This window comes from Leptosomus discolor, chromosome 9 (assembly GCF_034619465.1).
Source record: "Leptosomus discolor isolate bLepDis1 chromosome 9, bLepDis1.hap2, whole genome shotgun sequence".
Classification (NCBI taxonomy): domain Eukaryota; kingdom Metazoa; phylum Chordata; class Aves; order Leptosomiformes; family Leptosomidae; genus Leptosomus; species Leptosomus discolor.
In genome coordinates, this window is record NC_141399.1 from 25715500 (window position 1) to 25825335 (window position 109836).

A 109836-nucleotide genomic window follows, 5' to 3' on the forward strand; every position below is an offset into this window, starting at 1 on the left:
AGCTCAACATGGCTTGGCGTGGAACAGCATGGCTTGGCACAGTTGGCATGGCTCGACACAGCCCTTGCTGGCCCAGGCATTGTTTTGGGGTGCCAGCCCTGCCAGTCAGACCCATCCTGGGCCTTGGTGCTTTGTGTAGGCTGGGGGAGGAACCAGCTCCGCCGCCTCCCTGCCCTGGTGGGGAACGTGCCCTCCTGGTGTCCCCAGCGTGGCCTTTAGCCAACCGGGCACCCAGACCAGAGGAGCTGGGCAGTATGAGGGGATGAGATTAAAACAATGCTTCAAAAAAACACACCATTGTCCTGATTTACGGCTTTTCTTCTTTTACAGCTGAACAGGGCAGGGGCCCTGCCCCACCGCAACAGAGGTGTGGTGGGGCTCAGGGCACAGGCCAGCGAGCCCTGTGCAACCGGGCTTTGGGTTCACAAAACTCATCCTCTTCCAACAGCAGAGGCTAAACCTCCCCGTCAGTCACAGCGGGATGTTGTCCTGGGCAGGCGTTTTCCCCCGGTGCCTTCCAGCGAGGCAGAAGCGTTTGGGAAAGGCGAGGAGACCTGCCACCTCGGCCGCTCCCCAGCACCTCCTCAAGCATCCAGCTCCCAACCACCCAGGCAGATAATTTCATAATCCTGTCTGCAACTTGGACAAGTTTGCTTAAACCACAGGCATTTGTCACCTTGTGCTTCACTGCACAAAGATTTGTTGCCTTTGTGCTGTGTCTTTGTTCTTCAAATGTGACATGATCCTGACCCACAGTCTCTAAACCCCTGCCTAAAGGCTGGGAAGGTTTGTGGGACACAGTGGATGCCCTGCTGCTGGGTAAAATCCTTACAATTTGTTTAAATCACTTTGAAACATCTTACACCTACCAGGGACTTTCATACACTTAGAAAGCTGACTGAAGGTGGAAGAGCAGCCCTCTTTGGTGGGCAGGCTGTATGTGACTACATGGGGTTGTGGCTTGGCTTGCAGTTTTCATGGGCAACACATGCCTGTGCTCCCCAGAGCTCCCAGCACAGTTCTCCCAGCAAGAGCCCTGCAGAGGACAAGCTCTTCCTTCTCCTACAACCACGCAGGAGCTCAAAAGGGCCCTGCTCTACACCGACTTTTCCTTGTGAAAGGAACAAGGTAGAAGTTACATTGCACATTGACATTGGTACTAATTTTATTTAGGAGAAACCATGCACTTATCCTTTGGCATGTACTAAATGCACATCTGAACAGCTCCTGTGCAGAAAAGCCTGAGGCAGAAGCTGCTGAGGGGATTGAAGCACAGTCTCCTGTCTGATGGATCGAAGACTCTTTATTGTCAGAAAGCTGTGTTTTTATACTTTTACTACATGTAAACATACTGTCCACACGCTCTTTCACACATTATAATTGGTTACTATTCTCTGTCCATTTTGCCTGTTCTCTATATCTCATTGGCCTATTCTACCGCGCATGTTCAGGCAGCTCTGTCTTCCGGGTTTCTAGGCATTCGGCCAACTCCTCTTATGTAACTGACCCCTGCTGGGCATCCGGGCAACTCCTCTTATATAACTAACCTTTGGCTGGTTCACGCTGGCTCACTTAACAAAATTTTAGGCCTCAAGCTAAGACTGAACTACTGTCCCACGAGAAGCCAAATAATTGTTAATATTGCACCAAGCTGAGGGAAGGTACAGTGCTAATGCAGCAGCCATCTGCAAGTCAAAGGGGAGGGCTGGGTTGTCACTATTACCATTGGAGGAAAAAAATAATTGATTTGGCACTTTTTCTTCATGCTGTAAATTGAAAATTAGGACTAAAGAGCAAGAAGGGGAAAGGAAAGCAGCAGGCCGCTGTTTGGGTGCCTGCTTTTTGAGTATGGAAGGAAATAGGCCTAGAGCTAGGCCCAGGGGCAGTCAGCACTGCAACTGCTGGAATAGGAGCGAGCCCAGGCTGCCTGCATGGAGCACAGTACACAGCAGGGGAAAAGTGAAGTCAGGGTTTCTTCGTAGTTACTTTATTAAAGCTACAAAACCAAGTTAAAATTACTACAATATTCACATTTAGCTAGCAAGCTTCTAACTTCATGGAACAAGGACAGACCAGTGCCCCAGAAGGTACAGGAGCACTGACCATTTAAAATCTGCTAGCTGGTTTAAGACTGCAGACAGTGCCTCCTCAAGATCAGGCACCAGTGGATCGTGCACAGCAGCTTCATGCTGTATTGGAGGAGATGGCACCCAGATTTCCAGTGCCAAAGTTCTTTCAAGATTACGGATTAAACTGTACCCAACATGTTCACAGCTTGGGATGATGAAGGCAGCTGGAATGAGCAGCCTGGACAAGTCATCTCCACTCACTCACTACAGAAATTCCAGAAGAAAGTTTCTTGCCCTCAGCCCAAGCTCCCCCCACACAAATATTTACAAAGACACAATCCAGCAAGAACTAGTGCTTGACTCCCTTGCTGATGGTGGAAGGCATCAGGCATGGCAGTCATCAGGCTTTTGCTGCAGCAAGAGATCCCAACACTTTAAAAAACAAAGTCACGAGCAACGTGATCTAAAGCAGCACAGTGCAGCCCTGGCACAGGGTATCTTCTGGGCTCATCAGTCAAGCTCCTCTTTGATTGGGGTGCAGCCTGAGAAGAAGCTGGTATTGCTGCTCAGCATCCTCTTCTTTCTCTTCACAAATGGTATCTGGTTCTCTTGGGACTCCTCATCTCTCACAAGCAGGGCGGCAGCAGCAGTGCCAGGCTTCTTCATGAACACATCTTGGTCTGTGATATCTTTCAGGACCTATCAGAAAAGCAAGGAAGACAATGTTGGAGTTGGTTACTGCCCTAAAGAAGCCAGGCAGCTTGCACTAGAGCTCAGAGGCAGCACACAGGGAAGTTGCCAGGCCAATGTCAAGAGTTGCTTCATTTCTTTACTCAAAGTCAAAGACAAATTCACAGGCAAGAGACAGCGTTGGGAACAGCATGCAGAGGATAAACTCACTTATCCTGTGTGTATCTGAGGCAAAGTTACAGCTGCCAAGTCAGAGTAGGCAATGGCTTAAGGTCAGCCAGTTCGGACGTACACAGATACAATTTTGTCCTATGAGCTCCTTAATTACCTCTCTCATTGCTGGAAGGCACAACAGGAAAGCATGGCAACACTGTGTGGCACAGTTTTAGCCTGAAAACTTAAGAATTCAGCAGACTCAAAACTTAAATACAAACTGTCTCTGTTCAGACTTTTCTAGCAGCAATCTATCATCTTGTTTTTTTTTTTTTTCTTCTTTAAGATCCATCACCAGCTGTAAACAAGGTGTGTGCACGTTCAGAACCACGGTTTGTTCTTATTGCTTTAGGCAATACCTTTGTAGTTGGTGTGACACACACAGGCTGAAAGAAGGTCTCTCCTGCAGTCACTTCAGTGGGGTCTTCGAGCTTGAAGGAACCCTCTGAGTCCCTTGTTTGGTCCTCACACACTGTGGCATCCTGAGGGGCAGCACCATTTTGAAGCACTTCTACAATATCCATCCCTTCCTTTCCCACCAACAGCTGAAGAAATACCAGGGGTCCCTAAGCCACCTTCCCTCCAGTTGCAAAGTAATTCATCGTACGGGATGCTAGACGCCTCCGTCAGGCAACTGGTTTCATTAATTAGTCAGTAATCAAAGAATTACTACAGCAGGACTCTGCTCCAACTCTCCAAGATCCAAGGGCAGGGCAGACATTCCCAGCAAGAGTTCTAATGAACATCAATTGCTCATGAACCTTCCTGATGCTACAACCTCCTCCCCAAATGATCCCTTCCACTCTTGCTCATCCATTCATCTGGCTTCCCTTAACCACATGGTGTGGTCCGGCCATGGGGTGGGGGCCCCATTACACCCGCTGACACAGCACTACTCACCGGAAAGCTGAGATCTCTGTTTCTGCATTTTGCTGAGTCGCAGCTACAGCCTTCAGTGCAGCCCACCTTCTGCTTCCTGCAGCCACACTGCCTATTGCCACACCGGCCCTTACAGGAGCACTACGGAAGAGAAGAGTTCTGTGCAGAGCGAGCTTTGGTGTTTTACAGCCTGCAGCCAGATTGCTGCAGCTCTCAGCACCGCAAGCAGCCTAAAGGACACCACCCCCAAGCTGCCATGAACCTTTCGTTGTTTTTCTGTCAGTCTTGCATTCCAGGAAAAGAAACAAGGTCCTTCCCCCAACAGAGCCATCTCTTCCTTCAAGAGGTGCATCTTCAATTACTCAACCCCTGACTTCAAGTTATCCAACACGATGCCAGTGTCAGTAAGACACAGCTAACATTTACACACCAAGAGGCACCGTACCCAGGGCCCTCCATCAGGTGGAGGCAGCCCAATTTAGCTACTTCATGGCATGTCAGAGCCCTGAACCTCTTCGCTAGCCTGGGCACATGAAGCAGTAGCAGACTGCTCCAAGCTACATTTCTGAACCAAGCAGTAATTTGCACTGGAGTTCCACCAGGCTGCGTAAATGAACTCAGAAGAGCTAAGTGTCAAGTGCAAACCCTCCTTCCTGCAACATGGCCAAAAATAACTCCCCCCAAACCAAACCACTACTAGTGCTGTAGTTCAGAATGTGTCAGGTTGACAAGCTCCAGTGAAAGGAACTAAAGCCAAACCTTTAAATTCATAAGCTTTTGTGTAACTGCTGACATTTTCAGTCACTCAGTAGCGAAATACGTAGTAATTCCGCCCTCTGTGAAAGAACAGGTCTCACAATGGAGGTCTAGCTGAAGCAACTCAAGCCCAAAGAGGCCACAGCGTTCAGCATGTTCAAATCATCTCTTCCACCCCATCAGGAATTAACTGAGCAGCAGGCTGAAGCTTCCAGCCTAGAAGACTGATACAAACAGAAGATGGAAGCTGAGGCTTCTGTCAGGACTACAAGCCCGTTCACCACAGTGGAAAAACAGTACATAAGGATACGTGACAAGCCACCCCTTTTTTTTCCCCCCTAAAACAGGCTCTGTGAAGGAATAAGGCTGCTGTTAGGGCTCACAATTTTGCTGCTGTCTGAAACATACAGGCCAGTTCAGCCCCAGGTAGGAGGATCGAATGAGTGTATTTCATGGTAGAGGACTTGTCCAACAAAAAACTATTTAGGAAAGCATTGCTCTTTCTGTCCGGAGATCGTAAGTAACTAGAGCCAGCAGTACTATCACGTTAAGGCTCTTCAGAACAATAGTGGAGATACTACAATCTCACTGTTTTCTCTGTACACATACTAGATCCTTAGGGATACAGGCAAGTGATTCCCTAATAACAAGTCAAAGGTCAGTGAATCTTACTCCCATTGTGCTTTTCTTTGCTCCTTTGACTGCTTTTACTGGAACCCACTCTGCATCCTCCGTCTCCCCTCCAGACTCCCCCGAGTCAGAGAACAGCTCTTCCACATCCATTTCTGGGGTTCGTGCACGGGGTTTTGCTGTCGTTTGCCGGCGAGTCTTTGGCTACACACAGAAATTACAAGAGTTGAGGCCTCAGAAGAACTAACAGTGGATTTACATTTCATTAAGGCACTTCAGAGTCCCACCACCACAGCCCCATTCCTCTCAGCCAACCAAGATGGATGTAGGGTTAGGGAGCAGACAAAAGATCAAGTTGTCAGGGATTAAAAATTCAAATTGCTCAATTTAAACTGCTAGAGTTTGTAAAAATATATAGTTGATAAATACTTTGAAAATTAATAGATTTGTGTCATAGTCTTGGCAAAGTAGTTTTAGACTATTTATTCCTCCCAACACTAAGGCTCTTTTGCAAGATGATTATTAAATTTTCTATGACAGAGGTCTTGCTCAATGATTCAGAGACTGGAAATGCTACAGAGATTACTAAGGAGGACACAGAGTCAGACATAATTAGACACTGAGGAAACAGGTTCGTTTTTTTGTTGGTTTGTGTAGCTTTTTTTAAAAAAAAAAGATCTAAAAACTAGTGCAAGCCAGTTTCAGAAGGGTTCTGAAAACAGAAACTTTAAGGACATCAGAAGTAGAGGACAGGCCTATTGCAATAAGCAGAGCAAGATGCTGTGTGAAAAGCAACTTGACAGAAGGAAACCAAGCCAACATTAACTTGTCCAATGCAAGCGTTAAAACTGGTACGCAGCACCCTTACTTTGGGTGGAATATAATCAAAAGGAGAATCCGGGAACTCGGATTGCATTTGCCGAATGTGGTGAAGCTTCTGTCCACTGGCAACTTGGAGGAGCAGCAGTTTCTGTTAAGAGGGACAAAAAAAAACAAGTTAGTTTTGCAAAATACACTAACCCAACTGCCAAGATGCTCTTAAAATGTCCATATGGATCTCTACCTGTTTAAGAGTGTCATTTTCCTGGAGAAGTTCTTGGTTCTTCTCACACATCTCCCTCATTTTCTCCAGCTCTTCCTCCTGTTTGCAAGACAAGATGAAATCTGTAGGCTTACGTGGGGTAGCACAAACAGGTGTTTGGGACAGATTTTTCAGTTCAGATCTTTGAGATCAAAATGGGCTTCTCTCTGTTCTCCAGCAGGAGATCAGCTCTGGCTAATCAGGAAAATTATTAGTGCTACTAACCTTGTTTTACGCACAGCACTGCCAATATGACAGAGAGAATTTGATCCTTTCAGAGTGACCATTTAAGATCTAAACCTCCCTCTATTTCTAAGATTTATCTCCAGATTAGGTGCACCTAGGACTGATTTTGCATCACTGGGCACACTCTTCCACAGGAGCTACACCACTTAATTCTCTTAGTGACAAGACAAGTGCAGCTTGTAGCACGTTCACATGATCAAACTAAAGTTCTTCCATTGCTGACAGTGCAGCGGAGCTGTGCTCAGCACAGGATTAGTAGTAGCACATGGAATATGCTAACCAAAGGTGTTGTGAGCGTGGAAGTAGTTTGTGTGAGCTGGTCATCGCTGCATTTACATTTATTTAATGGAAGAAGGTATACAAGAGAAAAAACCCACAGGCTTATTCAAACCTTTATAGCAACTATCCCCTGCAACCAACCAAATTTAGCTACAAATGGAAATGCTATCAACCCTTCCACACCTTCCTCACTCTAAAGCTACTATTCCAAGTCATAGGTAGCCCTAACGAGCACCGCACCACCCCAAGCCGCATCCAGACAGTCTACCTGGAACTTGAGTCGCTCTTGCAGCTGTTTTTCCTGCTCATTTAGTGAATCTTCCAATTTCTTTTCTGCTGCTTCTTTTTGCTGAAATTGGCTAAGCAGGTACAGAACCTAAAAGCAAGTTAACATAGCAGAGGCAACCATGCATGAATTCCTAAAGAGACATCTGGCAGCCCAGGCATCAAAGGCCTTGACAATTTCAGAAAGATTCTTTCTGCCACTGCCAGCACGATTCCACTCTGATCTACCTTAAAAGTTGTGCTCAGGTGTAACATCCTCACTTAAAGCACGGCGAAAAGGTATTGAATGAGACAACTTGCATGGGACAGAAGATGCATGGGGACATTTCTTGGGCTTTTGTTAGGAATCTAACAAATCTTGATCAGATATACAGCTACAGATTGCTTTCAGCACACCCCTTTGCCTTTATCTCAGCAGATCTGGGAATCGGAGTCCCAAGACACAGGAACTCTCAAGTTTTCTATCTCTTATACTTTACCTTTTCCTGGTGGTGTTGTTCTTGCACCAAAAGCTGGTTTTGGAAGTCAGCCTCCATCTCTGTCATGCGGTTTCGCTCTTCAATCAGCATCTTTTGTACGTCTGAACAGCTGGCTTTGCTTTGCTGAAGGCTGCTCTCCAACTTGCTTTCCTGCACTTTTGAGGAGACCAGCTGAAAGACAAAAGCAAGGTGATTGCTTGGGTCCACGACTTCCACGTTCCATAACATCTGCTGGGACAGCCATGCTGCAGTCTGAAGGCAAATCACTTCCGTTTAACTTCCAGCCCCACTAAGACCTGGACTGGCCATCAGCAACAAGGAGACCAGAGGAGAGACTCAGAGCTAGACAACAGACAGCCAGTATGGAAGTGCAAAACAGACAGCAGGAAGTCCTGTAACAGTTGTAGATTAATCACCTCTACTGAAGCACTTTAAACCTGAGTATTGAGGGGACGTCAAAAATGAATGCTCTCCCATATTAGCTCCTTCCTTCTTTCCCTTTAATTTCCAAGCACTAGGGACCGACACGGTTATGTCATTCAGTTGCTCTTTCCTTGATTCCACATTAGCCCAATTTCTACTCTCTCCTAGCCCTAGTCTTGTTCAAGTTTCTCCCACCTCAACATCCGTTCTGCTGCTTCCACTCTGACCTCAGAGAGTATGTCCCTTGTTTCCCTGCAGATTGCCTATTTGTTTAGCGAGTATTTTTAGATACTTTTTTTTTCTCTTCACTTGTGAGACTTGTTGTCTTTTCTCTTTTTACTATTCTCATGCAAGCCTCCTGTAAGCACAGCTTTAGCCAATCTCTCTGACTCATGTCTATTCCATTTCCCTCTTCCCCGTTTTTCAGGCCCCAAAGCGATCTACAGTACAAGAGAATATTTTAATCAGAAGTTGCGAGGGAAATAAACCTCGTGCTGTACGAGAGCGCTTCACTTGAATTCATCTCTGCTGTCAGCCTCTTAGTCACTTCCTTTCATTCCTGGCTAAGCAGACTTAAAGCCTTTGTTTTTAGTGGTAAAACAGGAAAATCCAGAATTTACCTCTCCAAGGAGGTACTTCAAAGCACATTTAGCCTCTAGGATTGTTGCAATACTGTCCCAACGTTGTTTCGCACGATCTCCGTTGTCTGCGTCTAAGAGTTTCTGCTGTAGGTCCGCTATCTGGGCACTCCTTTGGACAAATGTATTGGAGGTTACAACACAGGAGAATACCCGGGCTAGTGACTGGGCTAAAATTACTGTTACCAGAACATTAAACAAAATAGTTCAAGTCAATATTTTGATGGCTTAATATAGCACCTGGAGCCTGCCACGCTATACCAGGGAGTCTCTCCTCCCCTCCACACTTCCAGTTAAAAGTGTAGTGTCTCCGTCACGCAGAGACGCCCACAAACAGCTAAGAAGAAATAAAGCAATCTTAGCGACCAAGTCGTGTCCTCATGTCCCCGCATTTTGGGAAAACTTCAAACCAAGAAAACCATGTGGTCTTCTCATCATTTTTAGTGTTAGTGTGTAAGTTATTTTAATTTCTCTTCTGTTTCACAGAAGAGCTGTAGATACAGATGAGGAATAAAACAGAGGCAAGGCTGTGCAAGTCAGCTTTGTCATATCGCCTTACCTGAGCCCCATCTCAGTTTCCAGGCTTTCTATCTGCTTTGATATGGAAAGGTCCATCTCCGACGCTTGCAAATCTGCGAGGGAGTAGGTACGTCTCTAAAGAATCGCAGCAATGGACAGAAGTGAGAAGAAATGCACACAAAACTGGGCTTTCATTTACAGACATTTCTTCAAAGAGGAGCCATACTATCATAAAAGCCTCCAAGTATCTCTCCACAGCTTAAATCCCAGTGCTCCTTCCCAAAAGCATAAAGCCTTTGACAAGGGGTGTGACCCACTCACATCCATCAGATTCGCTGCATTAAGTAACAAGTTACTTCAGCAGCTCTGTTCCCTGACATGCCGGAAGACAGTGACAAAATTAACACTTTCTTCCAGAAAGGCAACCCTCTCCATCCCACTTTGAGGGAAAAGGTCAAACAGGAGCAAATAAGAGTAAGTGACAGTACTTGCTGACCAGCCAAAGGTGTGGGACAGGGAAAAGGGCATTTCTCTCTTACCCGCAGCTTTAGAGGTGGGTTTTCCCCAGCCTCCTTCTTCTCTTTAAGCTGAAGGAGCTCCTGTGCCAAGATCTTTCTGTCCTCCAGAAGGTCTGCAAGGTGCCGTCGAGCCTCTTCAGTACTAACAAGAACTTCTACTTCGTTTGCAAGCCAGCTCTGGAGGAGAAAAAAAATTAAATAAATATCAAGAGCCCATATAGTGGTTCACTGTAGCCTCAACCTCAGGACCAAATCCTTCTCTGAAATGCCTTCACAGAGAAACGGAATATACATTTCCTCCCTTAACATGCAACTCCATGTTCTTCCCCTCTGCTCTCCAGCCACCAGCTGCAGCAGCACCTACTGAGTTAGAGCTAAGTTTGACCATTGTTTGTTGAGATGCACAACACATTGTCACCCACTTTTACTCGTGCAGCAACTCCTTCCATTCCCCGATTTTGAGTTTCCTTCCGTTTATCTGCAGCCTCCCGTTGTTTCTGCAGAGCATCCTTCAGGCGCTTGTTAGCAGCTGCTGCCTGTAAAATATTTTACACAAAAGCTGAACAGTAGTTACTTTGCTTAATCTACGACAGTTGAAAACAGGAGGTATTCACAACACAAGCCAGACACTGAGACAATAAGAGAGCATAAGGTTAATTCTGAAGTTGTTCTGGTTTTATCAAGTGAAGACTAGAGTCCTTAACTTTATTTCTGTTGCTGATATTCCCTGTTTAAAGGGAATCTGCTTCTAGGCCTAAAGGTAGAAGAAAGCATCCAAAATGATGGTTTCAAGATGCATTTCTTCTATACAGCCATCCTGCAAGAACTTTGAACTGCAACCTAGCATATCCACCACCTGAGCTCATTTTACACTTTCTCACTTGTGTGCGTATCTGTAATAGGTTTGCCACAGCGGCCTGATGCTCAAAGGGTAATTTAGACTTTAAGGAGCAGATTTAACTAGAATCCCTCAAAGGCTACAAGACAAAAGCACGGTATTTTTCTACAGAGAAAAGCATCTAGTTCCAGCCCTCCAAACTGCTTGTAAGAAGTTTCTCCATATCCTGTTACAGCCTCCAACCACACTTTGCAGCCCTTTAGGAACTGGTCAGGAGTTTCCAGCAGAGTGGCTCCCTACCTCTTCCGTTTTGCGACGAAGTACATTGGCCTGCTTCTGGAAATCTCGTTCTAGCTTAAGTAGCTCATATTGTCTCTTGCGATCCTGCAGAGAAATAGTGTTAAGACAGATTAAAAAAAAAAAAAAAAAAAGACCACTCACATGTCACATTAACACCTATGGGCAGTTTCACACTTCCTGGAACAGGATAATTACATTTGCTGTTTTGCAGTGCAAGTGCTGCACGACAATAATTTCACTGATCCTTCCAAGCTTAAGCCATGTAGTGCCTCTAAGAACAAATGGCCATTAGCCTTCAGGTGACTAGGAGGGGGCTCCACACTTCCCATTAAAAAGGCTTAGGAGCCTAAAGGCTGTAAGAGACTGCCAACCAAAAGTTCAAGACTCAGCATCCCAAAGCGCTGAGGGGCAAACTTGTTACAGTGAGAATTCCTGTGAGACCAGGACTCGAGAGGTGCAGAATTTTGCTATCCATTACACCTGAATGCTACGAGCAGCTGGATTTCATTAACAATTCTGCTTACCTGCAGATTCAGTATTCCTTTGAAAGTTTAAACACCTCCCATTCTGTGGCCAAATGCTACAACTTTAAATACTTTAAAATATTAAATATTTTTGCCTTCTGCTTTAGAGTTGAATCACAACTGTTTGACAGCTTTAAGGTCTCCAGACATAAGCAAGCAAGTCCGTGTATGACAACTGGTGAAAGGTGGCAACCATATGAACTAACATTATCTTCAAAGCATTCCCCAGCTGTTTTTCAGATGCTTGCTTGTTAAAGCTTTGCAACAAACTAATAATTTGTTTCACTCTTCGGAGCGAGGTACAGTTTAGGGGTCTATTGTTTGCTCACCCGTTCTTTCAGCTGGATCACTTCCTTGTCCTTCTGTTGCTTCCATTGCCTAAATTTCTCAGCATCATCTTTCATTTGGCGCATCAGCTGTACCCTTTGGTTTTTCATTTCCTGAAAAACAGAAACGGCTGGAAGTATTGTCCGGTACTTGCATTTTGGATAGTTTCAACCCACATTCCCACAGCGTGTCTGCAAAGGATTGGCAGATGGGAAATATACAGCGCACTGCCCACTCAGAGTACATGTCTAAGGACACACTCACAGTGCTAAACCTCAGGAATTCATTTTTTTAAAGGCATAAAGGGAAGACAAACACATGCATGGTACGCACATGGAAATCAAAGTGAAGTCAAGTGGTTTGACTACAGCAATAAATTATCAAAATAGCCAGAAGACACTTTGGACTTCTTTTATTCCTCCAAGTCTCAGTAATCACCTGCCTGTTGTATTACACCAGTAATTGAGGTCACATAGCCAAAGGAATCTTGCCTCAAACCAGTGTTTTCAGTCTAACAAAACAAAGTTGGTGCCTTCTGTCTGAAAGCTACCTTGTCTACACTGGAGCAAGCCCGAGAACTGCATGCTGGGGTTAGTTACCCTGATCTCCTGGTTCAGTCTGGAGACAGTGCGCTCTGTAGATTCCTTCAGCTTCAAGAGCTTTGATTGCTCATTCAGCTTTCTCTTCAGCTCATTAATTTGCCCTTCCAACTCCTGAAGTCTTTTCCGACGCCGTTCACTCAGTCTGTAAAGAAATCATGCTTCAAAAACAGCCTCCCTCCAATAAGTGTTATTCTTAAACAAGCACCCTCCAGCTTCAGAGATGCCTTATGAAAAATGAAGTAATTGCATATTATCATCTTTCCCACTGATGAAAGCCCACTATCACACTCCTCTGCAATTCATTCAGCTCACATGGCATGTTAAAGGGATGCATTTGCATCAAAGTAAGAGATTTTACAAGTAGTACAAATACAAGACAATGAATTTTCACAGGTGCACTAACACAATTTTCAGTGCTGTAAGTCACACGGCTTGCATAGTCACTCTTACTTGGCTTGGTTGACATCCTTCTTTGCCATATGCAGAGCAAGGATCAACTCCTCCTTTTCTTTCTGCAAACTGCTGACCTCCAATTCCAGATCCTTGATATTAGTCTAGAAATCACAAGAGCAGTATGTCACTGAATAAACACCTTGAAACTACACTCTGAAACAAAGCTTTAAGACAGGAGGCCTTGAGAAACCACGTTCCTTTCCAACAGGCTGTAAACCACTGTGTCTAAAAGCAGTATGAGTGTCAAAGGACTAGACGTCCCTACACTGAAATCTTAAGTCTGTCGACAGAACCATTGAGACAAACTAAAAGTTATGGCTGAACAGTTTCAGAGATGGGAGATCCCAGATCAGCTGGCTGTACTACAAGAGTTATGTACAGAATGAAGTACTTGCACTTTTGGCTTGACGTAGCCAAGCAAGACTCCGAGTAAAAAGCAGAGAAGCCCATTTCACTGAACGTAGCCTTACAAGAACTATTTCAGAAGAGCTTACCTGGTATTGGTACTGAATGGGCTCCAGCTGACTATCATTCTGTGTCATTTTTTTGGCAAGTGCCTCTTTCAGAGCCAGGACTTTATTCAACTCAAGCAGCTCTTTGGACATCTGTGCTTGACGGAGGGCATGTTGAGTGGTGAAGTCATCCGAGGATCTCTTGGTATCCTGGTCCATTTCTGCTTCCTGCAGGAGACACAGCATTGAGCAGGGGAGGCCAATCCGAAGCTCTTTAACTATGCAATTGGTTTTTGCAGAACACTCCAAATTAATTTTTTGTATAAAAATTAGATATTCAGAAATGAAAACAGGTTATTGCTAAGGAAGGCAGCACACACAAGAGTGACCCATACTATTTACCAAACATTTGGATTAGAAAACTAGCAAAAGGGTGCAGACGAAAGAGCGCTGAGGGGATAAAACCATGCCCCTGTTAAGGTTTACACTGCTGGACTCCCCTCACTTACAGCTGTAGCATCCTGCTCAGAGCTTGCTATCTCTGCAGCAGCTTCTGTTGTAGCAGCATTTTCACTCTATGTAGGACAAAGAAGAAATTTGTGTTAAAAAGTGAAAGATGAAGTAAAACAAAGCTAATAACAGTCTGTTGGCCTATAATGACAAAGCATAATGCTATTCTCCTCTGTCCAGAGAGCTGTCTCTGGAAAGAGGATACCATTGTCTTCCTCTTTTAGTAAAGTATACTCCTCCTAGGCTAGCAGGACAAGGCGTGCTTTCTAGTCTTCCCGGTGTTGGCAGCCAGCTCCTCACAAAAGTGAGGAGGCTAGGAACAGGGGGAATGCCTAGAGAGGGAGAACAGGGATGTTCCTCAACTAGACAAAGATTTGTCAACTTCTATTTAACAACTTCAGGTCCCTGCAATTTGGGTTGCTCATTAAAACCACCAATTTAACGCTCTCCTCCTAACTTTTGGATTGTGAGTCCATGCTAATTGCCCACTATCAGATTCTTTTATGAAGACTCTTCCTTTTCCCCTATGACATACAGCCACTCAAGCACAAATGGCCTTTCTGCTGCATTAAAAGCAGAGCAGAACAACTTGTTTTGAAGGGGATATCAAGAGTCATTTAATACTTTTAATTCCTGGGCTCCCTAAGCAAGGTTTCTGCAGAGTGGAATCTGCTGCGCAGCAGATGAACCCTAGGTTTCACTAGTAAATTCGCTCAGCACACCCTCTTCTCTTCCTGGATTCAGTCTTACCTGCAACTGAGCCAACGCTTGCTGTAGATCACGAATTACCTCTATGTTTTCTTTTAGCTCCTCATCTTCTACAGTCTCTACCAGCTTCTGTAGATCAAGCTTGCATCTGCAACACAGGCAAGGGAGTAAGTCCATGAGTATTACACAGCATGCTTGTGTCACATGTGCCAACAAGGACCAACTGTCCTCACTGAACATACAAATGAGTTCTGGATGAACAAACACAAGACAACTGTATCCAGTTGATCCCAACTGGATATCCCTATTTAATGATTTCCTCAGCATAAGGAGGGTGTGGAAACAGACTTACACAGCATGTTGCTGAAGTTGCTCTAGTTTGGCATTCATCTTCTCATTTTCTTGTTCTGTCTAAGAAAAGTCAGAATCATACTGAATTGTAGAAAAAGGAAGACAAGAAGCCAGAAAACAGCTAATTTATTTGTAGCAAAAGAAATGTCAGTCTGTGGCAAATCAACGCACTGAGAGATCACCGCCACCAGTTTGTTTAGACTTAAACCCTTTTTTGCAGGAATATACACTACAGTGAGTCAAAACAAAGCAGAGCGAGGTGGGGAAGAGGGAAGACAGAGAGTGCATGTGCAAGTATTTAAAACATTGAAGCAACAGAAGAGCTGAAAGATGAAGATCTACTTTTCCCCACTGAAGTCAGCAGCTCTATAGGGTCTGACAGGCTCTGGAAGACTTTTGGTTCTGATTGATAACTAGATTTGAAATAGATGTGAAAAGAACATTACAGAGAGAGAGATTCCTAACATGTCTTTAGTATAGGAGCAGCTATTGATTAATCTTCAGCTAAAAGGGGGAAGCCATGCAACTTAAAGCTCTTCTTGGGTATCTGAACCTTACCAGAATGATCCTCTCCAACATCTGCGCCGTCTGACCAGCAGCCTCACTCAGCCCTCGGCTCAGCTTTTGATTCTCCTCCATTAGTGACTGGTTCTTCTCCATCAGGGACTGAAGATTCTCTGAAGGTGCCATACTACTGAAACATTAAGGACCATTTTGCTTGTGAACATGGCTTCACCAGAGGTTTGTAATAGCACTGAAATGACCTCCAATCTTCCTAAATAACTTACAATAAATACAGGTTGTGGCAGAGGAACAGAAATCACTGCAGAAAGTCTAATCTGAATCCAGACCCTACATTTAGAGGTAGGGGGATAAGGAAGAGAAGAGGGATGGATGAGTCTGAGAAACAGATACTTTGGAGACATTGTCTCTCATGTTTCCTGCAACTGATTTTTGCAGTCTTAAGGGGTTTGCTACAAAACTGAATGACCCAGGTGTGCATGAAATTTCAGTAAGCATAACCAAAAGAACAAAAGGAGAAAAAAAAAAATTGTCTAGATCCTATTAGAAAGCAACCAGTTTGCTCTAGCCTCACTCTACAGCACTGTCTCAAGCAAAGGAGATCTAGAGCCTTTGCTGGCATGCAATGGCCATCAGTTACAATGAGCATTAATCTACAAATCTTACTTGATAGACACTGGGAGGGTCCCCCCATGGGCCTGCAGCAGTAACACCTGTAGCTGTTGAACCTAGAAAGGCAAACAATTACTTGTTATGAATCTCTCCCATAGAGTAAGGAGGTGGTTGAAGGAATGCTATTAAGAAGAGTGTTATTAAGAGTTACCTGCTCCACAATTGTCCTTTTACTATTGCCTGTGGAAAGGAATCATGCTGCTAAAAAAAAAAAAAAGCTTCCTTCTACTCATCAGGAATGCTCTGATCAGTGCATGTTAAGTCACCCACAGAGACCTGACACACTGTTCTGTGCAGGGTGTCGAAGACCTCAGTGATTCAAAAGACACTTTGTTGAACCAATACTCTGATGTTACCTTTCACATCAGCTAGTCATACCACTTGCCTCCCTAAGCTACTTGAATATGTGATTTGAATTCACAGTAGGTTAATAAACTTTCACTAGGCTCTGGTGAACACTCCTCTGTAAGAAGCAAAACTGCTTAGGGCTCCGTGGTGGAACAAGATTCCCAAGTTTTTCCTACGAAGAGGTAGCATGAGAAATGGCATCACATGCATACAGTCAAGTAAGCACAGCGAGCTGGGGTAACTCCCATGGGTAGGCAAGCCCTTGGGCACTTCTAGCTTTGGGTTTAGCTAATTCAAGTTTACACAACTTATTTCCCTCTGAAGCTGATCACAAAGGAACACTCTTCACTTCCCACTCTGTGCTGGGCACCCGCAGGTGACGTGAGCAAGGCAACCATCACTGCATTTCCAATTTTGCCTGTACCCTAACAGGCAGGCAATTTGTTTGGTGGAAGGGAAGCATAAATCACAGTGGCACTATCATTTTTATACGGTGTTGAATAGTTGCTGTAGAATTACAAGAAGCATTCATGTATTCCCTTTACAGCACTTACACAGCCAGCTCAAGAGACACGTACTAAATATTTTTTGCCCATTTTTGCAGCTAGGCATCCTGCGTCTTTGCTTGCTGTTTACTGAGCTGAGGACCAAAAGGACAGATCTAGTCTCGCATGAACAAAGCGCCCAGTACCTGCTGCTTTAGATGATGCAACTCAGCCGCCTGGGGATCAAGGTTGACAATTGGTTTATTTTTTATTTTTCTTGCTCTGTCAGCATAACGCAAGGTATTTAGCGTTTCTTCTAGATTGGAATCCGCTGGGCTTACACAGGCAATCATGAGAGTGTGGCTGTTACCACCCAGAGAATCTGAGAAGGAAAACAAGGTGTAATCAAAGCTTTGAGAACGAGAATGGCTAGTAAGATATCATCATTAAGATACCTAAGACTGCATGGGTGCATCTCCATACTACAGCTAGAAAATATCTAGCTGTACATACAGAAAGTAGGAAATAGCTAGCTGTAGATGTGGGTCATTGTCATCTGCTCTCTCCTCTGCCCCAGTCAGTACTACACTAAAGAGGTTTTTTTGAAAGCCAGTCTCAAAATTATGTCTCAGCTCTAAGCACCGATGATTTCACATCAGAAGCCCCAGTAATCTTGTTGTGCTGTTGAGTAATGTCTGTAATTACCATAAATTCTGTATGCCATTTCTGGCAGGTTTTCCCCTCCCTTCTCCCAAACAATAATACTCAAGGCCTCCACGGATATCCAGACATCAGAATTCATGCTGTCTTCCAATTTAAAGAATTACTGGCTAAGAACACATCTGTTCAGATCATCAAACTGCATGGCATTTTAGCCTTTGGTTTTACACTAACACATATTGGCTACATAAAATTTTTGATCACGAAAAAAAAAAAAAAGGCTCCACATCTAGCTCTACATAATCCAGTTTCTTTTTATGAGATTGAGATACTGAAAATACCGAGGAGCTTCACTTTTTGTACCAAGATATTTAACTATTGAAAAAAATCCCAGTAAATTGCATTGCTATAGGTATGCCCATATTAAAGGCTAATACAGACAAAATGTATTAAAACACGATCACAACTGTTGAAGAATAAGTACCACGAAGAACAGGCATTCAGACTAAGAAAACAAAATGAACATGACGTGCCCAGTAAAGGCACAGACAGCTTGTGCTTCATTTTGGTTGCAGTATCCTCCAGTAAGAAGCTATAATTAGGGTATAACAACAGTTCTCTGCTTCCAGCCTTCACTTCTGACCTTTCTTCTCCCCACTAAAAAAAAAAAAAAATAAAAATGCACTGAATCTGTCTAGGTTCCTCCTATCACAGGAACTGCAACAGAGCAGGACTCAAATGAGCCCATCTTGATGCATTTGCAACCTAAAAATAAGAGTACAGAGAAGGTCCAGCTTCAGCAAGAAGAGGAACTAAACCAATAAATGCAATCCTTTTGCCAGCAGCAGCTACCACTTCAACTGTTGTTGTTTGGCCATTGAGGTTTTTTGTTATTATTTTTTTAAAGTGCAACTGTAGATTTAGGCTTTACCATCATCTGTCTCTTACCTTGCAGCAGCCTTGTTAACTTTGAGTCTCTGTAGGGGACGAAACCACCCTTTTTATTTTCATCACCAAGAGCACTAATGACATTCCCCAGGCAGAGGAGACCTCTGTTTATGTTGATGCCTGTATCCAAACAGATAACAGTAAGTAGAGCAACTTCAACAGCTAGCAATTAGTCACTTCCTGTCCTTTTTTTTCTTTAAAAAAAAAAAGTTAGGACAGTTTAAAAAGCACATTGTAAAGGTTAATTAAAGAACTGCTTTGCTTTTCCTGACTCAATTTATTAACTCAAAAGCAGTAACAAACCCAAGCTATAAGAGTCCTCTTCTTACAGACCTTCTTTTAGTCGGTCTCCTTCAGCCTTGGTCTTCTTTTGTCTCTCAGAGCCAGCAAGATCAACCAGGTGTAGCTTGGAGTGAAAACTGCTGTTCCTACAGCAGAAAAACTATTTTACTCTCTCAGGTAAACATACAGTTAGGAAAGAAGCCATACAGTGGTTACTACAGTCGAGCTACTGGGCTGAAAAATATACTTCACATCAGATGAAGTATCAATCAGATAAAATATAAATATCAGATAAAATATACTTCATATTAGCCAAATAAAGGAACTGCCTCAAGAGCAGCTCAGCTGAATTCATCCAAGACCAAGGAAGAATGACTGGACCATGACATTTTGATTAAGCCTGGCTCCCAACAGCTGCAAGATCACACTTACTTGTCATTTTTCTTCTTCTGGTCAATGCAAATGGTGAAGATGGCATGGGACCGTGAGGACTGGGAATTCATTGCTGTGGAGGCCACTGTTCTGGAATTGTTCCCTTGCTCTAGGCAGGCTACAGTGTCTCGGGCACAGGCAACGCTTCTTTCTGTTAACCCTACAATCTGCATCCAGGAAGAAAGCATCATTTATCCGCTCCTTCTTCTTCACCCCGACTTACGTTAGAAAAATTATCCTCTGTCTTAGACTACAGCAGACAAAGTGAAGTCTCTGTGTAAATATGCGTTCACAAGAATCAGTCTCACTTCAAGCCAGAGGCTTGGCATGGATTCCCCCAGCAAAAATTTGTTTTGAACTTCGTATCAGTAACATTAAGTGGCATCACCTCTCCTTTGTCCTGCTCCTACATACACACACCAAGTTCCTCTGTGCCTGCTTGAGACCCGCTGGGCTTCAGGACGGAGGCAGGGCTCCTCATCATCTGTGGAGAATCCCTGGCTGCCCTCAGACATCCCCTGGCCACACTGGGAGCTGAAAGTTGTGCCAGTCACAGAGAAAGGGGAAACTAGCTGAAGTGAGTGTGGTATTTGTGTGAATAGAGCGAAGGGGAGGCAGGTGTTAGGGACATAAAGGACAGAGGGGACCGAGCAGCAGGGACTGGTTGTGCTTGCGCTTTCCCTCAAGGACAATGTCAGCACTGACACCCAGATGAGTCACACCCCAGTACTTTAGAGATGACAGCGAGCAGCACAGATTACACACAACAAAAACATTAATGATCAAGCTATGGGTGTCACACACACCTAAGTTGAGCATGATAACCAACAACCTGCCCACTGCTGCAAACTGAAATAGTATGAATGAGGCACTTCTGATGGACAGAAGTTTAACTACAAAAGTCCACAGAGCGAGAGTAGCACAAGGGTTTTCTTTTACAGCACACATCTGTAAGAAACCGCTAAGAAAATAACTTGAGCACTCAAATAGCTGCCCTTCAGGATCCCTTTGTTGCACACTACTTCTGCCAAACGGAAAAGTACAATTGCAATGGCGTTTGAAATTTGGTGAAGTGACCTAAAGTACAACATTCTCAGATATTCACCTAACTCAGCCTCCACAAAAAGTCAGACTAGGATTTGCAAGTGGTTTTGTCATGGATGTCTAACCCTGTTGGTGTTACCCTTTCAGTAAACTTAAGGATCATCAACAGCTCAATTTATATAAAGCAGTGCTCAAGGAGCCAGACAGTCATTTCACTAAAACATTTGTCCCCAGCCATTTGTCACCCTCATATGTACTCATATCTAACAGGGCAACAGACCTTTATGCCTTCTTTTGGATCTTCCCGTATACTGATTTGAGAAGACCGTTCTCTTGATGGGCACAGCAGGTCTAGAATATCCTCATTGTAGATCTGGAAGCATCAGAACAGCAGTTCAGAGTTAACAGCCTCACAAGAAAGTAATCTGCATAAAGAATGATGCACAGTTACGTTGAAATCACGGCTAACTTTGTATGATGTTCTATTCATTTCAGCTTTAGAGAAAGATACCTGGGACTCAGAATCCAGTTCCTGACAAGACCTTATGTAGTCTTAGGTTTTGATTGAAGAAATACCCATTACTTGGAGGAGGTAGCCTCATTAAAGCTCATTTTACATGCAATTCATAACTTTATAATAGTTTGAAAATCAAAACAACTTTTACCTCCAGATAAGAAACCTTGAGGACGAATTCCCAATCCTGCCTTTGCTCCTTCTCCTTAAATAGCAGTTTGATTACCCGAGGGATGATCCCCATGCTAGGTTCATGCTCTTGAGTGGCAGTGTAGGTACCTCCCATAGAGTACGTTTTTCCAGATCCTGTCTGTCCGTAGGCTAAGACAGTAGCATTGTACCCTACAGGAACAAAGGGCGCCCGGATCAGACAGTCACGTGGGATCCAGAAGAAGCTTTGATGAACAAAGCTACATTCTAGTAAAAGCATGCTTCCAGAAAAAACACTGCCCCTCGCTGTTGGTTTGCACAAGCTTTATGCACAGGTCAGTTAGCAACATCAAGGGAAAAAAAGCCAAGAAAAAGCTCCCCAAAACACAGATACAATTATTATTCCAGGTCTTTTTTAAGGCTGAGCTAGTCTAGAAACACTGTCTAAGTTCTCTGTCATCCCAGCCCCACTGTAGCATCACTAACATCTTCTGGTATGGGATGCTTATTGATTAATCCTATTATTCTTGATAAAATTCTCTTCCCTTACATAAATAGCTTCAGGAACCAGAACGACCCCAAGAACACACTCAAATCATTTTGTCAGCCCTGTGGACTACAACAGGTTGTAACCAGGCAAGATGTGGCACTTCTTGCTAGAGGCTGGAGTTAGCACCTAGATAGTGCAGGATCTTTTTTTCTGAGACCAGCAAAGAAAAAGTGAGTCAGAACACTGCGTTAAACAGCACCTTCTTCCAGACAGCTGAGCCCACCGAAACCCCCAGTATTTTAAGACAAAGCTTGAGATTAGTTACCACAAACCTTTGAAGATGCCTCGTATGAGGGGGGCGACAGCCATGTTGAAGACTTCCTCTTGCTCCACAGAGGGGTCGAACACGTAGTCATATGTGAACGACTTATCGTTCCCTACCACCACCTGCGGAGAACAGACCGCGCTGACCACACCGCCCTGGCCCCCCCGGCAGCAAACCCTGCGGCAGCGGGGAGGCAAGGCCGGCCCCCGGAGCGCAGAGAACTGGCTCCCCTTACTTGCGGTTCCCCCGGCACGAAGGACAGGCACATCTGGCACCCTTCGCTGGTCTCCTTCGGCACCAAGGGACGGCAGCGCAGCGCCACCCGCACAGGGATCACCTTGTCATCTTCCCTCACCATTTTCAGCCACCGTGGCCGCCCTGCGGAGGAGCGGAGCCTGGTAGAGCCTCGCAGGAGCAGCGGCCGCCAGCACTGCGGCCCCCAGCCTAGCCCAGAGAACGGCCTGGCAGCCCTAGACCGGAGCGGGGCCCGCACCCCGCTACCGACCTCCCGCCGGCCCAGAGGCAGACCAGACCCCACTCGGGCAAGGCGGAGGGCGCGGCGCCGCCCAGACCCACCTGGAGCCGCCGCTGCCGATCACGATGGCGGCGCCACAACCGCCAACATTCAAACCGGAGCCGCGCGGCGCCAACGGCCAATGGCGGCGCTGCGCGTCAGGGCGCTCGGCGGGGCGGGGCCGTCCCGTCAGGCGGCGCGGCAACATGGAGGGCAGGGTGGCCTACGATGACTTCCCGGTGGTCTTTCTGCCGCCCTACGAGAGCCCGCCCGCCTGGGTGCCGCCGCATGAGGTGAGGAGAGAGGGTAGGGACGGGGGGGCAGGCAGGCGGCGGGGGCCGCCATCCGTCCCGGCCTGATCCGGCCCGACGGGTCCCGCCGCTTCCCGCCGCTTCCCGCCTCCTGAGGGCCGCCGGCGCGTTGCTTTTGCAGAGGGTTTACCACCCCGACTACAACAACGAGCTCACCCAGTTCCTGCCCCGCACCATCGTCTTGAAGAAGCCGCCTGGGGCGCAGGTGAGACCCCGTTTAATCCGCACCTCAGCTCCGCTCCGGCCTGGCGGTTTCCTGGTCCTTTCCCCGTCTAGGGCCTTGGTAGGAGGGGTGGGGTGAGGGATGGTGTTGCTTCTGCCCTGCGGGGAAGGGCCGTGCCGTGGAGGGAGAAGAAAGCTTTGTGGATGAGGTGGAGGAGCACAGTATGTTGGGACGCGGACCTGCCAAAGGACAGGGAGCAGCGGGGGCCTCGGGTGAGATCGCTGCAGGAGTTGGCAGAGAGGGACTGATGTTTGCTGCTGCCTGGCTCTAATGCCTTGGCTCCATCTGTGAGCAGCGGGAAGGGTCCTGGGCCAAAGGGAGTGACTGCATTTCATTGCTGGTTTCGTTCACAGCTAGGCTTCAACATCCGGGGAGGAAAAGCCTCGCAGCTGGGGATCTTCATCTCTAAGGTGTGTCTGTCCTTTTGCTATTCCCTCACTGTGTTCTGTCTGTTCGTTTGGGTGTTGCTGAGCCAGCTGGGTGTGCAGGGAGACTGTCATATGCACCTCCAGACTCACAGCTGTAATTTGCCACACACCAAGCAGCAATCAGATGGTCCTGCACCATTTCCTGATCCCTCCCCAGGCCACAGAGTGTTGCTGGTGCACTGCAGTCCCTGCTTCCCATCCTCCCTGTCCCATGTGAGCACGCTGGATGGGCAGTGCGGGGAGCTCTGGGGCTGGGCTGCCTTGGCTGTGTGGGAGGGGAGTTGCGGCACTGAGCGTGCCAAGAGTCACTGCTGCTGTCTGTGCTTTCCCCTTCACAGGTGATCCCAGACTCGGACGCGCACAGAGCTGGGCTGCAGGAAGGGGACCAGGTGCTCTCGGTGAACGATGTGGATTTCCAGGACATTGAGCACAGCAAGGTGAGTGCTCCTGCGGCCCAGGACAGGGCGGGGAGGAGGCCGTGCACACACAGTCTCCTTCCGGCCTGTCAGCCTGCATCAGCTCAGCTGGTGGCACCACAGAACCGGTACGTTCCCCTTTCCTGTCCTCCAGCCCAGTCTGGTCACTGAGCAACTCTTTCTCCTTTCAGGCTGTGGAGATCCTGAAGACGGCCCGTGAAATCACCATGCGTGTGCGTTACTTCCCCTACAGTAAGTGCCTGCTAGTTCCGAGACCAGCGCATTTCTCCTTGGGAAGCAGACTGCCATGTGACCCTGCCAATTCCACCTGTTTAGTCGTTATGAGTCTATGGTCACAGGTTAAGCCTGAAGATGAGAAAGAACATTGGGCTTTGATTTGGGGATCAGGACAGCTACAGAGTCAAAACAGTAAGGGCTGGCTTCAGCTGCCCACATAGGAAAACTTGTAGAGCAGGGCTTAGCCAAAAGCTGGGATGATTGTTGGATGGAAGTTTTAACTTTAGAGCTGTAGAAGATGCTACTTATCCTTGAATAATGCAGGAATTAATTCTGTCACTAGTGGACCTATGCCGATGGTGGACGCTGCTTGTGTTTTTTATCCCTCCCTAAGAACATTTAAATTCTGAGTGAGGGAAAAGACTGTATTAACTCTTGGGTTCTGCACCCATAAAGTTCATAGATACAAAGTGGGGCGGGGGGGAACAAAGGTCAAGTCGAGCCAAACAAGGATTCTTCATAAAATGGTAAATGACCCTTAAGTGAAGAAAGAATTAAAATGCGGAGCAGGGGAAGAGAGGACTTAAAACAAAAGGTTTTTTTAAATGCTCTGAAATAACTTGAAGTGACCAGCTGGGGTGTCATTGTGCTATTTTAAAGCCAGCTGCTGCCCAAGGAGGTAGCACACACTGCCTCTGCTTAGTGAGGAATATACAGACTACACTTGTTGGCTAATTTGCCCTTGTCATCAGTGACTGCTGCTTCTGCCTTTTCAGCCTTGCCTTCTCCTTCCCTTCCAGATTACCAGAGACAGAAGGAAAGAACTGTGCACTAGTAGGCCGCTGTCTGCTGGCACTCCAGAGCGGCCGTCCTGCAAAAAACTCTCCACTGCTTTTCCTCAACATCTGAGATAACACATCACGTTTCAGCTGTTGCTGGAGGTACAACTGTCCTGTTGGCTGCACAGGCATCAGCTCTGCTTCCTGCCTGGAGGGATGCCAACAGAGTCTTATTTAGCTGGAAGATGGATGGGGCTTTAGTCAGTACTCCTTGAACTGGGCGTGGAAACAAGCTGATGGTGCTGATGTGGAAGTGGGTACCAGAGGGCGGCTTCTCTGGCAAGATCTGTGCTTCTCCTCTAGTAGGGTTTAATTTAAAGGAGCGCTCTGCTGGTTGTCGTTAGGATGTAAGGCCAAGAGGGTCTGAGCATGCTTGAGCAGAGCAGTCCTTTGTCCTCCAAGAGGTCAACCTGTTCACTTCTCTGGTGACATGAAATTCCTTCATTCTCTGCTCTACGCTACTGGGTTTGCTTGGGACTCAAGGAACAGGAGTAAAATTCAGTCAAGCTCAGTGCACATCTCTAGCTGCACTAGTCCGTCAAGGCACGTTTGTACCTCTTGGCTGCTTAACGACCCTGACTATACAGGACTGAGACGCTTGGAGCATGTTTCTGAACTGCCGCGGGCACGCTTGGCCAGGTTCCCTCGGGTGTGGTGCTGGCACGGTGAAGGGTTTCACTTGCTCCTTCCTTTGCTTGGCACAGCCCTATCCCTGTCATGTGCTCCCAGCAGAACTCCCTGCTGCTTCAGGGTAAACTCCCCTTCTCCAAAAAAGGGGAGGGAGCCTGCTGTGCCCTGCACTGGGAGAGCACATGCTAGTTAGCAGCAAAGCAGGGTGCAAATTATGGTACTGTCACTTTGTAAATGGCATCAGGACAGCCCTTGCTCTGGCCTTCTGTGTGGTGTTTTCCACTTTCTGTAATAACTGAAACAATAAAATGAGTACAGCAACCAGAATTCAGCTTATTCCCACTGAGGAAGTCTCTGGAGGCTTGTTACCGCCCTCAGCACTACCCTGGGGAAAGGCTGGGCAGACAGCTGGGCCAAGCCTTGGCTCCAGTTGCCCTCACAGCCTGTAGGAGGAAAGCGAGGGACCCACTGAGGTGCAGCTCTGGTGTAAGGGTGATTTTTTTTTCAGATTGTGATGGAAGTCAGCCCTTGATTTGCCTGGAGCAGCATTTCAGCACTGCCAGGAGTAAGAGCTGCAGTGGAGGGTGTTGTCTGTGGCAGCACTAAAGCGACTTGCCTGAGACAGCCAAGAGCAGCAGCCCTGACATGACTTCAGTGCTGCCAGCCAGGCTGCTCTTAGCTCAGCTACTGGGCAGAAAGCTGAGCCAGGCTGAAGCAGAGTAAAATACACTAGAAAAGAGGTTTTCACTCGGAATTAAAAAAAACATGCCAGGGTGAAGGTTCAGCAGGCAGTCCCTGGCCCCAAAGCCAACCCTGTGCTCTGCCTGGTGGAAAACGGTGATCGAACACATGCACCAGGCTTTTGGCACACAACCCAACTGTTGAGCCAAGAGGCACCTTGAACTCTCCCCAGGGGACTGCAAATACACCCTCACCCTTCAATCTTAATCCTGCTTCAGAGCCAGCCCTCACAGGCTCCAGTGACACCTCCCCTGCCTAGGGCAGCTTCCTCCCTGCCATTACTGGGAGGTAATTAGTGGGGTGCCTTTGCAGGCGTCATGCTGACCCTGTGGTTGGCTGTAGGCTAACAGGGAAGAGTGGATTATTTCCCAAGATGCATTTATGTCTTAGGTATCTTAATTGACACAGCAGTAATGGGGTTTGTACTGGTCACCGGAGTCCATTTCATCCTCCAGAACTGGAGGGACAAACAGGGGTAGTTACTGATTCCCACTGGGAAAACAGGCCTAGCAATGCTGGACTTTTTTAGGAGGCCAAGGGTCATGAGCACGGAGGCAGCTTTAGTTTGTCAATGAGTAACTCCCTCCCAGGGAAGCAGTCTGGCAGAGATACCACAGGTAACTTGACCTTTTGGAACAACAGTAACAGCCCCAGAACAAGTTGTGCTGTGTTAGGACACAGCCCATTACCCCTGAGAAACGTACCCTACAGCTCTTACAAGGGGCTGAGGCCTCACTACAGAGAAAGGCACAAGGGCTATTTAACTCCTTGGGATGACCCTCCCAGGGCCAAGCCCACCCCCAGGCCCACAGACCATCCCCCCAGCACTGCCACCCACGCCTGCCACATCCCCTCCTGGACCACACTCCCCCCTGGGCCAGTTTAAAGCCTGTCTCTCCCAGCTGCACTCCCAAAGCTAGGCTTACAGCCGGTAAGCTCATCCTTCTTCCACCGTACCCTAGGCAGGACAGAGTGGTTAAAGCACACAGCAGAAGCCCAAAGCCCCTCTCTGGCAGCAGGACAGCGAGGGTGTTGGTGAAATAACTTTATTTAGTGTGATACACGGCTGTGGTCAGACAGTCCATACTCATAGTAATAGTCACACTTACTTGCTAACAGCTAGGAGACAGCAGGGCCAGACACACACTCAATATTATACACATCCATAGAGAAGACAGTGGGAAGTGAACTATTTTATTTCACTAGTTACCCCCCCCGCCCATTACTTAGGGTCTCCCCCCTCCCTCCCCCGAGGTCTGTGACTCAGAACAACACCACAGCAGAGCAGTGCACACCTGCCTGTGAGAAGGGGACAGCAAAACCTGTTCTACGGCAGACACAGACACACCGACAAACATCAGCAATTCCCACACAACAGGGGTATGTACAGAGGAGGGGGCTGAGCTTCCTGACAGGTCTGGGACTGTGGGTAACTGGAGGGCAGGGTGGGGGGCGGGGAAAGGACACTCCAGAGTGAAATGGTAAACCACAACCCAGCTTCCTCCTGCAGGCCAGCTCACCTGGAGGGGAAGGGACAAGGCTCTGGGGAACAATGGTCAGTCACTAGCAGCAAGGTCACTTGCCACCAGTAAGCCGACTGAGGTGGGGACTGCCAGCTCCAGGTCCGAGGCTGCCCCTTCCCCTCCTGCAACAGTCCACAGGCTTCAAAGTGCGCATGCTGTGTCAGTGACCGACAGGCATCCTGCTAGGGGAGCGTCAAAACCACTAAATGCCATTGTTCCCACCTGTCACACCGTGGTCAAGTCACTCTCCTGCCCGCTAGCATCCCCCGTCAGCATGACATAGGCTGGGCGATGAAAAGATCAGCAAGTGGCTCACAGCCACCCAACTGTTTTATTCCCCTTGATGTCAACAAACCTACAGACTTCTGGTTAGGACAGATGGATGAAAAACTCCCAGTAAAACTCTCTGAAAAGCTCCATTAATGTAATTAGAAACCAGGGGCAGGGGCAAGAGCATGTACTTCCCAACCTCCAAGGTCAAGAAGTGACACCAAAATTCACTTCAGCAGCATACAATCCTCTGTTCCTCTGGCCAGGTCTGACAATAAATCCCTGCTGCTGTTCACCTCAGCTTTGACAATGCTGCAGCTTAAAACAACCCTAAAAGTTAAATGGCTACTACTAGCCCCATCCCCCAGAAGTCTACTACAAAAGGCAGGAGCTATGTATGATTTCATCAAGCAGCAACCTAGGTATGAGAGAACAGCTATCACTGCCCTTCCATCTGCTGTAGCTCTCCTGCTCCGCATGAAGCGGCTCCCAGTCTATGTGGAACAGGAGAACAGAGACTAGGAAAGGAGCCTGAAGACCATCCATGACTCCCAGGGCAGGTACTGCTCCTGTAGTGAGGGATTTTGGGTTTGCTTTTGCTGCTGACAGACAGGACCCAGGTCTCTACAAACCACCCTGAGGATCTCTCCCCACCCAGCCTCATGGTGCAAAGAAAGCCTCTGTACCCTCTTCCTTCCCCACATCTGACAGCCAACACTCACCGAGCACCAACATCATCTGGATGGGAAGATACTCCAACTGAGGAGAACGGTCTGTGGGGTGTCTCTGCTACACAAACAGGAGCAACAAAGCCAAAGCTATCAGAGTCTGGGGGTTTCTAGTGCTGTGTGTGACACGAGGGGCAAAACTCAGAAGTCATGAGCAAGAGTTAACCAAGATTATCCACAGAAAGGAGATACTGAGCAGCTAGTATCGTGTGTGCCCTGCAGGAAGCAAAAGCCTAGAAACAGATAACCTGTATTGTCCAAAAAGGCAAGGCCAAGTCCAACTGACTGGTTTAAAAGGAGCAGCCTTTCAACAGAGGAAGTGGGGATGCAGGACAAGGACAGGGCTGGAGTGGACATGGAACTAGTTAAGATGCGAGGCGGTAAGGAAGGTGGAAAGCCCACCCCCAAGCTTTATTTTTGCCATCCCTAACTTGGTGGCTTTTCCATTGCATTCACAAGATATATCTGAGCAGACAGGCTCAAGGTGGGGAAGAGGGGGAGAAGGGGGGGGGGGGAGAAAGAGAGAGAGAGTGTGTAAAGGGCACCACAGTGCCAAAGTGCAACAACATAAAAAAATAAAATAGAAGACAGGACACTCATTCTGCACTCGGGGCTCATACCATGCAGTAAAAGGGGCGGCCAGGGCTGCTCCCCACCAGTAAACAGGGAGTTCGCTCGCTTAGTAAATTGTTTTTTCAGCCCCCAAAGTAGGGTTGCCTAGCCAATGAGCGGTGATGTTCTTCAGTGAGACTGGCCGGTTGGGGAATGTGCTGCTACAGAACAGGCCTGTTAGCAGGAGCACCCACTCTCCGTTACTGGCTGCTCAGGAGGTTTCTCTAGTTTGATGTCAATCACTGCAGGAGACAAGTTAAGGAAAAACAAGAAGGAAAAAACAGCAGAAGGGATCAGTATCTGAAAAGGTTGCTAGCTGTCCCTTCCTGGTAAGGGCAGGTGTTTTAGCAGAGCAGAGCATATCCTCCTGAACAGGATTAACCGCAAAACCAGTGGTCTCGGTACGTCAAGACCATTTAGAGGATAGAGCCTGATTGGACAGGTCTGCACACAAGACAGCCCTGTGCAAAGACAGGAAAGTATTATGGTATTTTTAAACTATGCACATTTCATCTTAAGCGTAAGTGCAGAAAGCAAAAGTTGCGCTTGGTGTTAGAAGCAGTTGCGCACATTTACATACACACCACAGTCTGGGTCCTCAGTTTACGCCTGCAGGTAAGCACCACACTACGCTGCCTGTTTCAGCCGTATCTCTGCAAAACCGCAGCAAGGTCCATCCCCACAACATGCCAAAAAGTCAGTACGCCCAACCTAACAAACACTAATTGTCAAACTCTATGAGAACAGGCAAAGTTACTGATGAGAAAGCAAGGATACTGTCTTCTTTGCTCTTCTCTGGTGTGCTGTCCATCCCAGGTAAGGCAGCAGCCACACGACGGAAAAGCTAAAAAGAAGCAATAGAAAAGCTGAAGGCTTGTCAGAAAAAACAATGCATGTTAAAAAACATTGATTTACAGCAGATCTTAAAGAATCCAAATCGTACAAACTTGTTATGTAGGTACTTCAGCAAGCAAAGCAATGACCAACACATGCCATGAGATTTTAGCTAAGAAATTTAACAGGTTTTATTAGTGAGGTTATTCAATGCCTATAAAACAGGCACTTTTATTTCTGTTTCTACTTGAACAGAACATGGAATTAATTAGTAACAGTTCTTCCTGGGACGCATAGAACTCCCTCCTGCACTCAGTAAGCATGTCATCTACCATTTCCAGCCCCAGCTGCTTTCACACACAGCAACATCACAGTGCACAACTCTAGGCTTCTGTTAAGCTGCCTTGCAAGGAGCGAAGGTTTAAGAAGTCTATGGAATAACTGAGGTTTTACAGCCCATCCTCTCAGTTCAGTCCTGCTGCGAAACAGCCATTTCTGAGCAGAACAGCTGGCTCAAGTGAGCTGCATTTAAGGTGTTATGGATGTGCTAGAGCTGGGAAGGACTATCATATCCCCATAAAAAACAGAAAATGGTTTTGCAGAATTTTTCAAGTCAATGTTTAAAGCTCCTCCTGCTGACATTACCACAGTAGCTAACAAAATACAGACACTGCTGGGCAGTCTGGTGAAAAGTGCTGCATAAAGAACTAGAAGCATCATCAGCTAATGATGATTTTTCTCACAGCAGCTTGGCAGGGGCTTCTCATCCACACCTCCAAATTGTGTTACTTGGCAAATCAAGCCACTGAGGTACCAGCAAGGTGCTGCAGTTAGCATCCCTTTAGCCACAGAAGTTCTCACTGCAAGCACCTGCTAGGCAAACAAAGTAATATTAAGTCAGAACCAAAGACTAAAGTGGATTCAACACATAATAGCCAAAAAAACCCAAACCCAAAGTCTCCTAATCCCCTTGTGAGGCTCTGCTGCACACCAGCTGCTTAGGAAACTGGTATGCTTCCCAGCTGACACTAAGAGCAGACCCCTGGACCTTACAGCTGCCTTACTCCCCAAGTTCTGTCACATTTCAGAACGATTCCTGAACTAGTGGAGAGTGGAATCACAAGCTTAGAGCAAGAGGCAATGGGCACAAACTGAAATATAACAAATTCTATTCAAACACAAGAAAAAAGCATGAAGTGTTTTTTACTGTACAGATAGTCAAATGCTGTGACAGGTTGCCTGGAGAGATTGAGTCTGTCCTTTGAGATACTCAAAACTCAGCTGGAGTCAGTTCTGGGCAGCCTGCTCTGAGCACAAAGGTTGGACTAGACGATCTCCAGAGATCCCTTCCAACCTCAACTATTCTAAGATTTTCCTCTGCAGCTTGCAAACAGAAGCAGGAACTTCTATTCTAGTGCACCAGCATAAGCAATTATCCTGACTGAGGTCAACACTAATTTTAGGAAACAGTGCACTGTTAGCAAAAGCAAAAGGAATGTACAAAATTCCGTTTGACTGGCTGCACAAAACCGTGCCAGTCCTACCCCTCAGCACATTCTGGTTTTAGATTCTCCTTCCTTTCAAGGTAACTTTGCTTAGCTTTAACAGGGAATCATTGACCTGACAGGAAAGGAGCTTCCACTAGATAAAGCCACAGCAGCGATCACCGGGCAAGAAGCATTTCAGGGGTTGACATTAAACAATACAAGCAACTATCTGCTGGAACATGAACCCCAAGCAGAGGCATACACATACAGAGCAGTAAAGTACAGGTTTCCTCTCTTTAGAACAGAACATCAATCTACCTGTTTCACATTGTATCCAGTCTTTGCACTGGTCTCAATAAACATCACATTCAGCTCTTTGGCTCTCTGTTCACCTTCTTCTGTAGTGATTTGCCTGGACAAAGATGCAAACAGAAGCAAGAAGAGAGAAAGGAAGAACAGACAGGCAGAGTTAGAGATGTCTGTGACTGAGATGCTCCGCAGTGGAGGGCTGCTTCACCACCCCTTACAGTGTGTAGTCCAACGGAGACCTCAGGACCTCCTGGTCTTTAAGACCCCCAGGTCCTCCACCTAAGAATGAAACAAGTTACTCAGGAAACACCTGGACTTATGACTATTAACAGTGGATGATCAGCACAGGATGAAGGTTGTGCAGTACATTTGAGCCTCATTTGCAGCACCCTCAAGGGAAGGAAGAATCCCCATGTGCTGCACCTGATAGAAAAAGCAGTTTCCCAGAAGACAACAGAAGGGAACTCCGTGAGGTTACAGAAAGATTTCAGAAAGGCTCCAGCAGCAAGCGCAGTGCAACAGCATGTGCTAGGCTGCTGCCTGCGAGCAAGCACCTGCAATGGCATCTCTGATCAATACCCTGTACATACCTGTTTCACATTATATCCTGCTTTAGCACTGTTTTCAATATACATCATATTCAGTTCTTGGGCTTTTCTCTCACCCTCCTCTATAGAAACCTGTCTACAGCAATGAGAACAAATCACAGAAAAGAAAAACCAATCTAAAGAAAAATAGTCCAAAAACAATAAAAAGAAAACTGCAGGAAAAAAACAACCATCAACTGAAGCAACATTAACAGGAAAGAAAATCTTAACAGGCCGCACCAAACAAGAACAGTGCTATTTTTGGTTCAGCTTTTTGGCCTCAGAACTTAACATGCATTATCACTTGTTTTTTACCATAGGATGAACGGCTTCTCATACGCTGTAGTCTAGTTTGAAAAATGTGACCAAGCTCAGACTGATACTGTGGCTTTGTCCAGCCTTAGAAGGCCCAGTATTTCAGCCTAACACCAATCTAACTTCCTTTCAAAAGAAAAGCAAGGCAGCTTTCTTTTACCGATACCTGGATATACACCAGAATTCCAAATTCTAGCCTAGACCAGAACTACTGTCTCTTACATTAAGCTTCTAAAATAAGAATTTCTACTGCTACACGAGCTTCATCTGCAGCTATGTTTCAAACAATTTTTCTGGTATTTCTAATTCTTATGGCAGTGCTGGGCCAGCTGTCCTGCACACACACTCCACTTACGTACTGCCAGGAAATAATCCAAGGCTGAAATTATCCCATTGGGTTTTCCAGTTTCACATGACATTGGATTTTGATAGAAATTAGAAAGCCTCAAATCTAAACGTCAGGTTTTTCACTTAGGGAGCTGTAGTTATTTCTAGCTCCCAGGAGGGCATAAGCGATACTAAATGGTCAAGATCCACAGCCGGCTCAAGCAGAACATCTTGGATTTTACTCCATTGCTTTTGTAAGCCGATTTCAGAGGCCAGACTGACCTGAGGTCTTGCCACCTGGAATTCTTAATTCAAATCTGCTATACACATTTGCATCGTATTTCTGAAGCTCTGAGCACCAAGTTTTCCCAGCATTTCCAAAGTGCAAGACATAGGACACCTAGAATGTGCCTCCCACTGGAAATGGGTAAAGCCTAATAGTTGTCAAGACTGAGGTGGTCTGTGTGTAGGACACAGAACACACTTCTGTAAGAACCATCAGGACAAAGCCCACGCAGCACCCAGCTGGAGCCTAATTTCGTCCTGTTCCCCACTGACTCAAACCACTTGCTGGTATTAGAACCATCTGTGCCTTTCCTGCTAGGCACGGCAAACTAAAAACTTAACAGCCTGATTCATACAGGGCCAAAGGGCAAACCACATCTCCCGACAGCAGTCTGTGCAGCCAGGGATGCTAGGTATTGTCTCATGCAAACATTTGGACAACAACAAAACCACAAGGGAAAAACCCCATCTCAACACATTCTGAAGCAATGCGTACGCCGCAGGAGCGAGCAAAGCAAGGTTTAGGATTTAAAACATGACAGCATCCAACACTGAAACAGTCAGATCCCTATTAGGCCCATCAGCCCAAGAAACCAAGTAAGCGGGCAGTTCAGATAATAGTGCAAAATTTTTCTGAGACAACACTAATGTTTCACCTGTAAGGCTTTTCAAACTGTTTTCTTTTAATCAGAAGTGTCTTGTCAACAGCCAAAGGATAAGGGTTTGATTTTGTAAGACCTCATTTCGCTGTGAGATCCAGGTGTTTCCCAGTTCTGCCTGAGATGCTTTCTTTTGTATCAGATAAAAATTCCCCATCATTTCAATACTTCCTATGTCCTACGACGTACAAAGCACACAATTGAGAGTACCTGGTGTATGTGAAGATGTCTCAGTTTAAAGTACTGATACTTTAAGGAAATGAATGGCTTACTCCATCCTTCCTTTGCCAGCTACTACTGACACTGACCATTAAAATAAACATCTTTCCTTATCTACAGTTTCTGATGTCTTCATAAAGAATGAAAATCTCTGAAAAACATTAAGCAAAACTTTTGCTAACAACAATCAAGGGAAGAATTCAAAACAGAAACGCAAAAGCGCAAGCCTGGGGTCTTCTAAGAACCTGTTACTTGAAGTGGTGTTTTAAGTGGGATTAAGAGTTTTAAAAGCAAATGCTTTCTGACATTTCCCAAAACATTAAGTTTGTGTGATTTTTAAGACTAATTAACTTTTTATGTCTCTTGGGTAAGTCTGCTTTTGCTAATCCGGTTTCCTCTCACACATCCACAGCATCACAGTTTGTGTTATGTATGACATGAAATTTACGCTCAGAGGGAAATGTTTTAGATTGATCCTATAAAAGCTCATGCTGCATCTTGTAACAAGGACAAACTTTACTATGAACTTACAGTTGCACATGCAGAAAGAGTCATGTAACTAGGATTATTGAAAAAAGGCAGATTGCCTTGCTTTTGCAAGACATATGTTTGGCTTTATCTCATCATGAAGAGAAAGAACAGACAAAACACTCTTGAGAACCATGGTATAGAGATATTTAATTTAAGTAAAAGGAATTTTTTTAGGTGGGTTTGTTTTAACCAAAACTATTTGTAGACTAGCAAAAGGCATTAATTTTGCATATGCTGAAACCATGAATCTGAATTTCATGACAAGCAATTTATGCTTCGTTTCAAAATCAACAATTGTTTTGGAGACAGACTAGCCAGACTGTTCCTTGCTTCTACTGGTCAGGGCAGCAAAGCCACCAGCTCCCCGCCATTACCTCTTGTCTGCCAGGTCAGTTTTGTTCCCCACCAACATGATGATGACATCACTTCCTCTCTCTGTCCGAACATCATCGATCCACTTGGAGGTTTGCTGGAAAGAATTCAAGTCTGTAGGGAAGAATCAGATGGCAGTGCTGAGGATAAAACTTTTTCAGAGGGAGGATGCTATGCTTGTACTCTGGTGCTTCTCCAAATCTCCCCACACCACATATAAATGACCCATAAATTGTTTTCCTCTCAGACAGAAAAACAGGGTGGGGAAAACACATTTCTAATGTTAATCATCTTTTTGCAGAACTTCTGGTTGTAACTTACTCGTTCTGCTTACACATAATATTTCAAATAACAAGACAGCAAAGCATCACTCACTTGTAATGTCATAGACTACCACAGCAATGGTGGAGTCACGGATGTAGCTGGGAATGAGACTGCGGAACCGCTCCTGGCCTGCTGTGTCCCAAAGCTGCAGCCGAACCTGCTGGTACCAGGCCAGGGAGAGCAGAGAGAGAGAGAGAGAGAGAGAGAGAGAGAGAGAGAGAGAGAGAGAGAGAGACACAGAGAGAGAGAGAGAGAGAGAGAGAGACAGAGACAGAGAAAGAGACAGAGAGAGAGAAAAGAAAGGAGGAAACTGTCCTTTAGAGAAAAAGCCATTTCTAGAATTAACTGCCTGTAGCTCAGTCTGAGAAGCTGAGGTTGACCCTGTAATCTTACCCCACATATCCAACCCCACAGAATTTCGCTTTTCTGACTGTTTGTAGATAATGTGCTTTAATTATCTCCTTTGCTTGTCTAGAGATTCTGCTGTTCCCAAAGAGCTCTAGGTTATGGCTACTACCCCACTGCTGATAGCAGTAGCTAATGAGTAATATAGAGCTGGTCTTCCTGGTCTACCCAGGATTACGTATGGGGTCTCCACAGGACACTTAGCTTAGAGCACCTCAGATCAAAGCTTTTTGGGCAATTCCCACATGACAGACATGTAGTTCCCTCAGCCCAGACACCACGTAGTAAAACAACATCCATTCTCCAGCATCAAGCATCCAGAAATGGCAATGGGGATTTTCATGCAAGATTAAGGCAATAAGTTCCAGAAGAAACACAAATGTTACATGCTGTAGGCTTCACGTGACACACAGGGCATCAGGTTCTCTCTTTCAGATAAGCACAAGAGTCAGAAACAAGCACAAATGCTAGAGAGGTAGAGTTTGATCTCCAGAACTACCCCCAAACACAAATTGACGCATTATATATGATAGCTCTAAGGTCTGGGACTTGCCTATTTGAAATGTGTATGGTCAAAACATGCCGACTATCACAGTGAATGCTGAACAAAAGCTTTTCACAACCGGGAGCGATACTGTTTCCTTCCAAGTCATTACCCCACAGAGCTAGCTGTACAAGTAGTGCTACACTGCCAGAAAACAAGATTGCTGCTGGCATTCTCAACGGGCACAAGTTTCACAGGAGGGCAGAAACTGGTTCCCAGCTTAAGTACATGAATTGGTTAAGTGTGCTCACAAAGCTGCACCTTCAGCAATGAGGGAGAGCAGCTGTTATGCACAGAGCAGCGGTTAATAACGCAGCTTGCAGGAGACTGGGTACAAGGGAGAAAGCAGTTTCAGAAGGACCCATAATTGGCTTGTTTAGAAGAGAAATAGAAGCTAGACAGAGCACATGCCTGCCAACGTCTCTTGCCACAAGCAGATGCAAAACAACATCGTATCTGTATCACGGTACGTAGATCTGACGCCCTGGGACTTAAGGAAGATTAGGGCTTACAGTTAAAACAATTGGCTCGTGCTTCATTTTGAAGGCAGCCTTGATTACAGTAGCAGAAATCAGGGCCCTTCATTACCCCAGGAAGCTCAGGGTGACAAACTCCAAGCACCTGGACAATACTACAGCGAAGATCAGATTGATAATGACAGTTTCTGGCTCTTGCTTCTGGACTTCACAACAAGCTTCCACATAGTCCCCAAGACATTGCTGCTACACCAGACTATTCACCCAGAAGTCTCCCAAGGTGGCGATTTAAACGCTCCAACCTTCAGACTCAGTCAAAAAGGCAACTAGAGGAAGGACCACAGAACTGGCGAAGAACTGGTCCCAGTAATCTTGTTGTGAAGGGTAACACTATTCGAGGGAATACCAGCTCATGTGCAGGTACTGTGCAGGCACCCCTGAAGTGACCTGAGAAAGTCAGCTGCAGTATTTCTGTGGCTTCTTGTTTCTAGAAGTCAAAGTTTGTGTGCACCCATTTTGGAGGGGAAGAGTAAATATAAATAACCCACTCAAACACGACAGCATGCTAATGACCCTACCAGTCTGGAAAGATGAAAGGTCCTCAACGAAGAGTTAACCTGACCTCTCTTAGAAACAAGGTAACTTGTTCAGAAAGGGGCCAGAGTTGCAGCATGGACTTTCACCACAGATCTCTCCACAAGCCACTTTGCACTTCAAGATGCCCAGCAGATTAAATAAGCAATTTCTCTTTTCCTTCTCAGCTCCCCACATGCTAGCTAACAGTTTTTCTCTACTAGTTACGAGTATCTTGGCTGGTACTTAAGTATATCCTATGGGACTGTCCCTATTTTACACTACCGCAGCCAGCATTAACTGACAAGAGACTGAGGTTCCCAAATACAGTTACCACTAAAGACAATGCAAATATATAGCTTTCCAGAGCGGTAAAGGAAACTGTGTTTACCTAACTGCACTAACGCGCACCATCATCATGCCCTCAGAAGTACACAAGCATGTTTCTTCAATAACACAAGAAAACTAAATGCCTCTCAATCACTAAGAACAGTAAAACGAGCACTAACAAGAAAAAACCCCGAAATTATCCGAAAAGATCAGACCATTACCAAGGCATGATAAGATAAGCTATTACTTAATTATTTTGACATGTCTGGAAGCCATTAAGAACAGCCTAGACTGGCAAGATTTTTCTACCTGCCTGGATAAACAGCATCCTGTACCTGTCACAACAGTGAGGAGAAAAGATGCCAACTTATGCAGCCTGCCACACTGCCTCACGTAGATGTTTTCCCAGCAAAAGTCATCACATGCACACCTTAGCACTCCTCAAACGCCAAACAGATGACTTCAGTTTTACATTAGTTGGCACCAAACCAGAAATCCTCCCAGAGTCAACTGCTTAAGCTACAGGACTGGGGAAAGACCATGTAATTATTTGCCCTCAATATGCAAGATAAATCACAACAGAAGTCTATTAATTTTTAAGCACTTCAGTTAACCAAAGCAAAATAAACCCCTACTTCGTAAAGCCTCACTATAATCTAGAGTTTGTGACAGAATAAAGCAGGCCAGAGCTTCTTCATCTGTGCTACCTTCCTTACCTGGACTTTGTCCAAATGGTTGTTGGCTCACTGCTATAAATCCTATCTAGATATTTATGCTGATACTGTAACTGAAAAAGCCAGATCAAGTGGAATTGATAACAAGGAGTTATAAAGAAATAATTGTATTCTTATCTTCTTATCTTATACTAAAACATTCATGCCAAGTTACAGAGAATTTCTGTCTAAGCTTGTTTGTTCTTTAGAAATTACGGTAGTTACAGCTCTTGTCTTGCAAAAGCTCTCATTACACATACGAATCGCCAGCTCTCTGCTTCAATGAAATGGAAGTCTTGACTCCTTGTAAGTCACTACGTAGCTTTTATTTAAATGGGTGCTGTACTGTTTTACCTACTCTGACAGATGCTTTGGCATCTGAAGTTGTTGCTTCTGTTACCTCTCTAGTTACCCAGAAAGGACAAAAGATCGCGTTCTGAGGTTTAAAAAAACCAAACAAATCCAAACCAGAAAAAGTATAAAGCTTTCCAAAGGCTACCAATCACCTTTCATTCCAATCAGCACAGACACACGAGAAGTCACAATCCCCGTTCACCTACCTGCCAGTCCTCTGTGTACCGCTTCCATCATTTGAGCAGACTACAGTTTTCCAGTTCACCAGCATTATGGGATGGAGTTACCATCGGCTGGGGGGAAGAGATGCTCAGCTATGTCCCCTCTGCCCACGAAACACCTATGGTCCTGGGGCCGATGGCCTATCTCAGCTCTTTTCAGATACCACCACCACTTCCAACGCTTAAGAGACATGTTAAAAGCAAGGTCCCTGCAGACACTCCGGCTCAATACCTACTTGTAATGTCAAAGACAATGACAGCCACAGCAGAGTCACGGATGTAGCTGGGAATGAGGCTGCAGAACCTCTCCTGGCCGGCTGTATCCCACAGCTGCAGCCTGATCTGGGAAATGGAGAAGTGTAGGGAAAGAAGGAAGAGCAGGAAAATGGAAAACAAAACCAAAACTCAAGTGAAATAAAAATAAAAATAAAAAAATGCAAGGCAAAAATAATGCATAAAAAGAAAGTTAAAATGGAACAGAAATGTGAAAAGAGCCAACAACACTTCTAACTGCATGCTCACAGCAACCTCTGCCTAGCACGCCTGAGAAGCCACCCTCCCTCCACAGACCCATTGGTAACTCGCACATACGAACATGTTCTTCCCTTTAACCATAAAACCAAGATATCCCTAGAAAATACCTTCTCACACCATCTGTTAATAAGTGAAGTAAGCATACATACCTCAGTGCATCCTGCCACGTCAGGACTCTGGCTATAAAGGCCACACAAGCAGACCGCAGCCTACAGCCAGCTAGGTGCAGCCACTCCTAACCGTAAGGACACATCGCCCCGCTGCCCATCAGCCCCCTGGAAAGCCTGATGTGGGGAACCATAGTAGTGGGGTACCCATCAGAACAGCAAACACCCTCTAGACTGGCTTAGCTTGCACTTAAATTCAACAAGTCTGGGAAGGTATTGGGACGCAGAAGGAAACACTACTCAGTCTTTCAAGAATGAGGATGTAGCTGTAACATGGAAACTGGCACCCTGACAGTTACAATGGAGGATGCAGCTTCCCGTGGGCCCAGTTCACTTAATGCCACAGGTCCCAATGCACTGGCAACATGCTGGAAATGGCAGACTCACAGCCACCCTCTGTGGGAGGCTGCTGGAGATGGTTTTGAGGAACCAAACTCCGTATTTGTCCCTTTTGCTGGCTAGTATGTGCTACCCAGGCCATATTTAGAGCTGAGTGATCTAGCACAGGTATAATTTCAGGATATATTATTTAGTATAAGGACAAAGCATATGCCACAGCTGGAGGCTTAGCATTCTTCATTTCAAGCCCAGTAGTCAAAGCCTATTGCAAAATACAGCATTAGCCATATCTGAGAAATTATTTCAACGCCTGAATTTTCCCAGCTTGTGTGCTTGTATTTCTCCCTCCTCTTATCTGCATTCAACAACCCTCTGTTATTTAAACAGGCTTTATGGGCTCTGTGGACGACTTACATAATCAGGAAAGCTAACAGTATATCCAAGATTGGGAAGAAAATGGTATTTTCTGGATAGCAGGCCAGCAGGTGAATGACATCCTGACCTACACAACCACAAGACATCAAGACTACCTTGCTGAAAACAGCAAACAGGCACTCCAACTTGCTTTCACAGGCATCAAGCAGGATCTTTTTCTTCTTCTGCCACTGTCAGTACCATTGAAGAATGTTATCCAAGTAGTCTCTCCTGAACAAAGATTAAGCCAGGTCTTTTCTAACAGTGAATCACTGGTAAGATGGCAAAGAAGCACTCAAGAAACTCACCACACACACTGGGCTGAGACTTCTTCAGAAGCAACAGACCCAAAGCAACACAAAGACCTTCCACCGCACCACCGGCCCCTTCCTCCCCGCAACAGTTTCACACTTCTCAGCCAGTAGTAAAGCTAGCCAAAACGCAAGTACTAGCAAAACATCAACTAATGAAAAGACAAATACTGAAAGACAGGAGAGTGATGTGTGGGACATCTTTATGCAAAAAGGAATCTCGTGCAAGCTAAATCCAAAACTGCTTTATTAACAGCACATCAGAACTTTGTTACAAAAGGAGCCTTTCTATAAGGAGGAACTATGCCACCACTGGTAATCGTGAATGACTTCAAGACTTGGAACTGCCTGGGGTCTGCTCAGACCCATTTATACTGACAATCCCAGAGGCAGAGCTACAAATTCTGGGACCAAACTGCACCTGAGGTATATGCAGCAGACAGCCCATTACCCGGGATATGGACATTAGCTTGCCCCTGTTTTGCATGAAAGATTTTGACTTCATTCTAGAGGTACCAGCTACTACCAAGTATCAGAAACAGGAGAGTGCGTCAGTGTTTTGATTTAACAAAGACTGTCCCTTGAAGGCTGCTGGGGGATTTCAGCAGCCACTGGAGGAACGGCCAGGCAGAACAGCACGCACAGCAACTGCTGCTCCCCTGACTGCCGTTGCCATGCTATCACACAGATGCCTCACTTACCGTGCGATCTTCAAGATACATCGTTTTTGACAGGAAATCAATTCCAATGGTCGCCTAAAAAGAAGAAAAGCATTAGTAAATGCAACTTGCCTTCCAGCATCTGTAAATCAGAGCTTTCTATACAAACTCTAGAAGTGTTCGCACGCTTATAATTAAGCTCTTGAAGTCATTTGCCTTCAATACATTTGATACAAACAAAGCAATCTGGTTATCCGCACCATCTTCATTTCGCACCATTCTTCAACACTTCTCAACTGTGCGAGAACATCCAAGTCTCGGTTTTAGCCTCAGACATTCATGCATTCTTAACCCAGACCATATCTGAACTGGCATCTCCTAGTCTACTGCAATTCAGTCTGGTAAGAATTATCTTAGAAATATCCAAAAGGTGGAGCAAATCACATATATAAATTGTGGGCGACTGCACTGAAAGCTAAAAAGCAATGTTTACGCAGGGCTTTCCATTTCAGAATGTGCTTCCTTTCCAATGACATTCAGAAGCTTCATTTCCCAGGAAGCTCTTTCTGCAAGACTCCTTCCACTCGCGCTTCCATTGCCATACAGCGATTCCGGAACAAAGACATGTAAAGTAATTTACTAAGTCAGATGCACTCACAGGCACTTACATTAAGCAGGTGTCCGGACCAATCATAACCCTGGGAAACAGGTTACTGATGTTAGTATTTTAGACAGATTATCTCCCATCTTAAACACCAGCAGCATAAGGTGTTCTGGAAGGTCTCCATCACAATGTGAGCTGTTTAACATCACAAGAGACCACAATGGCCAGTTTCTGTAGTGAGTACTTATTTCTGGGAGTCCTATTTTCTGCAGCCAGGACACAGTTTATAACAACTACAATAAGTAGATAAATTCATGCCAGCACCTTACAAAAGTCAGGAAAAGAAACACAGAAAGTACAAGAGGATCCAATTCCAGCGAATGACTTGTCCTCAAAAAAACCAATCTTCTCTTTCTTTTCCAATTTAAATAAACCAGTAACTCTTTCTAGCCTGAATTAAAAGATAACACCCTAGTCTCATCTTCTTTAAAGACAGTTGGTATCCCCTTGAAATACCACTAAGTGCTTTTGATGCAACTAACTCTTCCCAAAATCTTCAGGCCTCTTGCACATCCTCAGCTTTTCATCTGCAGCCTCTTCATCCCTACCCTACTCTCCCCCTGGAAAGCCTTCCCCAGCTTTTTCTATCTATAGCCTTTTAGTTAAAAAACCACTAACAATAAAAAAAATTGAGAGAATATACCACATTGACTTCTTGCAGATCTGTCTATACACTCCAGATTCAACTATGACTATTTAAATGGAAAGCCTCTAAAGATGCTAGAGACCAAGAACTATCAAAAGCATGTTCAGATCTTAGTCATTCTCTCCGCTTCCTGAGACTTCCACATCCATTGTCATGCATCCAAACCACCATCCTCTCTGTTAGCCAACCCCATAAACCAATGTTTCTCCCTGTTTTCCTCAAGGCTTCTCACATACTCAGACAGGATCTAAACCTTGCTTCTTTTTGGTACACTATTTCCTGACATTATACTAGATGCCTTGGCTTAACCATGAAGCCTCATCTCCATTTCAAGGTGCATTACAACCTTACACATGATATTGAACTGACATCTCCTGGAAAAATGTGCTTGGCCCTCACAGTTCTCATAGGCACACATTTTCATAGTGGGGAACACATTTACCCATATATATTAAAAAAACCCCTCAAACCACAAACCTACTACCACATACCTGGTAAGTATTGTCAAAGCTGTCATACATAAACCTGGTGATCAGAGAGGTCTTCCCAACTACAAAAGAAGAGAAAAATTACTTTCAAGCAGCAGTGGAAAAAAACAACCACTGCTTTGGGAGTGGCACGCTGGCAGTGATGACTGTCAGAACGAAGCTGACAATCTAAGGCCATTCCCAGCTATACTCTCCTGCAAAATAACCAGCTAAGAAATTAATTCTCAAAATGATGGAAGTACATTAAGCCAAACCAACCTCAGTAGGTCAAAAACTGATCATGGCGAAAACTTGGTCCTCAAATTAAGGACGCTGTGATGCACATGACAAAGAATTATCTCTTTGCTTTAAGCGAGCAATAGATCTGCTTTGTTACTCCTATTTTGCTACTTATGTAATCACCAAGTCTAGATCTTACATGCATAAACAAGCCATGGTGATGTCCCAAACACTGTTTAGCTGCCTCTGGCTGGGTAGAAAAGCAACATTCAAGACTTACAACCTTTCTTCATAACAAGATTTTAGATACAGAGTGAACTTTGTGGGCTTGCTTAAAAACTTTAAATTTATGTCTCCAAGTATCTCCAAAAGACAAAGTGCAGAACTGACAAGAACCAGGAACCAAAGATATCTCCAATTCTCTCTCAGGAAGCTGGAGAAAGCCAAGAAAAATTCAAAGGACACGGATGGGAGAGGGAAAACGAATAAACTGCCTAGAAAGGTTGTGAAATTGTGAACACTGGGGAGGGTTAAAATCAGGTTAGACAAATGTCTATCAGCAGCAACACCAAGGCGGGAGGATTAGACAACTTCTGGAAATTCCTCCAAGACCTACAGTTCTGGGACCAAGGAGGAAGAAAGCGGTAGGAGATTTGAAGACAGTAATACAGCAAAGAACACCGCGATTTCAAGAAAAAAAGGATACAACTCATCCATATATTACGAGGGAAGGGGTACAAAAGGGAGGTAACTTCTAGGCAAAACAAAAAAATGAAGCTGTAAGGGAGGCCGCAGCCACGCTATACATCCTCTCTCCTGCATACGCCGCGCACTCGGTGTGGACGCGGCCAGACACACAACACACGGGGCGGAGCAGCACCGGCAGAGCCGCCACACTCCCCCGCGACGCCAGCAAGGCCCGGCCAGCCCCGCTCCTCCCCGCAGCACGGCCGGGGGCCAGCCCCAGCAGGAGAGGAGAGGCCCGGCCCGGCCCGGCCCAGCCCAGCCCGGCCCGGCCCGCCCCCGGTTGAAATAGGGACCCGGCCGCTCGCCAGGCCCGCGCCTCCCTCCAGTCAAGGCCTAAGGCCGGACCGCGGCGGTGAGGCCGCCCCTCCCTCTGGCCGACGCCCCCCCCCACCATCACCGCCTCCCCCCCCGCGCGGAGAAAGGCCCTTAGCGGTTCGTCCTCCCCCGCCAGGCCCTCACGGGTGCCCGCCCGGGGCCCTCAGCGGCTCCCCGCCCCGCTCACCGCTCTGCTCGCCCAGGAAGACGAGCTTGAACTTCCTCAGCGGGTTCCCGAACTCGCCGCCGCTGCTGGGGGCGGACATGGCGGCGCGGGGAGGGCGAGCCGGAGCCGTGACTGAGGAGAAGGAGAGACCGACCGAACGTACGCTTCCACCGCCACCCCGCCCGCCGCGCGTCACTTCCGCCGCCGTCAGCCCAACGTCACTCCACCCCACCCATCCCCGGGGCGGGCGGTTGCCGTGGACACCGGGCCGCTTTCCGGTGGAGGCCGCCACTGCGGCCTGTACCGGGGATGGGGGCGGGGGGGCGCATCAGGGAGCGGCCGCCGCCGAGTTCCCCAGCACCTCGCCCTGCCGGGCTGGGGTGCCGGCACCGGCTGCCCGCTTCGAGCTCTCCCACGGCCCCAGGGTGGGACATGACAACACGGAGCCTGCACTGGGCCACCGGGGCGGGTTTATTTGTAATGGTGTCGCAGAGTATTATTGAATAAACGCAGGCAAACGACAAACACGCTGGCGACGGCGGTCACCCGGGCTCCCTGACACCCATGGGTGCAAGGAGAACCATCCCGCACACTGTTGGGCTTTCCAGCGTGGCGGTACCAGCTGCCTCCTGCAACCAGGGGCTTGGGATCAGGTGCAAGGAGCCCGAGGGGGGAGCAGGGTGTGCCTAGAGGAACACATTGCACTGTGCGTCGAGGGCTGGGGTGCCTGCACCGCGGGTGGCGCAGCAGGGGACATGCTATGGGCATCTACGTCCCAACCCGGGGTGTGTGAGACCGGTGGCTGGCTGTGCGAGCAGGCAGCAGGTTAGCTTTCCTCTTTGTCAGCCTCCTCCTTCTCATCTTCATCGTCTTTCTCCCCCTTGAGATTTTGGCGAGCGAATTCCTCGATGACAATGTCTTCCTCGCTGGAAGGGAGAGCAGAGTGTGGTGAGCCCAGGGAAGGCAGCCCAGCATGCACCGCAGTGAAGAGGGCGAAATCCCTGCTGATACCCAAACTGCGCTCCTAGGAGGGGACAGTGCACAAATCCTGCTGGTGCCCACCCCAGCCCCATCACCCCACAGAGCAGTCAGGTCACTGTGAGCCACGGCCTGACCCAAGCACACAAATTCAGGATGGATTGCTGGCTCAGCTGAGAGTGTGCGTGCGTGGAGAAGCTAGGCTCTTGCCTGCAGCTTTTTCAGCTTTTTTTAAAGTCAATAATTTGCATTGCCAAAGGGAAAAAGGGAAGGAAAAGAAATTGGAGACAAAGGGATTAGTTACCTCCTTGCAAAAGGCGAGCAGCAGATGACATCAAGGGAGAGCCGCGAAATGAAAAGTGGTGGAAGAAAATGGAAAAAAAGAGTCAGCAAAAGCAAGTCCAAAAGCTTGTGAATGTGAAATGACTTGGCAAAACCTACAGGGAGCAATGGTGGGGACAGGCCAAGAGATTTCTTCCTCTGGAATTTTAAATACCCTCACTGAGCTGTGAAACCGATAGGCTTTGGTGTGAAAGCCTTGCAGTTGCAGCCCAAGTTTCCAGGCTCCAAATCCCAGCACTCGTGTCCCATTGCAGGGTGTAACCAGACACAAAACCAGCCTTTTGGGGCTTTGCAAGCCTGGGCCAGCTGCGGGGCTGGTTGACGGCCGTAGCTGCCGGGCACGGCTGCCAGGAGTGGGTTTGGCATGCTGCAGCTTCGCAGTGGGAAGCAACCCCAGCTGTGGCTTCAGCTGTAATAAGCTCACGTGGTGGGAGAAGAAGGCTCTGGCACTAGGGAGCATGCAGGGGCACAGGGCTGTGACTGGCACTGCTTCTAGCAGCCAAGGGACCTCAGCCCGGGGCAGATGGGGACCAAGGCTGTCGGGAACGTTATGTCCAGCAGTGGCACTTGTGATTGGGAGACAGAGTGCTGCTGGCTGCTTCCGAGGGACAAGGCGAGGTCTGGGCTTGCAACAGGAGAGTCTGCTGTGTTTGCAGCAAGGGGAGTTGTAAAACAAGCCCTGGAAATTTGCAGAACACGTGCTCAGCCCAGCCTTTGAATCCTCCTAGCCTGTGACAGCACTCCTGCTGCCTGTGCCACCATGGAGGGTGTCATGCTGTGCGCTGTGACACAGAGGCTTGGTACTTTGAAGCCTGGATGATTTAATCCAAGGATGTAATGTCAAACTGGAATGGGGCATCACATCCATCTGCGATGGATCTGTATGGTTTATGTGTTAGAGGAAATACTAGCTTGAGGTACACGGAAACATCTCTTTACCTTGGCTTATCTGTAGTCCATTGATAAGCAACACACAGGGAGGCAAGGATTGAGAGAGACACACATGCAGGTTAATAGAGAAAGACATTTCAACTAACATCTCTTCTTAATGCTCAGGCATTTTTCTGGAAAGAGAGATGTTGGGATGGGTGGCAGCCGAGTGGCACCCAGCTGCTCCCCTGCTGGTCCTGGACAGAGCGTGGCTGCTGCACAGCCGGAGCAGTCCTGCCCATCCCAGAGCCAGGGCTGCTGGAGTAGAGCAGAGCCCTTTGCCTGCATCAGTGGTGATTCTACCAGTTCCCATCTGAACAGGGACTGCTTCCTCCTCCCTGGTGTTCTGGCATCGCCCCAGGCGCTACTCACCGTCCGCAGGCTTCGGGTGCATCAGGATGACAGGCAGCTCAACGCCGACATCGCTGGAAGGAAAAGCACTTCTTGCAATAAACCCACTCAGCACTCCACCATGCTCAGCCCCGCAGGCAGCTCCCCCCTTACCTGGAAGTGAGATCCCCCAGGATGCTGCAGCAGCGGGAGAGAAGGGATGGAAATCAGTCAAGGCAGAGGAGGGGAGCTGTTAGACTTTGCTTGATAATAAGGTAGAAGATGATTTATAACAGGGGTGAAGGGCAAGCGGCGATGTGGATGGAGGTGGGGGAGTCAGCAGCCCAGCACCTGACTGACCCGTGGCCCAGGGGAGCAGGGCAGGGACAAGGGGTCCTGTGGCATGAATCCCTCCATCACTGCCCCGTGGTGCAAGATCCCACAGCACAACCCAAGGGGATGGTCCCTGCCCCCTGCATCCACAGAGACTCACCCTCCTCGGGACACCACCAGATTGACCTTCACTTTGTAGGACACCAGGATACCCAGCACATCCTTGTCCATGCCAGGTCTCAGGCTAGGAGAAAGGCAGAGCAGATCAGTGAGGCGGGCAGTGCTGCTCACAGACCCTGTCCGCTCCCCCCACGGCAGCTCCCAGGGCTGTCTCCGTGCCCCGTTTCATGTGGGGTACACTGGGATTTAGCAGGAGAGGGCAACACAACATGGCAGTAAAAGAGAGGGGAGGGCAAATCACTTGGCTGAAGCCATGGAGCAGTTTCTGGAGGCCACTTGAGCTGCCTGAGCTGGGTTTTACTCCTGAGACGAGACCTGATGTAGCTCTGCAGAGGGATACAGGGGCTTCAGATGATGGTTGGGAGGCTACGTCCCTTCTACGAGGTGAAGAGGTGGGTCTGAGGCCATGTCACAAAATCCCTACGTTTTCCAGCTGGACGGGGTGGGCTGAGGTACAGGAGGTGTGTGGGATCCTTAGTGGGAGCCCAGAGCATCCCAAGGAGTGAGAAGCTGTCTGAGTCGGGGGAAGGCATGGGTCCAGCTGTGGTGGGGAGCGGGGGGAACCCACTCAGCTCTTACATGGTGGTGGAGGCCAGGTTGGTGTCCTCGTGTTTGAGCTTGCCATCAAGAGCAAGGCCTCGCTTCTCACGGTTGGCTGAGAGCGTGGGGGTGATGGAGTACGTTTTGGAGAAGGTGGAGTTGGCCGCCACGATCTCACTGGATGGGGTGGGAGAGGAGAGCTCAGAGCCAGCACCAGCCTGGCAGGTTCTCAGCACCCACTGGGGATGCTCAGCACCACGCCAAGCACCTAGACAGAGCCTGACGCCCCCGCCCTGCCCTCCCCATGCAGCTGCCTGGGGCTGTTTCCTCCTTTCATTCCTTTATACAACCACTTCTTTTTCTTCTACCACCCGCCTTTGCTGCAGCCCTCCTCGTTCTCAGGGGTGCAGAGGCTTTGGCTGGCTTCAGAGATACAAAGCAAGGAGAGGAAGCAGCTGGGGGTGCAGCTGAGTGCCTTCCCCAGGGACCTCCCAAGCAACACTGGGAGGCACAGTGTCCACAGCCTTCCCTCGCCTCTGCTTTCTCTGTGTCAGTTCTTCTAACCCTGGTAAAAAACCATCTTCCCCACCCCTCTCCCCATCACTCTCCCCTCCTCCTCCTCCTCCTCCTCCTCCTCCTCCTCCTCCTCCTCCTCCTCCTCCTCCTCCTCCTCCTCCTCCTCCTCCTCCTCCTCCTTTCTCTTCCTCCCTCTGTCCATGATGCCATGCCACCCCCAGCCCCTTTTTACTTACTTTATCTCCTCATTGCACACAGTCTTCGTGTATTTATCCAGTGAATAAAGGACCACATCTGTGATCTGATCAACTGAGGAGAGACAAGAGGGAGCAGTGTTGGAGACATGGCAGAGGCATGAGCGCGTGGTCCTCAACTCCGACGGGGACACTGGGATGCAGTGGGTGCCAGGATGTGCCCCTTCTGCCCCCCTCACCTGAGAGCTTAATTTTTTTCACAATCTTATTGGTAGTGTTGTTGATGTTCACGGTCACATTGATGGGATCTCCGTGATAGTAGATCTGCAGTGGGAAGAGTCTTGGTTACGTGATTGGGCATCCCTGGTCCCCGTGGTGGCATGAGCCAGAGTACGGCGCCTGTACTGACCTCCTTATCCAGGGAGGCTTCGAGGTGCAGCGGCTTATCGGACATCATGAACTGCCGGGTGGTCTCCGACTTTGGGGCTGGCCCCGTCTTCAGGGGTGCAAACTGGATCTTGCGGATGATGAGGCGCACCGAGTTCCTGTGGGATGAGAAGTGGTCACCTGCAGTCCCCCCAGCAGGGATGTGTCAACACAGCCTTCGAGGGGGACACATCATCTGTCTTTAGGGACATCTCAGTGTCTCTATCCAAAGGATGCAAGCTGCAGCCTGCTCTTAGGAGATGGTGGGCTCTGGCATGGGGACCACTACCCCTCCTTTGGGCAAAGTACCCGATTCAAGTGTGGCACAGGCTGACAGCAGGTTCTCAGCCCGACCCCAGCTGGCCACCCCAAAACCATCTGCTTGTTTATTTTTAGGGCCATGGGGAAGGAAAAGGATCCCCTTCAAATACCTCTTGTGAATTTTCTCCTCCAGATTTTCAGCACAAAATCCTTTGACCTCGAAGTCCACGCCACAGGCCTGGGGGGACATGTATGGTCACTAAGCAGGAGGGTCTCAGAGCTGCTTGAGGTTTAGGTTCATTCCCCTCCTTCTTCCACTGCATCCTCAGAGATCCTGGTCCCAACCTCAGCCATCCTTCCTCCCCAACCCTGACTCTGGGGGCCACGTCCCCATGAAAGAGAAGCAGCTCTCATTTTTGGCACCCCGTAACTTAACCCCCTGCCAGGGGGAACGGGCCTGGGGGACACGGATCCGGGACAGCATTTCACCTTTCCCACATCATCTGGTCCTGGCTGGAGGGTGACCGAACAGGGCAGGTTGGTGGCAATCTGGGCAGAACAGGGAAAGAGAGAAAAAAGCAAATAAAGGCTGTGCCCAGAGATGGGCCCTGGTGCACACCGTGGAGGTGTGTGGTCAGGAAGGGCTGAGAAGCCCCTACCTCAAAGGTGAAGGGGTAGGCATTCTCCCCGAGCTTCTTCAGCAGCTTCTCCTGCAAAGGAGTGAGGGTTTTGGGTGCCTGGTCTGGCACCGGCGGGAAGATCTGGGTGGTCAGGACATAGAGGTCCTTCCTGAAGGTCAGCCCAATAACATCGAGATCATCTCGGCCGTAGCGAAACGCGCATGTCAGTGTCACGTACACTGAAGCCAGATGGAAACAGGAAGGAGTGGGGTTAGGGAAAGGGTGAGATAAAGGGAAGGCCAGTGGAGGGAAAGGCGTTGAGAAAAGAGGCAAGAAAGAAAAACTGCTTTAATAACTCTTCAGGAGAAATATGACCCTGTTGTCAGGACCCAGACCTCAAACATGAAGTTGACAACGTTCATCACATCTTTCTGCGAGGCACGGGAGGCTTCAGACCCTGTGCCCGAGGCAGAAGAGATGAGAAGAGGCAGCCTTCCCCTCCAGGCCAGCTGCTGTGGCCCTGAGCTACAATAAGCTGCAAACAACCCATTGCAGCTTTAACCTGACTACGGTCCCAGGTTGCTGATGAGCTTTGCACCGGTTTCCATCCCTTCCCCTTATAACAGGGGGTTTTCTGTATTAATACCTTTTCTGTCCTTTAGGTATTCTGGGTCGATCAGGCAGACGCCATCTGCAAACAAACAAAGAAGAAGGGCGGGTGTGCTCGGGTGCCCGGGAAGATCCTTGTGAAAACACAGAGCTTTTCAAATTGAAATAATCTGCTCATCAGCTGGGAAGATGACCGAGGGGAGCTGCCAGTCATGGGGACAGTGATGCCTCCTCTAGCATCTCCACCAGCAGTGTGGCCGGGTCAATTTGCAAAGGGACTTTGTCCCTTTCCCGACCATTTTTGTGTAAGTGTTATTTTCAGGACAATGGGATGTTTTCTCCACCGGAGCTGCCCTTGCTCCTCTTGCTCTGGTGGGAAGCAGAGGTGAGCAGCCACCAGCACAGGGACCAGTTCCCCAGCCCGCTTGCTGCCCGTGCTTCCCCCTCCATGGCAGGCACAGCCCCACTCACCTACAGAGTCCACCGACTCCACATGATCCACAAAGTCTCTCTTGCCCAGGTAGATGGACAGCTGGAGGCAGCACATGGTGAAAGGAAAGAAGGAAATAGGTTAGTGTTTGCCATTGAATTGGCCAAAATTTTCAAGCCCTGGGTTGTTTTGTGGGGCTTGTGAACCCTGCTGTTAGCATATCAGAGCAGGCATCACTTTTAAGGGTTCACATGTTTGGGTTTTTTTGTTGTTTTCTATTTTGAAGAGTGACCCCTGCAGTGACATCATGGCAGGTAGAGCAGGAATTAAGCATATTTCAAAGGAAAAGGAAACCCAGCCTGTGTCCCTTTGGCACAGCCTGCACCTTGGACTGACTTGCACCCAGGGATGAGGCACATGGTCCCGTCTCTGCATGCATGGACTCACTTTGCTATTGGGGCTGGTCTTCTTGAACACCCTGTGAAGGAAACACAGACAGAGGGGTTGGGAACACCCTGGATGAGGCTGGACAAGGCACAGCCCGCTCCTGGGGCAGGGAGGGAGGGGATGGCCATTCGTCTCCGTGGGGCAAGGAGCTGAGGGCTTCCCTGCAAGCGTGGTGCATGTCCAAGAGCTACACCAGGGCGTGCATGGGATGTCCAGGCCTTGGGGAGTTTGGTGTCCTGCAAATTCAGAGCCAACCCCACCCCATCTGGCTGCCCTTGGGGGATGTCATGCTCCTGAGCTCACATGTGACCATTGAGGAGGGGGTGCACTAGCTGGCTGTGTCTTAAGGGCAAGTGAGAAAGCACCAGCACACAGAAGAAAAGAGAAGGTGCTTTGCTGGCCCTGTGACAGCTCGCTCCATCTTGCTATGGTGAGCTCATGTACTTGTACGCAGGGGCAGCAGGTGGGGAGGGCTGGGAGGCTTGCTTTCTCCCTCTGCCCTTCAGCGCCCTGCTCCATCCCAATTAAAAAATAATAATAAAAAAAGAAAGATAGACACTTACTTTGCTCCGTCTGCCATTTTAAGTCAGTGGCCACACAGGCAGGGATCTGCGTGGAGAGATGGAAACGATGAGCGAGGTGGTGGGGAACGGCTATGGCTCTGCTGGGCCTTTTGCCTTTGCAGGGCTCAGATGCTCAGGGTTCAGCTGGGGCTGCCCAGCTTCGGGGCAGCACACAAGGCACATGGTAGCGGCTGGAGACCCAGCAGGCCAGCTGAGCTGAGCAAACCCCTTGCCCCAGGCCAAAAAGGTGGTGAAGAGGAGGCGATGCCCCAGTCAGGCAGGCATCAGAAAATAGGAAGTGCAGAGGTGACTCCCAAGGGAGCGAATTCAAGGCTGGGAAAGGCAAGAAAATGAACAAAAGGGCTTACAGAGTTACAATTTTATGAATTTTTCTTGTCTGCAGGAAATTGACTGTCGTGGGCCAAGAGCAGGAATGGGGTCATTTTGTCCTGCCACTCACAGGAGAGCGAGGAAACCACAGATAGAAAGGTTGAGGGCAGCTTAACCACCCCGTGGGCAGGGGGATCTTGGGGTGCATGGCCTCAACCCACAGCCCCTCCGTCCCCATCCCTGGCCGGCAGTGCCAGAGCCGGCTCTGGAAGGACAGAGCTGGCAGCTCTGCCTTCATGCTGGGAGCCCAGCTGGGGCTGCCCAGCCCTGCCTGACTGTGCTGCCTGTGTTTTGCTTGCTCAAGCCTGGCATCCAGAATTAAACCGTGAATATTGCACTGATCACCAGCTGATTTGTTGGGAGATTAGATGGGATGAGCTCAGCTTCTTAAAGTTAGGCAGCTCTGACATTAGCGGAGCTTAAGCCCAGGCAGGATTTTAAGCCCCAGGGGTGCGTGGGCAGAGTTGCCTCTATGCAACCTCATGGATGCTGGGGAGAAAGAAGAAATTGGTATGGGGGTAGGAGGTGATCCTCTTCCCCATGGGAAAACAAGGTATTAGTCTCAAAGTCAGGATCTTTGATGCCCTCAGGTGCTGCAGGATGTGAAGCTTGTCACCCTCGTCTGCAGGGTTTCTTAGGCAGCAGCAAGAGAAGGTGCGAAGGGAGAGGGAGCGGAGCAATGCCATGGGCTCAGCCCTCTCCAGAGCCCAGGAACTGGGGATGAGGTGATGAAAGGTGGAGGACAGAAGAGCTGAACACCTCCTCTGCATCTCCGAAGCTCTAGAGAGGGGACTCAGACACCTCCTGGCTTGGCTAAGCTCTCCCATACTGCTACCCGACCCCTCCATCCATGCACTTTGGCTCAGCTGTGCTGAAATCCTTCTGGCTACATTTTTTCCCTTTCAGCCCCAAACCACCCTCCTTCCAGCCACAGTCTGGCTCCAATGTCCTTGTCCCCAGATGTTTCACAAAACTGCAGAATCTGTGCCCCAAAGCACTGACGGGGCCCAGGCAGCAGAGCAGGCAGCACTCACCTGGTGGTTGGATGGACAAACAAACGCTCTCCTCTTCCTCTCCCAGCACGTCCCACTGCCACCCAGTCACTATGGGCTGCTCCCAGTCCTGCAGCTTTTTATACCCTCCTGGCAGTCCCTCCCCTGGCATCTGATCTCACCCGCTCAGCGCTGGCTGGAGACGCAGGGCGGGGGGATGTGCGCATACTGTGGGAGGGGTACTTTTGGGAAGAATCCTATTAGTTTATTAATTGGGGAGATGCTTCATGAGTAAGAGTGGGCTATAAATATGGCTGCTGCCAGTGCCCTGAGAAAGCAGCTTATGGAGAATGGCAAAGCAGGCTTAGGAGCAAGATGATGGTAATTAAGGTGGAAGGTCTGCTCCCAGTGGGCAGGAGTGCAGGCAAGGGTGCAGATTCCTATGGGAACTCTCTACAACAACTGGTCCCATGGCAAGTGGAGCTGGGCCAGCCCTGGGCACAAGGGCAGATGGAGATGGCAGAGGTGCAGGAGGGACCTGCCCCATTTTATCCTTCCCTTACGCACTTTGCTGGGTGGCTGACAGATGGACAGGACGTGCTGGCAGCTTCTTGCATGGCCAACATACTCATGTAGCCTGTCACCTAGAAGTGAGCTGCTATGGTCCAGGGCACACAGGACACCCTTGCCACAGGGACACTGATGTACAAGGCTCAGGGCTGCAGTGGCAGCTCCTACGCCAGGCTTCGCTCCCCCTGAAGCAGCAGGGAAGGGCCAGCCACCCCTCGGTGGTGGGACGCAGACCTGCCATCGTCCCCCAGCGCTGCTGGGCAATCTGTTTAGTCCCACACCTTTTCATAACGCTGCAGGCTGGCCTTGCCTGACCTGATTAGCACATTGTTAATTCAAGGTTTGCTGCTGCAAATAGAAAACCGTTGAAAGCGCAGAGTGGATTTGCCTTACGGCCGGTTGGGAGAGAAGGGCTTCCCACTGCTGCCCTTCCTCAGCTGCAGCTGGCATGTAGGATCCCCCTCCTGCAGAGGTGGCTGCAGGATGCTCACATGGATGCTGCCCCTGGATTGGCCCTAGGGACAGGGCACAGACCCCCAAGGACAAGACCAGGGCAGCCTGCAAACTGTTCCAGCAAGTCCCCACTCATCTTCCTCACCTCCAGCATCCCTCAAGCCCTTGCTTGCTCGGCCAGACCCTTTGCTTTGAGCACACACTTGGTTCTGGCTCAGCCCCCAGAGCTGAGCACCAAAGCCAGGATATCCGTGCTCACCTCTGTTTCTCCATCCCAGAACTGCTAGCAGCCCCCTCCCAGCACCCTGGATCCCCTCAACAACCTTTATCACCTGGGTACTAACACCTCCCAAACACAGCCCACCTATGCCCCCAGCCCTGTGGGCCACTGGGAGCCACCACAGCATGCCAGCCCCACCAGCCCCACTGCCCAGGGCTTTAGCTGTCAGCACACGTTGCCTGAGGCTGGGACTTGTGATCTCTTTAATTGCACACAGGAGAGCTGCTTAGTTTGCAGATTAGTGGGGGCTATTTCTGCCAAGGTTGGGGGGGACACGTGAACTGTGACCTTCCCGCTGGCCAGTGGAAGAAGAAGAGGAGGAGGAGAAGGAGGAGGTATCCCCACCTGGATGCCCGCTGCCCAGCTTCGGGGGAATGGTGGAGCCGCTGCCCCCAGCATCGTGCCTGGGGCACCTAATCGTGAGCAATCTGTTTGCAGCTCTTTGTTAGGCTCTTAATAAGGCCCCTGAAACTAGTGCCATTCACAAGGGCCATGGCATGGCTGTAGGGACTGCATTGCATGGTGAGGAGGGAGAGCAGATTTCATGATGGGTGTCTTCAGCTCAGTTAATCCTGCCTGGGTGGATCCAGCCAGGGAGACCTTGCCCAGGTTAGAGGAGCAGATATTTCCACCTCCTCAAAACAGTGGTGAGACAGACAGACCACATCCCTTCCCGCACTCATGCTGAGCCAAGCACTGGGGAAGGAAACTGGGGCATGCACACCGTGTTAAAAATAATAGGGAAATGAGATAGGGCTTCTTCCTTTTTCCTGTTTAATAAATGGCCAAAGGCTCTTATATGCTGCATCCCACCCCTCCCACCAGGTCCACGTGCTGCATGAAGCACAGCTCAAATGTCCGCTTCCAGCAGGGCAGGACGCTGGTGACTGTGGGGCTGGTGGAGCCTGTCAGGACCCAGCTTTGTCCCTGGCTCCCAGTGGACAGTGCCCTGCAGTGTCCTGCATCCCTGGAGAACAGCTGCTGGGCTTCCCACATCCTCCTGCTTTGGGAGCCTGGGTGGAGCTGGAGCCACCCAGAAAGCTTCCATCACCTTCCAAAATACAACTGTCCCCAAGTGCTGGCAGAGCTCCATGGGTGCCAGTGCCGGTGCATCTGGCAATGTCCCAGCTCAGCCTCTGGCGCTGCACACCGCAGCCGCCTTACATAAACACCTGCACCCGACGCTGCTGATTTCTCAAAGCCCCTCAGAGCTCCAGGTCTTCCTCCCCTGATCCGGATTTAGTGGCGCGGACGGCATTAATCCAAAGCCAGGCGCCTTCGTGGCTGCTGGGAATTATTGCCACACTGTTAAGTAACAGGAGGGAGCAGCGCCAGCAGGAGCAGGTCTCCAGGAAGACAGGGGTCTCCAGCAGGACGGGGGTCTCCACCAGCATCCCTGCACAGACCCACCATCGCTGGGCGTCCCCATAGTGGGCGTTTGTGAGAGATGCAACCACTGCCATGGGGCATGGAGCTGCCAGCCCAAAATCAAGCGGGTTGCCTGACTTCTTGGTGGCCCCAGCCACAGGTTCCTCTCAAGGCCAGGACTCAGGAGGAAGCCTCGGCAGGGGCTTTTGACACATCTGCACCAGCTGGTTTGGGCAGACAGTTGTGGGGGACAGGCTCTTTGCTTTGGACTCATGGCTGCAGGGGTTGGCTCATGATGCCAAAGATGGCAGACAGCCAGGAGCATGGCTCGGTACGACGCTTCATCCTTATCCTCATCTTCCTTGGGTGGCAACCCCCTGTTCTGTCTTGCCCCCCACTCGCCCCCAAGCAGCCCTGGTGCTCCCAGGCACCCTGGCAGCAGGCAGTGGCTGTTGCTCATCTGTAATTAACCAATACTAATCACCCCAGCGCAGCTCGAGCCAGCTGCATGTGTGTGGCCCGCTCACTCCTTGCCACGAGGAGTAAAACCCCTGGGTCTGCACCCAGGAGCTGCGGGGAACCCTGTTGCTGTTTGCAGCCCAGTCCTGCTGGGAAAAGCCTCCTTCCTTTGCAACCCCTTCCCAGGAGCCCCTGAAGCCTGCTTCACTTCTTCCTGCAGGCAAGGTGCACACGAGCGGGGTGACATGAATGCCATTGTGGGTGCCTGGCTCACTCAGCCACCTGATGCCCACAGCGTCTCCATCTCAGCGCAGCTGGCAGCAGCCAGCAGAGCTCAGCCCCAACATAGGCAGCAAGGTCCCCAGGAGTGGGCAGCTCGGTCACTGCCTGCACGCTGCCTGCTTGCCCACCATCCCAAACACATTTCAGGGGCTTGCTGCTGTCCTGCGGTGCTGGTGGTCCCTTCTCCCAGGGTCATTCCCAAGGGATGTGGCTTTACCCCACTCCCTTGCCCCTTGCCCCTGGGGAAGATGGGCAGTGGGGAGCAGGATGGCTGCAGAGGCGCTGCTCCAGGACTGCTGCTGCCTGCACCCTGCCATGCTCAGCCTTGCATGTCCACAGGCTTCCCCCATAGCGAGGCCAGAGTAGGAGGAGGCGCGAGGAGGCTGGTTCCAACAGTGGGGAGAGCAGAGCACAGAGAAGGAGAAAGAGCACAGCAGCCTCCTCAGTGCTGAGCCAGTGGCACGGGGCACCGAGAGGGTGAGCCTGGCCAGTGGGGTCAGGGAGTGGGGGCACCGGGATGGATGCTGCCTGACCCCACACTGTTGCCCCAACAGGCAGCGCGTGCCAGGCAGGGCTGCTGGAGGAGGAAGCCCAAAGCGGCCGGTGCAGTGTCGAGGCTCTGCTCCTGCTTGGTTGCACTCCGAAAGCTCAGCCCGCTGTCCACAGCACCCTACAAGAGCCACAGGAGCCCTGGACTCAATCTATGAGGGGACGGTGAGTGTGTCGGGTGAGGTCTGGGCCCCCGCGTGCTGCCGGGATGCCAGCATGGCCGGTCCTTGCCACGCACCGGGGCAGGATGGTGTCCCTGGGGCTGGGGTGGCAGCAGGGGGTGATTCCCACTGTGGGAAAGGTTTGCTGGCTGATCTGCCCCTCTCTGCCCCTGTGTACCCCGCAGGCTGGAGCCCCCACAATGAGAAGTGTCTGGACCCCCAGCCTCCCTCAGCTGCCCCTGTGGTCCTGCTGCTGACAAGCTGCCTCGCCATGGGGCACCCCATCCCCATGAGCATCACTTCAGTTGCTGCACATCACCCGCTGGGACCTCCAGCCAGCAACTCACTTGGATACCAGGGGGCTCCCATGCCATCCCCACCTTCACCTTTGCCAACCAACCCTGCGGGCCAGCTGATGGCCAGCATCTGCCTCTGAGCCCTGATGCAGGGCTGAAACAGGGACACAGCACAGCTGGTGTCCTGCCACTTCGGAGGATGGCGGCAGTAAGCTGGTACCACCGGGACATCAGCTGGGTGGTGGCAGAGGAGCTGCTGGCCAAGGCCGGGCAGGATGGCTGCTTCTTGGTGCGGGACAGCGAGTCAGTCTCGGGAACATATGCTCTCTGTCTCCTCTGAGTCACCTGTCTGGCTTCTGCTCGAGGCTTCTCTCTCTTGTCCCTTGCTGGGGTCCCTCTGTCCCTCTCCCTGCTCCAGGCTCCAGTCATAGCAATCCTGGCACTGCTCCTCAGGCTGGCACTGCCGAAACCTTGTGGAAAAACCTTCTGCAGGGATGCCAGTGGGACATGCAAGGGTGCCAGCTCTCTGGCACGTGGGATTTTGGGTGATGCCCAAGTCAGACCAGGGGAAAACCCTGCATCCTTGGGAGCTGGCAGAAGCTGAGGCCAGCACCCCCGCCCAGCACCAGGGTTGCTGAAGGGAGGACCCGAAATCTAGGGCACACCATGCCCTTTTGGGCCACCCACCATCCCAGCTCCATGTGTGGGAGTGGGAGAAGCTGTCTCGCATTGCCCTCCCTCTGCAAAAACAAACATCCCCTCTCCCTCCAACTCCTAACGTGGCAGCATCTGGACTGCGACGCTTGCTGTTCACATCTCAGATGCCGGGAACTTCAGGGCTGCATCCCCCACCACTCACAGGGCCCCTTGACATCCCCACGCGTGGAACCAGGCTTACAGCCCCTGAGAGCACTGCTGCTGGGGCTGCCTGCACCCGTCCTTGCTGCCTGCACCCCTTCCTGCTGCCTGCACCCTTCCTGCAGCTGAGTGACATGTCTGCAGCGGGGCGGCGTCTCGGCTGGTTTGGCAGGATGCCACCCCCTTTCCTACAGCTGGCCTGGCCTGGTGTGTGGGACAAATTGCAAACACATGGTCCTGAGGGGCACGGGGGGTGCAAGGCATGCCGGGGGTTCAGCCGGCAGCTGTCCTGGCTTTGCCAACATCCCAGCACCGAGCCAAAGGTCAGGCTGATGCCAGACAGGATGGTGGCACGGGCAGGGATGTGCAGTGGTGTTGGAGCGAGTACGACCGTGCTATTGCAGCCACGGGGAGCACAGCACCGGGCTCCAGCTCACCGAAAACCCTCAATGCCATGCGGAGCCACGCAGCTATAGGTGCCCCACTGAATGCTGGTGGAGACGTGTCTGAGCCCCCGGAGTGCCACAGCTGAGCCGTGGCTGTGCCCACTGCAGGCAAGGTGCTGTTTGCAGGCAGGGAGGACACTGTGCATCCTGCAGAAAGGTACAGACCCAGAGCTGAGCATGATGCTTTTACTTCCAGAAACAAGAGCTCAGTTCCTCTCTCTGCAGGGTGGATGGTGTATTTGCATCAGGGCTGGGTACCAGGCACCCCACAACACTGCCACATGCCTGTGATGTTATGAGGGGCATGATGGGGGACCCTCGTCTGCTCTCTCCCAAGTTCCAGTGACACGTTCACACCTACCGCATCCTCCCTGATGACGAGGTGCTGCTCTCTGTCCAGGTGGGTGCAGCGGTGGGTGCCCAGAGACTGGGTGCCACCAGGGTGCACTCCCTGCCCTGACTAACATGCTACGAGCTGGGGCATGGGCAGGATGCAGGTGTGAAGGGGCTGGGGTTCTTGCCTCCCCCACCAGCCCCCACACAGCATCCGGAGAGGTGGTGTCTGCTTGCCCTCCCCGGCACGCTGGTGCTGCAAGCAAGCGGTGAGGTCTGCTTTTCGCACAAGCTCCCTGCAATGCACAGCACAGCAGGATGTGAGTGCTTTGCAGCCACCCCTTCAGCGGGGGGTCCCCTGCGAAGGCACAGCAAAATACTTGTCCCCTTCCTGCCACCATCCACTGCCCCAGCCTGGCCACGCAGGCCTGATCCCTGCAACGTCTGTCCCCGTGATGGCTGTTCTGGCCGCTGGCTCAGCCTCGCTTCCACTCTTTGGTGTCACTTCATGGTTTCTCCTGGTACGCAGCTCTCTGCAACTGCCCTTTCTAGCCCTCTAAAAAGAGTATCCTGAGGGTCCCTAGAGAGCTTCTCCATCTGCTGCATGAGGCATATGTCGCCACGCTCCTCTCCTCATTCTGCTCCCCTGCCAGGGAGCCAGGGTGAGGTCCCCACAGGGCCACTGTCCAGCTGGCACTTCCAGGTTGCCATGACACATTTTGGGGGACAGACCCACTTGACACGGCAGGCTGGTCCGCAGTCCAGCTGAACACTGCCCCGGCACACAGAATTGGCAGAGTGGGGGGACATGATGGTACTTCCCCTCCTCTTCCTCCCCAGACCATCCAGGGCATCCAGGCCAAGTGCTTCCGCACCCTCCCTGACCTGATCAGCGCCTACCAGCAGCCAAACAATGGGCTGGTGACACCCCTGCTCTACCCTGTGCACCGGGTGAGGCAGGCGGCCGACAAGGACTTGGGTGAGCCAAGGAGGGGGTGGCAGGGTCTCCCCTGGGCTATGAGGGGGGAGGGGGTTCTGCTGAGCTGGCTGTTGTCTGCCTGCAGATGGGGAGGATGGACAAGGTGGTGGGCATGCAGCAAGCGCAGTCCCAGCTGGGGGAGCTGGGACGGACAGGTGGCCCAGCGCTCCCATTGCCGGCCAGACCCACATCTCCCAGCAGCTGCACCAGAGGCTGCAGGAGCAGGTCCATAGCAGGTAACGTGCCCACCCCGGGCTGATGGAGGCGATAGGGCGGACATGGCCAGGGGGGATCTTTCCCAAGAGGCCCACCTTGCAGCTGGGCCTGTGACTTCATGGGCTTCATGGCTGAGTACCTGAACTACCACCTGCAGCTGGACCTGGAGGCGCTGCGCCACGGGCACCTGCAGCTGCGCCATCTCAGCACCGCACTTGTCACCGCCTGCCAGGCATTGCACAGGTAAGTGACCCAAGAGCAGTGGGGCTGGAGGGGGGGACGCCCCCTGGGGCCACCCACCACGTCCCCATCCCCTTCATGGTGGCTGAGCATCACCACTGAAGCTTGGGAGATGCCCACACCAGCTCTCACCCTCTTGTCTCCTCTCTTCTGCAGTGAGATTGACTTCACGCTCACGGGTCTGGAGACGCTGGCCAGGGTGTTCGACCCCCCTGTGTCCCCTTGCAGCCTGGACAGGGAGCAGGTGAGCTCCTCCTGTGCCACCACAGCCCCCAGCCACATGCGGGTGCCTCTTCGTGCTTGGCTGGGTGCAGCTGGTCTGCAGGGGAGGCAGTTGGGGCAGTTTTGGTGCCTGTCAGCACCCAAAGGTGCTGCACACCCCATGGTGCTGCTGGTGGTCCCTGGGTGCTGTACATGCCAGAGTCCCTGCAGCTGGCAGAGAGGACCTGGCTCCCTGTGGCCTGGCGACAAGTGGGAACTCATTCCTGCACCCAGTCCAGGACACAGCAGCAGGGGAAGCTGCTTTCCCTGCGAGACCACAGAGACACCCATGTCTCAGGGTGCAGCCTGGACCTGTGGGGAGGAATCCACCAGTCCAGTGCCACTGCGTCTCTCCAAAGATGTCTGTCTTTCCCTTCAGAGTCTCCTGACCAGCAATCCAGACCTTGAGCTGCTTGTCAACAAGATATCTACTGTCAACCATCTCCTCTCTTCGCTGGAGAAGATGGTGCCTACCCCTGCCCGCTGTAGTGCCAGGCTGGGGAAGCCTGGCTGGGTGCAGGGGAAGGCACGGCTGCTGTTCATGGCTCCAGGCCGGGGAGCCTTGCTCTGCTCCAGCAAACATCTCATTTAAATTAAGCCCTCTGGCAGAGCAAGTTGCTGGTAGTGGCACAGCCCCAGGGTGCCAAGGGCTCCCAGTTAGCCCAGTACCCCCAGATAGGTGCCCGTCTCTTTGGCAGGTGCTGAAGTCATTGCAGGAGACAGTGTTGAGGCACAACCTGGCACTGCCCAGCATGGTGGTGGCCCTACCACTAGCTGCCAAGCCCCTGGCTGTGCAGAGCTTCGAGGTGAGGGTGGGGGGCACGGTGTTGTCCCAGCATTGCTGCTTGGGCAGGGCAGGCGTGAGGCCAACCCAGGAACTGTGGCCCCGTCTGCAGGTGAAGGTGGGCAAGTCTCAGCAGGCAGTTCTGACAGTGAATGTGGAGTTGGGCACAGTGGCCGTCACCAAGAGGGGCAGTGGGTCCCCAGAGGAGACCATCCTGCAGGACAACATAAGGGGCTACTGACCCCCCACCATCTGCTAATGGGGTGCTGTAGGGCCATGGGGTTCCCTGGAATGGGCCTGATGCCAGGGTGATGGGCTGCAGGCCCGGTCTCACCCAGAGCCCTCATCCCATGCCGCCTGCTGGCCCTTCTGGCAGGAGGGGGATGCCACCATTACCCTCCTTATGCCTGGCATTCAGTCCTGCAGCTGATCAAATACCAGAGCATGCAGAGCAAGGTGAGGCTGGTGTATGACTGGGAGCCGCAGAGGAGCCTGAGCAGAGACTTCGTCTTCCCCAGTGCACGGGTAAGTGGCACTGGCTGCACTCACTGGGCATCCTGGGAGAATACAGAGCCATTATGCAGTGGTGCAGCAAACAAGTGGTCTCAGGGCTGAGACTAGCCCTGCAAGCTGGGTCCTATGCCTGAGAGTGATGTCCCCCTCATCCTGCCACTGGCACCTTCTGGGGTGCTGCAGCCCCTGGCTCCCCTTTGGGACCCTAAGACACCCGTATCATCCTGCAGAAGCAAGAGGCCTTTTGCCAGCTGCTGCAGCTGATGAAGATCCAGCCCTCCAACCTGGACGAGCCTGATCTCATCTCGGTGTACGTTGGGACATGGAACACGGGTAAGGATAAGGTCGTGTTCTCTTAGGAGGCTGTCATGGCTCATTGTGAGCCCAGGTGGGTTTTGGGAAGTGAGGGCTGCAGGGAGCTGCCCCAGGAAACCTGAGGTCCAAGCTGGTCGTTGGTGGGAGGAGGAGGATGGAGAAGACCCCCAGCTTGGCTCCTTTCAGGTTTGTCTGTCCCATCATGATCCATTGGCCCAGCGGCTGTCGAGAAAACAGTACCCAGGGTACTGAGAAGGTTTCAGGTGGCAGCTGTAAATCCCAGCATCAGTCTAGGGTGCGCATCAGTGAACCACAGGGCTGGCATGATGCTTCCCATCCCCGGCAGCTCCTGGAGATGGATAGGGTCTGGGGTTGGAGAGGAACTCGAGGAGCCTGGCTTGCTGTCCCCCTCCCTGGTGACCTGCTGTCCCCTGCCTACAGGCAGCATGCCACCACCCCGCTCCCTCGCCTCCTGGCTGACCTCGAGAGGCTTGGGACACACACAGGACGAGACCACTGCCTGAATCCCCCATGACATCTATGTTATCGGCACCCAAGAGAATTCCCTGGGTGACCGCGAGTGGGTCGAGTTCCTCCGTGCATCTCTGAAGACCCTGATGGCCATTGACTACCGAGTGGTAATGGTGGGGCGCAGCCTGGACCCCTCCAGCTGTGCCTGGGGAGGCACCCGGAGCTGAGCAGGCTAAAGACATCCCCCAACAGTCTCAGGGAGCTGCTTAACAGCAGCCATCACCCCAGGGCTCTTACCCCCAATCCCAGGGTCCTCTCCCACCCCAAATGCAGCCCAGGGAACCTCCTATGCCCCATGGACTCCATGCAGGGAGTGCCCTCCCCAGGAGCCACTTTTCAGGGATGGGATGGCTGACCTTGCTGCTTCTCCATCCCCACCATGCTTGGCTGTGGGGTGGTGCGGGGGGGAGCATGCAGACTCACCCTCCCAAAATGTCCCGCAAGTTGCCCTGCAATGCCTCTGGAGCATCAAGATCGTGGTGCTGGTGAAGCCTGAGCGCGAGCAATGCATCAGCCACGTCCACACTTCCAGTGCGAAAACTGGGATCGCCAGTAGGGATGGGGATGGTGTGGGGGGGGATGCCCCACAGTGAATGGGCAGTCTGGGGCCATCCCTGGACCTCCAGGGCCCTCCAGATCTCAGTGCCTCTGGCACATCCCTGCAGGGAACAAGGGAGCCATGGGTATCTCCTTCCTCTTCAACGGGACTTCCTTTGGCTTCGTCAACTGCCACTTGGCCTCTGGCAGCCAGAAGACCCACAGGTGATGGAGAGGCTCAGGGGGATGGGGCTGCCAAGGGCAGGCGGGTGTCTCAGGGGGCTGGAGGAACCCTGAAGGGCTGTGAGACTGTCCCTGTCCCCTACCTGGCATGAGGATGAGGTGTCCCCGGGGTGGCTCACGCAGTGCTGCCATCCCTCCCTGCAGGCGTAACCAGAACTACAGCGACATCCTGCGTTCCCTGGTCCTGGGTGACAAGGAGCTTGGGGCCTTCGCCCTCACCCTATGCTTCACCCACCTCTTCTGGTTCGGGGACCTCAACTACCGCCTGGACATGGATGTGCAGGTGGGATCCCGCAGGCACCATGGCTGGGAATGGTGGCTTGGGGTGAGAGGAGCCGGGGCTCACTGTGCCTTCGTCCCCTGTTGCAGGACACCCTTGCCCATATAACCAAGAAGGAGTTTGAAGCCCTCCTGGCTGTCGATCAGCTCAACCTGGAGCGGGAGAAGAACAAGGTGTTCCTGCAATTCAGTGAGTGTGGGGGCAAGGGTACTGCTCCCCTCCACAAGGCAGAGGCACCCAGGGTCCCTGCAGACCTCTCCATGTGCCACCCGCAGCATGAGGTGCTGAAAGCCTGGGGGACTTTGACGTGCACCATATAAGCCCCCCGGGGCAGGTCCCTGGGCTCCGCATCCTGAAAGCATGCAAGGATGGGGACAGAGGTGTCCAGCCTTCGGTGTGAGCCCCGGATGGGGACCATGACACCCCGTGGAGCCTCTCCCCAGTCAGTTGCAGCTGTGGGGACAGGCCCAGGGACACTGGCCCCTATGCCACCTCCATGTCTTGGTTCCCAGGTGAGGGTGACATCTCCTTCCCACCCACGTACCAGTATAAGCGGGGCTCCCAGGACAGCTACATGTGGCAGAAGTTCAAGCCCACGGGGGTGAGTTCCCAGAGCCTCCCACCGAGCTGCAGGACATTGCCAGGGGACGGGGACAGCAGGCTCAGGTGGTGCTGGGGGCTGCTGTGTGGTGATGCTCAATGCCACGCCTCCACCAGCCTGTTCCCTCCCCAGAGGTGGTCCGGGCAGGAGGGAGCTCACTTTTTGGGGTGCTGGGTTGCTTTTCTGGGCTAGGGAAAGCCAGACCTGAGAGGGCACTGAAGCTGGCTGCTTTCACCATTTTTAGATGAGGATCAATGTCACCTCCTGTGGAAGTCACACCCAGAGACCCACGTGGTCTGTAACTCCTATGGTGAGTGAGACCCTGGGCCTGGGGAGAGGCTGGGGTGGCCAGCACTGCCTGGGACCCTGGGACTCAGGGACTGTCACCCAGCCCCCTTCTGCCATCCAGGCTGCACTGACGACATTGTAACCAGCGACCACTCACCCGTCTTCGCCACCTTCGAAGTGGGAGTGATGTCGCAGTTTGTGCCCAAGAAGGGTAAGGGGTTGGGGTCTGTCACCCCCCATGCCAGGTTTGGGACAAGCCCTGGCCACGGGTGCTCATCTGGTGCCTGTGGACCTGATGGTACCTGCCTGCAGCTCCTGGATCCGGCCCTGAGCCCCTGGCCGTCATCGAGTGGGAGAGCATCGAGGTGATTGTGAAAACCACCAGCCACAGCAAGTGCTACATCGAGTTTCACTCCTACTGCTTGGAGGGTGAGGTGGCCCCACGGGGGGAGAGTGCCGGCGTGTGCTGAAGGGACGAGCTGGCCTTGGCTGAAGCTGTGCCCCTGCTCTTCCCCAGCAGAGGCCCAGCAAAGCGGGGAGAACACCTCCCAGAGCTGCGACATCCCCTGCTTCCTCAAGTTGGGCTGGTCCGCAAAGCATCTGCCCATGGTACATACTGGGTGGGAGGAGCAGATGCTGGCCCCCCCCAAACCCTCAAGCATCCTTCTCCCTCCTCTTACTCATCCCTCCCACTGGGTCTGTACCCTGAGACTCAAGGGGTGCTGGGGCTGTCTTCTCTGTCCCCCCCAGGACAGAGCCACCCCTCTGCCACCCTACACTGCGGCAGCCCCCCCGAGCACCCCTCTCACTACGTGCAGCTGAACCCCATCCTGCCGGACCTGGAGTACCTGGGGGACCACCACCTGCACCTCAGCATCAAGAGCTTGGAGAGCTGTGAGTCCTATGATGCATGTGGGATGGTGGCGCAGAGGCCACCATAGTGGCATGTGGGGTGCCAAGCATAGCCCCTACAGGGCTCAGCCTTCTGGTGTGAGGTTTTGCAGATGGAGCATGGCAGAAGGGATTCTGGCACCCACCCCGCTCCAGGGTGCCACTGCATATGGGGGGCTCACCTGCCCACTGAGCTGCCCATAGAGTGCTAACACAGGTGTGCACTGTGCCTGCAGGTGAGTGCTTCATCGCAATGAAGTCAAATGATTGGCAGCATGGCCCAGCAGTTTGAGACCTTCCTCTTCCATCACAGTGAGGAGACGGGCTCCATACGCGGCTGGATGAAGGTCCAGGTCCCCAAGGACAGGTGCAGCACTCACGAGAGGCTTTACGGTAAAGGCAGCCTGTCCCCTCCCTTTGCTCTGGGCATGGGGGCTTAGGGCCACACTTCGGCACAGTGTGGCCAAACTGTGCCCATGCCTGCACTGCCCTCCTGGACCCCAGCCGCAGGCAAGGGCTGTGTGGTGCCCAGTGGGGTGAGGCCGGACTTCGGTGCCTTTGCAGAGTGGATCAGCTTTGAGGAGGAGGAGGATGCTGAGCCAGCGGCAGACACCCTGACGTGCCCCAAGCCACCCCTGCAGCGCCTCAGGTACCCCAGCTCGGCTCAGCCCCACCACAAGCCCTGGCAGTGGGGTGATGCTGAGCCCCCTCCTGCTGTGCTTTGCAGGAGCCAGCCCTGCAGCTTCCCAGAGCCAGCCACTGGCTACACCAACCCAGCCTACTTCATCTTCGAGGGTGTCCCCAACACATGGGTGCTGGCCTCTGGCGCTGGTGAAGCCCACGACAAGCAGGCAGAGAGCCCGGCTGGGATCCAGCGATGCCGGAGCTCCCTTGGGCCACAGGTCCCTTCACCATCAGAGAAAGAGAGATGGGCCAGCCAGCCACGCTGTGTGCCAGGGGGCCCATCCCGTGGGTGCCCGCTCAGTCCCCCTGGCATGGGCCAGCAGAAGATACCCAAATCAGCTGTTCTGGTGAGGGACACACCAGGGCTGAGTGACTGCTCCCTGATGACACTGCACATGGCCACTTGCCTGAGCCAGCTGGATGGGGCGTCCCCCAAGCACAGAGGGGACAGCCAGAAGACCCTGCTGCACCAGACCCACAGCGCCCTGGAGCCATCACTGCTGCCCTGCCAGGGGATGCCAAGATGCACACTGGATGCTCACCAGCACAACCGCCCTAGAGGGTATTGCTGTGGTCCCCGTGGGGCTCTGGAGCTGAGCTGAGGGGCTTGGGGAGCTCAGGGAGGGCAGGCGACCTGCTTTTGGCCATGGGACCATCAGCAGATGTGAGGTCACACCCGCACGGAGACGCCATGATGCAGGCAGTGGGGTACAGTGGCAGATGGAGGAGCTACAATGTGCCCCATTCATGCGGGGTCAGGACATGAAAGTGGGGACTTCATGGTCCTGGTATGATGCTGCTGGCACATGTCCTTGTTCTTCTTTCCCCAGTGGCCCTGCGACAGGGGGGAGTGGTCCTGTGGTGTTGGCGGATACGTGGGCCACCTTGGCTTGCAGCAGGGCAAGGAAAGGCTGCAGGACCACCTAGAGATCTTCAGGTACCCCCAGGCCCTGGGGCTTGGAAAAGGGGTCACCATGCTGGCTAGCTCCTGTGGCCCCGGTGTCCCTGGCAAAGCCCCACACCCCAGTGGGGAGGAGAGGTGAGCCTCGGGGTGGGGATGGGGCAGGGCAGGAGCAGGAGTATATCAAGTCCCCACATCTCTGTGAATGCCCCAAAGCCATGTAGGCTCCCTACTCCCTCTCGGTGGCTCCCCCAGCACTTGCTCCCCCTCACTTCACATGCAGAGATGTCACAGAGCAGGACCTACTGGAGGCCAGGGTGCTCAGCCTGACCCATCCTCAGCTTGTCCATGGCAAGGTCGGTGAGGGCACCACAGTGAGCCTTCTGTGGAGACCTAACCTCAGACCCAGCACCTAGAGCACCTATCTCCACACCAGCACCCATGCGTGCTCTCCTCCATGCAGCATCCAGGGCGAGGCAGAGAGCTGCTGAGGAGGACCAGGCAGGCAGGCTCCCACAGCTGGACCTATTGGCCATGGTCCCAACTTGTCTGGCCTCACGAGCAAGTGACCCAGTATGAAAGTCTCAGGAAGCTCCCGTGGCCATCAGGATGGACACTTTCTAGGACTCGCTGCCTGTCTCCATCCTCTCTCCCCAAAGCAATGGAAGGAGCATGCTGAGCCCCACCAAGAAGGAGGGATGGGGTCATGGGAGATGTTGAGGCCTCTTGGGAAATGGGGACCGCTGGGTGCTTTGGACCTCAAGGCTCAGCCTCTTCAGGCAGCTAACTTGCAGCATTGTATCTGTGGCCAGCCCAGCCCTGTGCACCCTCGTGCCTTCAGCCTCAGCACCTGCTCCCTTCTCCCCAGGCTCAGCCCTGGTTGGATGGCGTTCGCAGAGGACTTCTACAGCAGCCGCTCCTGAGGCTGCAGTGCTATTTCCTTATGAGATCCCCCTTGCTATTCCTAGCCAGAACAAAGTCTCAGGGGCACTGGGGTGCATGTGTGCAATGCCTGGTTCTGTGCAGGGGCAAGGAGGAAGCATGCCAAGCCGAGCCAAGCAAGCTGGGTGGGGAGAGCACTGGCTCGCAGTGTGCCTCGGCTGCTCCAGGAGCATTGCCCCCACCTTCCACTGTTTAATCGTGGACTCTGCAAACCCTGGCACTTGAGACTACACTTGCCCAGTGTCCTGTAGGACTCCCACGCAGGGCTGGGCTAGCTTTGCCTTCGGCCGGTGCTTGTGGTGGCACAGTTCCCCTCCAAACGCGCTGGCTGTGCCCACTCAGCCCTGCACACCCAGGGTCCCCCATGCTCTCCCTCTGTGGGCAAGCACCCCTGGGCTGCCCCCGCTCCAGCCATCCAGCCCCTCACGCCTCTGCTTCCCCCGAGCTAGCCTGCTTTTGGCTGTAGTCCTGCACATCTTGGGGTGCACCTGTTCGCCTGTGGCATGCCCTGCTCTTCACAATGCTGACATGTTTGCACAGCACCGACCCTTCACCCACCTGCCCGCTCGTAAAGGTGTTAAATCCTCCGGAGCAGGCACAGCTCTGCCCCACACACTCCCCTCAAAACATGGGAACACGCTGACCCATCACGGCCCTGTCTGCTGTGACACCCAAGGTGGCCCTGGTTTTGGGGACACTATGCCCAGGCTAGCCTCAAGGTGGCAGTGGTCACCTTTGTCCCCAGGATTGCCCTGCAGGACTGGGGTGCCAGCAGGGCAGCACCCCAGGGTGCAGGCACTGGTGGGACCCGTGTGGTCCCAGTTGGGGCAGGAAGGCTGCTCTGGGGTGAGTGAGGGGCCATGGTCTCCAAGGGCAGGGGGACGTGGTCCCCACAGACAAGGGACTATGGCCCTCATGGCTGAGGCACCATGGTCCCTATGAGTGAGGGGCCATGGTCCCCATGGCCTAGGGTCCTTGGCCCCCATGGGGAAAGGGCTGTGACCCCATGGGTGAGGCCCACATGTCCTATGTTCGGGGGGCTGCTGTGGGGGCTTCAGGTGGCCCAAAGCCTTGCGAGGGCAATGGACGGGATGGGATGGGAGCACAGCGGGGCTGAAGTCCTGCGGGCAGCCCCTGGGGTGGGCAGGGACATGGGCAGGGAACGTGACAGGATCCAGCCCTGGGCTCCTGCCCCCGCCTCCACCCGCCTCCAGCCCTGCCTCTCCTGGGCACTTTGCTCCCAGCGGTGGGAGAGCAGGAGCTGGCACACTCAGCACGGCAGGGCACGGAGAACAGCAGCCCGCAGCCCCTCCAGAATGGCCCCCAGCCCCGCGGGGGACAGTTGCTTCCTGGGGGTGCTCTGCTCCTGAGAGCCACCCCAGCCCAGGACCACAGGTGAGCCAGGGCAGCCCATTCTTGGTGGAGAGCAACAGCCAGGACAGCCTCACCACGGCCGTACCACAGTGATGCAAACCCAGACAGGTTTGGGGGGCCCTGAGGGAAGCAGCTTTGCACCCTCAAGGGAAGGAGGTGGGATCCCCAGGGCTGTGTGGGTGCAGGGTGGGGGTCACCTGGTTCTCCCCAATCCCTCAACCACCCCCAAATCTCTCCATGCACCCTCCTCCTCCCTAACATGCCACTGTCTTCATCCCTGAGGGCTTTCCTCCTTCCCAGTGTGTCCATCTCCTCTCCTTCTCCCCAAATCACTGTCTCCCACAGAGCGAAACTACCTTCGGGCTGCTGTGGCTTAGCTCTATGCTGTGGGCTCCTACACTTCCTGGGGAGGCAGAGGGACAGGGACAGCCCACCCAAGGGTGAAAGGAAACTCTCACCTCCCACCCTGTTGAGAAAGGCGGTCACCTCAGAGCAAGGGACATGGTGGGAAGCACCCGACCCTGCTGGCATCCCTGGGCAGGAGGCACTGGCACCCAGGCAGTGCAGGCAGATCGTGCTTTGGCTGCTCTTGCAGTTGAAGGGAAGAAGCAAAAAGAAATTAGGTCACGCTCCCCTTGTGCTGGGGGCTTTGGCTGCATGAACCACGTGGCGATTAGGGACAAGGGTCCTTCTGCAGGATGCTTTGCATAATTTCCCCGTGTTTTGCAATTTCTGAGAGCTTAGGCGAGAAGAAAAGCCCTGTTTTTCCCTTGCTTCCAGTGGCAGCCAGTCCCAGACTCACCCAGCCCCGTGTCTGTCTGTGGCTCCTCGCTTCCATCCAAAATCTACTCTCGCATCCCCTCTCTGAAGCTCCTGCCTGCTTCACCACGATCCCTGACTTCCCATCCCATCCTGCCAGTGGGCTGGACTTTGGCTCTGGAGCAGTCTGCATTTAGCGCTGCCCCACTCATTAATTACGTTGGTGTCTTTCCAACACCCCTGTAAATCCCCAGGGCAGGAAGCCTAGGGCAGCTGCCGGGGCACCCTGGGCTGGGGGTGACTGCCAGTTCCCACTGAGGCCAAAGGACAGGTTCAGGCTGGGCATGGCCATTGGGCCAGGAGCCAGGGTAGTGCTCCTGTTTCTGCAGCAAAGGGCCAAGGGCAACACATGCCCTCTGACACATGGCCCTGTGGCCATCCCCTGCCCCTTTCTGCTGGCAGATGGTCGTGTGGGTGTTTTGCAGGACCCCTCACTGCTTCCCGGGGTACATGCAGTGGTCAGCCCGCAGGCACTGTCCCAGGGCGATGTGCTTACCATGGGCAAGGGATTCCCCAGCACTGCATCCCTCATGCATCCACAAAATGGGCAGAGCAGGAACAGGCATCACCTCCCCAGCTCCATGTTCTTTCCCTGCAGTGCCTTCCATCTCCCACCCTGGCAGCAAGCCCGAATGCTTGGCTCAGACCTCACCATGGGTGCGGTCAGTCCCTCCTTTTCCTTTTCAGCCCATGCTGGAGAGGCCATGGCCAGGGAAAGCCTTGCTGAGGACATCAGCAAGGAGTAAGAACAGGCCTGGCGGTGACGTGTCCTCGGGGTGATGTGAATCAGTAATTTAAACCACTGATTTTGATTGTGACTAAGATGAGGAAGCAGGAAAACTGTTGAGATAAAACTTGCCAAATGTCAACTTCTTTTGCATTTCTGTTTTTTTTGGTGGTTATCCCCAAAGGAAGCTTGCTCAGGAACGGTTAAATCATGCTGCTGAGCACTGACCGTGCTTGGGCTTTATCAGCTGCCAGAAGCTGTGTACCTCTGCTCTACTCTGAGAGGCCTGGCATCACACAGCTCCTCAGGTTTTTCCTTATGTGTTTCTCACACCAGATTATTATTATTTTTTTACTTATTGGCTTCTTCATATCTTAGTTTTTTGCTGACCTATGTCATAGGCATTGGCTTTGGTCACTGAACACTGCAGCACCTCTGGTCTGGTCGGGCTTGAGGGTCCTTGCTCACTTGCACTCAGACATTAGAAGAGGAAAATAAATCTCCTGGCACTTCATGTCCTCAGCAGCAACATGGCTTGGGGAGATGCGGCCTCTGGGCTTGGACTAGCGTGACCAGCACAGCACCCCATGGGACCACCACTGGCACCAGCACTCGGAGGCTCAGGGTTTTCTACCTCCTGGTTCTGGGAAAACAGAGCAAGTTCTTCCCACTGTTAATGTTTGATCAGGACCTGCCTGTTGCTCTCTGAACTCATCCCTGTAATAAAGCCAGGCAGCTGCCCGCACCAGCCACAGCGGGAAAGAAGCTGCAGGGTGTTTGATGTGAGCCCAAAGCTGCAGCTCAGCCCACAACTCAAACAGAGAGAGTGGAGGTGCGTGTGGTGTGGAGGGGACAGTCCCACGGCCACCTGCCTGCCCATCTGCCTGCTGATTCATTTATGATCATCTCTGTAAACCCTGGGATGTCTCTCCAGGTGAAGCTTTGCAGGCAGAAGATGGATCACAGCTCAGCTGACCCCATGGACACACCCTAAGGGATATTCCTGCCAACAGTGCCTGTGACAAGAAGCCGTCAGGCTGCGCATTTCCGTGGCCAAGGCAAGGGGCAAACAAGAGGGGGATGATGAGGGAGCCAAGGAACGAAGGAGCCTGAGAGGACACAGACTTCCACCTCGTACCACTGACACCAGCATCCCACTAACGCGCATCATCTCCCTGAGTCCTCCTCCATTCTGGTGCCCATCACCTCCTGGGTAAGCTCTGGACCAACAGAAACTGGATGGACACCAGTGCTCCCTCCGTCAGATACTGTTTTGGCTGCACCCTCATCTCTGCCAGCAGCACAGCAGATGCTCCCTCCTGCTCCCAGGTCACTCATCACGGCATCCATCCTCAGTCGGCAGAAGCGGCCGCACCAAAATGGCTTCACCAGGGATGGTGGCGGGCGTGGAGGGGCCAAGGCGGAGGCAGCCTTCTCTGGTCCTTTGCTGGACACCATGATGGTGGCAGAAGCTCCTTTTTTCCCCTGGAGGAGTGGGCTCTGAACTTCAGACATCCTGAGAGGCGAACGCAACCCTTTAACAGCTTGCCATCATGCTTCAGCCCCAGGGCCCAATTTGCCAGCAGGATGCAGACCCCAGCCTTTGTTCCTAACACTGTGCAAGGGGAAACGTCCTGCTTGCCTTGTGAACTTACACTGCCTTGAGCTGGGACTTGGCTCCGGTGCAGCTCCTCTCTGCAGGGCTTAGATCATCCCTCTCCTATGGAGAATTCCCAGCAGCTGGAGGCCCCTCACCATCCAGGGATGCTCTCTCCCAAAGGCTCCTTTAATAGCCCCCCATGGATTTCTCCGGGTCATAATATTCCCCCAGACAAGCCTTTCTTCTCCTCCTGCCTTTCTTCTGTCAAGGAGCCTTCTGGAACGAGCAGCATTGTCAGGATGGTGCCAATTAGGCTGAGCTGGCTTCCAAGAGGCAGTGCTGGCACCGGCTGGGGGCTGCTGTTGCTCATAAAGGTCTCATTGTTCAGCACGCTGTGGGGCTGCTGGCCAGCGGGGCCGGCATGGTCCTCTGTCTCAGGCACGCTTCCCGGCTCCATGCAGTGCTGGTGTCACTGCGCGCTGCTCAAAGGGGTGATTAATGGGTGTCATTGTGGGGGCTGCGAAGGGGAGGATTTGTCAAGCCCCCCTCAGTTCCCCACGAGGCCCAAACGCACGAGCTGAGAAAAACCAGAGAACCATCAAAGTGGCTGGAGCTCCTGGACGTAGGGGGTGCAAAATCTGGCATCTTTGGCTCCCTTCCATGCTTTGTGCCTAACAATGGTTGGCATCAACGACTAATGCGATTTTATTAACTGCTCCCCTAGATCTGACTTGGAGAACATGGCCACTTCAGCAAGGACGTTCCCAGTTGCCCTGTGGACACCAACGCCAGCTCCCTGGCCAGGCGGAAACACCACCGTGGTGGCAAAGTGCATCTTCAATGAGGAGTTCAAGTTCATCCTGCTGCCCATCTCCTATGGCATTGTCTTTATGGTGGGGGTGTCCCTCAATTCCTGGGCCCTGTGGATGTTCATCTCCAGGATGAGGCCTTGGAATGCCACCACCACCTACATGTTCAATCTGGCCGTCTCTGACACACTGTATGTCCTCTCCCTCCCCACCCTGGTCTACTATTATGCTGATCGCAACAACTGGCCCTTTGGGAAATGGCTCTGCAAGATCGTGCGCTTCCTTTTCTACGCTAACCTCTACAGCAGCATCCTCTTCCTGACATGTATCAGCATCCACCGCTATGTGGGCATCTGCCATCCCATCCGCTCCCTGAAGTGGGTGAAGACTAAGCATGCCCGCATCATTTGTGTGGGCGTCTGGCTTGTCGTCACCATCTGCCTCATCCCCAACCTCATCTTTGTCACCATCAGCTCCAAGGGCAACAGCACCCTGTGCCACGATACCACCAAGCCTGAGGAATTTGATCATTACGTACACTACAGCTCTTCTGTCATGGCCATCCTCTTTGGGGTCCCCTTCCTGGTAATTGTCCTATGCTACTGCATGATGGCCAAGAGACTCTGCAAGTCCAGCTTCTCCAGCCCCAGCCCCCGAATGCCCTCCTACAAGAAGCGCTCCATCAAGATGATCATCATCGTGCTCACTGTCTTTGCCATCTGCTTTGTGCCCTTCCACATCACCCGGACCATCTACTACACCTCCCGCTACTTCCAAGCCAACTGCCGGACCCTCAACATCATCAACTTCACCTACAAGATCACTCGGCCCCTGGCCAGCATCAACAGCTGCCTCGACCCCATCTTGTACTTCATGGCTGGGGACAAGTTCCGGGGGCGACTGCGCCGGGGCCCAGCCCAGCGCCTCCGGCCCATGCCCACTTGTGACCTGTCCCTGGTGTCCCCCTCCATAAGCAATGTCACCGGTGGCAGCCACACTGCCAGTGACATCCGAGAGACAGCACAGAGCAGAGGCGGGTGCTGAGGGGCCAGAGGGGGTTCCAGTAACCTCACCCCTGGTCTCCACAAGTTACAGCTCCTCCAGGCTCCATGTGGCACCCCCAGGTCCCCAGACCTGACCTGCCCCTACTCAGCCTCTGCAGGGGCAGAGATCGCAGGGCTGAGGGCCTGTGGTCACAGGGCTTGTCCCAGCCCTGCCCTGGGATGCCGTGAGAGGAAGGTGATGGTGCTGCTTGTGGCAGGACAGCCACTGGGCACCTGTGGGAATGGGAAGGATGCTGAGAAAGCCATGTTGGAGAGACAGGTTGGCATCCCATCCTGGGGTGCTCCTGGGGATACATGGGGGCTGCCAGGTCATTAAAGACAGGGGACACTAGTCCCTCCCTGGGCATGCACATCCCTTCCAGTCTGCTCGAGAGCGACATGCAGGAACTGGACCGAACCTGAGGATGGAGTTGATGCTGAGCCCGCCACGTTCCTGGCAGAGGTTCTCAGAGATGTCCCTGTCACGCTGCTGGCCTTGGTAGAGATGGGGAGGGACACAACACAGGGCACTCACTGCCCATCACCCCCAATAAAGCCCCTTCCCCTTTCTCTACGCTCAGGCCTGTTTCTTCCCATAGCAGAAGGGAGAGGGATGAGATGCCCACCCTCTCCCCAGAAAGCATTTCAGAGCAGAGAAAAGCCACCTGGTACCCTAACACTGGCGCTGAGGCAGATTCAGAGTGAGGAGCCAAGGCAGTGACACCCACAGTGACTGGGGAGTCCTCAGGAATCTGCCTTTATGGGTGTTTGCTTTCCAAATGTTTATCCAGCCCTTTTGTTTGACCAAGTGCCTGCACGCAGAGAGAAGCAGACCAGAGATGGTTATCAGTGCTGTCAACTCTCCCATACCAGCCCAGGCAGGGATGGGACAGGGCTCTCCCCACCATGGGGAGCCCTGGGAGGGGCTGCCTCCCCATCACCCCCCAAGAGTCCCTCAGGTGTGTGCCTAGGGAAGGGATGCCAATACCATCATCAGGGTGTCACTCCCCAGCCACATCCCACCAGGAGCTGCCCATGCCACCCGAGGAGGGAGAGGGCCCCAGGGATGCCACGTCCCAGTCCCATATCCCCATCCCACCAGGCAGTGGTACCCAGAGAGCTCCTTACTCACTGCTGAGCCAAAAACTGAGAGAGAAGAAGACCTCCCTCCTAAGCTCAGTTAACCCAGTAAGAGCAGCTGCTGCCCCTCACCTTCCATTATATTTGACACGGCCCAGGTGGACCCAGGAGCTGTTTGGTTGCACCTGAGCAGTACAAGGTTCCCCACCAAGCACAGCCCCAGCCCTGGAGACAGGACTGCCAGGGAGGGGACACAGATGGGTGGCAGGTCCACCCACATGGGGACTGCAGGGGTACGGCTGCTGTGCTACCGATCCCGCCCCCTCCCCCCCCCCCAAGCACACACAGGCAGTGGCCATGGGGTTGGAAATCTGTATTGGGTACAGAGGTGGTGGAGAAGGCTCATCTGGGGCCAAAGCAGCACTTGCCCCTTGCCCAGGGCCATGTGGTCCTGGCTGAGGCCACTTCCACAGGTCCTCAAGTCTGGGAGTGTCCACCCTCCACCCCAGGGAGGGACGTCTCCCCAGCCTGGTCCCACTCACCATCAGGATGCCACCCCAAAGAGCCCATCTTGTTCCCTCCTCCCATGATACCCTCTCCCTCAGCTCACGGTGTCCTGGTTATCTCAGGGGGACTGTGTCCATTGCTGGCCCCCAGCCTTGCACCAGGCCCCCCACATTAGCCCCACATCCTCAGGGGACAGCTGTGTCACCCACAGCCCCTCCAAACCCCTTTCAAGGGAGACCCTTTCCCAATCTCCCCCTCCCCTTGCTTCCTTCTCTCCTCCCATCTTCCACTCGGGTTTTCTGGGCAGAGGAGCGGAGGGTCGGAGTGGGGATTGTCCCCCATGTGTCCCCTGGGCCAGGTCGGCTGAAATCCCCACCCGCAAGAGCCATCTTCCCTTGTGAGTCAGGACCTGGCCGCCGGCACCGGCTATGCTCAGAGGATGTGCAGCTCGTCCGTCTCTGACAGCCCATACTTGGTCTTGTTCTCGTTGAAGAGCTTAAGCAGGGAGCGGACGTACATCTCATGGTACATGTCCACCGTCTCACAGCTTGGGTCCTCGATCTTGGGCACCATCACTGGCTCCCCCACTGCCGGGAAGGGAGAAAGGTCAGGCCAGTGGTGTGGGGACACGCTCGGCTCATTGGGGATACGAGCCAAGTGTTGCCTTCCAACGCCACCCATCACGTGGTATCCTCCTCCTCTACTCCTCCACCTTATGGGAGTCCTCTCTGCCCCAGCGGGAGATGCTCACCCACAGTGGTGATGGGTCTGGCATAAGGGAGGAAACCCCGGGACTGGACAGAGGTGAGGCCCCGGCCGTAGAAGACACAGGGAGCAAAGCCCATCATCTTCTGGAAGTGCTGCTGGATGCTTCTCATCCAGCTGCCCTCCTCAAAGACCACCTGGCGGAAGAGGTCATTCTCCCCAAAGGAGAAGGAGGGGACAAGGTAGGCCCTGTGGAGATGACATAGTAGGTGGCAATGGGGTGCTGGGACCCCTAGAACCCATGATGGCAGTGGTGGTGGGGCCCATGACCCACCCATGCTGCAGGGCCATGCGGACGAAGCCCTTGCGGTTCTTCAGGATGAGTGTGGTGACACCAGGACGGCAGGAGAGCGACTCGGCCGCACCGCCGATGACGATGGCCACTGCGTTGCCGGTGCCGTTCTTGGACAGCAGGTACCCAATGGCACGGCGTGTCACCGGGCACAGGCCTGCGGTGGAATGGATCATCGGTGCTGTGGGACTGCCTGCCCCTGCAGCGCCTGGGGTACGGGGGACCCCACAAGTGACCGTGTCCGGTGGGGCCGTGCAAGGACCATGCACAGGACAGTGCAAGGGCGCCCCCTGCTGCGAAAGAGCTCCCAGGAAGGGGGGGTGGGGTCCTCCGGGGTTGCCAGGCCTGCGGGCAGGGTGCAGGCAGGGTGTGGGCGGGATGCGGGCAAGGTTTGGGCAGGGCGCAGGCAGGGTGCAAGCAAGGCGAGGGTGGAGTTCAGGCAGGGTGCAGGCAGAGTAGATGGGACCAGGGAGTCCCCCTGCCCGTGAGCATTACCACCTCTACACTCTGCCCACACATGGTAGCAGGCAGAGGTGGGCAGGAGCAGGACAGGCAGGGTGTGTATCCCCAGGGCACCCACTTTGCTCAAGCCAGCACAACTGGCCATGCCTGCAGGGCTGCTCATGAGGGCAGGGTGGCAGGCAGCTGCCTGCCCCGCTGCCCAAGGACGCTCACCACCGCTCATCAGGTACTCCCTGAAGACGGGTAGGCGAAAGTTGCCAGCCAGGGTGGTGAGGAAGGGCCGGATGCCTGGGAACATCTCCCCGAAGCCCGTCGAGCCCGTGATGAAGTTGCAGAAGGCGCCGACGCAGAGGATGCCATGGGGGTGGGAGCCGATGATGTAGTTGTGGCTGGGGGACAGGTCATGCGTCTTCACCAGCTGCAGGGACAAAATGACGTTGTGGGGACATAACGGTGGCACGTCCTTTTGGGTGGTACCACAACCACTGCCTGCATGACATCCTGTTCTGGCACCCCACGCCATACCTTCACAGGGAAATAATCCCGAAAGTGCCTCCACACAGACCATCGCCGCAGGCATGGCAGCCTTCTGCCACCTGTAAACAGGGAGGGACCCAGGAGATGACGCCCAATGGGAAACATTCCCTATGGACCTGCCTAACCCCTCCTTCCACCATGATGATGACGGGGGTGAGGAGGGAAAGAGCAGGTGGGATGTGGTGCTCCCCATTTGCTGTGCTGGGACAGACCCAAAGAAAGGTGGTCCCTGCTGCAAAGATGGAGAAAGAGTGGGACTGTGCCCATCCCCACCTTTCTCTGGTGTGTCCCAGTCGAAGATGATCCAGGCCAGGTAGAGCGCGGAGATGGGCCAGAATCTGGTGAAAACCAGGTAGACGAGGAGCAGCAGGCTGATGGTTCCTGTGGGAGCCAGGGAGGGGGGTGAGTGGGTGCACACCCACCCTGCCAGTACCCCCCGCAGCCCCCTTACTTACCCAGCAGCAGGAAGCTGAGCACCCACTGCAGGACAGAGAGAAGCTGGAGCCAGGAGCGGATGTCCCACTGTGAGGGCCAAGGTGCTGCGAGCAGGGTGCGCAGGGCGGTCTGGATGCTGGCGCGGCTGCCTGAGGAGAAGGACACAGCACCCAGCCCAAAACCAACACGGGTTGCAAAATGATCAGAGGGCTGGAGCACCTCTCCTATGAAGACGGGCTGAGAGAGTTGGGGTTGTTCAGCCTGGAAAAGGGAAGGCTCCAGGGGGACCTTATAGTGACCTTCCAATACCTGAAAGGGGCCTATAAGAAGGCAGGGGAAGAACTGTTCACAAGGGTTTGTAGTGATAGGATGAGGGGTAATGGGTTTAAGCTAGAAAAGGATAGATTTAGGTTGGACATTAGGAAAAAGTTCTTTAATATGAGGGTAGTGGATCACTGGCACAGGTTGCCCAGAGAGGTAGTGGAAGCCACATCCCTGGAGACATTCAAGGTCAGGCTTGATGGGGCTCTGAGCAACCTGACCGCGTTAGAGATGTCCCTGCTTATTGTAGCGGGGTTGGACTAGATGACCTTTAGACGTCCCTTCCAACCCAATACATTCTGTGATTGTGTGATTCTATGAAATGTTGTCCCACTGAGCTGGCAGGGGGGTGAAGCTGGTGGTAGACGTGGCTGCTGGGGTTGGGATACAAGGGTGAGGCAGGAGGTAGGATGGGAAGGATGAAGCAGGTTGGTGAGGAGGGCTGAGATGGGGTAGGGTGGGGAATGTTCATCCCCAGAGGGCTCCGGACTGTGCCAGGAGGTAGCCCTGGGCAGCCCGAGGCTGCTCTGAGGCCAGTCCTGCTCCAAGCGGGGGGCAGCTGGCAGGCTGGGCACCCCCAGCCCAAACTCATCCATGAGCCTGGATACACCAGAGCAGAGTGCAGCAGCACATCCCACGCCATGGCCAGCTCTGCAAAGGCCAGGACCTTTCCCATGCTCTCCTCGGTGTGTTCAGGCTCACAGAGAATTCACGCCTTTCTCAGCTGGCATGGCAGCGAGACAGCGTCCACCCCTTGGCAAGCGCCAAGGACAGTGGCCAGGGGCTGAGCCAGGGTGACCAAGGCTGGCTGTCCCTGCCAAGCCTTGCCTCCCACGAGGGACAGTCCAGCAGCCCATGGCCGCTCCACTCCCCCCACCGCCCCATTCCGCCCAGCAAACCTTGGTAAACCATTAACAGCCCCAGGCCAGGTGCCAGGATCCAAACTCCATGCGCGGCCCCGTCCCTACTCCCCGAAACGGGCCCAAGGTGCCGGTCCTGCCAGCATACCACTCCCGGCCAAAGGTCCACCACGTCTGAGACCACCCGGTACAGCCACCACCGCGACCACAGCAAGCTATGTCAGCTCTTGTGTGACAAGAGCCTTGTTTTCTTGGGAAAACAACCTAAAATTAGGGTGCTGGCCAGATAGAGAGATGCTCAGGGTGAGACAGGAACAGATTTGTCCCCATAGCTCCCCGGGATGGGGAGCCTCAGGTTGGAGTCGAACCACCAAACCCCAGTTCAGGTGGCTGGTGGTGGAGGTTCAACTCATCCTGGCTCAATCCAAACTATGAATGGGACAACTGAAATAAATTAAACACTGGAGCCATCCCCAACATCGAAGAATTGTTTTCCCTCTCCCTCAAGCAGTGTGCCATGCTTTATGCTATCCCTCATGCCCGTCCCCGCATGCCCAGCGAGGCACCCCCAAAAGCCCAGCCGTCCGTGCAGCCCTGCCATTGTCAACTTTCCAAAGCCCTCTTTTTTTTTTTTTTTTTCCAGGGAAGACACAGAGCTTTGCCTGGCAAATTTGTGCCTACAAAACAGTTGCTTTTTTTCAGTTCCCTTTTTCTAGCTCCCCCTGAGCACTCCACGAACATCCAAACTGCAGATGGAGAACGGAGAAACCCCAGGGGCTCTGCTGCTGACCCTGTCCACAGCAACAGGGGCCTCTTCAAATCCAGAAATTCAGACTCCATGGCCCCAGGGCAGCAAGGAAAGACGAAGGGGAATTTGCAGCCTCTGGAGCATCTTGTGGGAGTAATGTTACTGAACGCATTGTCAGACATTTCATTCCTGTTGAGCAACTGTATGTTTTCCTCTGGTGCTGCTAACCCCAAATTGCTCTGAACACCTCCCTTTCCCCTAAGCAGTCTAAAGCAAATAAACAATTGTGACAACAAACACTAATTGCCTGACCAACTCCTCGCATTGCCAGAGCATCAGAAACCATTCAAATATGCTTTGGAAATATCTTACCGCTAAGATTTTGGGAACAGGCTGCAATAATTGTTCTCATGGTGGCAAGGAGCTCTGCGCCAGACCCTGGTTCAGCAGGTTAAAAGGCAAGTTTGGAAATACTGGAGGGCAATTGATTGTGTATCCAGCTGCTTTAACCAGCTGATCCAAGGTAAACTGTCCACCATGGAGGGGAGTGGATCTGCTCCAGCCCTGGCTTGCTGATGAAGGAGAAGAACTGATGGTCCTTGGGAGGACAAGGAGTCGCGCCGAGCGGTGAGGAGCTGCCGTTGCAAAGGGCAGCTGCTGCTCCTTGGAAAGGCACTGCTGATGGCACCCAGTGGTGGCTTGGTGGAAGCCGCCTTCCCCCCCGGAATGGTACCGTCCACACTTTGGGTATTTCACAAACCGCCGTCATGCTCTACCAGTGTGACTCTCCTCTAGAGCCGCCCAAAAACGTCATTGCAAAGCTCCCGCTCCGCCGTACAGGCGTGCAGCCCACCAGATGGGCCCTGACCCTCAGCCCCAGCGTCCAGCACCATCCCCTCCTCTTCCACCCCTAAGAGCGGCACTGGGGTCAGCTAGCCCTGCCTGCTAGACCATGAAGCCTGGAATAATGCCTGGAGAGGATTGGGGGAAAAAAAATGAGAAAAAAGGAAACAAGGGCAGCACCGAGACGGGGCATCAGGCCAGCAGCCAAAGGAGAAAATCCACAGGAACCAGTTCACTGGAGCTACTTCTCAGAATCTGCCTCTCCAGAAGTACCTGCTAACATCAAACGTAAGAAAGAGATAAATACACCTATAGGATTGCACGTGGTGTTAAAGGAAAAAACGGTTCACTGGAGATGTTTGGAACCCACAAAAACTCCTAAGCTGCTGTTGTAAAGAGACTCAGCGCCACAGCACTCATGGCAGGCTACAGCTTCACAGGTGTAAGATTAGCTAAGAGAAGCTGAGATTGCTCTGTGTAAAATATCTAAGCTCTCCTGCAGCCTAGTTCACCCCTCAGGTGTGCCTGAATCCTGCCAACAGGAAGGAAAAACCCCAAATTCTTTCAGAGTCCCACTGTCCCACAGGTAAGGGAACACTCTGCTGCTGAATCCAACCGCGCCACATCAAAGACAGTAACTGCCTCATGGACTGCTCCAGGTAATCCACTGCCACGTGTGCAAGCAGCAGCAATGCCTCATTTGTTTTTTTTATGCTGATGTTTGAAACAGGTTTAGAACCACCCCAGTCACAGCTGCCAGCCCATGCCGGGCAACTCCAGAGCTTCCGTCACAGCTCCTCACTTTCTTGCCCAGTAACATGCCTGCCGCGCCCCAGGTCAGCGCCAGGTAGGGCAGAGCAGTCGTGCCCCTTCTCATCACTCAGCTCAGGACTAGTGCCAACAGCTACTGAAACTACCTTCAGAAGAAAGCAGACAAGGTTTTCACCCCTTCAGGGTTATTCTCTAAGTAGATTTCAAAGTACATTGAGAATCAGTGCACTACCTTGCTTTTGAATATGGCACCGTTCGTCCCAGCGTTGGCTCCCGTAGGGCTCCACGAGAGGGTCCAGAGCACCCACACATTGTGCATTGTGTTGTACGTCTGCTATAGCCACGCAGACCCCACATCACACTAAACAAAAGCAAAACTATTTCTATTAAAGTGTTTGTACTATGTGTAGTATCAGCACTTCAAGACATTGCCCTCAAAATGCCCGATCTACTCAACGGAAAAAGTGCCAAACACTCCAGTCTGCCTGGCCGAAAAAGCCTGGCCACCTGACATGGTCAATTTCCCACCCTAACTCCCTTGGCTGCTGGACACCAGCCTGACAGACTTGCTCTGGAAGAGTCCAGGACAAAAAGCAAGGGATTTTCACAGCAAGAACTAGCCAGCACAAGAGATTTTATTTTGCTTAAAATACAGAGGAAAAAAAATAAATACATCCACCCATAATACAAAGAGTGGTTTCCAAATTCATGTACTTTTCTTTCAAGGCCTTCCACAGCCTGGCAGAACAGAGGCAGCCTGAGCCCTCAGTCAGAGCTCCGCCTGACAGGAGCTCTGTGGTGTCACTGTACACTCAGTCTGACATGTCATGTAAACCAAAGCAAACTGTCACGTTTACTCCTCTGACTCTGGTGCCTCCCAGAGAAGCCACGGATACCTCTGCATACGTACAGTGTATTTACTCCCATATCTCCAGGACACACGCAATTCTTACAGGGCTTCCAGGACCTGCTCCCTCTGCAGCAAGAGCATCAGCCCATATTCTGCCGGTTGCCGTAGCCTCTTGGGTGTGTATCTCTCCAGTCATCCCAGTTTCGAGCTTTTTGAAGAGCTTCCTCATCATCCTCTTGCTCTTTTTTCTCCTGCTGCTGCTTCTGCAACTCTTCATCAGTTATACCTGCTGAAGGCCAAGAACAGGAGCGAGGGGCAGTAAGACAGTGGAAGATCCCCAGCCGAGTTCTCAAACCTGCCAGGATTTAGACAGAAAGCAGAAACCGCCCAAGAGCAGTCCAGCAACCCAGCTATTCTCACAGCCTGATCAAGTCAGCTCTTACTCCTCCTCAGCCAGCGGGTGTTTCACACCCTGAACACATCCCCGTTCACCCTCCCCCTCAAGAGACTTCCTAGATTCTCTATTCCACTCCTTCCTCTGCCACCCCATACCTGGTGTTCTCTGAGGTGCACTCTGACCAGACACGACTCCCTGCCTCCCGCGCTGCTCATACCAGTCATCCACAGTCATAGTAGGCAGGCCGGGATATCCAGCACCAAACACTCTACAGGAAGAGACAGACAAGTCAAAGAAGCCACTTTACATCACTGCAAATGAGCAGAAACACAGACAACTGCACACAGAACTACTCTGTAATTCAGCTTGTACTAACAATATAAGGCACATTTTCAAAGGAAGGCTCGAGAATGAGTTTACTTCTGCAGCCTGGGCCTCCAGCAAGACTTGCCAGTCACCTAGCCACAATGGCATGTAGAGTTCATCCTGCTCATTCAGAGCGGTGAGGACTGTTCTAGTCCAAAGAGCCTGAATCACTTCTCCAGCCCCAAGAACACAGTGCTAGCACAGCCTGCTGAGGAGGCCCCTGGGAACTGAATTAGCCACGGCTTTGGCTAAACAGATAAATGGAAAGCTCACGGCAAATGATGTCAAAAGCATGACAAGAAATCTGATTTCTATACCATTTTGTGCTTTAGCTGCCATATTCCTTGCAAGAACCTTATACTGCCACAAAGTGTTAACATCTTGATACCCCAGGGAAAGCCTTACAGCTAAAAACTGCAGTACTGTGACTGCTGGTTCTCTGGTAGGTGTCACATCTTCCCAGCCCCTAAGATCATTTGAATTCACTGAAATCTTCCCGAGTTTACTTCAGATTAAGAGACCACATGTGCTTTTCACTGCGGGGCTCTTTATTTTAACAGTAGAGAACAATCCTGTTACACCACATTGAGGTTAGAGGGGCAGATAAGCCCTGCCTCTCCCCAGCTTACCAAACAGCAAGCACATGGCCTATAAAATAACACAGTACTATCTGCTTAATACGATCTTCACTTCTGCCATCCTGACAGGAACGAACAGCATTAGCTAAGACACTGCAGCATGCTGGTGACAGAAGAAATCAGAGAACGTCCAAGAAAAGCATTAGACATTCCTCCATCCACTGCCCAGATGCACAACACTTGCCATCTTGGTGCAATACACTGCCTGAAGGCAACAACTGGCTTTCTGCATTTGAAAGAGTGTCTTAGGCTTGACATGAGAAGAGAGCACTGCCTCATACTAAGTCTAAATAATCAAAGAACAACATACTTCGCCTGGGCAGCATTCCGGGTAAGAACAAAAGGTTTCAGTGGAGTCCTGACTTGCCGAGAAGTACTGTGCAGTGGTGGTGCTGAAGACTGAAGATGGAAACAATGGTCACAAGACAAACGTGTAGACCACAATCCCCTTCTCTGCTTCCCACCCCAAACAAGTTATTAAAGGTCCCATAGAAGAGAAACGCCTTTGCTGTCAGAGCAACATCCACAAGACAGACAATTCAGGCCTTAATCCAGTTTAAATCATTAACTCCATCTGTGAGCTTCTACAGATCACTTCTCTTTGCGCCTTTGTCACACCCGCTCTGGTCAAAGCGGCAAACTGATAGAGCTAAACCAGATCAGCTCAGATCAAAGCATGAAATACAGCTTATTTTCCCCAGGGATCAAATGCAGTACAGCCTAAAGCAAGTAGAGCTCATGGTTCCTGATGATAGCACCCAGGACACTAGAGAAGAGCAGAGTTCTGCAATGTCAGTAATGACCTGCACAAACCAGCTGTGCCACGGTCTATATCAGCACATTATTATTTCTTATTTCTAGACAGACATCTTAGGTGAGTAACATAAAGCTCAGAAAGACTATTCTCCACTGCAGGTCTAGAAGCTTTCATCATTCAGAACAGGCATTTCTTTCTGCAACATCTGGACATGTTGTAGACCAGAAGCATAGGTTTGAAAGAAATCACAAGGGTGGTCTTTTAATTTACAAATGTACTTAACTTCTTTAGAGCTGGCAGAACCAGCCAACTGGAGAAAAGCCTTTGCATGCAGACCGGTTCAGCTCCAACAGTCAATGCTCTAGCATTTCACAAGCCATGACTCTCTAGAACATCTGGTAGCAGCAGATGGTGACTAATCCAAAAACCAGACCACTGCCCATTCAGGATTAAACCAAATCCCATATGCTTGGGCTGTGATTGAGCTAAATTTCAATCAAGAATTCACAGAACAAAACTTATGCAACTCCGTTACTGAATTCCTCCGAGGTTCATTCACCCACAACAATGTCTATCATCAGGTCTAACTACCCACAACCCACAGGACCTGCAGTTCAAGAGAGGTCTCATACCTGTTTTGCTGTACCTCTGCTCCTCAAGATCACCACTTCTTGGTCAATACTCTCAATTTCCTCCAGACTGGTGTTGATCCATTTCTGGATTTGTAGTATGTAAAATTCCCGTATCTGATCCTCATCTGCTTGCCCACTGTCCACAAAGGTTCTCATAGAGGCCAACCTGTTCTCCAGTTCCTTCTTCTGGTTATATCTGTCTCAGAGAGAACAACATGAGATCACCACATAACCTTTCTCTAGCCCAGACCAGATACAGTGCTTTCCAAAATAAACAATTTCCTATTTCTTGAAATTCAATCAAATGTCATCAGAGAGCTACCTCCTGCTCCAGTCCCCTTGTAACTGCTCTTCACAGAGATGCTAGTTGCTGACCAGTGCTCATTAAGGGAAGCAAACCTCAGGTATTCATAAAGCTCCTCAGGTCTTTGACAAATTTCTTCGTGTGAGGAGGACCCACTCATTTAACAACTGAGCAAGAGCCCTGTCGAAGTGAAGTAGAGCCTTACAGGAACGTACCCGTGTTAAGAAGAGAAGGAGCACTGGCAGCACCAGATCACGCTGGTTGTCATTTACCAACAGCCTCTAACAATGCGTAAGCAAGAGGCAAAATGCCAAGCAGGGGACCCATCTCCCCACCTCATCTGACTGACAACAGAATCATAGAATCATGAGGTTGGAATAGACCTCTAAGATCATCATGTCCAACCGTTGACCTAAGACTACCACGCCCACTAAACCTGAACACCTCCAGGGACGGTGACTCCACCACTTGCCTGGGCAGCCTGTTCCATTGTTTGACCACTCTTTCAGTAAAGAAATTTTTCCTAATGTCCAATCTAAACCTCCCCTGTTGCAACTTGAGGCTGTTTCCTCTTGTCCTATCGCTTGTTACTTGAGAGAAGAGACCGACCCCCACCTCACTACAACCTCCTTTCAGGAGGTTGTAGAGAGCGATGAGATCTCCCCTCAGCCTCTTCCTCTCCAGACAAAACAACCCCAGTTCCCTCAGCCGCTCCTCATAAGGCCTCTTCTCCAGGCCCTTCACCAGCTTCGTTGCCCTCCTCTGGACACGCTCCAGCACCTCAATATCTGTCTTGTAGTGAGGGGCCCAAAACCGCACACAGCATTCGAGGTGTGGCCTCACCAGTGCCGAGTACAGGGGCACGATCACCTCCCTACTCCTGCTGGCCACACTATTGCTGATACAGGCCAGGATGCTGTTGGCCTTCTTGGCCACCTGGGCACACTGCTGGCTCATGTTCAGCCGGCTGTCAACCAGCACCCCCAGGGCCTTTTCCACCAGGCAGCTTTTCAGCCACTCACCCCCAAGCCTGTAGCGCTGTGTGGTGTTGTTGTGACCCAAGTGCAGGACCCGGCACTTGGCCTTGTTGAAGCTCATAGCATTGGCCTCAGCCCATCGATCCAGCCTGTCCAGGTCCCTCTGAAGAGCCTTCCTACCCTCAAGCAGATCAGCACTCTCTCTCAATTTAGTGTCATCTGCAAACTCACTGAGGCAGCACTCAATCCCCTCATCCAGATCATCAATAAAGTTGTTACACAAGGCCGGTCCCAACACTGAGCCCTGGGGGACACCGCTTGTGACCGGCTGCCAGCTGGATTTAACTCCATTCACCACAACTCTCTCTGCTTGGCCGTCCAGCCAGTTTTTAACCCAGCTTAGTGTGCAGCTGTCTAGGCCATGAGCCGCCAGTTTTCCTAGGAGAATGCTGTGGGAGACAGTGTCAAAGGCTTTACTGAAGTCCAGGTAGATGACATCCACAGCCCTCCCCTCATCGGCTAGGTGGGTCACCTGGTCACAGGAGATCAGGTTGGTTAAGCAGGACCTGCCCTTCATGAACCCATGCTGGCTGGGCCTCAGTCCCTGGGTGTCCTGCACCTGCCATGTGAGCACCCTCAAGACGAACCATTCCAAAACCTTCCCCAGTACCAAGGCCAGGCTGACAGGCCTGTAGTTCCCCGGATCCTCCTTCTGGCCCTTCTTGTAGATGGGCGTCACGTTGGCAAGCCTACAGTTGTCTGGGACCTTCCCTGTTGACCAGGATTTCTGATAAATGATGGATAATGGTTTGGCCAGCTCCTCTGCCAGCTTCCTCAGTACTCTTGGGCGGATCCCACCCGACCCCATAGACTTGTGGATGTCCAGGTGGCAAAGTAGGTCTTTAACTGCCTCCTCCTGAATTACTGGGAGTTTATGCTGCTCTCGGACCCTGTCTTCCAGGTCAGGGGCCTGATTACCTTGTGGATTGCTTGTCTGACTGTTAAAGACTGAGGTAAAGAAGGCATTGAGTACCTCAGCGTTTTCCTCATCCTTGGTGACAATGTTCCCCTCAAGGGAAGGGTTTTTTGACAAATGAAAACTACAGAAATCAGAAGAGTTCCAATCTGCTTTGAAAAATACTCTGTTATATACATACATGCAGCACCAAAATATTTTCCTCCCATCTTCCCCATCACTTCCAGATGTCAATTCAAATTTAGACATTACAGAGGATCTTTATTACTCTTTGTAAGAGGTTTAACATGATTTCATGTATTTCACAAAAAAAATGTATACAAAAAGGGAGGTTGTGATGGTTTACTGTTGTAATTTAAGTATCTCCTGTCTGCTAAAAACAGCTTTAAGATGACAATTTAAATTTAGAGCTGCCTCCCTCAATTATTTTTTTCTTCTCCTAAAAGCCGGGCAATCCTTGAAAATTAATCCTCCCAGGTAAAATTAGGCAAGCCTGGCAACATTAATCTCCTGGAAAAAACAGGACTTTTTAACTCATCCGCTCCTTCACTGAGAAAACCAACGTAATAGCTATTTTGAGTTGCTTCTACATGACATAAAGATATCAAGAAGCTGCTTATAAGACAGATTAACACAGTTCTCCAATTTCTGCCTCAGGTAGTTTTGTGCATGAGGGTTGTTTTTAATATAATTTTGGCCTTCTGCATTTTTTTACCTTTTCAGGAATTAAAGGGGGGAGCTACCTATGTAACACACTTCCAGGCTAAATCCTTGTGTCCCACTTCTTTCAGTTACAGTGCCACCTGAAGAACGAACAGTAAGAACCAAGGATTAGAAACCTATGGCAGCTGAAAGGACAAGGAGCATTCAAGAATTGTTCTAAAAAACCAAACCCATCCACAAGTGCTCCACAATAACTCTGAAAAATTCCTGATTGCCCAGCCCTGTCTTGCAAGGATGCCAGATCACATGCTTGTTCGAAGAGCGAGGCTGAGGGCAGCTAGGACGAGACAGGTCTGGAGCCAAAGTGACGATACAGGCCTTCTTAGGAAAATTTTGTTCATGCAGCTTATTTGTTTTACTGAAAGCAAAAACAATTGCAACGTCTCGCCCTGATCAAGAACTACCCTGCTTGCATCAGAACTCACAATGCAGGCACCTCTGTCTTCAAGTGGAAGGCATCACGGTACAGGCAAGCACAAGCCACCAGCGAGAGCGGCGTTCATGCATAACCAAAGCCTTCCTTGCAGCACCCACAAAGCTTGCTTGCCCTCGGGAGGTGATGCGCAGCTCCAAGACTGCTGACAAGCAGCTCATGCTGAAAAGGCTTTGCTGCGCTGACCCTGAAGGTCCCGATGCATTCTAGTATCCCAAACCCATCTCAGTTCAGTTACTCTCTAGAATATAAATCGTACTTTTGTATTCATGCAATTTAAACAGCTCTCCAACCCAGCTTGGGCCTTTCAGTGCTACCAAAATAAGCAACAACTTGATCATCAAAATCCCCAATTAAAGCATGACAAAAAGGCATCAACCACCTCTTTTTTAAAGGTCTAGGAAGCACATCAGTAGGCAACTTGCAATGTGGGTAGCTTTACGCTGTTAGCAGCGATTAAAGAACTAATCATAAGAACTTTTGTGCAGTTCTTCAAAGACTGAAACTAAAGACATAAACGCATCTCCCTCCAGTCTGTGCACAACCCAACACCATCAAGTAATACACAGTGCATACTTTAAAATGAATGTTTAGTGATCAGAGTATTCCAGTATCAAGGGAATCAGTTCCTTCCTGACAGTCCTTGTTTGTACAATCTCGCACTGCCTGAGGCTCTCCCCTTCTCTTAAACAGGCTCCAGAAAGCCTTTAAACACCACAAAGCAGGAGCTTACCTTTCGATTTTCGCTTGCCTACTCAATGCCATGGTCACCAGGCTGGGCTGGGCAGCAGCAGAGCCCGCCAGGGACCGGCTCCCAGCATCTTTCTCTCCCGAGGGGCTGGCAGAGGTGGGGGGCAGGTGGAAGCTGCCCAGCCCGTAGCTCCTGCAGAGTTTGAGGAAGCGCCAGAAGTGGGTCCGAGCGCTCTCCAGGTGCTCCAACCTCCTATTCAGGTCGACCTGCTTCAGTGTCATGGCCCCCAGCAAGGCGGGCAGCAGCAGGTACTTCAGGTCGGCCGAGGCGATCTCCTCCAGCTCCTCGTTCTCGCTGCAAGGGGAGAGACGAGCCTCTTCGTCCCCGCCCCACTCCACCGAGGACCGGCCAAGCCCAGCCCTCTCCGCGGCGGCCCGGGGGGCCCGTGTGGAGGCGGCGGAAGGCTCGGAGGACCCTCGCACGGGCTCGCTGGATCCCCCCGCACGGGCTCGGCCCCAGGCCCAAGCCCCAAGCCCCGGTCCGTCCCTCCCCTCCGCTCACCTGAACAGGTCCAGCTGCGCCACCATGGCGGCCGCCCGCTGCAGCGCGTCCAGCCCCTGCCTCACCTTCTCTTGCACGGCCGGGGCCCCCGAGGACAGCTCGGCGCCGCTGTCCACCTCCTCCCAGAGCCGCCGGCCCACTGCCAGCAGCTCCGCCAGCCGCAGGCTCTCGCAGGGCCCCTCCGCCATACTGGGCCGAGAAGGTGCCGCCGCCGCTGAACCGCTTCCGGGGCGGCCGCGAGCGCCCCCCCCCCCCCCCCCCCTCCCCGGCCCCGCCCGCCATCTTGGAGAGGGCAAGAGCGGTCGCCATCTTGGTAGGGGCGGGCCGGAGGCAGGGCCTGGCCAGGCCGCAGCGGGTCCGCCGGCCTCCGGGCTTGCCCCTCCGCACCTGGCAGAGCGGGGAGGGCAGGGGGCGTCTCCCATACGGGGCTTGGTGAGGCTGTGGGCCTTCACGTGCGTCCGGTGCTCCCAAAGTTTGGTTCCTGCCTGATGCACAGACCTCCCCGGAGCCTGCTGGGGGGGAAGGTGTGCTGATGATGTGGTCCAATAAACAAGCAAAAATGGGGATAATGAGATAAATGGACAGAAAGCATGCACCTTTGCCCTCTGGAAAAGGGAGCAAGAGGGGTGAGGAGGCGTAGCGGCACTGCAGTGGTTCTGGAGCCATAAGCTGTCAGGACAGTGGGTGCTGCCCTGAGGAGCCCACCTGCAGCTCAGCAAACGAGCCGCTCTGTACCGGGCCCTGGATACTGGGCCCCTACTCTGGGTGTGCTTTGTTTGTGCGCCTGCATAAGGCAGGTAAGGGGTTAAAGCTGGGCTTTTAGGAACTGATGTTGGTCCCTTAGAAACACAGGTAATTGACCTAGATGTGAGAAATGTATATGGTGTAACAATAATTCAGGGCTGGCTGGAAGCACTCAGCCTCCAGGAATGATTCAGTTTATGGTTTACTCTCTTTGTTTTCTTCATACCTACATGGGATAGTTTGATAAAAAGTTACTCATAAAAACCAGAAGAGCTGTGGGTTTAGGTTCCCATTTGCTGTGCCCTGAGTACCCTCCAGTGGTGTCACCCTCCTATCGCCCTGCCTCTGTGCGACCACTTTGCTCAGGCTGCAAAGGGAGGCGCCAGCAGTGTGAGGTGTGTCAAGAGCTGACTGCGTCATTCTGTGGTGTTCCTGCACACCAGGCAGGAGGAGAGGAACAACGCTGTGTCTGGCAGTGGGGAAATTAATTAGTATAATGATTGGAAGTGGAATGGGGCCAGGAATTTACAGCCATTTGTTCTTCTCTAGCAGAAGATGCTTTGGCATCTCCAACAATTACGACCAGTTCGCTCTCATCAGAGCAATACCACTCTCAATACAGGGTCTTCCTCATTTGTATATATTAGTGAAAAGCTACATTAAACCAATCACCCCCTGTAACTGCTACGGTTCAACATTTCAGCAGCACTTTAAGGATCAGAGCAAAAGAGACTGCTAGAGTGAAGTATTATCCTTTGTGTTACCCAGTGACTCTCTGAGCAGTTCACAGATCACCTTTCTACAGGATATACCTGTTTAACAGACACCTCCTTAAGGCATTCTCCTTCCCAGGCCTTTACCTCTCAGAGCAAGCCAGGCGAGTTCATAGGCTTGTTCTCCGAGTAATTGTAAGTAGGCTAATGATGGATCTCAACCTACTTCCCCTCCCCTTAAAACTGTGTGGGTGGGAGAGGCAGTTTTGACCCAGATTGTCAGGAGCAGCACAGGACAAGCCTGGAGCCACACATCATCCCGTCTCACCAGGCAAGCTAGATCCAGAGAATAGGAAATCCAGGTGAGTCCTCGTTTCCTTTAAGATGGAGAAGGCTTTGCCTCTAAGAGCCAAGCGGGTTCGCTGGTTGGAAGCTCTTGAATCTCCTCACTAGAAGTTAATCAGCCCTGTTTTTAATCTGCTGTCCCAACTGGTCAAGAATAGATTTCAATGACACTGTGGGAGCATGAAATCAGTAAGGGTTAGTGACCAGAGTCACCCATAGTCTGCTCTTTGGCTCCAGTGTTAGCAAACCGCATGTACCTGCACGTGTTGTTCTCCTGCTGCCTGAGGTCCGCCTGGCAGGACATGGTTTTTCAGCAGCCCCTTCTAATTACAGAGCTAATGTTCTCAACACAAGGAAAAAAATAAATGAGTCTTTGGAAGGCATAATTACCCAGCAAGTCCCTATTCACGCCACAGTGAACCTCAAGCTGGAGACTACAGGAATATTAGCTATGATTAGTCCTGCTGCGTGTGAAAAGGGGGAATTCCCAGAGCTTCGGCAAGCTGGGGATCGGGCTCTCCTGCTCCCCAGTTCTGCCAGGTGTCTCTGTGTGGTAGGTTTTCTGCATAAAGTCAATGTCTAGGGATCAGCCGCAGCTTCTAGAGGGTTCTTACTTCTCCACTTCTGGACATGAGACCTGCCCACGTGCTTTCCATTATACAGGTAGTAAAACCTACTGCCGTGATGCATTGGATTTAACGCACATGTGTGGAACAGCTGGCTGTGCACATCCAGAAGGCCTGTCCAGTGCTTCCCAGGAGCTCCAGGACGTTACATGTACACCCAGTCTTCCTGGAAGGTGTTAGGGCTTCTGCATGTCATCCTACTGCACACGAGTGCTGCTCCAACCATATTGAAGCACACCTGGAAATTCCTTACTCCACCACACAGTACATGCACAATAGTTGCAGCTGACACATACACAAGCTGAGAAAGTCCTCAAAATCTGTACAGCCCCCAGTTCTGGGCTGGTGGGAGGATGCTCCTGAAAAAGCCCAGTGGGATGGCAGCCCAGGGTGGCTCATGGGCCCACATCAGCTTCTGCTATGGAGAGGAGGCTGTTCTGCAGCTCCCTCCCTGCTTTAACTCACTCTCTGACAGACCACAAAGGGAAGACGCTACTATTTAGTGATTCAAAAAGGCAGCCATGGCACCTTCTCTGCTCTGGGAGAAAGGCGATTCAAAAAGTCCACTGTCAGCAGCCTCCACGATGCTGCCCACACTGAACGTGGATGAATTTAAGCAAGTGAGAAGGAGAAATATGGGCTGGTGAAGGGAGACTCGGGTGCTCAGGAATACCACGCCACTCTTCCTGGCCCCAGCGGATGTGATGGACATACCACAAACCTGCAGTGTCTGGGACTTTTCTGCTCTGATCGAGCAATTTGCTGAAATACAGCATTCAGAGCTGGAAGGGATGCCAGCCTGCTCAGCCTCGGAGAAGGGATGGAGGTCTGCGTCCCCTTTGAACCTTGCACAGCCATTGCCACAACTGTCCTTCAAGCCATGCCCAAGGCTCTCAGTCTGCAGCCTAGTTCTACCTCTGGTCTTAAGGCTGTTACTCACCTATGTTGATTTGTCCTCGTCCCTCAGCTGAAGATCCCCATAAGGACAATCCCTGTTGTTATTTGTTATTTGTCATCCTTAGGGCATCATGGTATTGCTGAACACCCCAGAAATAAAGGGGAACAGAGATGTAAGGGGTTTTCCTTAAATACAAGTGTTTACTCATGTGTCTTGTGGTGTGACCATCCCAAAGGCCAAAGCAACACCCCCGAAATCTTTACAGCAGTACAGATGCTGATCAACAGCTGAGCCCCCAGGCAATGTCCCCATCCTGTGCCTTCTCCTTGTTCTGGTTCAGCCTTCTTTGTGAAGAGCACAAGCTAAAAGCAGGTGGAGGTCCTGACCCACAGTTCAGTCCAAGCTGCAATCCAGGGCTGTAGGGAAGGAATATCCCAACATGTTCTTGAACATGGAGTCATTCTTCCTCCAAAATGCTTACTTGCCCTTGCTCAGATTATCCTCATGAGATAAGGTATGCAGCATCCCTCAATGAATAAAGAAATAAATGGGAAAAAAAAATAATCAGTGCTTTAGCAGCAAAGGTCAAAAGAGTCCATGAAAAATCACTCTCCTTTCTCCAGACTTCATTGTCTGCAGAAGTCTAACCAGCCGGGAACAATCACATTCATACTAGTGTTACTCCTTTCAAACCCAGATTAAAAGCCAAGCAGTAACTGAGAGGAGGCTTTTCAGAGAAAACCCTTTGCCTGGTTCTCACCACATTTCATGTAGAAGGATGGTTTTCTTCTGTGCGTAAGCCATTTTCGGAGCCGCGTCTCCCATGTCAACTCATAGCACCAGAAAGTGAAAGTCTTCTGCCGTGGCCATGGAGAATTCAGCTCCAGGGAGTCTCATTTCCAGAGAAACGGATAAACAAAAAGCCACAAGACACTGGGAAAAATGGCTAATGACAGGAAAGTCAAAGAGGTAGATCCGTCACATTAGCAGAGAGCCCGGTGAGGGTTCGTGAAGCAGAGGGTAATGACAGCAGCCTACCACAGTCTGGAGAGGACTGATTGTGAAAGTGGGGCAAAAGAAATGTGTGAGGAAGTGTCTGAAGGGCTGCAAAGCCACAATTGTTACAGAGATGCTCTGGGACACTGCTACTGTCCTTGCCCAGGTTTATTCAGGTCCTGAAGGGCTAACTGCCAGAGCTGGAGGTGTTCAGGGTAGAAACAAAGGTGTAGAGGGTTAGAGAAAAGGCTTCTTGAACCAATTTCTCTGGCAGAGGGTTGCACTGGTGCTGGAAGCAGCTGGAGGGTGGTACCGGGGTCCAAGTTTTCCCATATTTTTACCTCAGAGCATGCCTGTGCTAGCCCAGGCTGGGGGAAGGGACTCCATGTTCCCCTGGCGCCTTCCTGCTGGCTTTTGTGTCCAGGCAGGGTTAAAGAGAGAAAATGCATCCAGTCAGATGGATCCCCACAACCCTGGGGGCCAAGCACAGAGTTTATTCCCTCTGGATCCATGGCCTGATGCCGACTGCCTCGCTCTGGCTCTGGGCCCCTAGGAGACTCTTCCAGTCCAGCGGATCTCACAAGCCTGGTGAGTCCAGGTGTGGGCCCAGATTACAACACCTCCCACTCAGAGCATTGTCACTTGACTGTCACCTCCCCACCATCATCCTTCCTGCCAGCCTGACCCTCGGCACCCTTCAACTAATTACAGTGATTTTCCACACCACACAAATGGAGCTGGAGCCCAAGGTCCTCGCTGCTGATTGACCCCTCCAGTCCTTTCCCAGCTCTTCTCTGTTGGGCTTGCAGTCAAGATGCAAGAGAGGAGCAGAGGACTGCATATTCAGCACTTGACCCTGCCTTTTCCCAGGCAGAAATTCAAATGGGACCTCTCTAGGAGGGGATCACGACATCTCCCCAGGGCATTCCTAGCTATTGTGGCTCCTCTCCTCTACCCCAGGCTATGTGTGTTTGTAGTTATCAAATGCAAATCACATTTCCCACCCTCCTGGCTGAATCTCTCCACAAAATCCTTCCCGTTTTTTGTTTTTTGTTTTTCCCCTCTCACCAGCTCGTTTTGCAATGCTCTGCTGAGTTCACAGCCCCTCCCATTTTCACCTCCCTCTGATCTGTTGATGCACAGCAAGGTGGCTGTAGGGAAGGTATTTAAGCAATCCTCCTAATTAAGTACCTGCATCACCTCTTGGCTCAGCCTGGCTCTGGACACAGAAACTGAATCTGTTTTGCAGCCTAGCAGATGAAGATTCTCTTTTCTAAGGAATGCTGGTGACTAACCCTTAATTGCATTTTAAAAGAGATAGCGTTTTGGCCTTCACAGCTGTGACGGAAGCCTTGCAGCTGTGGCTTTGCTGTCACTCTGGGAAGACTAGATGTCAGGCAGCCAGATCAAGTCAATGGCACGTTAACAACTGATAATGATAGTTAACTCACTTGGTTAACTATGGGAGCATATGCTTCACCCCTCAGCATTTCAACTTCCAGTTCCCAGGCTTGTCGCAAGCCACCTTTGACTCTTGGCTCTTATTCACTGTTAATACAGAAACCTGGAGCCCATTAAATGGAGGGGATGGTTTACAATAAAAGCTCATGAATTGATTCCGTGGCTCAGCAGAGGCTATTAACAACGATTGAATGAATATGGAAATGAGTAATCGTACAGCTGGACTCGGGGCTGAAGGTGGCAAACTCCATTCAATGCAAAACCACAAATAAAAACCAAGGAGCACGCAAAGCCACCAGCCTCTAGGTCATAGTATGAGCTGTGGAAAGTTGCCTGAGGATTTCTGTTACGTTTACCTGTCCTCCTTGTGCTGTGGGTTCTCCTCAGCACCTGTGTTTAGAATCATCCTTTCTCTCGAAAGGCTGCATGACCAGGAATCTCCTACGCCAATGCAAGCGCTTGGCCAGCTCCCGCTCCAGGGGAAATGCGGGGACCATCAGAGCCCCCATCCCTGGCTCCTGACCCCTTGGTGTGCACACACCTGTGCTTGGCTAGTCCAGCCCACATTTACAAGGATCAGAAATTAATCCTATGCTACCTCCATTTCCAGCCACCAGCGCTGAATACCAGGAAGCCGGATTCCTTGCTGGCTGATCAGAGACCCGAGGAAGGGGGCAATAGAAACCTTCAGACAGCTTTTCCATATGCACACAGTAGCTGAGGCTGCCAGATACCTGTAATTAAAGGCAAACCTGGGCCAATGAGCAGCAGAAAGAGTTAAAACTGAACTGGTCCCCTGCTGCGTGTAAGGGTATGGACATGGGGCTTTATGCTCTCCTTATAGCCTCACTTACTCTGTGGCCAGCTGAGAAGGAGATGGAGGGAGGAGGTTGTCCTAGGAAACATGCCGTAGGGAGGTATGATATAATAGATTTATTTAAAAAATGCAAACCAGAATCCCACTTACATTAAGTATAGAGACTAAAGGTTCATTCTTATTTCCCAAGGGCCCTGGAGTCATGTCCTCACCAGGCCAAAGTGCCAGCACACCTGGTACTAAGGGCGTGGAAGGAGCAGGCTAAAGACCTTAGTGGTCTAAAAGAAGGGGCAGGAAGGACAAGCCTTGAGGATGCCATGTGTTGAGTGGGCTTCCACCTCCAACACAAGCCCAGAGGGCAGAAGCTACAGGGCTGCCATGGCTGCCTTGTTAATACAAGGCTGCTAGGTGCAGTTTTGCCATGCTGCCCTGCTTCCACAGCCTCCGGCACTGCTCCTGTCCCTACCTCTCTCTGCTCTCAGAAGTCATCACTGAGAGCAGTGGCAATCTCCATGCAGGTTGTGGGGAGGACTGATGAGTTCTCTCTCCTGGAGCAATAAGTGGTCCTGCCTGTGTCCAAGCTCAGTCTTCATTTCAGATGTTGCAAAGGGCACTGGGCCAGTATATGCCCCTGGGGAGGAACATTCAGTGGTGCTGGGTGAGCCCACAGCAGAAACCTGTCCCCAGAGGAGCTGCCCATGACCCCCTCACCTGAAGCAACTTTCTTCCCTTGCAGCCTTCTCCCAACAGACAACTCTCTACCCCCCTTCCCATCCATCACTACTGGCTTTCAGGCCACTGTCAGAAACCTCCTGCAAAGAGACAATGGCAGCCCAGGGTCCCCATTCACCCCTGGAGAAAAGGGCCTGTGCATGTGGAGTGATAAATGGTTTGTGCCCAGCTGGAGACAGAGGGCTGGGACACTCCCGGTCAGCTGCAGGAGGGCAGCCCTTTGTCTTGCTCTGGAGAGATGGCTAAGGCCTCCGGTCTTAGGCTCCCTGGCACCTCTCAGTTTGTGGTCTTCCATGGTAATGTGAGAGTCCAGGCTTCCTGTGTAGCCCTCTTCTTGCCGTAGCTCAGAGCATCCCTTGTAGCTGGTGTTCGGTCTCCAGCTATGTCCTGGGGGATACCAGCACAAGAGTCCTCCCGCCTGCCATGGTGCCTCTGGCATTATTTACAGACATATCTCTCCACCTTCCGCCGACACTTCTTGCATACCACATAGCAGCACCAGTGATACTTGCAGTGACACCGCTCCACCACCTCCTCCATGTAGGTGTTGTAGCCACGGCCACAGCACATGAGGTTGCAACTGTCGCTGCCCATGGAGGTCTTGTTGCACTGCCTGTCAAGAGGAGGATGGACAAGCGGGAGCTGAGGGAGCGTACCTGCCCACTCATGGCAGCTGACCACAGCTCTCTGCCCTGGCCTCCTCCCAGAGCTTACGTGCCCATAGCAGGAGGCAGCAAGGTGCACGAGTCTGCTTGCAAACTGGGGTTGATGTCAGCTCCTGTGACAATGTTTGAGCAGCTGGGGCTGAGGTTGGGCACACTCAGTCTGTCACTCTGGGGACAGGAACTTCCCATGGAGAAGGAAGGGTGGAGGGCTAGGACCAGGAACTTCTGCTACTGCTAATCTAACAGGGATTGCAAGTCACAGCCCTGAGGCAGCCCTGGCTCAGCCTTCAGACAAGGCTTCCCCATCCCTGTAAAAACTCCCCACACACCAACTCCCACAGTTGCTCCAGGAAGGAGACATCTGGGAAGTACCGCAGACTCCAAGGACTGCTGGCTGAACTGTTTTAGTTACCGGCAGGCAGCACCCAATGTCTTGCAGGGAGAGGTGGTATTTCCCTTTCTGACTCCTCAATATCCTGGAGAGTGGAGCTGATGGACTCTCAGTGAGGGCTCTATCTTGCCTTTACACCTCCATAGATCTGTAAAAATAGCCTCTACCTTCCTGCCCTCATCGGGACTTTCAGGTGCAAAGATTTCACAGCAGTCCCTGTGGTGTCCCCCCATCCACACAAGCTTCCTAGGGCATACTTTCAAACCCAGTGGTACAGACACTCATGAAATTAGAAGGTGAGTTAGAGCGTATTTGCAGTGGTTTCTTACCTATCCTGTGTCCCCAGAGACCCCAGGTGGAGATTTGGCATGCAGTAGTCGGGAGAGTTGATGAGATAAACCAGATCGGTCTCTTTCACCGGCCTGACATCCATTTCTTTTGGTATCAGCTGCTTCCTGGGCCCTATGAGCCGGTGGGTCACCTTGATGGCTGCCAGGTACTTGGATTTGAGGTCAGAGGCAATTTCATCCAAGTTTGGCAGTCCCTTCCAACAGGTCTTCACCGAACAGGAGCCTGAAACACCGTGGCATTTACACTTGGTATCCAGGGAGTCACTCAGCACCTGCAGAGGACAGGAAAACAGACGAATTTGCTTTCTCCTGGTACCCACCCTACTGACTGATTTGCAAAAGCATCCATGGGAAGTTTCAAGAGATGAAAGAGCTCAGCTGCTTACTGCCACCTTTAAATGAACATAATGGGGCAATCAAGGACTCAGCCCTGCTTCATTCCCCTTGTGATAACAACCTAACCCTGCTGGAAATTGCAGCGGGGCTGGTGGATTCCCTAGCCAACACGGATGCAGGATGGCCACCTCCTTGCCTGGGGAACATGAGTGCATGAAAGCAAGACACCCCACAGTTCTGGGCAGGGCTGGGGAGCCCAGCTGGAGCAGACCAGGATGGGCCTCTGCTTACCATGAGAGGGACGGGAAAGAAATACTGGAAGTACTGGTGTGAAGTGAGTGGCCAATATATTGTGCTGGTTGTGGAAAGGGTGCAGGGATGTTTGTGGGGTGGGTAGCAGTGGGGGATGTCTCTGCAAACACATGTACCTCCCTCTTAACCATTTAGTTGCCTCCTGACTTTAAGGACAGCATCCCAACAGCCTGGCTGGAGTCTACCACCCTACATTAGGCACCTCTGCCCCCCAGGCTGCTGTGAGGTGGTGATGGGCACCATACCCACCTGCCTGCCGGCTGCATTGTTGTGCAGATTCATGGCCTTTAGTGCTTGTGTTCCCAGCTTGCTGGATTTTAAGGGACTGTCAGCAAAAGCGGAGCCAAGCTGGAGGCCGTAGCGCAGGTTGTCCCCGCAGCCACCCCATCTGAAGTCCGGCCCAGGGACCTCTGAGGGGACGGAGCCACAGGAGCAGAGAGGGAGCTCTCCCAAGGTGCAGGCTTGGGCAATGGAGTGCGTGACGGCGGCAGCAGCCAAGGCATAGACAAAGGCGGATTCCCGGGTTCCTGGGAAGAAGAGGGGGAGATGTCCTTCCTCCCTGCCCAGCCAAACACTCCTCCCAAAGATCTCACAATGCAAATGAGGTTTTGTTTTTTTTCTCACTACAGGATGAAACCAAGGCCCATCATTTTCCTTGCACTGCATTTTTAACCTTTTCCACCCATTATGTTACGCAGTCAGTGTACAGCCTGTGTCCCCACCTCTTCCCCCTTTTTTTGGAGCCTCTAGCAGCTGTTTTTGTTCAGAATTGGAACTCATGTCTGTCATGTCCTGCAGATCTAAGTTGCGCAGGATCGACCCCAGTGTAATGGCAGCAAATTTTCTTCAAAATATAGATCTAAGGCAAAATTGACACCCATCAGCTGCATGTTAGAGCGCTGCCTAAAGTGCTGCCCGCCTGGAAAACTATGTGGGGCAGAAAGAGGGACACGAACACAGTGGGTGAAGCATCCTTTACCTTTCAGCAGGTCAGGGCCAAAGCTGGAGGCATGTTGGATGGAGGAGCAGTTCCATCTCATGTCAGCAAAGGTCTTCTGGCAGACGCTCTTGGTCTGGTGGGCGCCCCGGACGATGCTGTGCATGACCTCCAGGTTCCTCCGGCACATCTGCAACTGGTCGGGCACCAGCCCGGCGAGCAGCCGGCAATGGTGGCTTTCATTCCAGGCCACCCTGCTGCCGATCTCCGTCAGCCCGCTGTGGGGAGAAGGATGGGTGTCAGCAAGGGGGGGACCACAAGCACACCTCTGGGGACCCAGATGGAGAGGGGGAGCCCCAAAGCAGGGCACCAGGGAGGGGGTGAGCCCCCCGGGGCCACTACTCACAGCCACTGGATGGCCATGGAGAGCCCCAGCTGGCAGAGCAGTGCCGCAGCGGTGGTGGGGTGGCCCATGGCCAGGGCTGGGACCCGGACCGGGACTGGGACTGGGGTTGGGGCCACCCCCTTTTATAGCCACGGGCTGTACGGTCCTCCCCCCCCCCCCCCATCCGGGGAGGGGAACAAAGGCGGTTTCGGTGCCATTCACAGCAGGTTAGGGCCGGGGGGTGGGGGGTACAGCTGTTACTAGCTGCCATCGTCTCTGAAACAGCACCTGGGAAGCAATGAAGAGATGACAGAGCGGTGCTGAGCAATGGGGAGCTGAGGGCCATCAGGTCTGGCAGGTCACCCTGCTAAGTGCTCATCTGCCACATCTCCTGGCAAGGTGTGGAGATGCAGGGCAGGATGGGCACAACACCGGAGCCATGGTGTTCTCCACCTTTGGCATCTTCAGGAGAGCCATCAGATCACAAAGCAAGCATGTGTGTCTGCTCAGCATGTAAAAACTCATCCCTGTATGGCTGGCAGGAATGGGAAAGGGAGGACATTAGTAAAGGAGAGATGGGGTTGGCACCAGCTAATAGTAATTCCTGGTTTTTTTCTTATTTTCCTTGCAATAAGCTTTAAAAAATACATTTTCCTTGACCCAGATTGAAAGTCTTAGCCCTCTGCCTCCTCTGTCCCCAGAGCCCCATGAGGACAGCCAGGATTCTGTAGTAACCAAGACTCCAGATGTATATGTGTCAGTCAAGGCTGGAGACACGGGTTTCACCAGCCTGGAGAGGACTCAGCCAAAGGCTGTGTGGGGACTGAAGCGGATCGAACGTGGGGAAATCCTGCCCTGAGACACCGACTTCACAGCTTCAGCCCCAGCCCCTTTTCTTACAGACAAACCATCTTGTTGACCCGTGCTCAGTCAGGGCATTGGCAGCTGCTAGTGGGTTTCATATCTGTGGAGAAAGAGGGTGAGCAGAAGGGGACATGTGGAAGCGCTCTTGGCGTGCAGCCCCACAAGCCCATTTCAAAGTCATTGGGTTAAAGCAACTTCTCCCTGCTGCAGGAAGGTGCTGGGCTGCAGTGCAACGGCTCCCTCCACCGCACTCCACTCTGCAGCCCTGCCCATGCAAACTTGGAAAACAGCCCTAAAACTGAATGCACCCGTTAGAAAATATGTGGTCAGAGCAGGATCTTGCTCAGCACTGGGCTGTCTTTAGCTTGTCAGTGCTGCAAACCCCAGTCTGGAGTTGCCATTGGGCTTTCTGTTGCCTTCAGCACCCCAAAGTGCATGGGGGCAAGAGGGACAGCTAAAGGACTTTGCTTTGATTCTGTTGCTGGGCTTTCCAGATCAGGATTAGTGCTTTGATGTGTACTGCTAATTCCAGGCTCCTGAAAACAGCATAACGGGCTTCCACAGCAATTTGCCTCTCCAGGCCAAGAAAACGAGCTTAAAGCCCACCATCTGTCTCACAGACAGCCCAAAGGGGAGTTTGCCCAGTGCTGTGGGAAAACTGATGTATGCACGTCCATGAGCCAGCATCAGGCACGGGTATCAGCTGCAGAAGTGCCTGTTTCATTGCAGGGACCAGATTACAGCTGGCAGAAAGGATGCAGCTTGGAAAACAGTGCCTGCTTAAACAGGGGCTAGTTTGGTGTGACATTTCCGTGGCTTGCACATGTTTGTCACAAGGTGTATTTTTCTGAATCTTGCCCTTCCATAAGTAGAAAGACAAAAGTGCATCCTTGCTGCTGTGAAGACCTTCAGGAACCAGGTAGGCTGATATTTTCCCAGAGTGGGAGGTGACATTTGAGAGACAAGTCCAGCTGACACGAACTTCTTTTGGAAGCAGTCACAGGTTGAAGACCTCTGCATTGGGCTTTCACTTTCTCCTTCACTGTGCAACTTCCCTTCTCACTGGAAGGTGCTTTCCTTTTACAGGTTATAAGTGGGTGGCTGATTTGTATGACCCCATGACCTCCCTTTGACTTGCTATCATGTGCACTAAAACTAGGACATGCAGCTTGAATTGTTGACCTTCCCAAACTACTCCCTTGGGTTGAAAAGGCCAAGGTGCATTGTGCTGGAGCAATGGCCCATGAGGAAGGGTCCTGCTAGGAAAGTGACGAGGTCACTCCCAAATCCCAAGCAGAGTTACATGAGGCTTAATTAAAGGACAGAGAGAAAAGAAAGAAACACTGTGTTCAGTGTCCCTAGAACTGGCTGGCTCTGATCCCATTAACCTTCCTCTCCCTGTTGCCTATGGACCAGGCACCAAATGTCTCTGAAGTTACAGCAAGCTCTTGTCAGCTGAGGAATGGTTTTTCAGCAAGAGTAGGAAAGATACAGGACAAAAGCAAATTCGCCGAGCTGCTCGTCAGGGGGCGCAGCTTGGATGTCTCTGCAAGAGGGCATGTGGAGGCCAGCAAGCACCATCCCCAGATTTTGCTTCAGAGTGGTCTGAGCAGGAAGCCTGCCCTGCTCTGGGCATCTCGCTGGCTGCATTGCCATTAGCACTGTCGGGCTGGGACTCACTGGTTGAGAGCAAGAGAAGCCTTTTCTCACTGCAGCCAGTACTTAGAAAATGATCCTTGGATATTTCAGGGTGGGAAATGCTTTCCTGGCTGTGGAGAGCAGAGTCCATGTTGGAGAGGACAAGGGATAATACAAGTCTATATTCCCTAAACAGCAAACCCCAGGTTTTGGTTTCTGTCTTTAAAATGAGGACTAAGCCGATTAAAATAACAATCTGCCTATTTTTGTGGGATAAGATGAAACAAAAAGGTATCAATGAGCATGCCCTCTCCTGTAGCACATGCTGCTCCCAACCACTGCGGACCAAGCATCAGGAACAACAGTCCTCTAGCACTTGTGGGACATCAGGGCAGGTCCTGCCCAACTGCTGCCCTCTCCAGCCCCGATTATTGCCCATTGGAGGAAAATGTAAGGGCAAGTCAGACACTAGCTAGAGCAGTTTGTGATCCCCAGCTGTGCGATGGGTGACTTACAGCCTACAGTAAGGTTGAGGACAGGCATCTGGGCAGACTTCATCCATCCACAGGGCATCCATCCCGGGGAGCTGCTAAAGCATCTTTCACTCTCTAGGCTTCTTTATGGTCTCAGACACAACTCAAGCACCCTGACCATTTCCACAATGCGATTTACTTTATTTTATGTCACCATTGGGTGATACCCAAGAAAAAACCTCTCTGTTGGCCTTGGAGTACCTGTGACAGAATCCACAAACCTATTTGAGACACAAGTGTGTGCAGGGGTTGGAGCTGCGTTGCACCGTACGGAAAGAGCCAGGCAGTACTGATGGGGAAAGGTCCCACCACTACCCAGATCACATATCTCGTGTGACCTGCTGGAAAGACCCACTGCCTACACCGATCCTGAGCTTTGAGACAGCCTCAGCGCACCCTCCAAAGGCCAGAACTCACCAGTGCTGTAGGACAGGAGAGAATTTTCCCCTTTTTCTACAAGCCTCCAGATCTTCAGCTCAACTCAGTTGCTCCCTCATCAGCTCAATGTCTCCCCCAGCATCCCCACTATTTAAGACGGCTGTTGTTCGTTTTGTTGCAGTGGTACCTGAGGCCTGGTACTGCTGTCCTGTGTGAAATCAACCTCTCTCTGGCTACAGTCCCAGGTGGCACATGGCAGAGATGAACCTGATCTCTGAACCTGGTCCATTTCTACCGAGGGCTCTGCAATGAGAGATAGTCTCTGTTAAGTCCCTGGCATGATAGATTTTGCTTACACTCATCACAGGACGGTGAGGGTGGCAGTAGAAAAGCCCCATGAAGCAGCACTTGCTGTTGGGGACAGGGTGACAGTGCCTGGAACCCTGCTATATGACCAATAGCTTGGTGCTGTGAGACTCCTTCGGGCCGGGGTACAGCTGGGGTCTTTTGCCATGAAGTTACCCATCATGCTTGGTGAGGCCTGAAGTCAGACTGGTCTTACCACAACAACATAGTTCAGCTTTCATCTTTCTTGAGTCAGTTCGGTCCTGCTGGTACTCACTGTGCTCTGGAAATCCCTGACATTTCTTCAATACCTCACCTTCCCAGTCATGCCTTTTGCAGATCCTTCTCTTACCTTGACCCGCAATCAGCTACAGTGTCCACACTTCTCCCTGATGCTAGCCCAAGCACTCCCTTCACTCTAACCCTGAGAATTTTGGTGTTATGAAATCATATTCTCTGTAAGTTCCCTTTTCAGCCCTGGGGAACGGGGAAATGCCTTGGGCTCTATGGGGGACATTGCGGGGAAATCTGAACAGCTTCTGGAGGGATTAGGAATTTTCTGTCCAGGAAAAGCTGCTTTTGTCAGTGTTGGGAGATGCCTGGGTGCTTTTTTGGGCATCATGTGCTCAGTGGGCAGAGGGAGGGCAGCAGTTCACCGAGCATGTGCAAGGCAGGAATCGCTAAGCAAAAGCAATCCTGTGTGCTGGGCATATCTAACCAGACACCTCCTTCTTCAGACTCCAGCCAGAGGGATGCAGGAGCTCCAGTGGCTTCTAGTCCCTCCCAGTTACAGCCGCTCTGCCCTGGACCCCTCTGCAGCCAGTGTCCTGCATCCTGCCTGCCTGGAGCAGCCACTTTGCTGGTTCTTGCTCCAAAGTGTCCCAGAACCACATCTCTGCTGAGAGATGAGGAGGTTTCAGTGGTAATGCAGGCTCTGCTAGAGGTGCTAATCCTTCTGGAGTGCTTTCTAATGTTATTTCATCAGCTGCCTGGAGCAGCCCCACATGGCCCAAGAAAAAGTGACCATCAGCACAAGTAGACCCTATGACAGAGGATTTCAGACAAGAGGGTCAGTAAGGTCAGCAGGCCCTTAATCTCCTCTGAGCGAGACACAAAGGTGGGCAAAGTGCAAGCCCACCTCAGTGAAGGCGAAGGGGGAGGAGGGTCTGGGATTGCTATCTAGGCGAAGCTGCTTTCCAGCTGGGTGGCCGCAACATGTAGGACTTTGCACCCCCACTGTGGAACACCCTCCTCCCCGCTGGCTGGTTGTAGGTGCTGTGGCACTCACAACATCAGCACCTACTCTGGCCAGTGCAGACTGAGCTTCAGGAGATGGACGTCAGTGACGCCTGACCACCTGGGTGGGACAGGGAGCATCGTCCTACCATTGCCTGAGCTGTTCAATCCAAAGGGGTGGTCTGAGTGGGGTCAGAGCTTCCAAACCAAAATGGACCCATCTCTGGCACAAGGGGCTGACCCTTCTCTGCTCTGCAGTGTCAGGCCCAGAAAGGAGAGGGGATATTGCCACCTTCTGGCCAGTGGTTTTCGCTTTAAGGGCCACCGTTTCCTCTTCACGTCCCTGGAGAACCTGCTCTCACCATGCTCCTGCCTGCAGTGTCGGTGCTGGCAAGTCTTACGTTGCAACAATGCACTTCCCCCCCCCCCCCCCCCCCCCCATTAACCATACTGCTTTGAGGCAAAGTCCTCAAGGTGTGAATGGCATCTTATTCTGGGACCTGGAGGATCTCAAATGGGTTGCCATAGCCAGTACATACTGGGGTTGGGTGGCAGCTGGGAAGGCGAGAGCACCTGGGCTCCCAGGGGTTTCAGGAGAAGCCGTGAGCAACAGCCAGGAAAAGCTGCTGCGTTGCAGGAATGCAGAGAGGACACACGCAAGGACGGTCTGGCTGGTGGAGGCATCTCATGGCTTTGCAGGTGCTGGGATCTGTGACCAGCGCTGGGGCACAGGGGCTTGGTACTACCTCATCCCCTCCCTTTGGGAAAGGAGGTCACCGTGGGAGCTGGGCAAGGGCACTAGAAGGCAGTGCCAGCACAGGGAACAGTGTCCAGCAGTGTCTGATGCCAGTTTCCTGCTGCCTCCTATGAAAGGTGATTTTTAGCAATCCCTCTTCACAGAAAAGTTTTGCAATGACTGAGTAGCAGGAGGAAAAAAAAAAAATAAAAGGCTTCCTTCTAAAGCAAAAGCAGTCCTTCATTCCTCCTCTTAGCTCAATCCTTGAAACAACTGTAGGGTAAGTGCTAAAAATACCCCTTCCCCTTCCATGTCAGGCTCTCTCTTGAGGAGGGAGGAGGGCAGGAGGGGACTCTCAGCTCAGGAAAAAGGCTTCCCTTCCCCAGCCTGCCAGCGCTGAAGAGCCACTGTGGGGAGAAAGAGCAGCCGTGCTGCTGGGGCTTCATCTGTGGGCGCTGAGCAGAGGGAAAGACCAGAGGGGAGCAGGCGAGGAGCAGGTTTGTGGCTTCCAGGCTCAGGAGAGGCAGCCTTGTGTGAGGACCTTCCAGGGGTTCCCCTGCCATCACAGTGCCCTGTGTCCCCTCAAGCCCCTGGTCACCTCCTCGTGCTCACCTACCGACCGACCTCGTGAGGAGCCACATCCTTTTGCCTGGGAGGCTGTGACTGTGCTGGGTTGTGGTGATGCAGGTGGTGGTGGCATGCTGTCATGTGGCACTGACGTCTTGGCAAGGAGGCCAGCTCCTGCCATGTCCCAGAAGTTGTGGACAAGATCCTGGCTGCAGGCGGGTGCCCGGGAGCATCCCATCACCTCTGGAGGCTGGGGATGCGGGTGAGGGTCACCCTGGGTGCCAGGTGGTCCTGCTGCAGAGGGCTGCTTTCCTTTAGCAAAACCGTCCTCCTTCCTCTTTCTGATGTAGTGGTGGTGCCAGTGACCTCACCACAGGATGGATACTGAGAAGCTGGCTGGGGGTGGCGGGGACCTGCAAGGACTTGTTCCTGCCAGCTGATCTCCTCCAGAGTCACTTATGCACAACGCTGCCTTACAGCTTCACCTGGCCCTATGGCCTTTCACTGCCCCAAAGCTGGGACTGGGCATGATGGGTCTGCACCTGCCTGTGGGTTCAAGCTGTAAGGAGACAGAACACCTGGGGACACTTAATGTGCTGCTGTGACCAGGGCAGCCTGAAGCCCTGGTGGTGTCCTGTCACAGGCAGCACACCTCAAGGCAGCCCAGAGCAGGCTCTGCAGCACACTCTGTCCCCAGGGCCCAGGGATAGCTGGGCTGAGGGGATCCAGCTGCAGAACATGTGTCAGCATCTGCACCACCACCCACCCCCAGCAGCCTGGGACAGCCCGGGCAATCAATGCTGCAGAAGACGGCACAGGATGTGGCAAGGCAGGGGAGACACTGAGAGCTGCATTCCCCATCTGCCCCTGCCAGAGTCTCCTCTGGCTGAAGGTCTGCGTGCTGGAGAGATGTTGGCAGGTCCCAGCCTGGCTGGAGCCCCATCAGAGAGGAAGAAAGTGTCATGAATAACACGCCCGACCTCACCAACTTGACTAGAAATAGCTGCCAGGGGAGTTTTGTTGAGTCACGTAGAAGAGGCTATGGCAGTGAGTGATAATGGAAAGCAGCAGTGGCACAGCCCTACGAATAGGAGGGACAGATGAGCTGATGTCCCAGTGGTGACACATGGGGATGAGCCACTGCCACCAGCCTCCCGTCCCATCCCAAAGCTGCAGAGCAAATGCCACATTAGCTAGGGGCATGTAAAAGCCACCCTTCCCTGGGGAGCCAGGCTATGGTAAGAGAACAGTGGTTAAGAGGACAGTGGTTTGAGATCAGTCACGTTTGGGAACGCATGTTGCAGCAATATCAACAAAAAATAAAACAAATGATACCTTGAGCAGCCATCCTGCTGCCATCTGTGCATGGAAGTGGACTTGCCTGAGCTCTTCAGTCAGGTGAAGCCTGGGGCAGGAGCTGCTGGGTAGAGGGAAGAAAGCAGCGTTCTCTGCTACGATGATTTCACGCCTTGCAACAGCTTAAAGCATGTTATCTTGTATTATCTTACAATAGAGTTGGGGAGATTTAGGCTAACTTATACTC

At 51.7% G+C, this 109836-nt stretch overlaps 9 protein-coding genes across 16 annotated transcripts; 3 read left to right on the forward strand and 6 right to left on the reverse strand.

Moving 5' to 3' along the window:
* Positions 1 to 2559: 2559 nt before the first annotated feature.
* KIF4A (kinesin family member 4A) lies at positions 2560 to 22000 on the reverse strand. Its single transcript, XM_009955266.2, has 30 exons — positions 21878 to 22000; positions 21650 to 21764; positions 20829 to 21019; positions 20444 to 20536; positions 19120 to 19286; positions 18739 to 18833; positions 18406 to 18525; positions 17004 to 17179; positions 15959 to 16020; positions 15329 to 15464; positions 14772 to 14830; positions 14462 to 14567; positions 13711 to 13776; positions 13244 to 13429; positions 12747 to 12850; positions 12294 to 12438; positions 11697 to 11807; positions 10844 to 10927; positions 10128 to 10241; positions 9727 to 9882; positions 9228 to 9322; positions 8651 to 8780; positions 7608 to 7778; positions 7112 to 7219; positions 6301 to 6378; positions 6106 to 6207; positions 5280 to 5441; positions 3873 to 3992; positions 3332 to 3454; positions 2560 to 2768 (listed from the first exon to the last, which is right to left on the reverse strand). Exons 1-30 carry the CDS (start codon positions 21998 to 22000, stop codon positions 2580 to 2582), a joined length of 3687 nt encoding a protein of 1228 aa, XP_009953568.1. The 3' UTR covers positions 2560 to 2579.
* Positions 22001 to 22361: 361 nt separating this feature from the next.
* PDZD11 (PDZ domain containing 11) lies at positions 22362 to 25567 on the forward strand. Of its 3 annotated transcripts, XM_086470106.1 has the most exons (6): positions 22362 to 22449; positions 22589 to 22672; positions 23044 to 23100; positions 23457 to 23555; positions 23726 to 23786; positions 24572 to 25567. In XM_086470106.1, exons 1-6 carry the CDS (start codon positions 22363 to 22365, stop codon positions 24604 to 24606), a joined length of 423 nt encoding a protein of 140 aa, XP_086326232.1. In that variant the 5' UTR covers position 22362; the 3' UTR covers positions 24607 to 25567. The 3 variants fall into 3 exon arrangements, with proteins under 3 accessions (XP_086326232.1, XP_086326233.1, XP_086326231.1); XM_086470107.1 differs by lacking the exon at positions 23044 to 23100; XM_086470105.1 differs by lacking the exons at positions 23726 to 23786; positions 24572 to 25567 and having other exon boundaries at positions 23044 to 23498.
* A 3447-nt stretch (positions 25568 to 29014) lies between these two features.
* RAB41 (RAB41, member RAS oncogene family) lies at positions 29015 to 44807 on the reverse strand. Of its 6 annotated transcripts, XM_086470490.1 has the most exons (9): positions 44670 to 44807; positions 43205 to 43263; positions 42072 to 42101; positions 41446 to 41499; positions 35415 to 35520; positions 35042 to 35153; positions 31754 to 31847; positions 29892 to 29958; positions 29015 to 29356 (listed from the first exon to the last, which is right to left on the reverse strand). In XM_086470490.1, the coding sequence occupies exons 1-9, from the start codon at positions 44746 to 44748 to the stop codon at positions 29292 to 29294; spliced, it is 666 nt and encodes a 221-aa protein (XP_086326616.1). In that variant the 5' UTR covers positions 44749 to 44807; the 3' UTR covers positions 29015 to 29291. The 6 variants fall into 6 exon arrangements, with proteins under 6 accessions (XP_086326616.1, XP_086326617.1, XP_086326619.1 ...); XM_086470491.1 differs by lacking the exon at positions 42072 to 42101; XM_086470493.1 differs by lacking the exons at positions 31754 to 31847; positions 42072 to 42101 and adding an exon at positions 32335 to 32428.
* A 667-nt stretch (positions 44808 to 45474) lies between these two features.
* ARR3 (arrestin 3) lies at positions 45475 to 52364 on the reverse strand. Its single transcript, XM_086469735.1, has 17 exons — positions 52348 to 52364; positions 51785 to 51815; positions 51379 to 51439; positions 50945 to 50989; positions 50338 to 50537; positions 50168 to 50227; positions 49849 to 49916; positions 49401 to 49536; positions 49231 to 49315; positions 49034 to 49106; positions 48321 to 48458; positions 47722 to 47805; positions 47403 to 47426; positions 47271 to 47323; positions 46908 to 46917; positions 45931 to 45933; positions 45475 to 45574 (listed from the first exon to the last, which is right to left on the reverse strand). The coding sequence occupies exons 1-17, from the start codon at positions 52362 to 52364 to the stop codon at positions 45475 to 45477; spliced, it is 1188 nt and encodes a 395-aa protein (XP_086325861.1).
* A 10344-nt stretch (positions 52365 to 62708) lies between these two features.
* On the forward strand, positions 62709 to 66513 carry LOC147414898 (phosphatidylinositol 3,4,5-trisphosphate 5-phosphatase 2-like). The gene is made up of 12 exons (XM_086470667.1): positions 62709 to 62789; positions 63008 to 63110; positions 63651 to 63764; positions 64068 to 64175; positions 64289 to 64385; positions 64548 to 64686; positions 64773 to 64890; positions 65196 to 65284; positions 65529 to 65598; positions 65694 to 65783; positions 65885 to 66001; positions 66323 to 66513. Exons 1-12 carry the CDS (start codon positions 62709 to 62711, stop codon positions 66511 to 66513), a joined length of 1317 nt encoding a protein of 438 aa, XP_086326793.1.
* Positions 66514 to 74250: 7737 nt separating this feature from the next.
* P2RY4 (pyrimidinergic receptor P2Y4) lies at positions 74251 to 75363 on the forward strand. Its single transcript, XM_009960765.1, has one exon. It carries the CDS (start codon positions 74251 to 74253, stop codon positions 75361 to 75363), a length of 1113 nt encoding a protein of 370 aa, XP_009959067.1.
* A 1813-nt stretch (positions 75364 to 77176) lies between these two features.
* On the reverse strand, positions 77177 to 81781 carry LOC104353992 (diacylglycerol O-acyltransferase 2). Its single transcript, XM_009960764.2, has 8 exons — positions 81742 to 81781; positions 79461 to 79589; positions 79279 to 79386; positions 78994 to 79064; positions 78682 to 78886; positions 77989 to 78163; positions 77701 to 77903; positions 77177 to 77536 (listed from the first exon to the last, which is right to left on the reverse strand). The coding sequence occupies exons 1-8, from the start codon at positions 81779 to 81781 to the stop codon at positions 77382 to 77384; spliced, it is 1086 nt and encodes a 361-aa protein (XP_009959066.2). The 3' UTR covers positions 77177 to 77381.
* Positions 81782 to 83600: 1819 nt separating this feature from the next.
* Positions 83601 to 91476, reverse strand: IGBP1 (immunoglobulin binding protein 1). Its single transcript, XM_086469974.1, has 6 exons — positions 91289 to 91476; positions 90770 to 91081; positions 86624 to 86819; positions 85545 to 85633; positions 84386 to 84498; positions 83601 to 84122 (listed from the first exon to the last, which is right to left on the reverse strand). Exons 1-6 carry the CDS (start codon positions 91474 to 91476, stop codon positions 83974 to 83976), a joined length of 1047 nt encoding a protein of 348 aa, XP_086326100.1. The 3' UTR covers positions 83601 to 83973.
* A 7582-nt stretch (positions 91477 to 99058) lies between these two features.
* Positions 99059 to 102085, reverse strand: LOC104347409 (protein Wnt-11b-like). Its single transcript, XM_009952417.1, has 5 exons — positions 102018 to 102085; positions 101654 to 101889; positions 100924 to 101201; positions 100006 to 100298; positions 99059 to 99233 (listed from the first exon to the last, which is right to left on the reverse strand). The coding sequence occupies exons 1-5, from the start codon at positions 102083 to 102085 to the stop codon at positions 99059 to 99061; spliced, it is 1050 nt and encodes a 349-aa protein (XP_009950719.1).
* Between the last annotated feature and the right edge of the window lie 7751 nt (positions 102086 to 109836).

What these genes read in the sequence shown, in the direction of transcription:
- KIF4A (XM_009955266.2), bottom strand. Translation starts at nt 22,000, where the DNA reads ATGGTGAGGGAAGATGACAAGGTGATCCCTGTGCGGGTGGCGCTGCGC. An exon ending in CATACGAGGCATCTTCAAAG is followed by an intron (nt 21,020 to 21,649) that starts GTTTGTGGTAAC and finishes TTGTTCCTGTAG; the next exon opens with GGTACAATGCTACTGTCTTA. An exon ending in AAGAGCGACTCAAGTTCCAG is followed by an intron (nt 6,379 to 7,111) that starts GTAGACTGTCTG and finishes TCTTGCAAACAG; the next exon opens with GAGGAAGAGCTGGAGAAAAT.
- LOC104347409 (XM_009952417.1), bottom strand. Translation starts at nt 102,085, where the DNA reads ATGGGCCACCCCACCACCGCTGCGGCACTGCTCTGCCAGCTGGGGCTC. An exon ending in TGGCCCTGACCTGCTGAAAG is followed by an intron (nt 101,202 to 101,653) that starts GTAAAGGATGCT and finishes TCTTCTTCCCAG; the next exon opens with GAACCCGGGAATCCGCCTTT. An exon ending in ACAATGCAGCCGGCAGGCAG is followed by an intron (nt 100,299 to 100,923) that starts GTGGGTATGGTG and finishes TGTCCTCTGCAG; the next exon opens with GTGCTGAGTGACTCCCTGGA.
- IGBP1 (XM_086469974.1), bottom strand. Translation starts at nt 91,476, where the DNA reads ATGGCGGAGGGGCCCTGCGAGAGCCTGCGGCTGGCGGAGCTGCTGGCA. An exon ending in AGGCAAGCGAAAATCGAAAG is followed by an intron (nt 86,820 to 90,769) that starts GTAAGCTCCTGC and finishes TCTCTGAGACAG; the next exon opens with ATATAACCAGAAGAAGGAAC. An exon ending in TGCACCTCAGAGAACACCAG is followed by an intron (nt 84,123 to 84,385) that starts GTATGGGGTGGC and finishes CTTGGCCTTCAG; the next exon opens with CAGGTATAACTGATGAAGAG.
- LOC104353992 (XM_009960764.2), bottom strand. Translation starts at nt 81,781, where the DNA reads ATGAGAACAATTATTGCAGCCTGTTCCCAAAATCTTAGCG. An exon ending in CTGGGACACACCAGAGAAAG is followed by an intron (nt 79,065 to 79,278) that starts GTGGGGATGGGC and finishes CCCTGTTTACAG; the next exon opens with GTGGCAGAAGGCTGCCATGC. An exon ending in CGCATGGCCCTGCAGCATGG is followed by an intron (nt 77,904 to 77,988) that starts GTGGGTCATGGG and finishes TCATCTCCACAG; the next exon opens with GGCCTACCTTGTCCCCTCCT.
- ARR3 (XM_086469735.1), bottom strand. An exon ending in GAGGAGAAAATTCACAAGAG is followed by an intron (nt 49,537 to 49,848) that starts GTATTTGAAGGG and finishes CTCATCCCACAG; the next exon opens with GAACTCGGTGCGCCTCATCA. An exon ending in CTGGGGGATCTCACTTCCAG is followed by an intron (nt 47,324 to 47,402) that starts GTAAGGGGGGAG and finishes TTTTCCTTCCAG; the next exon opens with CGATGTCGGCGTTGAGCTGC.
- P2RY4 (XM_009960765.1), top strand. Translation starts at nt 74,251, where the DNA reads ATGGCCACTTCAGCAAGGACGTTCCCAGTTGCCCTGTGGACACCAACG.
- RAB41 (XM_086470490.1), bottom strand. Translation starts at nt 44,748, where the DNA reads ATGTCCGCCCCCAGCAGCGGCGGCGAGTTCGGGAACCCGCTGAGGAAG. An exon ending in CTTCCTGGGCGAGCAGAGCG is followed by an intron (nt 43,264 to 44,669) that starts GTGAGCGGGGCG and finishes CTTCTTTTGTAG; the next exon opens with TTGGGAAGACCTCTCTGATC. An exon ending in ACTGACCTGGCAGACAAGAG is followed by an intron (nt 31,848 to 35,041) that starts GTAATGGCGGGG and finishes ATCTTTGTCCAG; the next exon opens with GCAAATCACTACAGAAGAAG.
- LOC147414898 (XM_086470667.1), top strand. Translation starts at nt 62,709, where the DNA reads ATGCAGAGCAAGGTGAGGCTGGTGTATGACTGGGAGCCGCAGAGGAGC. An exon ending in GCCTGGACATGGATGTGCAG is followed by an intron (nt 64,687 to 64,772) that starts GTGGGATCCCGC and finishes CCCCTGTTGCAG; the next exon opens with GACACCCTTGCCCATATAAC. An exon ending in AGAAGTTCAAGCCCACGGGG is followed by an intron (nt 65,285 to 65,528) that starts GTGAGTTCCCAG and finishes CACCATTTTTAG; the next exon opens with ATGAGGATCAATGTCACCTC.
- PDZD11 (XM_086470105.1), top strand. Translation starts at nt 22,363, where the DNA reads ATGGAGGGCAGGGTGGCCTACGATGACTTCCCGGTGGTCTTTCTGCCG. An exon ending in CCTGGGTGCCGCCGCATGAG is followed by an intron (nt 22,450 to 22,588) that starts GTGAGGAGAGAG and finishes TTGCTTTTGCAG; the next exon opens with AGGGTTTACCACCCCGACTA. An exon ending in AGAAGCCGCCTGGGGCGCAG is followed by an intron (nt 22,673 to 23,043) that starts GTGAGACCCCGT and finishes TTTCGTTCACAG; the next exon opens with CTAGGCTTCAACATCCGGGG.